The 131,160-nt window shown below is 40.2% G+C and overlaps 1 protein-coding gene across 3 annotated transcripts; it reads left to right on the top strand.

The window, feature by feature from the left end:
- Positions 1-34,731: 34,731 nt before the first annotated feature.
- On the top strand, positions 34,732-115,074 carry LOC124715831 (endoplasmic reticulum membrane-associated RNA degradation protein-like). Of its 3 annotated transcripts, none has more exons than XM_047243125.1 (8): positions 34,732-35,325; positions 66,590-66,849; positions 71,659-71,748; positions 84,713-85,050; positions 86,091-86,462; positions 99,522-99,845; positions 103,930-104,172; positions 114,673-115,074. In XM_047243125.1, the coding sequence occupies exons 1-8, from the start codon at positions 35,139-35,141 to the stop codon at positions 114,836-114,838; spliced, it is 1,980 nt and encodes a 659-aa protein (XP_047099081.1). In that variant the 5' UTR covers positions 34,732-35,138; the 3' UTR covers positions 114,839-115,074. The 3 variants fall into 3 exon arrangements, with proteins under 3 accessions (XP_047099081.1, XP_047099083.1, XP_047099082.1); XM_047243126.1 differs by lacking the exon at positions 34,732-35,325 and adding an exon at positions 66,057-66,176; XM_047243127.1 differs by lacking the exon at positions 103,930-104,172.
- Positions 115,075-131,160: the final 16,086 nt, after the last annotated feature.

Below are 131,160 nucleotides of genomic sequence, written 5' to 3' on the forward strand. Positions count from 1 at the left end.
ATTTTGATTTCCGTACTGAGACGGCATGTGAGTTTGCTGTTTTTGTTGTACCGCGTATCCAACTGTGGGCGCGCCAGAATTGTGTTGGCAAGCCTGCATGTTTTGCATACCACTAGTGTAAACATTGTGGCTGCTGTTTTGCCGCGCGAAGCGCTGATCTTCAAGTAACATGTCAACCGAATCTAAAGCTGTTAAAAAATAATCTGAATCGTCATCCGGGATATGTAGAAGTTTTTCCTTAATGTTGAAAGGCAATTTGGCCTTCAACGCTCGGAGTATATCTCGCGTTGCGACTGGTTCGTCTAAAAAATGTCCCATGTTCAAGTATTTTTCAAAATATCTGCGTAAGTTACCATTTTTACTGTTAAAAGTTTCAGGTTCTAAAATTTGTCTCCTGAGTCGCTCCTGGACGGATTGCGACCAGAATTTGTTCAGAAAGGCACGCTCAAACTCACTGTACGTGGTACATACGTCAGCTTGACTGTATGCCCAGACAGCTGCATCGCCTTGGATGTAACCGACAATATATGAAATCTTTTTCCGGTCACTCCAAGTGCGTGGAAATGCGTTACTAAAAGATTTAAGAAAAATCACCGGATGAATGGTTCGTTTCTCTGGGATAAAAGCCTGAAATTGCCTGTGTTTTATTAAGCTTTCTTCTTCCTTTGCATTATGATATGGATTTGTTCCACTGTAATTACTGCAATGCTCAGCTGGCGAGTAATTACGATAATGTTGCTGTGGTTTACCATGATAATAGCTTGTGTTTGTGGTTGCACGTCGTGGTATGTGTTGTAGTCGTGGTGTGTTTTGTTCTTGTGTGTTTGTGGTGTGCGGTATGTGTGCGTCATACTCGAATGTATATTGGTTTCTGAACTGTACATTTTGACTGATATTTTCGTTACATTCAGACTGTGGTTGATCGGTGAATTGTCTCATGGGTGCAGTGACGGATTGTACTGCGTCACTAATCAGCTGTTTGTTATTAGTGATGTATTCCGCTACGGAGTCGTGCACAATTGTTGGTACATTTTCACGTATGCATCTATCAAAATGTTTGTCTTTATTCTCTACCCAATCATGAAATTCTTTATTAATATTTTGAAAATGAGCTGTGGCATCAGATTGTAAGATGTCAGTCAGGTGTTGTTCAACATCGTCAAATTTATTCTGCACGTCAGTAATTCGTTTTTCAAGGTTGTCGTGTACTGAAGGATATGTTTGAATTTGTTCAGTAAGAGCTTCACACGTGACATTAAGGTTTTTTAATTGTTTCTGTAAAAGTGCTACGTCATTTGTAGTCTTTTCTTGTCTCGTATTAAGCTTGGAAAATTTCGTACTGAGTTCAGTCATCTGTTCGGTCAGTGTGGCGTCTATAAGTTCCACACGTTTACACAAAGTGTCATTACATGCCTTGATTGCTATGAGATCAGATTTAATTTCGTCATTTTGTGTCTTTAACTGTTCATTTTGTGTCTTTAAGGTTGCCATGTTTTCCGCGTTCTGCATCCTTAAGGTTGCCATATTTTCTGCGTTTTGTTTCATTAGCATTTGTAACATGTTGGCAATGTTTACTGTTTGCAAGGTCTCTGCCCCCGCCGCGTCATTAGACGTGACGTCATGTATTAACATGGGCTCTGACTGAGACTTTGAAATTTTTGTGGTGGACGGCCTATTGTCAAAATTTCCGTTGACACTTGCGTCAATATTTGATGTATCGTCACTACCGGTTGCTGTCGTAAAGTCATTTTCTAACATTTGTCTCTCGTCCGAGTCGGGTTGCGTCTGAATAGTACGTCTTTGCTGTTCCATTTTTGCGTATTGTTTTCTAGTTATTACCATGCCACACGTGCTATATATTTCAAGAAATTAATGTTTGACACTGGTTTTAAAATAAAATGCAGTTGAGCATGAATCGGTCGTAGCAACAATGGCTGTCTGTTAATTTAAAAATATAAACTGAATTTGAGATTATTGGTAATGGCTGCTGGCCATGTTACATGATATCGTACAGAAGTCGGCCATATTGTACACTCGTGTATTGGTATTGTTGCATACGTTATTGTTTAAGGAAAAATACTGAGAATGGAATTTATCACTGAAACTGTTATGCGGAAAAGAAACACTACAGAATTTTACTGAAAAGCTAATACACTGAATTATACGTCTGGTCAAGCCTGCTAATGCAAAGATGCTGCGTCTTACCTTATTTTGCTGGAAGCTTCTTTGCGTCTTCCCGCAAAATTTTATAATTGGCAAATATCTTCTGATTTTTTTTTTATTTCTCATATAGTCAAGTCCAGGACCAGAAGGTTGATTTTTCACATGAAACAAAGAGAACAATGTAACAAATGACAAACTGAACAACGTCCTGTCACGGTCGCCAATATAAAATAAATAAAATAAAATAAAATAAAATAAAATATTAATTATTTTTATCTGTCTGATTGGCTCTCCTATGAGTCGTCAGGTTTTGATTATTCGGTATCAGACGCTTGACAATGGCTTTTTCGTAAAGGCAATGTTACTCGTAGTTGACCGTGAAATAAAACTGAAATAATCGGACTTCGTAATTAAATCGTTTCCAAAGACTGCTGCGGTAGGTGCGGACTCATAATCTAAATCTCAATATTACAATAATTTGCCAGCCATGCCAAAACGTCGTACAGAGGTGATTGTCTACTAAACAAAAAATTACACAGTTAGTTAAATCAGATATATTCAATGAATAAGCCTACAGTTCATAATCCTACTTACTTTTATAAATATAAATTCTTTACAGAATCGAGTGCCTAGTATGGTTGCAATTTTCTATATCATGAAATATGGCGGTGTGCCAGACAATAAACTAAAATACGTGCTTCTCGCACCACTTCAACCAGGGCTCTTCCTTTTTTTTTTTTTTTTTTCAAACATACGACTAACGAAAATGTACTTTTGTTTTATCAGCGACACAGCGCTGCAGTTGTGTGCCATAGGCTTTATTTATTTGTCACTGATTATTTATTTAATTAATATCTCGCGTTTCCGAGGAAACTCACGCTCGGCATGCAAATGTGCCTTTATAGACTGCACCTTGCATGCTCAACAGCCACAGGCAAGGCCTCCTCCACATCTCAGATGAGACCCCCTGGCAGACATACCAAATTCACACTGGCTTTCTTTCTGGCTCTACCCTCTATTCCAAAGGGGCTCCATAACACAGCTAATGTTGGAGCTCCCAATACCTAACAAACCCCTACTCCCATGTACCTGCTCGGGCCTTGGTGTAGAAACAGCCACCTGTCCACTCACAGGGCAGATGAGAATTGCCAGAACAGCCAGTCTTCAAATTAGCCCTGTGCCTTGAGCCACATGAATGCATTACCACCTGCCACTCATCCTGTTGTGATAGTAGATACACTAGGAAGTGCCTCAGCAGCAGAGACCATGGGTGAAACAAGCAACACGTAAGGTGCCCCATGCGATGCACAAGATGCTCTGCCACTGATACACCCCAAGGCAGCAGCCTGAAGGTGACAGACCATAGCCAAAAGCACATTCAGGTGTTGGCAGATAGACAGCTCCTCCAGAGTCCACACACAGCATGCTCACGTCCTACCCATCCTAGTATTACTAACTTAAGGATTTACTATGAAAGCACAGACAGAATCCTAGATATGCAGCTTGCTTCCCTCCTGGCATGTCAGTAATGGAGGGTGACGTCTTATGATCTGTGTAGCTGGGCAACTGTGTTACTGACTGGCACTTACAAAAACACAAGATTACACATCTTAAATAGGAAAACATGCACAGAATTTAAGAAATATGCTAGCTAGAAAACACAATAAAAGCTAAATACTTAATTTGCTGCTCCACAGGCATGTACCAGGCAAGAGTTGGTGTCTGACTGATTGGCTTACTAGGTTGAAATGAATGGTCCCTGACTGTTCAGAACAGACAAATGAATAACTAGTGCTCTATTTAAGACGGCCTGAATTCACACTTACAGTTACAAAATACAAAATTATACCACTTAAACAGAAAAACATGCAAAAAATTAAGAAATAAATTACTAAGAAAACACAGTTAAATCTAAATACATAACTTACCACACTGCAGGCTTGTACCAGGTGACAATTGGGGCCTGACTGACTGGCACACTACGCTGTATTCTCATTGTTGCAGATGACAGAAGTGATCACTAACTAACCTTCATAATTGTAGTCTGGAACTTAAGCATTGAGCCACCAACATTTTTCTGATCAAATCATTGATAAGTAATTTATCAGACAGACACTTCACTAGCAAAGGAAACAAGCACTAGTTCTAGACTTCTGAAGTGAACAAATAAATTATAGTGACATTCTACATTATTCTTCATTTAAGTTATGAATAATTTATTTCTGAAGAAATGTATTTGAATGATCTACTTATTTGAATAATTATCTAGCAGAAATACCAGTAATATCCACCCCTGCTTACCATTAAATTTTGTACTTTCTTCCTCTTTTTCTTCAGTGCAGTTAACATTATTAAGTGTAATGAGTCCTGTTACCTCATTTTCAAGATTTACTCATGAGGTGCAACCTACAGTGTACCTCGATTGAAGTTTTTTTTATTATTATTATAAACAAAGTTGACAATCATGATAAGTTGTGACACTTCTCAGCATAAATCTTTCTCATTTTTCTGTCCAAAATATGTCTGTGTCAGAGTAATTTTAGCTGCAAGCATTATTTTAACAGCTATTCATTAACCATCAACAAAAATTTACAGTTCCACAGCTGCCAGAAATTACCTTCAATAACATTCAGTATTTTATTGTGTCTTTAATTTCGTTATATATAATAATACTCAGTCGCTGTGGTTGTATTTGATGGATCTTAGATATACAGCATACACTTCCTCTGTAGGAAGCATGGAAAATTGACAGCTACAAGGAAATTCTAATTCTAAGGCATTGCAATGCTTGCTGGGCCCATTAGTGCTGATATCTTGTGATGAAACTGTATTAGAGTGTATGTTTCCTTAGCCATGTGGCAGGGCCACTTAGTAAGTGTGCACCGCATGATACCGGGTACAGAAACACCAGCCGCGAGCTTCCACAGTGCATGCGAAATGAGTAATGGGCAGTGAGTGCTGCTCATACAGTTCTGCCACGTGTATGCTGTACTCTAGTGTATTTGTAGAACTTTAAATAACTGAAATGCTATTAACAAGAATGAACTCTGTTATTTAGCATGTGAGGTACTTCCGGCACTAATAAGCAAGTGAGCAATATTACCATCAGTGGCACTGTATGCCAACAATGGATGACAAGTATATGAAATAGTGTCATTTTATGCTATTGTGCTATGTGATGGCTGAAGTTCAACTTTGCATTCCGGTTCTTTACTTTTTATAGCTTACACATTTTTATGAAGTATTGTTAATTGTGACCTCCCCAAAGATCTAGCTACAGATCTCGTTGAACTGTGCCATCCTAATTTTCTTTCTTATGTGACTATCATCCAGCTTGTAACAAAGCAGGTGGATTTTCCCCCTGTTACAGTTTTCTTTCCCCTAAATTTTTCTTTTTCTTTTTGCAAAATATTTTCAATAGTGTCATTTTTTATGACAATGTACACAATATCAAAAATCTCAAATATTAACTTGGGGCTTAGCCAACATGACTTTGTTATCCAGTACATTCATTTAACAATGTAGGAAAAGATGGATTGCCTCTTACTATAAAGAAGACACATTAGGTTATAGACAGGTGTGACAAAGACACCTACATAAAGCTTTCAGCTGCAGCCTTAATCAATAAAAGAGAAACACACATATTCAGAGACACAAGCAAGCACATATTACTGCAACTCTAGCAGCTCAGACTGGTTAATCTGAAACTGAATCTGTTGGTAAGATTAGTTTATGTACAAATTGTGCTAACTGCAAAATATCAGTAATATAAAACTTCATTATCATTGTTCATATGTAAACATATACCCAACTGCTAAATTTCAGATAAAGCAATCAAAAGTATTTATAGATAATTATAGCATTTATACAGCTAATCTGAACCATGGACCTTGCCGTTGGTGGAGAGGCTTGCGTGCCTCAGTGATACAGATAGCCATACCGTAGGTGCAACCACAACGGAGGGGTATCTGTTGAGAGGCCAGACAAACGTGTGGTTCCTGAAGAGGGGCAGCAGCCTTTTCAGTAGTTGCAGGGGCAACAGTCTGGATGATTGACTGATCTGGCCTTGTAACAAAACGGCCTTGCTGTGCTGGTACTGCGAAGGGGAAACTACAGCCGTAATTTTTCCTGAGGGCATGCAGCTTTACTGTATGGTTAATGATGATGGCGTCCTCTTGGGTAAAATATTCCGGAGGTAAAATAGTCCCCCATTCGGATCTCCGGGCGGGGACTATTCAAGAGGATGTCGTTATCAGGAGAAAGAAAACTGGCATTCTATGAATCGGAGCGTGGAATGTCAGATCCCTTAATTGGGCAGGTAGGTTAGAAAATTTAAAAAGGGAAATAGATAGGTTAAAGTTAGATATAGTGGGAATTAGTGAAGTTCGGTGGCAGGAGGAACAAGACTTTTGGTCAGGCGAATACAAGGTTATAAATACAAAGTCAAATAGGGGTAATGCAGGAGTAGGTTTAATAATGAACAAAAAAATAGGAATGCGGGTAAGCTACTACAAACAGCATAGTGAACGCATTATTGTGGCCAAGATAGACCCAAAGTCCACGCCTACTACAGAAGTACAAGTTTATATGCCAACTAGCTCTGCAGATGACGAAGAAATTGAAGAAATGTATGATGAAATAAAAGAAATTATTCAGATAGTGAAGGGAGACGAAAATTTAATAGTCGTGGGTGACTGGAATTCGGTAGTAGGAAAGGGAGAGAAGGAAACTTAGTAGGTGAATATGGATTGGGGGTAAGAAATGAAAGAGGAAGCTGTGTGGTAGAATTTTGCACAGACCGCAACTTAATCATAGCTAACACTTGGTTCAAGAATCATAAAAGAAGGCTGTATACATGGAAGAAGCCTGGAGATACTGACAGATTTCAGATAGATTATATAATGGTAAGACAGAGATTTAGGAACCAGGTTTTAAATTGTAGGACATTTCCAGGGGCAGATGTGGACTCTGACCACAATCTATTGGTTATGAACTGTAGATTAAAACTGAAGAAACTGCAAAAAGGTGGGAATTTGAGGAGATGGGACCTGGATAAACTGACTAAACCAGAGGTTGTACAGAGGTTCAGGGGGAGCGTAAGGGAACAAATGGCAGGAATGGGGGAAAGATATACAGTAGAAGAAGAATGGGTAGCTCTGAGGGATGAAGTAGTGAAGGCAGCAGAGAATCAAGTAGGTAAAAAGTCGAGGGCTAGTAGAAATCCTTGGGTAACAGAAGAAATATTGAATTTAATTGATGAAAGGAGAAAATATAAAAATGCAGTAAATGAAGCAGGCAAAAAGGAATACAATCGTCTCAAAAATGAGATCGACAGGAAGTGCAAAATGGCTAAGCAGGGATGGCTAGAGGACAAATGTAAGGATGTAGAGGCTTATCTCACTAGGGGTAAGATAGATACTGCCTACAGGAAAATCAAAGAGACCTTTGGAGAAAAGAGAACCACTTGTATGAATATCAAGAGCTCAGATGGAAACCCAGTTCTAAGCAAAGAAGGGAAAGCAGAAAGGGGGAAGGAGTATATAGAGGATCTAAACAAGGGCGATGTACTTGAGGACAATATTATGGAAATGGAAGAGGATGTAGATGAAGATGAAATGGGCGATATGAGTAATTCTTTGGTACTTGTTGGTGTTGGAAAGTCCTTTACTGCTGTGGTAAAACAGGGATCCGATTTGACACCTTCCTCACTTATTATATGTCCTAAATATTGTACTTGCGATTGGGCAAAGGCACACTTCTCCATTTTCACACTCATGTGGGCTCCTTTCAACCTTTCCAATAATTCCCTCAATCTCTCTGCGGTTTCCTTCATGGTCTCAAAAAAAATGATAATGTCGTCTAAATATACTAAACATGTTGTGGGTTTTAGTCCGCGCAGCAACAAGTCTGCAAATCTCTGGAAAGTGGCGGGTGCATTCCTCAAATCAAATGGCGTTCTTACAAATTCATATAGCCCCATAGGTACAACAAAAGCGTGCAACAGGTATCTGGTGATTTCCAAAGCGCAAATCAAATGTGGTGAAAAACATACAGTTGCCAAGTCGGTCCAAGGTATCATCGATACGTGGTAGGGGATATGTGTCCGGAGTAGTTACTTGGTTCACCACCCTCATATCGACACATAGTTGATAGGCTTTCTCGCGATTTACTGACTTCTTCAGCACGACGACCATGGGAGACGCCCACGAGATTGAGGAAGGCTGGATAATTCCTTCTGCTAACTGATGCTGAATTGTATCTTCGACTGATGATTGCAAATGATACAGTAAACGATATGGCTTTTGTGCAATCGGCCGAGCTTCACTGGTTGGAATGTCATGCTAAAGCAAATCCGTAGCTGGTAGAAACTGCCTCTCTTCAAACAACCAAGAAAACTCCTCTAACTTTGGCTGTAACATCTTTTTCTCCTCAGTACATAAATGGCTTAACTTCTTTGACAACTGATTCCATAATGGCGATGCTACATAATGCACTTCTCTAACTGGAAATTTCTTTTTCTTCCGTCCCTTCTCGTCTTTACTTTGTTGAATCCTGGCTCGTCCTACTTCTTCCAAAATCTCTTGTCCACTGGCGACAATAGTACCTTTCGATATTATAACATCTTTCATGTTAAAATTATCTATACTCACAGGTATTGCAAAAGTTTTCTGTTTTCATTCTGGTCGACAAATACTTCTCTTAATATGAACTAGTTGACGATCTAACCCATCATTCTGGATGAGTGGATCCACCAGAATGTCTGTCTTCGGCTGCTTCCGATTTTTTACATCTGTCCAAAGAATTTTTCCACTTCTGCATCTTATCCTTGCAGGATCAGTGGTTCTTATTGCCCACATTCGCGGTTTTATGGGAGACTGTGAACGTCACCTTTCGCTATCCCCTGATAACGGTGCAGGAGGTCATTCCCTAATATGATGTCGAAATCGCATTTCTTTAGCCTCACTAGTTCCATCTCCTGATTGTAACTACACTCCTGGAAATGGAAAAAAGAACACATTGACACCGGTGTGTCAGACCCACCATACTTGCTCCGGACACTGCTAGAGGGCTGTACAAGCAATGATCACACGCACGGCACAGCGGACACACCAGGAACCGCGGTGTTGGCCGTCGAATGGCGCTAGCTACGCAGCATTTGTGCACCGCCGCCGTCAGTGTCAGCCAGTTTGCCGTGGCATACGGAGCTCCATCGCAGTCTTTAACACTGGTAGCATGCCGCGACAGCGTGGACGTGAACCGTATGTGCAGTTGACGGACTTTGAGCGAGGGCGTATAGTGGGCATGCGGGAGGCCGGGTGGACGTACCGCCGAATTGCTCAACACGTGGGGCGTGAGGTCTCCACAGTACATCGATGTTGTCGCCAGTGGTCGGCGGAAGGTGCACGTGCCTGTCGACCTGGGACCGGACCGCAGCGACGCACGGATGCACGCCAAGACCGTAGGATCCTACGCAGTGCCGTAGGGGACCGCACCGCCACTTCCCAGCAAATTAGGGACACTGTTGCTCCTGGGGTATCCGCAAGGACCATTCGCAACCATCTCCATGAAGCTGGGCTACGGTCCCGCACACCGTTAGGCCGTCTTCCGCTCACGCCCCAACATCGTGCAGCCCACCTCCAGTGATGTCGCGACAGACGTGAATGGAGGGACGAATGGAGACGTGTCGTCTTCAGCGATGAGAGTCGCTTCTGCCTTGGTGCCAATGATGGTCGTATGCGTGTTTGGCGCCGTGCAGTTGAGCGCCACAATCAGGACTGCATACGACCGAGGCACACAGGGCCAACACCCGGCATCATGGTGTGGGGAGCGATCTCCTACACTGGCCGTACACCACTGGTGATCGTCGAGGGGACACTGAATAGTGCACGGTACATCCAAACCGTCATCGAACCCATCGTTCTACCATTCCTAGACCGACAAGGGAACTTGCTGTTCCAACAGGACAATGCACGTCCGCATGTATCCCGTGCCACCCAACGTGCTCTAGAAGGTATAAGTCAACTACCCTGGCTAGCAAGATCTCCGGATCTGTCCCCCATTGAGCATGTTTGAGACTGGATGAAGCGTCGTCTCACGCGGTCTGCACGTCCAGCACGAACGCTGGTCCAACTGAGGCGCCAGGTGGAAATGGCATGGCAAGCCGTTCCACAGGACTACATCCAGCATCTCTAAGATCGTCTCCATGGGAGAATAGCAGCCTGCATTGCTGCGAAAGGTGGATATACACTGTACTAGTGCCGACATTGTGCATGCTCTGTTGCCTGTGTCTATGTGCCTGTGGTTCTGTCAGTGTGATCATGTGATGTATCTGACCCCAGGAATGTGTCAATAAAGTTTCCCCTTCCTGGGACAATGAATTCACGGTGTTCTTATTTCAATTTCCAGGAGTGTATTCTCATCTATTTGCAGGTTCACCACACACGTAGCTGCAGGGACAATTGTTTCTTCTCCAAGACCACTAATGTGAAATCGGGGTGGCTGCAGCACCCTTCGATCATTTTTATCTACAAATAACACACTAACTTGTGCACCAGTATCAGTTAGAATCTTAACTAATTTGTTCCCGAGTGTGCCACTTGCACTAATATGTTCATCCTCTTTACTGACTCCAGTCCTCACCGGGTGTATTATTCTAGTCGGGGGCGAGGGTGGGTGGCTGAGCCTGCCCCCCGATCATTTACCTGATCTGACCTCGCGCTGCAGCGGTGACCGCGCATCTGATAAGAAAATAGCGACTTTGTTGCGCAAACATTATTGAGATGGCCTACAGTCTGGCAAATTGTGCAGAGAGGTATGCGACAGCGCATTGCCATGTGGTTGGGCCTCCCACAACACTGACAAATTACTTCCCTTGCTAATACTGGTAATAGCTCCGGCGGTCGCAGTGCAGCAGCGTAGAAGCACAATACAACTTTGCATACCATTGCCAAATGAACAGCATCAAACAGAGAGGCGGGAGAGGCCGCTTTAACTTCTCAACCAATTTGGGGGTCAATGTCGCGAATAAACACATCATAGGCACGAGCTTCTGCTTCCGAGCACAAAATCCTATTCTCACTAGCGTTTTCACCGAACTGGTAGGTAAGACAATATACAGCTCGTATGCAGTCTGCAAAAGAATCAAAATCCTCGTTAGGCTTCTGCCTAAGAGTTGATAACTGATCTCGGTAATATCCAATACCTCTGGTGTCGGAATAATGCGTAATTAATCCACGGGCCAAAACTTCAAAATCATGCATATTACGCAATTCGTCCACTGTCTCCATGAACATTCTTGCTTCCTGTGTCAACTTCAATCTGGCTACGTTGACCAATATATCTTCCAGCCAGGCACAAGTACGACCCACATCACGAATATTCTGTACAGACATAACCACATTTTCATGGGACATTCCAGAAAATACGGAAATGAAAGAAGCCGCAGAAAAATTGCTTACACTTGCCATGTTTACTGAGGTTGTGGTAGTTGTATTAGTGACAAAATTAGTATTAGCTGTCACAGGTTGTACAGTTGTTACAGGTGTGGAACTAGCCACAGGTACAGAAGTTCGGATGGTGGCTTCCAGTGTCTGTTTCAAGACACGGTTTTGCTTGACTAACTCTTGATTTTGATGAATAATTTGATCATTCTAGCATTGATAGCCTCGAGCAGGTCTTGCGAGGCAGCTGCCTCTCTGCGAGTATCCCATTCCATTGCTCGAGTTCCCATTGTCATGTTTACAAAATCAGGGGGCTCTAGTTACCATTAAATGAATCTTACAGAAAAAAGAGGGGCCACAAAATAACCTAGTTCAGCGGCGGACACCCCGCGATGCTAAGGTTTGAAGCGACGCTGTGACTTATGTTGAAGTTGAGTCAGCACAACGTGCTGACGGTGGCGACAGCGTGATGAAGTGGTGGACAGCGGGTTCGTCGGCGCTGTAATTGATGCAGGCTGGCTGCTACTGGACTCACGGGCAGCGGCGGATGTGTTGGCGGCTGATGACCGTAGCTCGCCCGGCACTCATGCGGCGGTAGACTGCACGGAAACGTCCGTCTCGTGTCGCTGATTTTCTCGGACTAAAGCGGCAGCGTCACTGCAGCGTGTGCCCTGTGTGTTTCTACGAACACAGCCACGTACTGTGTGGTGTGAACGTGGCGGCTGACTGGCGCATTCTCTACGCACGAAATGCTCGGCGCTAAAATCGTAATGAAGTGGTAGGTCCCACCACGGCATACCGCTCATTGTCCATAGAAAAGTGCTAATAATGTTATTACATAGGGCTAGTGCCAAGATACCCCCCCCCCCCCCGGAAGAATTTAAATTAACGACAAAGTCGCTATGGGAATGAATCCCGATTCTGATACCAGTTTGTGCAGGAATGGCTCTGCTAGGAGTGGCTAAGGCGTTGGGTGAATGTGTTGAACGAAGTTGTTCTGACACCTTTTCTTGAAATGAGGCAATTTATTGGCAGAAAAACCAACATATGCGAATTCAAATGGGCAACATGAGTCAGGCCTGCGGAGGCGACGGTGAGCCAAGAAGTAGTGGTGGGCGAAATATAGTTCACAGCGAACTTAAGCAAAGTTAAAGAAAAATGGTGGCTGCCATTCGGACAAGTCCAAATGGCGTGGCAGCTGCAGAAACAAAGTCCTCGGCGCCGCAGCACCGGGAAGAGAAGATGATCTTCACAGTCACAGGGTGCATGGCAGAGAGCGTTTTCGGCCGACGGGCACCAGGGTACCTCCAGCACGGCCACGTGATTTCCTCCATCCTGATTGGCCAGAAGCCGAGAAAACCGCGGGGGCGGCATGGAAAGTTCCGAAGTGTGGTTTAGTTAGCATCGCCTAAGCGGCGTTACCTCATCAGCACACGAGGGAGGCACATGAACGAGATCGCCCACCTTGGTGTTGACTTGCTGCTGCCAGACCATGGGACGAGAAAATTACAGGCAGCTGAAGCTACCGCCTAATGCTTGACTGTAACAAGAGAATGAAATAAACCTTTTGAATTAAAATAAAGATAGCCTTACATTAAATCCTAAAATTTGATCAGCACCATCTACTTTATCCATAAATAATTTTTATCACTTTGGTTAACAATCCTACTTAAAATTTTATCTGCTTTGATATGAATATTTACAATTTTCGAATGAATATATTTTTCTAAATTTTTCAAATTATATTGACCAACAGGAATTTCTATTGTTTCTCCATCGGAATAAAGTTCATTATTTTATGATTTAATATATTTCAGGTTAAAAAAGTTGAATAAAAGCAAACTAGTCAAAAGTTTTTGTAAGTTTTCCTTATTGGGACAGTTAACTGTTTTTTCAGAACACAAGAATTATCACTCAGTTAAAATAATATATTCATTTTTATTACTAAATATTATGTAAATAAATGACAGATTGGGAACCAAAAATAAGAATTCAGGAAAGAAATCAATAAAATAAACATGGTAAACTTTTACCAAATTTTATTTCATGTGCACTTATAGGACCAAGTGGATGTGGAAAAACAGAATTAATGATTGATGATTACATTTTAGCAACAGGATGGTTAGAAAGGAAGAAATTGATCATTTGTATGTTTATTCAAAAGTTTAGATCAACAAAAATGTCCAGAATTTATAAAAAGAAAATTATTGTTAGTTTTATTAAAAACAATGATGAAATTATTCCATTAGATGAATGTAAAAATAATTCAGTTGTAATTTTTGATGCTTTAATTCTTGAAAATCAAGATATACTTAGATAATATTAGACAAAGACATAAAGGAATAGATTCGTTTCATTTAAGTCAAGCATATTGAAAATTCCAAAACAATTAGTTAGAGATAATTTTAATTTTTTCAATATTTTTTGACACCATAATACAAATTCGAATCATATTCATCATGAATTTGTTGGTTGTGATCTAAAGTCTGATGAATTTAAAGAAATATGTGGTTAATGTTAAAAAAAGGATAATTTCGGTTTTGTAACTATTGAAAAAATCACGAATCTTTTAACATTGAACAGAATCATTGAACACAAACATAGAACATAAAAATGAATGTAAACATTAAATATAAAAGTTGTACATACATGTTAAACATAAAATGTTGAACATTCTAATGGGGTCTTTTGGACAGCCGAGTAAAATGTCATTGAGTCCATTTGCTGTTAGGATGGTATGTGTGGGCAGTAGTTCCGGGTAGTGCAGAATGTGGAACACAGAAAACTTAGTTTTACCATTTATTAATAAAGGCGGTGCGACAATGCATTATGCGTGTCTGGTAACCCGTCTTCACTGTGTCGAGAGCGATACGTGTTCGCACTGGCCGGTCGCAGACAGACTGCTCTTCATAGCCGGTGGCTGTGTACACGCCACGATGAGCGTCTCAGATTGCATTTCCCATCAGCATTCTGCATGATAAGTGTGGCGACTCTGGTGCTGCCCACTACGGCTGTACAATTCTGCCGTTACAACATGAACAATAAACATAAAACGTTGAACATAAATCATAAACATGAAAGTTAAATGTAGAACAGATATGATTATGACGTTTTTTAATCTTAATAAATTTTTCCAAAAATGATGCAGAAATTGTTAAAAAAGCCAAACGAAATGAAAAAGTAAGAACAATTAAAAGAAGAGTTGAAGAAATGGAAAAAAAGAACAGAAAATGAAACATTTGCAATAAAAGATCAACCAGTTAACGATACAATTGAAAAGTTAACAAAGGAATTGAAGTATTAGGAAAAAAGTTTTGAAAGCAATTAAAGAAAATAGAGAAGTCAAAAAACAAATGGTTCCTTATAATCTACATTATTGAGAAAATTTTTATGATATTCTAACATTTAAACAATACGGAAGTTGACATGACAAAATATGACAGTTCGAAAACAGTTTAATTGAATCAAAAATAAATAGTTTATTAGAGAATTATGAAAAAGAAAGAAAATTTAAAAACAAAGATTTTAAAAATATAAATATGAGTGAAAGAATGTTACAGTTTGTTAATTATATTGAAAATAATGTTTTTGGATTTAGACCTGTTGGTCGATTTAAATTTGTTGGAAAATTACCAGTTAAAGTCAATGGTGATAAATTAAAAATCGATGATAAAGAATATGAAAGAACCAAATGATTTAATGAAACTTATAACTATGAAACAAATAACTATGGATGATTTAGGAAAAGAATTTGATTCTCTTGATTTACACAATTGTGCAAGAAGTTCATTTGATTCAAATGCTGTACATAATGAAAAAAATCTGATTAAAATATAATCAGATAAAGGTATTAAATATGATAGTTCAATAAGAATAATTTTGAAGAATATTTTAGTAGTTTTTCAGAAATCTTGGTGATTCATTTGATAAAGTTGTTGAAGGTTTATTAGAAAATACTCAGAAAAATCAGTTGAATATATTTGGATGCATGATGTTAGAAATTTAGTTGATAGATCAACGGTAATTCATGGTGATGAATTAACAAGAATTAAAAAGTAACATAATAAAAAAGTTGGAATAATACAAATGTTAACTAATAAATATAGTGATTTTATTATTAATGATCCAAAAGGAATTCCTTATTTAGTTAGATTTTCAATAGTTCATCACATACATTTTGGGAAAGTGATAAATATGGAAAAGTTTTAGTTAATACATTAATTAACAAATTACCATTTGAGATGCATCTTAAAGCCATCGATTTTGCTGCCTGGGAACCAAATTAGAAGAAAGATTAGATACAGGAGATCAAGGAATTAATCCACTAGATGAAGCATATAGAGAACATGATATTTCTTGTATAGAGTATACAGAATTAGATAAATGACATGAAGCTGATAAAAAATTTTATTAGCTGTGAAAGAAAGTGTGCACGCAAATGAAGCTTCATTAGCGAAAAAAATATCTACAACTGCAGTTACAGGAACAATGTATAGAAAACGAAAAATTATGAATAGGTTTAAATGTTGATAAAAATGGATAGGGTTTATAAAAAACCTTTACTATTTTAAGAACTATATAAACGAATAGTTTTTCGATTGATTATATACTGTTACCTAGTGGCAAAACTAAACTAAAATCAATTAAACTTACGCTCGATAATGAACAATTAAATAGTATTGAACCACTTTTAACTGATGTACAAAAACGAAAGATAGAAAAACGACAAAACACTCCATACAAATACTTTCAGAAACGACTTCCAGACACTTAAATCTATACTGGATGTTAACAAATTTCTTACCATTATATAATCTATATGATACCTTCTAGTATCTCTAGGATCCTTCCATGTATACAACCTTCTTTTATGATTCTTGAACCAAATGTTAGCTATGATTAAGTTATGCTCTGTGCAAAATTCTACCAGACGGCTTCCTCTTTTATTTCTTACTCCCAATCCATATTCACCTACTATGTTTCCTTCTCTCCCTTTTCCTGCTCTCGAATTCCAGTCACCCATGACTATTAAATTTTCGTCTCCCTTCACTACCTGAATAATTTCTTTTATCTCGTCACACATTTCATCAATTTCTTCATCATCTGCAAAGCTAGTTGGCATATAAACTTGTACTACTGTAGTAGGCATCTGCTTCATGTTTATCTTGGCCACAATAATGCATTCACTGTGCTGTTTGTAGTAGCTTACCCGCACTCCAATTTTTTTATTCATTATTAAACCTACTCCCGCATTACCCCTATTTGATTTTGTATTTATAACCCCGTGTTCACCTGACCAAAAGTCTTGTACCTCCTGCCACTGAACTTCACTAATTCCCACTATATCTAACTTTAACCTATCCGTTTCCCTTTTTAAATTTTTTTCACGCTCCGATCGGTAGAACGCCAGTTTTCTTTCTCCTGATAACGACATCCTCTTGAGTAGTCCCCGCCCAGAGATCCGAATGGGGGACTGTTTTACCTCCAAAATATTTTACCCAAGAGGACGCCATCATCATTTAACCATACAGTAAAGCTGCATGCCCTCGGGAAAAATTACGGCTGTAGTTTCCCCTTGCTTTCAGCCGTTCGCAGTACCAGCACAGCAAGGCCGTTTTGGTTAGTGTTACAAGGCCAGATCAGTCAATCATCCAGACTGTTGCCCCTGCAACTACTGAAGAGGCTGCTGCCCCTCTTCAGGAACCACACGTTTGTCTGGCCTCTCAACAGATACCCCTCCATTGTGGTTGCACCTACGGTACGGCTATCTGTATCACTGAGGCACGCAAGCCCCCCCCACCAATGGCAAGGTCCATGGTTCATGGGGGGGGGGGGAGGGGGGGGAGAGTGGATTTGTTATTATAAAATTAGAGATATAAAATTTGCTTTACCTAAACAACCTGTTAACTGTTTCAGAAAATATAATCTTTATTACAATTTCGAAAGAATATAAGTTTCGATGAAGTAATTTGTGTTTATTTGTTTTGGAATAATATACAGGGTGTAAATTTTTAGTTGACAAACCAGAATAACTCAGAGAAATGTGTAGAATCCAAAGTTGATTATTTTCGTGGGGATATCTGCTGGTGCTAAAATTAGCTTGCCACACCAGCCCCCTGGGGGGAGGGGAGGCAACTTTAAAATTTCAAATGGAAACCTCCATTTTTTGTTGTAGAATCGGAGTCTACATAAAAAAACTACATACATTTTGTCTTAAACAGTTGTTCTGATTCTTGGTACTTGGCACTGTAATTCAAGAAAATCCGTGTTCTCATTTTTGCGTGGAAAATGGTTATGGATAAATTAAAAAATACTAATTTACTTCGTACATTTTGATTCACTAAAACTAAAACTCTCCGTCTCTCCCCATAGGGTACTGGAGTTTTACTAATGTTGATCCAAATTTTTTCCGCAGATTTGGATAAGTTTTGTTTGTTTTGTGGTCATGAGGCCACACAACTTTTAATTATCAAACACATTATCTCAGTAGCTAACTAACTAACCAAACATCCCACTTGCTAGCGAGTGAACTCATTTAACTCACAGAGTAAACAAGTAAAAGACAAACTGCGGAAAAGCCTAACCCACTCGCTAACTAAAGATGAACGTATTCATGTTTAAGATTTGGTGGTCCTGAAAAGGAACGATTTGTTTCGTTTTATTGGTGATTACTTGCAAGTAAATGAATTTCGGGTGTTTGTTCGAAGTGTATACCCTCGCCTCTCACTTTTGGACTGCTTGTTGTCGGTAAATCCCTTGCATCCTACCGTTTTATGAAATCAAAAGTTCAAAGTGATGACCTCCAGTTTCAATTCATTTACTGACTCGTTCTGTAAATCCCTGAACACGTCCTGATAACATGTCTGGTGTAATTGCAGAACAAGCATCGCTTATTCTTTGCATCGTGTTTTCGCGAATGGTAGGTGTTTCCTGATAAACGATATCTTCTAGATAACCCCATAAGAAAAAATCTGGCTTGGTAAGGTCAGACGATGTGCCTGGCCAATTCACAGGACCTGCCCTGCCGATCCAGCGAAAATAGCAAAGTCGATCTAGTACACTGTGTGCTACTAATGAATAATGGGCTGGACAACCATAATGTTAAAACCACATGTTTTGTCGATGTTCGATGCTCAAGTCTTCAAGTAGATCTGGCAGTTCATTTTCAAGTAGGTTGCGATATTTGTTGCCATTCAAATTACCGTCGATAAAATATGGACCGATCAGTTTATCGCCATTTATAGCACACCAAACGCTAACTGACCAAGGTCGCTGATGGTTGACTTCTCGAATCCACTGTGGGTTCCAGTACTGCATGTTATGTCGATTAACTTCGCCGTGGCTTTTGAATGTTGCCTCATCAGAGAAAAGTTAGACGGTTTTGGAAGTCATCGCCATGCAGTTCCTAATACATGGATACATGGTATGGATGAAATTTGTTGAGCTTCAGGATTTTCCAAACTCTCATGTGTGAAATTCCTGATTGCTCTGATATTTCTCTTGTGCTCGCATGTGGATTGTGAACAGCAGCTAGACCTGCCACTTGATTGTTTTCTCCACAAACAGTAGCTGCATGGGTTCTTTTTTTCTGGTTCACACTACCTTCTGCAGTAAATTGTTTAATAACTCGAACAAAAGAGGACCGTGATCGTACTTGGCCAGGAAAACGCTGCACATAAAGCGCGATTGCATCTTCAAAATTTCTCCCACTTTCTTCATAAATGTACACCATCTCAATTTTTTCTTCCACAGAAAGATAATTCATAATGACATATTCCACCTATTAATCTCAAGAGAGGAAAGATAAGGGGCATGGAGAAAGGCAGGGTTAGAATTTCTATGAGCGAGAAGCGACCCTCTCGGCTTAATTCCACCTAGGAATACTAACTCCTCATCAAACGCAAAATGTAGCGAGTAAAAGCCACGAATGCAGTCACACAAGGTAAACAAACATAAGTCGTCCGAAATAAAATCGTTATAAACGATGTATCGCTGTCTGAATGCTCAGACGGCTAAAAGATACAGTGCGTTAATTACGATAATACTTATAATTTCTAAAGCCCAGTCTTATTACGAGAAAGGGCGAAGTTCTCGTCCCTGCGCTACCTACGGGCAGCACTCCGAAACATTGCACCGCTCATCAGGAAGGGCTGAATAAGAGCATCGATTATCGATCAGGGCTGAGTGGGTTATCGATTATAGTACATAATTCAAAAAATGTAAACGACGCAACAGCCGCGACATTCCGAAATAAAATAAAGATGTGAACAATGTTATTTAAGTCAATCAGTTTATGAACGTCGTTTTCTACGTTTTTCCACCCGAAACTAAAAGACTCAAATTAAGCAAGCACCCCAGTTGTGAGGCTTCTCGACAAACAAGAGTGATTACTCCGAATCTAATAAAAAATTAGGTTTGTGAGTCAGGTAGTTTTTTAGTTAATGAGTTCACTCGTTAGTAAATAGGAAGACTGGTTAGTTAGTTAGCTAGTCAGATGATTTGTTTGATAATTAAAATTTGTGTGGTCTCATGACCATGAAACAAACAAAACTCATCCGAATCTGGGGAAAAATTAATATTTTGGTCAACATTTGTAAAACTCTAATTCCTCTCCCACAAACCCCACCCTACGGGGAGTGGAAAAAGTTATAGTTTTAGTGAATCAAAATTTATGAAGTAAATAAATACTTTTTTATTTATCTGTAACCATTTTCCATGCAAAAATGAGAACATGGATTTTCTTGAATTACAGTGCCACCTACTAAGAATCAAAATAAATGATTAACACTAATTGTACTTGTTGAATCCGATTCTGCAATAAAAAATGGGGGTTCCCATTTGAAATTTGCCTTCTGCCACACCTCCAGGTGCTAGGGTGGTGGGAGAATTTTAGCACCAGCAGATGTCCCCCTCGAAAATAATCAGCTTAGGATTCTCCCCTTTTTTTCGTGTGAAGCTAATTTTTCGAGTTATTCTGGTTTGTCAACTTAAAATTTACACCCTGTATATGAATTATAAGTTTAATGATACTTTAAATTTGCTAGATGGGCATTTCTGGAAGCAAAGTCATTGACGATTTAGGAAAAATAAAAGATTTTCAATCATTATATCCAAAAATTAATAATGAATAAATTTCAGAAACCAAAAATATTTAATCCATCAGTAGACTCAAAGTTGTTATTGTTGTGGTCTTCAGTCTTGAGACTGGTTTGATGCAGCTCTCCATGCTACTCTATCCTGTGCAAGCTTCATCATCTCCCAATACCTACTGCAGCCTACATCCTTCTGAATCTGCTAAGTGTATTCATCTCTTGGTCTCCCTCTACGATTTTTACCCTCCACCCTACCCTCCAGTACTAAATTGGTGATCCCTTGATGCATTAGAACATGTCCTACCAACCGATCCCTTCTTCTAGTCAAGTTGCGCCACAAACTCCTCTTCTCCCCAATTCTACTCAGTACTTCTTCATTAGTTATGTGAGCTACCCACCTAATCTTCAACATTCTTCTGTAGCACCACATTTCGAAAGCTTCTATTCTCTTCTTGTCCAAACTATTTATTGTCCATGTTTCACTTCCATACATGGCTACACTCCATACAAATACTTTCAGAAACGAGTTCCTGACACTTAAATCTATACTCGATGTTAACAAATTTCTCTTCTTCAGAAACGATTTCCTTCCCATTGCCAGTCTACATTTTATATCCTCTCTACTTCGACCATCATCAGTTATTTTGCTCCCCAAATAGCAAAACTCCTTTACTACTTTAAGTGTCTCATTTCCTAATCTAATTCCCCCAGCATCACCCCCAATTCGACTACATTCCATTATCCTCGTTTTGCTTTTGTTGATGTTCATCTTATACCCTCCTTTCATGACACTGTCCATTCCGTTCAACTGCTCTTCCAAGCCCTTTGCTGTCACTGATAGAATTACAATGTCATCGGCGAATCTCAAAGTTTTTATTTCTTCTCCATGGATTTTAATACCTACTCCAAATTTTTCTTTTGTTTCCTTTACTGCTTGCTCAATATACAGATTGAATAACATCGGGGAGAGGCTACAACCTTGTGTCACTCCCTTCCCAACCACTGCTTCCCTTTCATGTCCCTCGACTCTTATAACTGCCATCTAATTTCCGTACAAATTGTAAATAGCCCTTCGCTCTCTGTATTTTACCCCTGCCACCTTCAGTATTTGAAAGAGAGTATTCCAGTCAACATTGTCAAAAGCTTTCTCTAAGTCTATGAATGCTAGAGATGTAGGTTTGCCTTTCCTTAATACTCAAAGTAGCTCATGTAATTAAAAAATTTCAGAAAGCAATAAATAACATTTTTAAAGTAGCTCAATATTATATTGATTTCAAAAGTGGAAGAATAGTTAATGTTAACCATCCACTTGGTGATAGGGATGCAGATAGTAAACTATATTTGGAGACCAGACTTTAAAAACCTATACAACAATATGCAGATATGTTAACTACATTTCAAAATTATTATTCCAAGAGAGATATAGAGAAACTTTTATCATATCTTCTTACAAAACCTGAATATACAAATATTTTAACTCAACTCAGTTATACAGGGTGTCCCAGATATCTTGTCCATCCAAAATATCTCTGGAACAATAACAGCTATTGGAAAACGACTTTCACCGGTATCAATGTAGGGCTGGGGCCCATGAATGTACATATTTGGAAACGTTCTAAAACGAAAGCATATGTGTTTTTTAACACAAACTTATGTTTTTTTAAATCGACCTCCTATATTTTTTCTTCAGCAATCCATAGCATGACAAAGCACATACACAATGGCGTTTACTGCATCGCAATATTCCCATTACATCCCGAGATATTAAGACGCAAAGTTTACGCTTGAAACACCTGACATGCGCTGCTGGCGCACGTCCTGAGGCTCAGGCGTGAACCCCATGCTGCCCGTAATCGCGATGTGATTGACATGCGTAATCACACTTCCATACTTATCAAGAGGTCCGAAACGAATAATATGGTCTGCTGCCATCCTGCATTAACGACGTACATTCCAGCAGGTATTTATCCCATAGGCTAGGGGTGATGCGGTTCTGTAATATATCTGTGTACCGCAACGTTAGTCACAAAGTTAACTTCGCTTATCGTTAATCCGTTACTAAACAGGTAACGCCGCTCAATGTTAAAACTTTACTGTACTGTAGATCTAGCGCAAGTGACAGTTAATCATTCACTCATAATAGTAAAATTCATGTTGATGGTTTTAGTGAAACGAGCAAGTGGACTAAAAGTTTTACCGTTGTTTAGGTAAAAATTTTTTTATTTGGGAAGTTCAGGTAGGACATAGAAGATGAATGTAAACGTGTTTAACCAATTAGTTTTATTATCACATAATTATCAATGTTATGTTTATCTAATGCGTTAAGTGACAAATTGTTGCAAACAAATATTTCTTAACATCACTGGGTAAAATGGCCCTTTGTAGAAACATCCACTGTGATACCAGCACTACATACTAAACATAGCGCTCACATCTCATGCTCAAAGTGATGCCCATTGGCTTGCATACGTAGGGTCACTCTGCAGATGAACGATGCCCTACTTCGTGCTACTGTTTCCTCTTTGATGGCTGTACAAGCATCAATAATGCGTTGCTTGATGTCCTCTGGTGTTTTTGGTTCAAGTTGGTAAACAGCATCCTTCACTGCTCCCCAATGAAAATAATCCAGCAGTGTAAGGTCCAGATATCGGGCAGGCCACCTAACTGGGCCACCTTGTCCAATCCACCTACCAGGGAACTTACGGTTCAGAAGTTGTCGTGCTCATAAGGCGTTATGTGCAGGGCATCCGTCATGCTGATACCACATGACCATTCTCTGGTTCAGAGGTACGGTGTCCTAGAGAACAGGAACATTGTGTCGTATAAATCTGGAGTATTGTCTGCCATTTTGGATGCCATTTATAAAGAAAGGTCCGATAATGGTATCTCCAATAATCCCACACCAAACATTAACTCTTTCTGCATCACATTCTACAGGATATAATGCCGATTTTATTGGGTAAAGAAAACACTTTTAATCGGCGTTAATTACTGCTCTATATCCTAAAATACTATTGGTAAATAAATATAAGAAGAATCAGAAATTGGATTGTTCATCATCATCATCATCATCATTTAAGACTGATTGTGCCTTTCAGCATTCAGTCTGGAGCATAGTCCCCTTTATAAAATTCCTCCATGATCCCCTATTCCGTGCTAACATTGGTGCCTCTTCTGATGTTAAGCCTATTACTTCAAAATCATTCTTAACCGAATCCAGGTACCTTCTCCTTGGTCTGCCCCGACTCCTCCTACCCTCTACTGCTGAACCCATAAGCCTCTTGGGTAACCTTGCTTCTCCCATGCGTGTAACATGACTCCACCATCTAAGCCTGTTCGCCCTGACTGCTACATCTATAGAGTTCACTCCCAGTTTTTCTTTGATTTCCTCATTGTGGACACCCTCCTGCCATTGTTCCCATCTACTAGTACCTGCAATCATCCTAGCTACTTTCATATCCGTTACCTCAACCTTATTGATAAGGTACCTCGAATCCACCCAGCTTTCGCTCCCATACAACAAAGTTGGTCGAAAGATTGAACGGTGCACAGATAACTTAGTCTTGGTACTGACTTCCTTCCTGCAGAAGAGAGTAGATCGTAGCTGAGCACTCACTGCATTAGCTTTGCTACACCTCGCTTCCAGTTCCTTCACTGTGTTGCCATCCTGTGAGAATATGCATCCTAAGTACTTGAAACTGTCCACTTGTTCTAACTTTGTTCCTCCTATTTGGCACTCAATCCGTTTATATCTCTTTCCACCTACATTACTTTCGTTTTGGAGATGCTAATCTTCATACCAAAGTCCTTACATTTCTGATCTAGCTCTGAAATATTACTTTGCAAACTTTCAATCGAATCTGCCATCACAACTAAGTCATCCGCATATGCAAGACTGCTTATTTTGTGTTCACACATCTTAATCTCACCCAGCCAGTCTATTGTTTTCAACATATGATCCATATATAATATGAACAACAGTGGAGACAGGTCGCAGCCTTGTCTTACCCCTGAAACTACTCTGAACCATGAACTCAATTTACCGTCAACTCTAACTGCTGCCTGACTATCCATGTAAAGACCTTTAATTGCTTGCAAAAGTTTGCCTTCTATTCCATAATCTCGTAGAACAGACAATAACTTCCTCCTAGGAACCCGGTCATACGCCTTTTCTAGATCTATAAAGCATAGATACAATTCCCTGTTCCATTCATAACACTTCTCCATTATTTGCCGTAAGCTAAAGATCTGGTCCCGACAACCTCTAAGAGGCCTAAACCCACACTGATTTTCACCCAATTGGTCCCCAACTAATACTCGCACTTTCCTTTCAACAATACCTGAGAAGATTTTACCCACAACGCTGATTAAAGAGATACCTCTGTAGTTGTTACAATCTTTTCTGTTTCCATGTTTAAAGATTGGTGTGATTACTGCTTTTGTCCAGTCTGATGGAACCTGTCCCAACTCCCAGGCCATTTCAATTATCCGTTGTACCCATTTAAGACCTGACATTCCAATGTATTTCATGAGCTCCGGCTTAATTTCATCCACCCCAGCTGCTTTATTGCACTGCAATCTATTGACCATTTTTTCCACTTCCTCAAATGTGATCCTATTTCCATCATCATTCCTATCCCATTCTACCTCGAAATCTGAAACATTACTGATCGTACTTTCACCTACATTGAGCAACTCTTCAAAATATTCCCTCCATCTGCCCAAGGAATCCACAGGATTCACAAGCAGTTTTCCTGACCTGTCCAAAATACTTGTCATTTCCTTCTTACCTCAGTTTCAAAGACTGCTAACTACACTCCAGAATGGTTTTCCAGCAGCTTGACCCAAAGTCTCCAACCTGTTTCCAAAGTCTTCCCACGATTTCTTCTTGGATGCTCCAATTATCTGTTTGGCTTTGTTTCTTTCTTCAACATAACTGTCTCTGTCTACCTGAGTTCTAGTATGTAGCCATTTTTGATACGCCTTCTTTTTCATTTTACAGGCTGCCTTGACTGTGTCGTTCCACCAAGCTGTTTGCTTCATCCTACCTTTACACACTACTGTTCCAAGACATTCTTTAGCCACTTCTAGTACTGTGTCCTTGTACCTTGTCCATTCCTTTTCCAATGACTGTAATTGACTACATTCAACTAACTGGTACCTTTCTGAGATCATTGTTATGTACTTGTGCCTGATTTCCTTATCCTGAAGTTTCTCTACTCTTATCCTCCTACATATGGACGTGACCTCCTGCACTTTCGGTCTCACAATACCAATTTCGCTGCAGATTAAATAATGATCAGTGTCATCAAAGAATCCCCTGAATACACGTGTGTCCCTCACAGCCTTCCTGAATTCCTAATCTGTTATTATATAGTCAATGACAGATCTGGTTCCCCTGCCTTCCCAAGTATACCGGTGAATGTTCTTACATTTAAAAAAGGAGTTTGTGATTACTAAGCCCATACTGGCACAGAAATCCAAGAGTTGTTTCCCGTTCCTGTTGGCCTCCATATCCTCTCTAAATTTACCCATAACCTTTTCATACCCTTCTGTTCGATTTCCAATCCTGGCATTAAAAATCACCCATGAGCAGAACACTGTCCATATTATCTTGATCTGTCCCTTCACAATGCGAATATACTGACACAATCCTAATTTTCTTGCTAGACACTGTCAAATCTGTCCACATCAGTCATTCGTTTACATACCTTATTGCAACTACGCTGGGTTCCATTTCGTTCCTGATGTAAAGCCCTACACACCATTGTGCTATTACTGCTTTGACTCCTGACAGGTAGACCTTGTATTCTCCCACTTCCTCTTCCTTGTTTTGTTTTTATTAACATTTAATTCCAAACTATCTATATAAAATAAAGACCAATCAGATGATTTCTTTTTCATTTCTTCCATTTTAGTTAATAGTTCTATCATCGATTTTTTATAATAATCTTCTAAATCAGTTGTTCTTAATAAAACCTGTTTGGTTGGTTTAAAATTAAATTCTTGTATTTCTTCTTGTCTTTTAAAATTGCAAAAATGTTTCATATTAACTTTAATTGCCCTTCTATGTATTAAAATATTCTTTAATTCTGATTAAAAAATTCAACAATATTACCATTATCATTAATTCTGTAAGATATTATTCTCGGTTTGCAAGCAGAAACTTTTCCATAAATTCGCTTCTGTGATTTGAAAAAAACTTGATAATTTAGAAAATTGAAACCTAGTAAATTTTTCTGATAATTCTTTTGCTTATTTTCTTCATATTTATCTACCATAATTTTCTGAAAAAAATTCTTATTATCATTATCAATATTTTTCTTCTTAACATTATTATAATTTTTTTTCTCATTTAAAGATTTTTTACTCTCTAACAATTTTATCTTCAGGTTTTCTGATCAATTAATTGAGTTTTTCTCAGTTTGGAATGTTTTTAATTGTTTGTTTTGCAGATTTCATGAAGTTCTTTTATTCAGTTCATTATTATTAACATTTTTATTAATATGTCAACAGTATTTACAATAAGATCGATTAATTTTTGTTTATCAATTTTGGAATAATTATTTAAATTTTTGATTTAAGCAACTGATCGAAGTTCTTGTAAAATTTTATATTTCAGTTCTCCCTTTTTTATATCTTCATTCGTGTCTCTCCTATGAAAATAATCAATAAATACCAACAGATCTTCTCTAGATACATTTCAATAACTATTTTCTTTACAATAATTTTTCTAAATCTTTATAACTTAATCCATACTTTCCTTCACTATAATTTTCTAAGTACTAAAATATTTCAGTTTTGTTCATCATTTTTGTTTTCATTGTATTTATATAGAATGAAATTTGACTTTTATTTTAATTGAAACGTTTTTAGTTAAAATATACCTTCCAGATTTAAGGTATGATGGTTCTTACTTATAAAGAATAAAATGTATTAGATTTGAAAATTTTAAATGAGAATCAGAATTTTTCGATGTAGGCAAATCAGTTTTGATGGTTCGTATTTGTAAAAAATGAAATTTCTCGGTTTTGAAAATTTTAAAATCAGAAAATGAGAATTTGCGTTTTTTGATATAGGCAAATGAGTTTTTTTGGTTGGGTAATTGCGAAATTAGAATCTTGGTTTGCAAACTGGAATTTTTACTCAAAATTACTCTTTGGTCCAGAATCGTCACAGATATACCACTAGTTCATGCGTATATTGAATGTAGATAGTGATTTAAGACTATAATGAACAATTCTGTTCCAGATATTGATTCTCTTAAGGGGGACAAACAATGTCGGAAATTCCATTGTAGTTTTTTTAACACTGACTACTTGTTTTTCAGTTTCGCATATAGTTGTCTCAGCTAAGTGAATAGAATATATACATATTTCAAAATAGGTTGTCCATACAGCTAAAAAGTTTGGGAGCCACAGCTCTAGAGTATGCATTGGTTACTGCATATGCTGTTGATTTATAGCGCTGCAGTAACAGAGTTTTTTTTTTCAATTAAACTGTATTCGGTTTGTAGAGGGGGCCTAGTGAACCCCACAAAATTTACAACACTAATACCTTTGCTCGATTATATGGTTATGAATAACTCAATTAGTAGGGATTCGATTACCAAAGCGATTTTTTTTTTCAATTACTTAATATGACTGTCACCTCCAGCAATACTCTGTGTGCATCACAGACTCAAAAATTTTACATTTTCCGATTCTACACCCAGCTGCTACGTCTCACCTGTCTTCTCAAACATTAAGTTGATTTTTGAATTGGCAAAAGGCATCTGAATATGGTCTCCAACAGCTCCCAGTCTAGCATGACCATTCTTTCCTTTCATACTCTATTTCTGCTGTTCGTTTTTGATTTCCGAGCATTACTGTCAATCACAGACCATCAAAATATAAAAGGTGCAAGACCCATGTTACTGTGCACAAACAGAACGCAAGCAGTGCTCATGGTGGCCTGACAGTCCAACTTGAATATAAGAAAATATGTGTTCAGTCATTATTAACCAGTATTCGAAACAACATATTTTAGCAGTAATCAGTATGTATTACAAATATCTACCTGCTCAAATGACAATTTAGAAGCATATAATACACACTCTTATGCCTTCATCATTGGAACTACTAGTGAATGCTGTATGGTTAGCAATTACTTATTTCTGTAGCATTAAGTACAGTGGAAGCATGTTCACACTATACCACAATTCAAATAAGCACTTCAGTGTAGAATATTTTTGTTACATAATATAACCTGGCACAATAACTGTGTAGTATCACTAATACTACAAAACATACTCAGGCTCAAGATGCCACACCATTCAAAGCAGAAACACATTCCATAACAAGAAGTAATAAATTTGAATACCAATTCTGTAGCAAGCTCCTAACATGGAGTTTTCCATTAAATACAAGAAAGTATGAAATGCATACATGAAATAAAACAAAGCAGTGTGTGAACAATATCCTTACAATGCATTTAATTAGAGTAGTTGACACACAGATTCTAGGTAGGAACAAATGTCCATAGCATACTATGCAACAAAATCACATTCCTGTTTTATATGAAACAAAAATGAGTATGGAATCATTTGCTCTACTCAATATTACAAATATGAGCAAAAGTCAAGTACACTACCAGCAATATACTGACAAAGTAAATCAAAGAATGCAACCCACACACTCACACTCGAAGTTATAATTAGGACCAGAATGCTACAAAAATATTTTCTGTTTGGAGGAAAAACAAAACAAACATTGAAGACTTTAACCCTTTACTCCCCAAACTATTAAATACTGCCATAAAATATTTAAAATTTTGGGATAATATTATTATATCTACTAAAAATAAAGTAGTATAATTTCCTTATTTTATGCACAAAAATTGGGACTTAAAAGTCCTGACAGGCTATAATGATCATAGGAGATATTATGAGTTGTTTAGTTATATTTACAGAAAGACAAACAGTTAGCAGAATTTTTACATTGCAATGCAATGGTTGATATTATAACTTGATTTCATTTCGTTAAGACATAAGAGAATCTTGTACATGTTACATTTGATGATTAGTCATAATTCAATATTATTATTGGAGAATGCTTTACAGCATCTGCTAGTTTTTTTAAAAAACATTGGGCACTCCACTGACACTTAGCCTAATGTCACTTGGCATAGAGAAACTCTTCCCTTTCCTCCTCTTTGTCTTGTTCATGATGTTAGGTCAGTCCGTTTAAAATGTTGCTGAAGCATTTTTCTTTTCCCTGCCTTTCTTCCACTGCTGACATGATTTTTTTCCCATCAACCCCTATGCAGCTTGCCTTTTGAAGTGCAGAACATTGATTTTTCATGCATGTTACACTGAATAACATATGCACTGGTGAATACAATGACAGCCTAGATTATTAAGTGCCACCATCAACCCTATACAAAATGAATGAAATTTTCACTCTGCAGCAGAGTGTGCACTGATATGAAACTTACTGGCAGATTAAAACTGTGTGCCATGCTGAGACTCGAACTTGGGGTCTTTGCCTTTCGCGGGCAAGTGCTCTACCATCTGGAAGCATTCTGGAAACATTCCCCAGGCTGTGGCTAAGCCATGTCTCCGCAATATCCTTTGTATTAGGCTCGCAGGAGAGCTTCTGTAAAGTTTGGAATGTAGGAGGCGTGGTACTGGCAGAAGTAAAGCTGTGAGGATGGGGTGTCAGTCGCGCTTGGCTAGCTCAGATGGTGGAGCACTTGGCCACGAAAGGCACACAGTTTTAATCTGCCAGGAAGTTTCAACTCTATACAATGTTTACAGTTGACCCACATAATCTACACTGCTGGCCACCATAAATGCAACACCAAGAAAGACAAGAGGTAGCACAACAAAATTTATTTTGTAGATAACATGTTGATCAAGTATCAAATGATTACGTTTACAGACGTCTGTGACATGTGATTCCTGCCAGAATCAGTAGCCAGAGTAGCCGCCATTGTTGGAGATCACCGCTGCCACACGTCTAGGCATTGAGTCAAAGAGACGTTGGATGTGTTCCTGGGGTACAGCAGCCCAAGGAGCTTCCACACGTTGCCAAAGATCATCTGGTGTGGCAGCTGGGGATGTAATCTGGATCACTCGTTGAGCAACCATGTACCACATGTTTTCTATCAGCTTAAGATCCGGAGAGCGAGCCGGCCAGGGAAGCAATTCAATCTGGTTATTGACGAAGAACCTTTGGACAATGCGTGCCACGTGTGGTCGCGCATTATCCTGTTGAAATATGGCTGTGGCCGAGCCCTGAAGATAAGGAAGGACAACTGGCTCCAGCACCTCGGATATGTAGCGCCGGCTATTTAAAGTACCGGCAATGCGTACTAGAGGCGTGCGAGAGTACTATCCAACACCACCCCATACCATAATACCCGGTGCAAGACCAGTGTGGCGGTGCATAATGCAGCTGTCCAGCATCCTCTCTCCACGGTGTCTCCACACTCGAATCCGACCATCGTGGTGCTGCAGACAGAAGCGTGCCTCGTCAGTAAAGACAACGTCATTCCATTCTGCCGTCCACATCTGTCTGTCATCACACCATTGGCGACGGAGACGTCTGTGGTACTGCGTCAATGGTAGACGAAGCAATGGACGTCTTGCGGACAGACCACTCTGCTGTAAACGGCGTCGAATGGTACGCGCAGACACTGGATGATGCTGTGCTATCGTTCGGGATGTCACTGAGCGATCCGTCACTGCCATGCGCACAATTTGCCTATCAGCACGTGCAGTGGTGCACCGAGGTGAATGCGATCGACCACGTCGGTCCGTCGTACCCTCCTGCATCCAACGGTCACATATCCGCATTACAGTTGTTTGGTTTCGTCCAACACGACTAGCGATTTCTCTGTATGCTAATCCACAATCTCGGTAAGCCACTATCCTTCCTTTGTCGAACTCGGATACTTGATCAAACGCTGTTCGCTGTTGTCTACGAGGCATAACTGATCGTCTTGTGAAACAACCACAAGGTAAACACACGTGCCGAACGTACACTCGTCGAAATCGCCAAGCCTTATATGGCGCTATGAGGTGGCGCCACAGGCGCGCGTGATGTGCGTCTGCGTTGAAATTCTAATCAGTTGCATATCTTATTGCTGCAAACCCATGGTGTAAATTTCCCTTGTTTCGGATGCTTCCTTCAGGGTGTTGCATTTACGGTGGCCAGCAGTGTACTCCCCAGTAGCTTTTTTGTTATCTGTAAGTATACTAGATCAAGGAATATTTAACTTTGGACCATCCTTTTGCTTTTTTTCATTTCCATGGTAATTAGAGGCAAGAGTTACTATTCTGCTGTCCTTCCACTTGAATACAGATATTCAAAAATTAGAAATTTTATGGTCAAATTGGCCTCTTTTCAATTGCTTATCCTCAGCCATTTGAGGCGAGCCATTCTTTCCCTTCTAATTGTACAAAATGTGAGGATCTTATATGTTTTCAGCACTTCAGTCATACGGAAGTAAAGTAATTTCCAAAACATAAAACTGAATTTGTACCCATCAAGTATTTCGAAAGCATTAGGCTTAATCCTTGACCCAACCCAAATACGAGTAATTCATCCTCACTTTATTCCTCCCTCTCCTGGTAAACAGCAGATTGTGATATGTAGCCTATTTGGTGCTACTCTGATGTCCCAAAATTAAAGTAACAAATGGATATTAGCAAGGTTGCATTTATTTTGCCACAAGACAGTGTAAACAGGTGGTAGAAAAATAGAAAAATGTAAAGAATATAGAATGTAAACAACTGCAACATACAGAAGTGTACACAAAAAGTTATTCATTTTTTCCAACTTAATGGATTTTCACATTCATTCTGACAACTCGTTAATGTCCTCAGTATGGAGTGTGACCACCTGTGGCAGCAATACAGGCCTGACGACGATGGGGCATGCTATGAATTATGTCATCAATATCATGTTGAGGCAATAACGCGCATTCTCCTGCAGAGCTGCTCTCAACTCTTGGAGATAGTTGGCAGATGCTGGCATGATGCAGCTCATCTCCCTAGTGCATCGCAGACACGTTGTGTGGGATCCAATGTACGGCATCCAAATCGAGAAAGCAACCAGGCCACGCCATGTGTGCAATATCTTCTGTTTCCAAGAAAACATCAACCACCTGCATTCAATGAGGTCGAGTATTATCGTCCATCAGTACGAAGTCTGTGCCCACAGCACCTCGCAACAGCTCCACATGAGTCCCAAGATCTCATCCCAATACCTGACAGTAGTTAAACCTTGCTGAGTCACCTGTACAATTTCGTGAAGAGGTTTTTCAGAGATCAACATAATCCCTGCCCACACTATTAGGGATCCTCCTCAATATCACTTCTTTCCACAATGTTTGAGTCCCGAAATCGTATTCCATGTTCCCTCCAGACGCGAATCCGTTGAGAATCACTCTCCAGGCCAAAGAGGGACTCATCTGCGAAAAGAATGTTGGTCTACTGTTCGACCATCCATGTGGCATGTTGACAACTCCACTCTACACGTTCTCTTTTGTGAAGACGCATCAGAGTTACACGTACAGCAGGTCTCTGACAATAAAGGCCACTCTGCTGGAGTCTTCTGTACACCGTCTACCTCAATACAACACACCCAGTGGATGGTGGAAAATCAGATACCAGTTGCTGTGCAGCGCTAATGCTGTATCGTCATGTCCTTCCAGCCAAATAACGGTCCTCTCTTTCGGATGTCACACATGTTTGGCCTTTTCCTGGTCTTTGGGACACAGATTCAGTCTCTATAAACTGTCGCCACACCCGAACAACAACATAACGATGCACATTTAGCCATTGGGCCACATCAGTTTGCAACTGTCCTTCTTCCATTCTTCATATGGCCCTCCACCACAGAGAGTCTGGTAGGCTTCTTCTCTGTGCCATGATCCATCTTCCGTGACTGTGTACACAGTGAGTGTGGATGTGGGACTACCCGGCAAACACTACCTCGTTCGATAGGTGCCCTGACATCATTGCTGGCTGGCGTGGTTGTCCATTGACCGGAATGCAATCTTCTGTGCACTTTACGATCGTATCTGTTGACAGTTAGGTTTTTAGATTTTATTGTGAATTAGACACAGGATGGGGAAATAGTGGTTTGTTGCTTTAATTTTGGACACCAGCGGATAACCTGAAATCACGTTTGATTAGTTTCAGTGCGTTGTACTGTTCCATTGAGCTCCTGCTCATCATGCTCTCATCTGTAGTAACTCACCGTGTTGATTTATATATCTTTTTGAAATATTTGTTCAAATTTTCAGTAAAAGGACGGAGTCTGTACAACTTTTCTTTACAGTCTTCTGGTTTCCCTTGGTTGTCATTCAACGATGACACTGACAAAATATTTTCAAAACGGTTCCTGTTCATGCATTGCTTCACTACTGGGTGCCCCAAATCAGTTGAAGTTGACTAATAATGGTTCCAAAAGTGAATTGTAGTCCATAAAGAAATTAATATCAATAAATCTTAGCAGTTCATTGTCCTGTAAGTTTAGCATCTTGTTCTTTCCCATTCCATACAGTTTAGACTAATAGATTATGTGCGTAATTAATGGTTCTAAAGTAGCACATAATATATCAGTAGATGAATCACAAGTCACAAAGGCATCCTCAACTGGGCCTGTAAAACCAAATGAATGTAATTTTACACGATACGCACTAAAACTAAGGAAATAAATAACAAAAAACCTGAACTATATGTACCTTCAGGAAAGACATATTTCGGCATTTCTGTCATAGCATCTGCATCGTTCCATCTTCTATTTATTTTGAGGATTTTACTTTCAGTTTAGATTGGCTTGGTTCTAGAGAAGAACTACTTGTCTCACCTGTAAAATTGTTATAAAGTATAATGACAAAAGTCGTTACATGTTTTTCCTTCCGTTGCTTTTTACTCCAACAGGACGCTACAATTCACCTGGCGAAATCGTCTACATAGACATAATACAGTCCATTGTTTCCTCTTTCCTGTGAGCAGAGACTTTGTACGATCGCAGCTAGCGAGTTTCTTACGACCACTGTCAGAAAGATAGGTCGCAATTGCTTCCTCGGTGGTTAACGACGCCGGAAAGGGCAAGGGAATGTTAAGTCCCGTCCAAATGGTTAAATCATCCAACAACAAAACGAGATGATGGACTAATAAACTTGCATTACTCAATGTGGCCCGGCAACCGCGGTGTCGATCTTCAACGAGAGAATGTCGATAATTTGGTTGTTGCCTTGTTGGTGTTGGGATGTCAGACGTGTTGTAACTTGTAATTATGATGTTCTGTGGTCAACTGTTAGTAGAAGTTTCAGTTTAAAAAAGTGCTGAAGTGTGGCAGAGACAATAAATTCTGGTTTGAACGTGACTGATTTAAAGTGGAAAGTATGCCCTGTACGGTATCATATTAAAAGTGTTGATGATTTGACAATGAATGTAAAAGTCGAGGAAGTAGCGGACAGGATAAGTCATATGGAAACATTTCTGTCACCGAACGTACATTACATAATTGTTGAGAGTAGACAGAATGAGGATTCGGCAGTGCGGACTGCATCCTGCCTAACGGAGCAATATACATTTGACTGGCATAAAATTATGACTTCGTTGAACCTGTCAGGTAGCTCATATGTAAATTAGAATTAATTTCTGCTGTTGTCAATGTATGATTTGCAATAACAGTATAAACTGTGATCAGTGATGACATTGTGGTTATGACTGGCTAGAAAGATCCCATTGAGTGTTGTCATGATATCCGAAAGTGATTGTAATATCAGTAGCCTTCATTACACCACTGTAAAATTGTCAATTCCGAAGTCTAAATCCCGGTTACATTCAGGGATATGGACCGATTCAGTAATATGTCGGGAAATCGAATCTTTAATGCAGATAGATTCTCTGTAGAATCATATACCGGCGTTATTTCCACATTTGTTTGTGTACGGACATTATATAATATTGGCAGAGACTGTGAAAACGGTACATTTCAAAGAGCGCTGCTGAGTCATTCCATGTCAAATCAACACACATTAAATAAAAATTTTACTTCACCCTCTTAGATTCTGCTGAAAGTTGGTATACTAATAGTGGGTGCTGAAATTAAGAAAAATACCAAATTTCAATTTTTTACCTCAAACCATTCCTGAAATATGGTCATGTAAACTTTTCAAAAACTGGCCAAAAATGTGTGAACAGACTTTTTTTAAATTGCCGTAGGAGCTGCCCTAATTGCGCTAGAGAACTGGGAAAGGTGTCATTTTGCAGCATTTATCATGCTCTTTCTAGTGATAGACAAAAAACATAGCTTCTAATTAATAACCTTTTTCAAAATGGTAATTAATATTTTGATTTAATTTTTTAACAAAAAGTACATAATTAAAAATTTTCAAAATATTTCCAGAACTACTTCATACTGTTGTAAATCGCATGGCAAAATATAAATGTGGGATGATGATGGGTTCATTGTTAAAAAAAAATTATTCCGGACTCTTGTTTTTCACTAACAGCCCTAGTTTGACAAAACTGACCTTTAAGGTAGTACTTGATGTCTGTACAATAATTCAGAGACTGGAGCCATTGTTGAGATGATGTAGTCTGCATTGTTACCTTCTAAGGCTTTGTGTGCCTATAGCATTATTGTGCACTGTGGTTTGAGTGCAAATCAATTGTTACCTATGTGTTGACCAGTCTGTATCTATTATATTTAATAGTTCATTTTCAAGTAAATCTATACATTGAAGGACAGTTTATAAGTGGTTTTTGTATAAATATGGAACCAAGTAAAAAGTGCAGTGCTGTAAGAGTGCAGTGTTGTAATCCATTGAAGAAGTCAAATCATTTTATTAGAGACAGAAAAAAACTGAGAAATGTCACAACATGGATGCCCAAATTATTTCCTCAAATACCAAGTGGTGCCAAGATTTGTGATAAATGTAGGAAAGATGTAACCAAATTGAAAAATACACCAGAGCCGATCAGTGATGAAAGTGTTGAAGAAGAATCTTCTGGATCAGAGATAATCATCCGAGACCAAGAACCTGACTTCACTCCAACTTCAGTAGCTGTTAAAACATTTAACACAACACTTCAAGAACTAGATGAGTCCCCAATTGACAAGAGAAAACTAACATCTAGGCATTACGCCAAATCAAAAGTGAAGAAAATCTCATCAATGACACGTAAACTTTTTGTTGCTTCTGAAACTTCATCAGATACTGATACTGATGAATCCGTTCTTGAAAATATTAAAAGAAACTATAAAAATTCTATAAGTAGAGCAAAGAAACTAATGATTCTTACAACTTTACCTGAAAAGTGGAGTGTCAGGAAAATAATGAGGGGAATTTAATGCTCCTAATTACATTGTTCGGCAGTCCAAAAAAATTTTGAAAGAGAAAGGATTCATGGAAGGTACAAACCCAAAACCAGGGAAGTGTTTACCAACAGAAACTGTCAAAACTGTACATTCATTTTATGAAAATGATGAAGTTAATAGGGCAATGCCAGGTATTAAAGATTGTGTGACAATTACAGAAACAAGTGGAAATAAAACAAAAATATCAAAAAGACTTATTTTGTGTAACCTTAAAGAAGCTTACAAGCATTTTAAAGACAAGTTTCCTAACATAAAAATAGGTTTCTCTGAATCTGCTGAGTTGAGACCAAAACATTGTGTATTAGCTGGCCAGAGTGGCACACACACTGTATGCGTGTGCACAACTCACCAAAACATAAAATTAATGATAGAAAATGCCAAACTAAATACAGTAACAAACAGCAGCTTGAACAATTATAAGCAGTGCATTGCAAAAATGCTTTGCAACCCATCATCAGTTGATTGCAACATGGGAAACTGTGAATACGGCCCAGGAGAAACTGTCATACATAAAATTTTAAAAGACTCTTTTCATGAAAACTTAATTGAACAAGTTCAGTTCCGACAGTGGATGTCAATTGACCGATGTAATCTGGAAATTGTTCAGAAAACTTCTGAAGAATTCATAGATTTATTTTGTAGTAAGATGTCGACTTTGATTCGGCACGAGTTCATTGCCAAGCAACAACGAACATTCCTTACCTCTACAAGAGAAAACCTTATGGAATCTGAATTTGTTGTCATATGTGATTTTTCAGAAAATTATACTATAGTTCTACAGGATGATGCTCAGAGTTTCCACTGGACAAGACAACAGATTACCATTCATCCTTTTGTTATATAGTACAAACAGGAAGACAAAATTGAGCATATGAGCTTTGTCATTGTTTCTGATTGCCTGGAGCACAATACAACTGCGGTTTACAGCTTTCAAAAGAAGCTAATTTCATATCTAACAAATAAATTTCAAAAGATTCCAAAAAAGATATGCTATTATTCTGACGGTTCTGCCGCTCAGTATAAAAATAAGAAAAACTTCCTGAACCTTTGCCTTCATGAGGAAGACTTCAACATAAAAGCTGAGTGGTACTTTTCAGCCACAGCACATGGGAAAGGGCCTTGTGATGGAGTAGGGGGGTTCAGTAAAGAGACTGGCAGCTCATGCAAGTTTGCAAAGGCCATACCAAAATCAGATCCAAACCGCATGAGATCTATTTGAGTGGGTAGTAGATAATATCACAAATGTTGATTTTGCATGTTCCACTCAAGAAGACTACGCTACTTCAGAAATATTCCTGAAAAGCCGACTTGAACAGGCATTGACAATCAAAGGAACACAGCAATTTCACGCTTTCATTCCCAACACTACATCAAAATTAATAGTCAAATACTTCTCAGGTGATACGCAAAGTTGGGAGAGGGACGTAACTACATCACCAGACAAACTGAAGTTACAAGATGTATCAGGCTATGTCACCACTGTATATGGCAGAAACTGGTGGCTTGGGCACATTTTAGAAAAAAACTAAGAACTTGATGAAGTGAAAATAACTTTTCTTCATCCATGTGGACCAGCTAAATCATTCTCTTATCCTGCACATGCAGATGTCCTGTGGGTGTCAGTTGTGGATGTTCTCACAAAAGTGAATCCATTTACTCCGACAGGGGGAACATACATTCTTAATGAAAGTGATGTAAACCAAACCCAATCAGCTTTCTTAAAATGTAATATGTGAAGTTCCAAGACAATTTATTGGGAAACTGCTTTCAACTCAAAACTTAATTTTTGTCTCAGGTTAGTGTTAATGTATATTTTATAGAAAGCTGTTTCAAAATTATTGTTAGTACCTATTGTGTTAAATTTAGCTATGTACAGATACCAGTTACTCAAAAACAAGCATTACATATTTAATTTGTTTAATAGTTCCATTTCAAGCATCATGGACCAGAACTATTATGTAAATACTTGTACTTATTCATATTTTATTTCAGTTTGTAGTTAAATGCTCAATTTCTTGTTTTTGTTATATCGGTTAATATACTGTTAGTGAAGTTGTATGAAATTAAAATAAGCAATCAGCTTAATTATAAAATATGCTGATTAGTTTTGGTTTAATAAGGTGATGGTTTGATATTTCTAATACTTTTTTTATTTACCTTTCAGTATATTTTAAAGACATTCCTGTTTGTTAAAGGTCAATTTGGTCAAACTAGGGCCATTAGTGAAAAACAAGAGTCCGGAATAATTTTTTTTGACAATGAACCCATCATCATCCCAGATTTATATTTTGCCATGTGATTTACAATAGTATGAAGTAGTTATGGAAATATTTTGAAAATTTTCAATTCTGTACTTTTTGTAAAAAAATTAAATCAAAATATTAATTAGTATTTTGAAAAAGGTTATTAATTAGAAGCTATGTTTTGTTGTATATCCCTGGAAAGAGCATGCAAAATGACACAGTTCTCTAGCTCAGTTAGGGCAGCTCCTAGGACAATTTAAAAAAAGTCCAGTCACACGTTTTTGGCTGGTTTTTGAAAAGTTTACATAGCCATATTTCAAGAATGGTTTGAGATAAAAAAAATTGAAATTTGGTATTTTTCTTAGTCTCAGTGCCCACTATAAGTGTACCAACTTTCAGCAAAATCTAAGAGGGTGAGGTAAAATAGGTGTGTTGATTTGACATGGAATGACTGCTGCTTTCTCATCCAACTCTTGATCTTATGCTAGTGTTACACGGGCCATGTTTTTTTAACAGTGCTGTGCTTGTATTGTTCTGCCATGGGAAGTTCGTAACATTATCTGTGTTGGCAACACTATCGAAAAGTGTGTAGCTGTTCCTAGTTGCAAGCAAATTCCCATCGTAATATAAAACTGAAGTGTACATCACAGTACTTTCATGTGAACAGATGTGATTTTACTGCAAAGTAACACCTATTCTTCTTTAATCAGGGAATTATAAAATTAGCAGTGTGGAGTAATCAGTAAAGAAATAACTTGCATTAATTGTTCCATTGGGAACAAGAACATTACTTATAAGGTTTTGCTGGCTATCTGAACATGTTAAAGTAAAACAAATGGCTGTGCCCATTCCTATAGAACCACCTTTGTAGGATCCTTAATTAATAAACTTCCGTATAAAATTGAAATAATGTAAGGATTTAAGTTGTATTCCCTCTGCCTGCAAGTCTAGATCTTTAACCTCTGTGCTATGTTGCAGTCAAGCACTCTAAGAGCTTTTTCTGTCCTAAACTTGTATTTTGCTTCCACAGCTTTACTGTTGTAAACCTTTGCATTTACTACCTTCAAAAATGATTTTATGATGTACAGCACAGGCTATCCAGGTTTCTTGTTACATGTTCCCTTTTGTATTATGTTCATTCACGAAAAATGACTCCAAACAAGTATTTGAAAATCTCCTGTACCTTGTTCACATGACTGAAGTGGTGCAATTAAATGTATTGGGACTAAAATTTTACATCTAGTGACAACGGGGTCACCAGTATTTTCTTGTAACAGCATATATTAATAATTTGGTCCTGTGATGGTTTTGTTTTATGTTTCAGTTCTAATGTTATGTGTGTTTTTAACAGTGTAATTTAGTTATTGTCGGAGATAGCTTAGATTGTTACATACTACATCTATATCTGTTTAGTGGAGATGAGAGTGTGTATTCAAGATCACAGTACTGCTCATCCCTTCCCCCCACCCTCTCCTTTTCTTTCAACAGACTGAATATTAGTTGATGAAGGTAATGAATGTGTCAACCATTTCTTTTTATAGATTGGGTACTTGTGGAACTCTGGTCCATAATAGTGGCAGTTAATAAGTACACTGTAGGTACAAAATATAACACCTTTAGTCAGCACGATATAGTGCATTTATCAATACACAATTGTACACTACAAAATCACAGACGAAACTACTCAGAAAGAGAGTATGCCTCCTCATTCTCACTGGCTGTGATGTTACCACGTATTATAAAGTCATGGCATACAGTTGCATCAGTGGTGAAAACTTTTGTTGTTTCACTGTAGTTTAATATTGTCAAGTTTTTGATATGTTATGCAAAAGGGTTCCAATGCATACATTATGCTCAATTTTTTAAAGTACGTTGTCGTTGTTGTGGGTAGCATGTTGTGCGACTTAGTAGTCAAGCTTATTGTCAGCAGAGGCTTTTCATGAGTGGAAAATTGGTTTGTGGTCACGCTAATTCATAAAACTGTGAAATAGTCCAAGAATGAACAATGTTGAAGTATGACTTTGCTGCTTTTGCGAGCAGTTTTGCATGTTGTTGTTAGGCAAGTTATGCCATTGACAGAGTTGGAATAAGTAGCAGCACATGAATCTGTGTGATAAGTATTCAGGTGAGTCTTTTACAGGCAAATAATCCATACAGAGAAGGCTGGGGCCAATATTAAACAATGTTGAGCAAAGATATTCTGTGTGTGTGTGTGTGTGTGTGTGAGAGAGAGAGAGAGAGAGAGAGAGAGAGAGAGAGAGATAGAGAGAGAGGGGGGGGGGGGGGCAAAATACCATTTTTGGGGAATGACTTTCCTTCCAGGCCACAGCAAAATGTTGCCTCTTTGTGGCTTGTTAATGAGTTTGTTGATACTAGGAAAATCATGGTTAACTGACTTAAGACAGGGAATGAATTGTGTCATTAATCTTTTGAGATTTGAATGAGACCTTCTACATGCTCTTTGAGAGTTGCTTTCCATTAGAACATTGTAAACGGATTTCCAGCAGTAAAAGGTAGCGTGGGTGGCTAACTAGTGGGATAAGGATATCACGTAGAACAAAGTGGGAATTATATCAAAATGTTAGAAGTAGTCACAATCGTGTGCAGTAGCCCATTACAAACAGTATTGTAAGGTGCTTAAAAATGTTATTAGGAAGGTAAAGAGTATGTGGTACGCAAATAGAATAGCAAATCCACAGGATAAAATTAAAACTGTGTGGTCAGTTGTGAAGGAAGTGTCTGGTCAGCAGCACAAAGTCAACAATATAAAGTCAGTTCGTAGTAAAAACATTTCCATTTCTGATAAATCTGATATATGTACAGTATTTAACAAACATTTTCTGAGCATTGCTGGTGAATTGAATAAAAATTTAGCTTCTACAGGGAATCGTATAACTCTCTTGGCAAATGCCTTTCCAACATTGATGTCTGAATTGCTCGCCTGAGATACAGACAAAGGGGAGATTGAGTCAATAATTAAATCACAGAAGACTAAGGATTCTCAACAATTAAAGTGCTCAGTAGTAAAGCCACTTTATAAAAAGGGGGAAAGGGATAGTGTAGACAATTTTATACATATTTCTATGCCATCAGTGTTTGTTAAAGTTATTGAAAAGGCTGTGTATGTAAGAATAAGTGATCAATTTATATCACACAATTAGCTATCAAATGTACAGTTCGGCTTTAGAAGTCGTTTGATAACTGAAAATGCTATTTTCCCTTTTCTCTGTGAGGCACTGGATGGGTTAAACAAAAGGTTTCGAATGCTAGGCGTATTTTTTGATTTAACTAAATATTTCTTCAGAAGTCGGACCATTACGGAATAGGGGGAGTAGCTCAGAATTGGTTCACTGCTTTAACAACAGACAGCAAAAGGTCATTATTCACAGTGTTGAGAATGGCTGTGATGTGGGGCATGGTCAGATAAGGGGTACTCCTGTTTTGTATTTATATTAATGATGTGCCCTCTAGTATTATGGGTAACTCTAAAATATTTCTGTATGCTGATGACACTAGCTTGGTAGTAAATTAATTCTAAATCACAGTACGACTCGGTTTTTACCGTTTCTAACACACAATTCAACAAAACCTGATGTTTTAATTTCACAGAATGGGCATATAATTAATGAAACTGAACAGTTCAGATTTTTAGGTGTTCAGATAGATAGTAAACTGTCGTGGAAAGCCCACGTTCAGGATCTTGTTCAAAGATTTAATGCTGTCATTTTTACTATTTAAACTGTATATGAAGTAAGTGATCATTTGACACGAAAATTAGTCTACTTTGCTTATTTTCCCGTTCTAAAAGGATAGTTTTGTCTCAGAAATCGACCCCTGTTAACTAGTCTCGGTATTTTGACATTGGCCTCGTTTTGTGTTAACAATATCAGCTTATTCCCAAGAGTAAGCAACTTTCACTCAGTTAGTACTCAGCATAAATCCAACCTGCATTTGGATCGGACTTCCTTAACTCTTGTGTAGAAAGGTGTGCATCCATTTACAAAAATTACCACAAGATTTCAAAAATCTTATCAGTAATTCACGTGTTTTCAAATCGAAACTGAAGAGTTTCCTCCTGGGTCACTCCTTCTATTCTGTCGAAGAGTTCCTTGAAAAATTAAGCTGGTTTTTGTTTTATTCTTGATTGTGTTTACTTAAACTTACAGTTTGTCTTTTTTCTTGGATTCATAAGCATTTTATGTTTAGCTGTTATTACTTTCATGTTGTAATTTCATATACTGACATGTTCCATGACCTCGGAGATTTACTGCTCAATTTGGTCCTATGGAACTTGACGTGTAAATGAATAAATAAAATATACATTGTGAGAGGGGCTAGTAATCATTAAAGATGTGCCACCTGCTGATACAGTGTCACAACTATAGCGTAGGGACCTTTTTGTGCTGAAAGGGTGGCAGCTATCAAGGTAACGGCACCATTGTGTATAAGAAATGCAGTATGTGTCATGGCAGGGTGGTAGTAGATTTATTTTTCTACATTTCTAACCAGCAACATTTTCTATAAGCCAAGATCACATAGTAAAATCCCACCTAGACCATTTTCAAAGCATAAAATTGCTTACGAAATAAGTTTCTTAGCCCATCTAAAAGTAGTCACACGACAACCAAAATTGGCAGTTTGCAGTTGGAAAGCCCACAAGTAAGTGCATTGGTTAATGGCAGAGTCACACACATTCTGCGTGCAAAAAATATGCATAAAAAACTGTGAAACTTAATAACTTTAATGTTTAAAGACTTTTGATTACTGTAAACTAAATTAACAACCATTTTAACGGAACTTTCTTGTAATTAATGAGACAGTGTAGAATGTTATTTCCTCAAAACAAGCGATTGTTGGACAAGATGCTTCACATTGTGGACTGAATTAATGGAGCTACTGTGTTGTATTCTTTAGTGATAAGTTATTAGAGAACAGTACTGATAGATAACTGTGCTTTTACATGAAAATGTGGACTGTGTTTTCTTTCAACATTTAAATAATTGACTTCACCACTGTGACAGTTAGGTAGTGCAGGTGCTGATGTCGCTCAGTGCGCTAATTTATTTTAGTAGATGACAGACTGGTCGACATTCTTAATAACTGAAATTAGTGAAGAATAAATGTATGTTAGTGCAATTCAAATTATGGTGTGTCACACACATGTCAGAAAACACACCATCCTACACTCATTTAGACTTTCAGCTTAGGAGGTGATCAGGAGCTGAGCTGCTGAAGAGAGACTACGAGAATCAGGTCAGCATCACTACAAATACCATTAATGAGTCTTTCTGTCTCATACTCGATAGAAGCAAGTTGGAAAACAATGTGAAAATGGTAAAGTTGGGAATACTCATAAGTACTGAGGTAGCAGCAGAGCTGCACAAATTTAGTTTGGAGCAGTGGAAATGTAGAAAAGAGATTACTGACACAGGCATTAGATGCTAGCAAAATATTCAAAAATTCATTCAAGAACCACACCATAATCCAAATTTGAAGCCAAGTAGCCGTAAGCTAAGTGGAGGATCAAAGAGCGACTCTGTAACATAGACAGAGTTACACAGAGGTATCTGAATGTCATTTACTGACAACATTAAATGTTCATATATCATTATTGGATGGGAGACCCAAATCACTTACTAATGGCTGAGCATTCATAGGTCATTGAACAGAGACTAATAGATATCTTTGTAGTGACATATTGAAGTTATTTCATGGAATGGAAGAAGATGGCATGTGGAGTAGAGGTAGACGAAGTGAAATATGTTGGTGTAAAATTGTTGAAGTTCAGGAGAAAGAGTATTAGGTGTACCAGTCCTGAGACCAGTTGATAAACTTTCCCTCAATTACTGTGAATGAGGCAAGGGGCGTGTTAAGATTTTGGGTGGTGAGGAAAGATTCCTCTAGATGGACCAGAAACATGTTGGCATTGGAAGGTTGTCACTGATTGTTTCCAGTCTTGTCTACAAGCACGTCATCCTCACACGAGGATCTCTGACTCATCTGTGGTCCTTTTGCCGCTTTGTACTATTTTGTGTACAGGAATAGGATTGGAATTGGTATTCATCGGAAGCATGGTGGCAAAATAAGATAAAAATACTTGGTCTATATTTAAGTGTTCAGAAGACAGAAAGGGCTTGCACTGGGGGTGGCAGTAAGAATTATTTGTCAGTCTAGGAATTTGGTCAAAAAAAATGAAGAGAATATGAGAGGAGGTGGTAGACGTTCATGTGACTGGAGACTGGTCATGGTGAGCAGGCACAGAGGTGGATGGCAGGGAGCTGTCTGCTTTGGCTGGAGCCTCGGTTATGAGAGAGAGAGAGAGAGACGCAACTGAACTCTGCCAGCAACCCCACACGTTCTTGCTCCCCACTTTCCTGTTCATCATATGGTGGTGTGCGTACACCAGTTTATTCAGCAGAGGGCTGAAGGCATCTCCTGTCAGCATCTTTTACTGAAATGAACTGCTTTCACCCAGAAGCAGAGGCTATATTGGCATGTAGGCATTGCAAGAACTCACGCTGGTAGCTTGTTTGAAAAGCTTACAAGAAAAATTTCATAATGGAATTGTGTAATGAACTCGAAGATATTCTTTGACTGGCTGGCCACCCTGTACATTTGTGATACGGAATACTTGTTTTCAATTTCTGTCATAGAAGCCCCTCCGTTACAGAGATTGGGTTAGTGTATGCACCAATGTACTTTCAATTGTTCATGCCTGCCTCTGCCCTAACTCACCCTTTACATTACTGAGAGAACTAATTCCAGCTTTCAATACTTGTTGCTGGCATTCTGATGTTCTGTTTAGCCTCCCATTAATTTTTCTGTGATTTTGTGTTTTATTTGGAGCACAGAACACATTAAGGGTAATGCAGTGATATAGAATCTCGAAGGTGGTACACACTTCAAGAGGACCAGCCTAGTGGCTTTAAACTTTTATAAAAGACATGGAGAATTTCATTTGGGTGCCAGCAGGTATGGTTCCGGTGAAGACCAACCTAATGCGATGTGGCCTGAAGGAAAATTGATGACATCCTTCGTGAATAGTTGGGGTAGAGGCATGCAGGTTATTTTGGTGTGCACTGCTTCTCTGTTTCTATGTAAGACTGAAGTTCTGTAAGGAAAAAATAAAAGTTCTAGGGATTAACACATTGTTGTGCTAAGAATTGCAAAAGTTGATCTTTCATGGACACAGAAAGAAGACCAGTGACTAGTAGAAATAGTAGACATGCCAGCCGTTACTCATAGAATTTCACCAAATGTCACAACATGCAGTATTATTTGTACAAGTCTGTTTTCTGACCATGGTCTGCATCTACATGTTTCCTCTTCATTTCACACGTAAGTGCCTGGCAAAGTGTTCACTGAACCCCGTTCAGACTAATTCTCTGCCGTTCCACTCCCAAAAAGAGTGTAGGAAAAACTAACACTCGAACGTATCCACATGAGCTCTAATTTCTGTTATTTTATTACAATGGTTTTTCGCTATGTAGCTTGGTATCTATATATATTGTTCAGAGGAGGAGATTGGTGACAGAAGCCTGGCTTATGGCTCAGCGTCCCCATCCGCGTTGCGGATGCTGGATCCAATCCTACACAGCGGGATACGACTTGCCACTGGTGCCTTCCGGACCAGCCCTGTGGACAGCATACTTGTGGAGGCAGGTGTCCCTCCACTGTGGTTACGGCACCAACATTTACTGGCTGCTTACACTGCCCATGTTTGAAGCTTGCCCGGGCATCCAAATTATCGTCTCCTGTTCCCGCAGTCAGTTGTCCATATCGCAGAACATCGGCCCCGGTCGGGTTGTACGATCGCCGTCCGCGTCCGAGAGCTTCTCTCCAGGCTTAGGGTTTTCCCTGTTCCACCTCCTTTCCAGCCCCCTCTGCATACACCCCCGTGGTGTGTGCCTTGCCCTTGCCTTCGGCTCGAATTGGCAAAGGCCCCTAAGGACTCAGTCCCTCCGGAGGCCTTCCGCCGCCGCTTTTATTCCATCCTAGCCACGTATCAGGGCTCTGGCGTGTTTTACACTGACGGTTCGATGGTTGCTGGTCACGTCGGTTATGCTCTAACTGTAGGGGACCATTACGAACAACGATCCTTGCCGGCTGGCTGCAACGTTTTCACTGCTGAGCTGGTCGCTATCTTTCGTGCCCTAGAGCATATCCACTCCTGCTCAGGTGAGTCCTTCGTTATCTGTAGCGACTCCCTGAGCAGCTTACGAGCTATCGACCGGTGTTTCCCTCGCTCTCGTCTGGTGATGGCTGTCCAGGAGTCCCTCCATGCTCTTGCCTGTTGCGGCCGCTCTGTGGTTACTATGTGGACCCCGGGCCATGTTGGGATACCCAGCAACGAAAATGTTGACCAACTGGCGAAAGAGGCCACCAGTAAACCATCTCTGGACGATGGCCTCCCAGAGACTGATTTGCGAGCCGCCTTACGCCGCAAAGTTTTTGCGCTATGGGACGCTGAATGGTGCAATCTGACCACACCCAATAAACTCCATGCTATCAAGGAGACGACGACTGTGTGGCGGTTATGCATGTGAGCCAATCGCAGAGACTCAGTTGTCCTTTGTCAGCTCCACATTGGCCACACCTGGCTGACACACAGTTATTTACTGCGTCGCGAGGACCCTCCTCCTATGTCGCTGCGGGGCGGCTCTGACAGTGGCCCACATTTTGTTGGCCTGTCCCCTTTTAGCTGTGGTCAGGCAGACATTTGAGCTGCCTGATACGCTCCCTGCCCTTTTAACAGATGACACTGCCACGACAGGCTTCATTTTGCGTTTTATTAGGGCAGGGGGCTTTTATCATTTAATCTAAGTGTCTGTCCTTTTTTGTGTTGAGTCTGGCATTTAGCCTACGATTTTAGACTGAGTTTTTAATGTGTTTCTCAGTGGTTGGCTTTTCCTTTTTTTGTCTCTATGGTCGGCCAACCACCATCACACTGTGTGTGATTTTAATTCGTTTTGTCTGGTCTTTGTCTCAGTTTCTCTTGTCCTTTGTTGTCTGTCATCTTTTCCTTGTTCGCTTTTATTCTCTGTGCGTGTTTTTAAGTTTTGGAAAAAGGGACTGATGGTCCGTTTAATCCTCCAAACCAATCTTCAGGTGGTTCAACCTTGCTGGTGTCTAGTTACGACTGATGGTATCCACATGTCAATGCCCTGCACATAGAACATGTGCGCGAAGAATGCGCAGGCACGGAAATCATTCGTGTGTAATAATTTGCAGATAGATGGTCCCATACTAAAAGGCTCTCTGCCAAAAATCTCAGAACGGCTCTCCTGCGCGTGCGCTGTACGCTATGTTTTCTAACAGTTTGGCCAGATGTCACTCGCTATATAACCATACTAGACCAATGTTATGACGGGTCTGTTATTGAAAAAATTTTAATTTTCTCACTGTGATTTAATAGCAGCCAATGCAGGGTTCCAGGGTGTGCTCAGTTGAAATCTTGCATCCCTGTTGTTGAGATTATTGGCTGTACGGATATGTATTGTTTCCTTAATGACGCAATCCCAGAAAGATGATGCCGGGGATAAAACTTCTGCCAGTTTTTCCGGTTGGCGTAGATGTGTATGACACTGATGTTCATTGCAGCATTCTTGTACTGTGCGACATGTCTGGCCTATATATGTTGCCCCACATTGACAAGGAATCTTGCACACTCCACATTTCCTCAGGCCAAGATCATGCTTAACTGAATCCAACAGGTTCCTCAGTTTTGCAGATGGTCGAAAAACACTCTTAATGTCATATCTTCAGAGGACTCTTCCGACTCTTGGCAACATGGCACCCAAACATGGCAAAAAGGCCAAAGTGGTGGGTGTCTTCATATCTTCAGTCTGCTCCATATATTGAACTCACTTGGGCCTGAATGCATTAAGTATCTGTCTCTCAGAATAACCGTTTTGTCAGAACACTGTCTTCAAATGTTGTATTCCACTCAATAGGCTCTCAGGATCAGATACCACATGTGCTCTGTGAACTAACGTACTTAATGCACTACAGCATTGTACAGGATGATGGCAGATATAAATATGTATGCCCTGGCTTTCGGTAGACGCTGTGTCCCAAGGTTCCATCTGCTTTCCTTCATACCAAAACATCAAGAAAATATAAAGTACCACTTTTTTCCACTTCCTTTGTGAGGTTTATATTCGGATGGAGTGAATGTAATAGCTGAAGAAACATAGAGTATCAAGTCCATATGCCCACACGACAAATGGTGACACTGTCCACTTGTTCAAAATATTGGTCATGAAATATGTTGAAGCAAGCACTTGTTTAAATAATGCCACTATATCCTCCTGAAACTTGTTGCTAATGAGCTCTAAAGAGTCCTGCAGGGGCACCTTTGTAAAGAAAGACACAACATCGAAACTGAGAGACACGACAATTGCAATCTAAGTGTTTTCAGGCAACCTATGAAATTTTAGGAGTTTTTTGATGGTCACACTTGTGTACGAGAGGTCCCAGTAGTAATGTGTGATATTTGGCAACAAAATAAGTAGGTGTTCCTAGGTTACTTACAATGGTACAAAGAGGCACCCCATTCTTATGGATCTTGGGCAGGCCATAGAGTGTAGGAGGAACTACAGCCTGTTGACGCAAACCCTGAGTGATTTGCACTGGAATCGAGCTCTTTCTCATGAGTTCCAAAGTCTTTCTCTTGGATTCTACCCGTCAGATCCCTTTTTAATTTACAATATGCAGGATCGTTGAACAGATTGTATATCTTTCTATTATATTCTGTTCGTGAGAGAAGCACAGTAGATTGCAGATGAGATTGCAATCATCAGATCTCTTAGTGAGTATCAATATTGTGTCTTCATTTACAAAGGTGCCCCTGCAGGGCTCATTAGCAACAAGTTTGAGGTGAAGATGGTGGCATTATTTGAGCAAGTGCTTACTTCAACATATTTCATGACCAATATTGTGAAAAAGTGAACAGTGTCACCAAGGGAAGCTCTCTGTCTCCTGTGGTGGCCAATTATTTTATGGAGGACTTATGAAGAAAAAGCACTACAGTCATCCACTCTCAAACCCTTTTGTTTTCTGCAGTATGTGGATGATACATTTGTTGTGTGGCCATATGGACTTGATACTCTACCTTTGTTTCTTCAGCATTTAAATTCACTCCATCCGAATATAAACTTCACAAAGGAAGTGGAAAAAAATGGCACTTTCCATTTTCTTGATGTTTTGGTATAACGGAAAGCAGATGGAACCTTGGGACACAGCGTCTACCGAAAGCCAGTGCATACATATTTATATCTGCCATCATCCTGTACAATACGGTAGTGCATTATGTACGTTAGTTTACAGAGCACATGTGGTATCTGATCCTGAGAGCCTATTGAGTGGAATACAACATTTGAAGACAGTGTTCTGACAAAACAGTTATTCTGAGTGACAGATACGTAATGCATTCAGGCCCAAGCGAGTTCAATCTATGGAGCAGACTGAAGATATGAAGACACTCACCACTTTACCTTTTTGCTGTATTTGGGTGCCATGTCGTCAAGAATTGGAAGAGTCCTTGGAAGATGTGACATTAAGTGTGTTTTTAAACCATCTGCAAAACTGGGGAACCTGTTGGGTTTGGTTAAGGATGATCTTGGCCTGAGGAAATGTGGTGTGTGCAAGATTCCTTGTCAACGTGGGGCAACATATACAGGTCAGACATGTCGCACAGTACAAGAATGCTGCAAAGAACATCAGTGTCATACACATCTATGCCAACCGGAAAAATTGGCAATTGCGGAACACTGTCTGAATACAGGACATCAACAATTTATGAAAAGACAGAAGTTTTATCTCCGGCATCATCATTCTGGGATTGCGTCATTAAGGAAACAATACATATCCATACAGCCAATAATCTCATCAACAGGGATGCGGAATTTCAACTGAGCACACCCTGGAACCCTGCATTGGCTGCTATTAAATCAAGACGAGAGAATTAAGATTTTTTCGATAACAGACCTGTCATAACATTGGTATAGTATAGTTTTGTAGTGAGCGACATTTAGCCAAACTGTTAGTAAACATAGCGTACAGCGCATGCGCGGCAGGGCTGCTGTGCGATTTTCTGCAGTGGACATTTTAGTATGGCACCATCTATCTGCAAATCATTGCGCGTGCGTGATTTCCATGCGTGCACATTCTTCGCACATGTGTTCTATATACAGGGTGTCGATGTACAGATACTGTCAGTCGCACCTAGCCACCAGCAAGGTTGAACCACCTGAAGATGTCTGACAGTAGCTCTGAAGAAATATTGTGGAATTTGCACAACGCCATCCGGAGGCAAACCAGTGAAGACTATTTACAAAAAATGCCTTTTGTTTTAATGGTTGCCATCCCCACCATTGGTAACATTTCTGTGACATTGTCTCCCTTATTTCTTGATAATAAAAAATGAGCTGCCCTTGTTTGAACTTTTTTGATGTCCTCTATCAGTCCTATCTCTACGGAACATATATCACACAACAGTATTCCAGTAGAGGACTGACAAAAGTAGTGTAGGCAGTCTCTTTAGTAGACCTGTTGAATCTTCTAAGTGTTCTGGCAATAAAACGGTCTTTGGTTCGCCTTCCCCACAAAACTTTCTGTGAAATCATTCCAATGTTATGTGTTTGTTATTGTAATTCCTATGTATTCAGACGACTGACACAGCCCTTAGACTTGTGTTTAGAGGATTTCTTTTAGTACCCATGTGGATGTTCTCACACTTATCCTTATTTAAGAGTCAATTTATACTTTTTGCGGCATACAGATATAAAATCTATGCCATTTGCCATTTGGTTTTGACCTTCCGATGACTTTACTAGATGGTAAATGACAATGTCATCTACAATCAATCATAGAGGACTGTGCAGATTGTCTCCTAAATAGCATAGATAGATCAGGAACAGCAGAGGCCTATAGCACTTCCTTGGAGAATGCTAAATATCACTTCTGTGTGACTCGATGACTTTCCATCAGTTACTACAACCTCTGACCATTCTGACATTGAATTATGAATCCAGTAGTGCAACTGAGATGATACTCTGTAGGCACACTATTTGATTAGAAGTCTTTTGTGAGGAACTGTGTCAAAAGCTTTCTGGAAATCTAAAACTATGGAATCAATTTGAGGTCCCCTGTTGATCGCAGTCATTACTTTGTGTGAATAAAGACTTAGTTGTGTTTGCCAAGAACAAAATTTTCAAAATCCGTGTTGACTATTTGTCAATAAATCTCTACCTTCAGGGTAATTCATAATGTTTGAATACACTATCTGTTCCAAAATCCTACTGCAAGTGATGTTAGTAATATTGGTCCATATTTCATTGGCTTATTCATATTTCCTTCCTTGAGTATTACTATGATCTGTCCAACTTTCCAGTGGTTAGCTATGGATCTTTCATCAAGCAAGTGGTTGTATATGATTATCAGCATTCTGTGGAAGTAATCTAATTAGTATAAAATTAGGACTGGAAGACTGGCCTTTATTAAGTATTTGAGTTGCTTTGCTGCTCAGAAAACATTTACTTCTAAGTTATTAGTTTTGGCATCTGTTCAGGGTTCGAGTTCTGGAATATTTACTTCATTGTCTTTGGTGAAGAAATTTTAGAAAACCGTATTTAGTAACCCCACTTCAGTAATACTGTCACTGGTAACATTACCATTGCTATTGCGCATTGAAGGTATTGTTTGTGTCTCGCCACTGGTGTACTTTACGTGTGACCAGAATCTGCACTTCTACTAGATTTCAAGGCAGAATTTTATTGTGGAAACTGTTAAAAGCATATCATATGGAAGTCCACACTAAGTTTCAAGTTTCACTAAAACATTGTCAATCTTGGAGACTTTGCATTCTTTTAAACTTGGCATGTTTTCATTGCTTTTGCAATAGTGTTCTGGCCTGTTTTGTGTACCAGTTCCATTTCTTACTAATTTATTTGGTTTAAATCTCTAAACTGCCTTCAACACTGTTTCTTTGAATTTAAGCCACATTTGTTCTGTGCTTACATAGTCAGTTTGGAAGGAGGACAGACTGTCTCTTAGGAACACATCAGTCAGAATTTTTATCTGCTTTTGTGAATAGGTACATTTTGCATTTATTTTTGGTGGATTTGGATGTTCTGATACACAGTCTTGCTGCAATGATCCTGTGGGCACTAAGCTCCATATCCATCATAATGCTCACCATTTGCTCAAGATTAATCAAGTATGTTTTCACCACCATCTATGCTTCGAATGCGCTCCTGAAGCAATTTTTCAAAATAATATTTGGAGAAAGCATTCAGTACGATTTCAAATGATGATTTATGCCTACCATGGACTTAAAACATGTATTTTTGCCAACATATCAAAGGTAGATTTAAATCACTGCCAACTATAATTGTATGAGTTGGGTACCTATTTGAAATGAGACTGTTTTCTTTGAATTGTTCAGGAATTGTAGCATCTGAATTGGGCAGTCAGTAAAAGGAACCAATGATTAATTTATTCTGGTTGTCAAACTTCCTCACAGAAACTATCTACTTCAGTTTCATGTCAATCATGTGCCTAACATCGGAGCTTCCATCTAAAAGTAATAATACCCTATGTGAATGCGTGGATCGTGCAGGCTGAGTGGCTTCCTCTGAAACAGGAAATGCAACCACACATAACTCGATATCTTTAACAGCTACTGATAGAGCCCAAAATATGTTCGTCAGACAGACTATGAGGCCTTTCCATTGGCACCAAGGAAAGTCTTTCACTGCCTGCTGCCTGTTGAAATGACCTCCCACTCAACATAGGGTGTGAGATCAACCTCAGTGTGGGAAGTAACTGGGGCAGCCAGACTAGTGGACAGATGGGGAGATGTGGGTGGACACACCTTAGATCCCCACATCTGACCATCACCTTAGATCCCCACATCTGACCATTCGCACAGATGCCCAAACAGCTTGACCAAAGCCAGCGCCACCTGGAGCTGTGAGCAAAAGGTCACTAAGTCATCTCGCATCCGAACACAGCAGTCACAGTCCCTATCCATACGAAAAATGGCAGAACTACTCAATACACAGTTATTAACATGTGGGACTGTACCTAGTAAATAAATAAATGTGCAAGGAATTTAAGTATATAAATCACAAAACACAAAAGGTAAATTGAAAAGAAGTTGCTCTTATTTAGAAGTTCTAAGTAAGTATTCAGTTACATTCAGCAAATAAGTATTCGGTCATACAGTATATGTAGTACATCACTTCGACTGGGCACCCCTTTGCATAAATGTTGTTGGACAGATATTAATAATTAATGGCCGGTTTCACTACTCGCCTATTCCTCGAAGGACCTAGAAAAATTGTAAGGACTATAACTCACTTCTCTTGTAATAAGATAGTCTCAGTTTGGATTTCAATGTGGCTCTCTACAGAACACACTTTTTTTTAGTTCATGAATTAATTTCTACTATGCTTAAATGTAAAAATATTGCCAACTGGCATTTTCTGATACTTCTAGAGAATTTTGGATATCATGGCATCAGAGATCTTGCTGGTTGGTAACTTGTTTTAATCCTGATAAAAAATATGCAGGGTGCTGCATTAAGCAATCTAGATTGTGTAGACATTGAAACAATGTTTTCGTAATGGGAGTAGTGACTACAGATGTACTGCAGGGATCCACCCTCCATGAGTTCTCCCCCTCGAATGCTGACTACAGTTATACTGCAGGGATCTTTATTGTGTGTGTAAGTAATCTGTCTTCATATATCTAAGGAGCAGAAACAGTTCCCTTTGCTGATGATACAGTTTATTTAGCAAGTCCTAATGGGGAAACTTCAACACCTGAAAATGTAGATAAATTTTGCTTGCTAATTAGTAACTTGTTCTTTGCAAATGTGCTATCACTGAACTTGGGTAAAACACAATACCGGCAATTCTGTGCTGCACAAGGCCTGATCACATCATTAGAAACCAAACATCAGGGATAAAACAATAAATGAAACAGAATATTTTACATTCTTAGAGGTTTGCAATTAGAAGAACCTGTACTGCTGAAATGGAAGTTAAATGTTACACGTCTAAGCTTTGCAATATTTTTGCTATGAGTTATATCAGATTTTGAAGATTAAAATGCAAAAGTCAACTGACTTTTCGTATTCTCATTCACTAATGTCTTATGACTGTTCTGGGGTAATGCGTCATTGTGTATGTGTCGTGGAGGGAGGGGGGGAAAGAGAGAGAGAGAGAGAAAGAAAGTGTGTGTGTGTGTGTGTGTGTGTGTGTGTGTGTGTGTGTGTGTGGGAGTGGATTTTGCCCACAGAGAGTGGTCACAAATATGGTATCTTGTATAATTAGAATCCATTTGTCTGGCATAAGAGAGGAAAAGGGATCTATTAGGACAAATGATTCTGGGTAAGGGAGATGTAGCAAGACAGGCAAAAGCCCGAAACTTAAGAACCAGTAGGACTGTGAAGCTTCTGGTGGATACCAATATTCTTATGGTTAAAATGTGCATGACGACCTAGCAGTTACACAGTGCCGGTGAATAGTTGCCTAGTTGGTAGTGTCGCAGGTCAGAGTTGATGGTTGTATTCTGTTTCTTCACTACTTACTTTGCTCTGTCACCTCTGGTCACACTGCAGATGATGAAAATTGTTTCTGCTACTGATGTTTAATTCTGATGGCTGTTGATTAAATGTTACTGTGCTATGGTGACCTCAGCTCTGGAGGTGCTTTGCTACTATATTGGCTGAAGTTTCACAATAGTATAACACACATAGCCAGTGCCCAAAGTAAGATGCGTATTTAACTGTAAAACCTCTTTGGCTGCTGAGACTGCTCTGAGTTCGCGTCAAGCGAATCATCATGTGGCACACTGGACTAATAAGGTGATACTGAGCACTCGCTTCCTTTTGTCCCAGTTGTTAGATTAAGTTCAGATATGAATGTCACCACTCAGTAATGTTATGTCAGTTTTGAGTCTGTAATTAGTAGATGAATTGGTGAGAGAGTTAGTGTTTGTTATGAAAGTGAAAAAACTGAAGGATGAATGGGCTCAGGAATGGATCATTGATGTGCAAAATATATTGAAAAGGGTGGATGGAGATCTAATAAAATATGATTACTTCATTCCTCACCTTCAATAGTATGAAACTCCCAGAGAATATCAAGGCAGGTTTCCTTCATCTGAGTGTACAGCCATATGTTCCAACCCAATGCACTGTTTTCAATGCTAGCGCTTTGGGCACACCACTTGTGGCAAATGTGGTAAGGCTGTCCATGACAGAGTTGGTTGCTCCTCCCCTCCAAAGCGTGTAAATTGCTCTGGGGATCACCTTGTCTGGAGTAGGGATTGCAGTGTCTTCCTTGAAGAAAGGAAGATACAGGAGATTAAGAGATTGAAACACATCCCATATGGTGAGGCCAAGAAGATGTATAAGGCCATGCAGCCTCTCACATTAACTACATCACTTGCTTCTGTCCTTAAAAACACTCTTTCAACAGCCAATGCTTCTACGCAAACAGTGGTTGCTAGTGTCAGCATTAGTACTTGCGTTTGTCAGTGCGCGTCTCAGGCTGTAGTTGTTTCAGAGCCCATAGCCCTCCCGAGAATGTCAGATAAAGCAACAGATGGCACCACTACGAACCTCCCAGTACCTCTAAAGACAGAGCCCAGTAATAAATGTGGCACTGCCTCCACTACTGCTGCAGTAACTCCTACAAAGCCCTCCTAGACTAAAAAAGCTAATGGGAAGATTCCACCATAGGCAAAAAACAACTTGTAAATCATCATATCATGTCAATGTCATTCAACTTGATGGCTCTGCTGCTTCTTCTTCTTCAGAGCCAATGCACTGCAAAGTCTGCCCAGGGCAACCATCTTGCCCCAAGGCCCCAGCAGAAAGATGGGGTGAAAGTACAACTCCTGTGCTAAATGGCTCCTGTAATACAGTGGAACATGAATGGGATCAGAACTCGTGTGAAGGAACTGCAATCCTGGCACAGGCATAACCTTGTGCTTGTGTTTGCAGGAAACACATTTAAAAGCTATTGATGCCCTTGTGCCATAGGGCTGTACCCTCCACTGAAGGATGACCTGACCGGGGAAAGAGCCAAAGGAGGGATTGCTGTGATTGTCAGTAACACACACCGCTCCTCTGCTGTCTCCTTGGTTACTGCCCTACAAGCAGTAGCTGTACCAGTTCGTGTGGGTCAGAAGATCACTGTCTGCAAATAATTTATATTAATATATTACATTTAATTAAATTTAAATACTTATAAGTTTATTTCATTATTATTTCTTTTCCTTTAGCCTTAGCTTGTTTTGCTTCTTGTTTGGCCGAAAGTAACCCCTGTACTTGTGTCCACAGGGTGCTATAGACTCTGAGACTCTCGTAGGCCTTATTGACCAACTCCCATGCCTGATTCTCCTAATGGGTGATTTCAATGCCTGCTCAACAGTGACAGTCCCACTCATCTCTGGCCTGCCACTAGGTCATCCTCAACCGTCAACCTCTCTTTCTGTTCTCCAACACGTGGAGACTTAGCACAGTGGGAAGCATCTGATGACCTTCATTCCAGTGATCATTTCCCACTGTGGATCCACCTACTTGATGGAGAATCAGTTGAACAGAAGCCACTGAAATAGATGATCAGCTGTGCTAACTGGATGATGTTCAGCTAGATGGCTGTGTTTGAACACAGCGACAGCATACAGGAATAGGTGATCCACATGACAAAAATGATCCATCTCGCTGCTGACCTATCGATCCCAAAGTCCTCGTGACACCTTAGGAGGCGACTTGTAAATTGGTGGGCTGTGAGGGGTGCTGTTCAACAATCTGGGACAGGTGTGTAGCTCTACGATAGTTTAAATGCCATCCAATAGCAGGAAACCTGACAGCTTCTTGAGTTGTAAAAGCAAAGGCTTGACACGTAATTAAGGAGATGAGTTAAAGCTCATGGCAAGCGTTCATGGACTCTCTGTCAACTGTTCCACTGGTTCTACTGACATATGGGAAGTCATCTGGAGGATTTGCGGTAAACACAGTCGTTTAAAGATAGCAGCAGTGCTGAAATGGGTGTTTCCAAACAGTGCCCAGAGACATCACTCCGACAATGACCGAGCATTTTGCATCAACTATAGCCACTCCCAGCCAGGATCCAGTGTTTCGCTAATACCATGTGGCTGCAGAGAAAGGCAAATTGGATTTCAAATCCCACCATTCTGAAGTCTTACAACCACCCTTTCTCCATGTGGGAGCTGGAATTGCTGCTGTCTGAGGCCCATGGTACTGCACCCAGTCATGACCAAAATAGATACTTCATGCTTTGAAATTTGCCAGCAGCATCAAAGGAAATCCTCCTTGAATGTTTTAATCTTATATGGCAGATAGGCCAGTTTCCCAACTCGGAAGAGAGGCAATTCTAATACCTCTCCTCAAACCAGGAAAGGATCATATGTTCCAGTAGTTACTGGAGTGTCGCCTTAACAAGCTATGTAGGAAAGACCATGGAGCGCATTGATAACAGTTGCCTGGTCTGGTTGTTAGAGACCAGGCAGCTCCTTAGCTGCTGTCAGTGTGGATTCCAGAGATTTTGGTCCACTGATGACAACCTGATCCTACTAGAGGCGGCTGTTCAGCAGGCTTTCATAAACATCACTGTCTCAATGTATTCTTCAGTATAAATAAGGCAATGACACTACTTCGAGACACAATATTCTTGTAAAACTCCATCAACGGGGCTTTTGTAGCCACCTCCGCATTTTCATACAGTCCCTCTGTCTAAGTGCTTTTTTCAGTCTCACGTTGGTGATATGCTGGCAGAAAGTTTTGAGCAGGAGAATTGTGTTCCTAGAGCAGCGTTTTAAGTGTTGCCCTCTTCGCTGTTGTCATAAACAGTATCACGTCTATGGTAAGGAGTCCTGCACACTGCTCCTTACTTGTGGATGATTTTCCTGTTTTCTGTTCCTCCTCTAGTGTTGCTACAGCAGCCCATCAGTTGCAACGTACAGTATGGAAGTTAGAGGATTGGGCTGCAAAGATGGGTTTTCAGTTTTCTGCAGATGAGAGAGAGAGAGAGAGTATTTTCATTTTAATCATTCTTGTAGTATTTTTAATTTATGTTACTTGCATTTGAGGAATACCATTCTACATTTTAAAGACTCAGTGAGGTTTCTAGCCCTAGTTTTTTGCTCAAAATTATCATGGTTACCACACCTGAGGGACCTAGAAGCCAAAGCCCAGAAGGCACTGAATGTCATAAAGTGCCTTAGTCACAGGTCTTGGGGAGCAGACAGGGCATGTCTGCTCCAGTTTTTTAGGTGTTTTGCGCGTTCACAGCTAGACTATGGACATGCAGTGTACAGGTCAGCAAAGCCTTTTTACCTTGAGCTTATTGACACTATCCACCATGAGGGTATTTGGCTTGCCACAGGTGCTTATAGGACCAACCCCATATCCAGTCTCTTTGCTTAGGCTGCGGGACTGTCACTCATCTTGTGGCACTCCTCATGGTGCATGAGATATGTATGTTCCTCGCAACTCTGACTTCATCCGCATATTATACTGTTGATCATTGGCCTGTAGAACTCCTTTTCTCCAATCGTCCATTTGGGATCAGCATGCAGTGCGTACTGGAGCCACTTGGTGTGAAGTATGTACAATCCTAATCTTTGTGTAGAGCACCCAGGGTTTTAATCGCCCACTACCTTAGAGGATCAAATAGGTAAAAAGATGAGGGCTAGTAGAAATCCTTAGGTAACAGAAGAGATATAGAATTTAATTTATGAAAGGAGAAAATATAAAAATGCAGTAAATGAAGCAGGCAAAAAGGAATACAATTGTCTCAAAAAAGAGATTGACAGGAAGTGCTAAATGGCTAAGCAAGGATGGCTAAAGGACAAATGTAAGGATGTAGAGTCTTATCTCATTAGGGGTAAGATAGATACCGCCTACAGGAAAATTAGAGAGACCTTTGGAGAAAAGAAAACCACCTGTATTAATATCAAGAACTCAGATGGAAAACCAGTTCTAAGCAAAGAAGGGAAAACAGACAGGTGGAAGGAGTAAATAGAGGGTCTATACAAGAACGATGTACTTGAGGATAATATTATGGAAATGGAAGAGGATGTAGATGAAGATGAAATGGGAGATATGATATTCTGTGAAGAGTTTGACAGAGCACTGAAAGACAGTAAGTTGAAACAAGGCCCTGGGAGTAGACAACTTTCCATTTGAGCTACTGATAGCCTTGGGAGAGCCAGTCGTGACAAAACTTTACCAACTGGTGAGCAAGATGTATGAGACAGGCGAAATACCGTCAGACTTCAAAAGAATATAATAATTCCAATCCCAAAGAAAGCAGGTGTTGACAAATGTGAAAATTACCGAACCATCAGTTTAATAAGTCATGGCTGCAAAATAATAACAAGAATTCTTTACAGACGAATGGAAAAACTGGTAGAAGCCGAACTCAGGGAAGATCAGTTTAGATTCCATAGAAATGTTGGAACATGCGAGGCAGTACTGACCCTACAGCTTATCTTATAAGATAGATTAAGGAAAGGCAAACCTACATTTCTAGCATTTGTAGACTTAGAGAAAGCTTTTGACAGTGTTAACTGGAATATTCTCTTTCAAACTCTGAAGGCGGCAGGAGCCAAATACAGGGAGTGGAAGGCTGTTTATAATTTATACTGAAGCCAGATGACAGTTATAAGAGTCGATGGACATGAAAGAGAAGCAGTGGTTGAGAAGGGAGTGAGACAGGGTTGTAGCCTGTCCCCGATGTTATGCAATCTATACATTGAGCAAGCAGTAAAGGAAAAAAATTTGGAGCAGGAATTAAAATTCATGGAGAAGAAATAAAAACTTTGAGGTTTGCTGATGACATTGTAATTCTGTCAGAGACAGCAAAGGACCTGGAAGAGCAGCTGAACGGAATGGACAGCATCTTGAAAGGAGAATATAAGATGAACATCAACAAAAGCAAAATGAGGGTAATGGAATGTAGTCAAATGAAGTCAGGTGATTAGATTAGGAAATGAGACACTTAAAGTAGTGGATGAGTTTTGCTATTTGGGGAGCAAAATAACGGATGATCATCAAAGCAGAGAGGGTATAAAATGTAGACTGGCAATGGCAGGGAAAGCGTTTCTGAGGAAGAGAAATTTGTTAACATCCAGTATATATTTAAGTCTTTTCTAAAAGTATTAGTATGGAGTGTAGCCATGTATGGAAGTGAAACATGGACGATAAATAGTTTATACAAGAGGAGAAGAGAAGCTTTTGAAATGTGGTGCTACAGAAGAATGCTGAGGATTAGTGGATAGATCATGTAGGTAATGATGAGGTACTGAATAGAATTGGGGAGAAGAGGAAATTGTGGCACAACTTGACTAGAAGAAGGGATCGGTTGGTAGGACATGTTCTGAGTCATCAAGGGATCACCATTTTAGTACTGGAGGGTATGGTGGAGGGTAAAAATAGTAGAGGTAGACCAAGAGATGAATACACTAAGCAGATTCAGAAGGATGTAGGTTGCAGTAGTTCCTCAGAAATGAAGAAGCTTGCACAGGATAGAGTAACATGGAGAGCTGCATCAACCAGTCTCTGGAGTGAAGACCACAACAACAACAACCGTGGTTATGCAGAGACCCAGTGTAATTTTAGCTTTGGTGCAATACTGGGGAGATTGCAGTCCTGCATCTGTTTTTAATGTGATATTTTCCGACACTTTAAATGAGCACCACAAATACATAGCCATCTTTACGGGTTGGTCTAAACAGGGTGACTCTGTTGGTTGCTATGTTGTTTTCCCAGATTGTGTCCTCATGGTCCAATTGTCTCAAGACTTTACTGTCTCCAACACAGAACTATATGCAGTCTTGCAGGCACTTGAGCATACAAGATGTTCTTCGAGCACTGAATTTCTTGTCTGTTCCGATTCTACGTGTACCCTTCACTCTCTACAATGTTTGTACTCAGCAGATAAAGTAGTCCAGAATATCCAGGATGCCCCCCTGCAACTACAACAGCTGGGGAAGGAAGTGTCTTTCTGCTGGGTACCAGGGCACATGGATATTGCGGGGAACAACGGGGTGGATCTAGCAGCCAAGGAGGCATGTCGTGATCTTCAGTTATTTCAGTGTGCCATACCCCTGCATGCTATAGCCGCACTGTTGAGATCTAGAGTCGTGCGTCAGTGGGAGGTTGAATGGCTGGAAGTGACAGACAACAAGCTCCATCTAGTGAAGCCTACAACGCGGCCACAGCGTATCTCCTACCAGCCACATTGACAGGACAAGGTCCTCCTTACTCATCTTCACTTGACCACAGCCCTGTAATTTAAAACTTGTTGCTCCAGCGAGAGGACCCATCAGTATGTGGTGCTTGTAATCTGCAGATAACTGTGCACCACATTTTATGAGACTGTGTTTTATTATCCAACAAGCAGGCTGCAGCGGATGTGCTGAGGAATCTGACCTCTATTTTAGATAATGTTCAAATGAATGAGGTTAGAGTTTTAAAGTTTTGTGAATCGTCCAACATTTTTCCCAAGATTGTAGGAAGATGGTTTTAATGTGTTAACAGGGTGATTTGCTCAACCATGTTTTTTGTAAGAGGACAGCCAGTGACATTTCCCTGTTTATTTTAACTCCTCTGTCGCTTTACACGTGTTTTAGTTTCCTATATAGCACCTTTTACTCTTTCTCCATTGCCTAAATGTGTGTGACAACATTTTCATAATTTTATCCGCATTTGTTTCTTTTAATATATGTAAGGGCACTGATAGCCTCGCTGCTGAACACCCATAAGCTCCAAACAAAAACGAACGAACACACACACACACACACACACACACACACACACACACACACACCAGTGCGCACGTGTGCCAGGACAGTTCCTTTGAAAGAGCATTGTCAATTTCCTTTCCCATCCTTGAACAGTTCAAGCTTCTGCTTCTTCTCTAATGACCTTGTTGTCAACAGGGCATTAAATCCTTCTCTTCCTTCCTTCTTTATGCCTTTCTTTTTGTTGTCTTTTGAGCGTAAGACTTACATTGTAGTGTAAATGCTTGATTTGTCCCATACTCCTTGTTTGTAACTCTATTAACAGTATATTTCATACTAATCACACATTTTAAGATAGCCGTTTTCTGATTAGTGAAAGTCATCTCACTTCAGGCCACTCACAATGTTTACACTTGTTGCCAACCTTAGCTACAGTGTTAAGCAACAAGAAGCCATCATGAATATAGTGTTGATTCATGTGTGGTGTAGGGTATAGTGATTATTAATACTATTTACAAAAATGTGTAAAGAGGTTGTACCTAGTTCTTCCAATCGCTCACCACTAACTCCATTTGCTTTGATGATTTCTTTGCGAAAAAAGTGGAACTATGTTTGTAATGGTGCAAGAAAAATGATGTTAAATGTCATTGAGTGCTGCAGCAGAGGAAAGAGGCAGAAAGCACTGCTACATCTGCTCGATAAGTCTTGTAAAAGAGTAGCCATGTATAAGATGCAAAGCAAGTGCAGCCAGAAAAGGGTGAAGAATTTTACAAGGTTTCATCCTGGTGAATAACCTTCTACTCTTGGCAAGAAGAGGTAATTTTCAGATACACTTGTGTGCAGCATAATGTGTTTGAAGCACAAAAATAATTTTCTGAGATGACTAAATTTGAACCTCAGGTGAACACAGTAAATTGAATATTATGAAGTTAACATAACCCATCAATCAAATTAATACTTTTGTTTATCTATTACAAATTTCTCTCTTAAGTTTAACTTCATTTTTGTATTTTTCATTGTGTTGCGTATAGTGAAAGATGTGCAGAACAATTTGGAATTAACATAGCAAATACAGATTTATCATGTCAGGCAGTTCTTCAAAGTATCTTAGCTCTCAGATTTTCAAATCTCATCCAGTGCAGTCCCAACAGTGTCTTTCCTTGTCATCCCATCCAGTAAGTCTCCCATGACCCATGGTTCTCGGTGACTTTTCCAAACTCTAACCCTTTTCCACATCTCTGCAGTCGTTTCCCTTCGCCCCTCTTCCATCCTCTTTAACCCTTCTACCAGAAGAGGCAGCCACTGGCTCTGAAAGCCTGCATAGTTATAATCTTCTTTTATGTGCATTTTCTGCTGCCACTTGGTGAGTAGATTTTGTATCTAATCAGTTACATTATATTGTCAAAAACTGATTGTTTCTGAGTTATATTAAGTGTCTATTAGCTGCACAACAACTTCGTGTTTCATGTGTTGACTTTTGGGAGTGAATGTATCAGGCATTGCACCCATCCCAGCACTCGCTTCACTCTCAAATTCTCTGTCACAGGGCAGAGTTACAATGCACATATTGTAGATGTAAAATGCACTATTACTGTCAAACCACCTTCTATGAAAGCATAGTTGTACACTGTATGTACTACAAGTGTGATGTTACACTACCTCTCTTCATTGTATTCAACATAGAATGCAGTCCAACTTTCTAAGAATTCTTTTTCTTGTGGTCCTTTTAGGCAAAGAAATTGCAAAGTTGAAACAGTAATTAATGGTTTAAAACAGGTACTTTTCAGTTGAGAAATTTTATACCCTTATGAAAATTTTACCAACTGTCAGTAAATTACTGCCAGCACGAAGAATAAGATTAACTGGAAATTGAGTGCTACCTGCTTAAGAAAAGTATCAAAGACATTTGTTTATCGAAGTTGCAGACATAGTGTTTCTTAGTGCAAATTGGAGACACCGGAGAAGCTCTGCAACCAAAATTTTCTATCTAGACAAGACCTGGATAGATAATAACTTGCTCTCTGGCAAATATTGGTAGAGTGATGGATTGCTGGGAATCACAGTGTGGGGAACTACCCCCAAGGCTGTTTATGGGAAGCACTGGTTCAAAAAATGGGTTTTTAGAGGAATAACAGCTCCAGTTTTGGACCAAATCCTCACATGGAAACTATTATTGGCAGATGGATTCTGTGACTTTTGAGAAATGGATTGAGAAAAAAGTACTTCCAAACCTACTGCCACAATTTGTTGTTGTGGTGGATAATGGTCCATACCATTATAGGCAAGTAAAAGTATCACCAAATTAATAAAACCCCAAGGCAACGGTGATCAGATGATTGCATTAGAGATATACAATGTGACAACATGCTGGAAGAGGACCTGTATGATTTATAGTTCTTCAAAACAAGATCACTGCAAAGTCATATGTAGTCAACCACGTGCTACAAGCAAAGGTCATAAAAGCATTCAACTAGCACCTTATAACTGTGATATGAACACAATAGTGTTTGCATGGACATAATAAAAAAAAGTTCAGAGAGCAACACATAACGGGATATGTCCGCCACAAATCTGCGAAACCTCACGGACACTTCTATCAGTTAATTACCAGTGTGTGCCGGAAAGCCTACTGCCAAACCTGCAGGAGGTGGAGGAAGTTATCAAAAGTATGACAGTATGATGCAAATTGCTGTGGACATCATTATCATTAACACAATGTCTGGCAGCACCATTAAATTGGAAGAGTCAGACGGCCACAGGTGAGAGCAGTGGAAACGATTATAGTTTCACAAGTTTTTACTTCTACCCCTTACCTCTTTATAGTTTTCATAAGCAATAGTTATTTCTTAGAAGTAAGAATCAATTTTTGATTACCCAAACATTACAGTTATGCATTAACCCATAACACATTTGTTTCTCTTATATTCTGTAAGCTGGCTGCCTTGTGAGAAGTAAGCAGTGCCTGTCTCAGCAGCCAGTGCTCTATGAGGTAGTTGTGAGCTTTCATTCCCAGCATCCTCTGTAAAAGGGCCATCTAAAGTGTCGAATTGGTACATAAGTCTTTGGAGGGTAAAGTATGGTTAAATTGGTATTTTCTTAATTACAAATTATAATATATTTTTTGTTGTTAAACGTACAACTTAACTCCTCTATCATATGGTGAATTGTTACTTTTACTCCTGCCATTGTTTATAATCACAGTTCAGATCGTTTTACAAGGCATAGAAGAAAATGTCTACAGTGCAAAATTGTTATTTATTTTCCTTAAAGTGTACTTTGTACGATATACCAGTGGCATTGTTATGTGGTAATTGGGTACCACGGAAAAAAAATATCCTTTCCATTTGTAAGTGTTTAATGTGCTTCATAATTTTGTAATATGTAACAAGATATTTGTGTTGTAGATTGTTGTAATGGAAAGAATTAGCTGTAATGGAACAACAACTTTTAATCTTAGTTTCCTTATTTTATTATTTTTGCAGATAATGTTCACATTCTCAGCCAACCAGTAAATTGGTTCCCTGAAGTTGCTAAAAGAATGTGGCCTATATTTCATGAAGCTCATAGTATTTTAGCAAATGTGGACTCAGAGACCATGGAGTATTTCTGGGGTTTCTGCAGATGGACAGGAAAAGAAAAAGACCTTAAAGAATTGTATGAAGATTTCCAAAGTTATAATGATACAAGCACAGTGGAAGCCATATTATTTGTAACATCTGTTTTGGAACGTTCATTGGGAAATGTAATGGCAGATAAGTTTTCCTTGCTAACTACTGTAACTATTTAGTTTGAGTCTGATGTTTCATGTTCAGTACAGTCCAAATATTCATTGCCAAGTGTTCATATAGCAATTTCACTGACAGAATTAGTTTTAAAATTGGCAGATAAAAGATGATCTTTATAGGTGGATGTTAGATGATAAATAGATATAGATCTTGTTCTTTCAGAAGCTATTATAGGAATACATTGAGTACATTGATGGAGGTAGAATGAGTATCCCTGATGCTTGCAGTTAACTCTGTTGTTTCCACCCATTTCTCTTTCAGCTGTCAATTTTTGTGAAGGCATCCTTCAGGTTCCTTCACTTTTAATGCCATCAAACTATCTCTGGTTGCTGTATCATTTTCATTTGTAACGATCACTTTTAGATATGCATATTCAATATAGTCTCTACACTGCACATCCTGTCTCCTAAATGCAATTTTCTTCCTTTCTTCATTACATTTTCCTCAAACTATGCTCTTCGCCATCAATCTTCACTCTGCTAGTGTTCACAAGTCACCAACCAAGCATAAATATATCAGAAAAATGAGGGCCCAAGAGGACACTTCATTTATATCCCTCCTGCTGCACCCTGAATCTCAGTAAACACTTCGTCCTTGGATTAGTTTTCTTACCAGTAGCATTTACAAGTTACCAGTCTTACATCGTATATGGGGAAGGATGGCAACCTTGCTGTATCCACTATCTATTGATAAGTGAGTGATAATGTGCTGCTGCTGTCACTCAACACGTCTATGTTCTCATCATTAATCATTAGCACCTTTATAGAGTTAGTTTTTCTTCTTTGTAACGTAAATTTTCTCACATTTTGTCAAAGCTTTTACATGTCAAAGATTACCAGTTTGTTTCAACTTATTTTGTACTGCTGGTTTCAAGTTATGTCTTAGTAGAAACTTTCACATATTTAAATACTTTCCTAATTTTCAAATGCTCCTCCATTTGCTTCATTTTTGGTGCCCCTGTGAATGGTCTTGTTGTTCTTTCGTAGTTAAATCCTTCACATTGACCCCTTGTATTGATATCCTCCATCTCTGTCCTAGTCATTCTTTGTTAAGCCATCATCCAGATTTGATTATGAATGTGATCTATCCTGGAAACGATGATCTTCATATCTCCACAGTTTCAAGTATTTCCCTGCCCATTCCATAATTTTGCTTGGAGCATCTCTAATGATCAATAGATTCAGGTTTATGTTAACAGTAAATAAATGTCCTCAACATTAGATATGCTTCGACCCTAAAGAACACCTTCGTCAATTTGGAGATTATAGCAGGCATGTTCTGTCACATGGTGATCTTACAGTGAACCGGCTGTATTTGTGGTGTAGGCCAACACTATCTATATGAAATTCACAGAAAGCTGTCTCATGGATTTCCCTGGTATTCGCTTCCATATGAGCCCAAAGCACAAATTTTCATTGCCTTAGGAACACTCACAGGCACTACTAATTTCTTCATAAAAGCTGGAAATTCTTGAAAAAATGCCTCACCTTAATATTATGTTCCATGGTTTAATAATTCCAGTCTGTAAAATGGGTAGTGAAGAGTGAAGATTTTAGAACCTTCAAAATGTGTTGCCGACTTCACTGCCAAACCAAAAATTGATGTTTGTTGTAACAGTGTACATATCAAAAATGTTGCAATTATGTTATCAACAGATGGACATGAACTGTTGCTTTAATTGACATAGCCTTCATTGGAGTTGTGGAGACCTCAAACCGTCATTTGCCAGAATTTGTAGTTGCCTTGCAATATCTAGTGCCCAGATACTTTAGTGGCAGGGAAACATCAACCTTGGAACACACAGACTTCGCAAAAATGGTTCAAATGGCTCTAAGTACTATGGGACTTAACATCTGAGGTCATCAGTCCCGTAGACTTAGATCTGCTTAAACCTATGCTTAAACCTAACTAACCTAAGGACATCACACACATCCATGCCCGAGGTAGGATTTGAACCTGTGACCGTAGCAGCAGTGTGGTTCCGGACTGAAGCGCCTAGAACCACTCGGCCACAGCAGCCAGCAAAGACTTCACAAAACTACCAGATTTCATGCCTGAAGAAGCCATCACTCAGAGAAGTTATTTTGAAAGACACGTTAGATCGTAGGGTTTTTGATGCTCTGGACTTGAGATCCTTTGCTGCCCAATCTTTATTTAGTATCTTGACAATGCTATATTGTTCCAACAGTAGCTGTTGAAAGAATATATTCTGTTAGTCGTTATCCACTCTACCAAACACTCTCTCAGAATTCTAGGTACACCAAGGAATTGGAAAATAATGTACCAGTACATCATTAGTTAGTGTGCTTATCATTACTGTATTTTTATTTTGATTAGTACTAGAGTCAGAAAATAAATGTATTTCATTTGGACCATGTTCTAACTGGGATGTCTCCAAGCTTCTGAGAAAATCCAGTAGAGTAGAGGCCGCTTATTTGATTCCTTTAGGTCCTTCTGTTTCAAGCCAAGTATAAAAAGCAATTCTTTCCTGTATCTGTGCTAAGGAATGAAGCATTATGCAGAAATTGTATAGCCAAACCAGTCTTTAACACATTACAATACTTCACATCTACAGAGATCTATGGTGTTTGCTGATTCTGTTGAATATGAAAATGTACTATAACCACTGTTGGTTTTTCTTGTTTCATTATTGCATAGAAGTTTTTTGCACAAAGATGATGTAACTTACCAAACAAAAGCGTTAGTATGTTGATAGAGACACAAACAATCACAAACACACAAACAAAATTCAAGCTTTCGCAACCCACGGTTGCTTCATCAGGAAAGAGGGAAGGAGAGGGAAAGACAAAAGGATGTGGGCTTCAAGGGAGAGGGTGAGGAGTCATTCCAATCCTGGGAGCGGAAAGACTTACTTTAGGGGGAAAAAAGGACAGGTACACACTCTCTTGCGCGCACGCGCCCACACACACACACACACACACACACACACACACACACACACACACACACACTCTATCCATCCGCACATATACAGACACAAGCAGATCCTGCTTGTATCTGTTCTGTGCGGATGGGTGTGTGTGTGTGTGTGTGTGTGTGTGTGTGTGTGTGTGTGTGTGTCCCTTTTTCCCCCCAAGGTAAATCTTTCCGCTCCCGGGATTGGAATGACTCCTTACCCTCTCTCTTAAAACCCACATCCTTTCGTCTTTCCCTCTCCTTCCCTCTTTCCTGATGAAGCAACCGTGGGTTGCGAAAGCTTGAAATTTGTGTGTGTGTTTGTGTTTGTTATTGTTTCTATCAATCTACCAACGCTTTCGTTTGGTACTTTATCAAAACAGTATTTCTCTTTTTTGCTTCTTTCTTGATATTCCTTCTCCCTGACAAAGTGGGTTCGAACTGAGCAATAATCAGTAGTTAAAGTTGTTGTGTAAACCACTAATTTATTTCTGTTGCTAGTTCTGACAGCAAGTGTTTGCCTACAGTTTATGTTCTTTCTTTCTTTTTGATCGCAGAAGACTCTCTCACATTATCCTTGACAATAATGTCCTACATTGTTAATCTCTCTTGAGAGCTCTCAGAAGCAAAGCACAGTTTGTGTCTATTGACTTTTGCTTTAACTAGCTAGGAGCAAAAATGGAGTTTTGTAAAAACTCGTAGTTTTCAACACCCTTTAACAACAGCAATTGTCGACCTTTGACAAAACTGTTTCAGCATATCATGCATGGTAACAAGCTTGGTTTGTAACTCCAAAAATCTAAATTTTGAACAACTGGGCGATTACCAACTTTCGAAAAATTGCTCCTCAGTTGTGTGTGTGTGTGGTGCTTTTGGTAACTGTTCTTTATGTTCTGATTCTAGTTTCACAGTAATTACAAACTCTACAACTGTCAAAAAGACATTATTGTCATAAGCCTGTATTTGAAAATTTTGTGATTAAACCTTAACAGTTTTAATCTTAAATATTACTTTAACTTTCATAACAGAAAGTGAGTATGTTATTTCTTCGTAGGAAATATAGGATGTTTTGGCCTTATGGGTGTCAATTTTACGATTGGTTTGGTTACAAATTTTATTCTCACAAACATTTATTTTTCTCAAAACTTTGCATGTGTGCCTTTGACTCTTATGGTTCTCAGTGGCGGATTTCTATGTGAAGCAATTTTATAAACTATATCTGTATATCTAATCATGTTATTTTGTCACCTGTACTGGTACTTCATGTTCCACACTGCACGAAGTCTATGCATTTTCTTATACATATTAGCTTAATTATATTTGATGCTGAAGTATGAACAGTTAATACAGTACTCGTTTCACTTAAGAGCAATCACACACATGCAGAGTTACAGTTAATTGATAACAATCTACAGTTTTGTCTGATAAACTACTAACCTGGGTGTGTATACTACCTTACCATAATTAAATTATTTTCTCCATGCACTAACAAATTCTGTTGTCACTGTAAATATTTCCTTTAGTTCAGCAATATTTCAAATAAAATTAAATATAAGGTAAATGTTTTGCTTCCATCCAAGGTTGCTTTTTCAATCAGAACAAAAATAATTTTCAAATTTGGATTCTCCTTTCTGTGAAAAACATTTTACTAGTTTTATGACAGTAAGAAACATACATACAAACTTACTTACTGAAATGAAAGTAATACAACTGAAGGTTGTTCAGTTGCCACATGACTAATATGTACTTTGCACCCCTCAGTTCTCCAGTAATCAATCACCACAGTTTTCTAAAATGCACAGTTTTGATGTTAAATAGCAATACTTTGCTCAATAGCATTTTATTTGCAGGTTTACCTATTGAGAGGAAAAACAGTACCATTTCTACTGCGTGACCTTCTCGCAACATCAGAGTTGAAGTCAATTCTGGGTACTATTCCTGTAAGTAACATCTCTTTTGATTCGTCCTTCTGAAGTTACTTTATACATAAGACGCAGTGATTCACTGGATCACAGTGCAATTTTTGTCTGTTTGTTTATTTCATAAAATGCCCATTTACACGAAAGAGAGGAAGAGCATAAGCAGAATGTGATGAAACTTTAACCAGGAATTGTGAAAGCAATCAGTACATACTCCACAACAGCTAATTGATACCCTTACAGAGAATTTCTGAAACAAGGAAGTGTAAAAGCTATACTGAATGTGAATCAGGGATGAATCTTTCAAGGAGTATTAAGAAAAGATTGCAGTTAATTGGTGTAGAAGGACAAATAGCAAGTTGACATTTGGCCTGTGTGTCCAGGAAAACTTAAAATGGCAAACACACATCAGTACAGTATAACTAATAGTAAGCTGAATTAAGTGTGCTACTCCTGAAGCATCCTTACATATTGCACAAGCCCAGAGACTGTTTGCACTGTTTGCTGTGCACAGTTTCATAGTGTAATGTAATATGGTATCATATTCTGGGGAGACACCCCACATAGCTCACACATTCCCCTCAATCAGAAGAGAGTTGAGAGATCAATCAATAGTGCAAAGCTAACTGACAGCTGCAAACCTCTCTTCTAAATCAATCATTTTACACCTTGTCAATCTGTAAAAATTAGAAATTTTAAGCTTGTAAGAACTGACATTGTAAAATTCAGTAAAAACATGATTGTCCATGATCATGGTACAAGACAGAAAACGAAACTCCATGTTCAAGGATCATGTACCTTTGCCTTTAAAATTCACTATTTAACCAAGGCATTCAACTTTGCAACAGTCTGCCATAAGAAATAAGAAATGTAAAGTGTCTGTCTTTGTTAAATAGCAATCTGAAAACCACCTTGCTTGATCATTTCTTTTACAGTGTATCTGAATGTTTTGTCCGTATGTGCACGAAGAAATGTGAAATTGATTGCAGAAATGATTTTTGTAAAAGAAGTAAACACTAATGTGAAATAGTATAAAAATGTTTTATGTTTATACCATCTGCAGCCATGTCAGTTGTGCGCGCTCTCTCTCTCTCTCTCTCTCTCTCTCTCTCTCTCTCTCTCTCTCTCATGTTTCACAAATTATTATGATGTCAACTCATGTCATCAACCACCACAGCATAATAACTTGTCCAATACCATAAAGCATGTTCTGTGCATCACCATGTGCATGACTGATTCAGAAGACAAATAATAAATACCATTATTGGCAGTATTATGAAAAGGATATATAACTATTCGCCATATAATGGAGATGTTAAAACACAGACAGGCACAACAAAAAGACTGCACATACGCACACACACGACTGCTGTCTCTGGTTGCTCAGACTGGGCTGGCAGTCCTCTATTACCGTAACTGATGGGGTGCAATTACTGTTGCAACTGCCTAGCTAAGAAAGACACGATCCTAAATGAAAAAAACAATTTTTGGGGGGGGGGGGGGGGGGGTCATCGAGACAAGACAGTCAATATCCAGCAGCTACTGGGAAACCTCCTGCTCTTTCCAGCAGCTACTGGAGCTCTTAAGTTGTACAAGACTTACCTAGGCAAATGGGATTCTGCCTGCATGAACTGAGTAGATTCCTAGCTGCTCATGGAAACAACTGCGTCCTCTGTCTACTAACCTAGACTGTTCCAGCACTGGACAAGTGCAGCTACTAAAGGCTATCTCTCAGGTAGCCTGTTGCACACAACCTGCAAATCACTTCCCCACTTTTGCGCATGAGCTCGATACCAAGATAGTACAATAGTCGTATAAGCAGCATCCCACACGTCAACTGTTTGCCCACACCTACTTACTGCTGCCAGTGAGCACCCAGCTGCCTGCAGGCAGGCACTTGAGTTAGAACAGCCTCTCCTAACTGATAACATTCCCAGCCAAATGGGTGTATAATCATGGAGTAAAAACACGCAAAGAAATGAAGGCTTGGGTAGGTAATTCTTCAACCCAGCTCCTTTTTAAGTTGATACCCAAAAAAAACATAATTCCATTTGCAAATTCTGTGTGTTCAGGAGGGCATCTTGAATGTTCTGAATCATATCTGTTGGATATGCTTTTCGCAATGGTGGGAGGACACTGAGAGTCTGACAGATTTTGCCAGGGTGACTTCTCATTTTTTCAGTGCCTTTTGGGTAGTATAAAGTTTGGCATGATAAATGCTATACATGTTTCGTGTCTGGGAGTTAGGGGTAACGATATAGTGCACACAGCAGCCAAAGACACTTCTATGAACAGCACAGTGCAAGATGATCAAATACCTAAATGGGCTGTAATCTCGCTGACAAGTAGAAAATTATGAGCTAGTGAGAAGAAGAGTGGTTGCAAATAATGAAAAACATCTGCAATGAGCTGCAACCAGTAAAGCCCAACAGTCAACAATGGTGTACATCCTCACATCCACGGAGATGAAAAGATGATGATGCTAACCAGATTTGGGATAGGGCATTGCTCTGAGACCCATAACACCATTTTAGTAAAGATAACCCATGAATATGCACTGCTTGCAATTTTGTGGTGATCGTCAGTTTTATGTATGACAATACAAAGTTTACTATTTAATGATAATATAGATGTTGCAAAAGTTATAAGGTTAACTCGATCCTCCCTCCTAAGCTATTAGGAAAAGATTTTAATGTATAACAAACGGAGTGACTGGCTCATTAATTTTTGTCCAGCAATCAGCCAGTTAGGTTAATCTGTAATATTACTTTATCTTTCATTTCCGATTAGCCTTCTTTTAGCCCAGATTTCATTTGTTAGTATTAATAAATGTTTGAATATGCTATCTAACATAAATACTGAAGTGCAAAAGAAACTGGTATAGGCATGCCTATTCAAATACAGAGATATGTAAACAGACAGAATACGGTGCTGCGGTTGGCAACACCTACATAAGACAACAAGTGTCTGGCACAGTTGTTAGACCAGTTACTGCTGTTACAATTGCAGGTTATCAAGATTTAAGTGAGTCTGAATGTGGTGTTATAATCAGCACCCAAGTGATGGGATACAGCATATCCGAGGTAGCGATGAAGTGGGAATATTCCCTTACGACCATTTCATGACTATACCATAAATATCAGGAATCCAGTAAAACAACAAATCTCTGACATCACTGTGGCCGGAAAAAGATCCTGCAAGAACAGGACCAACAATGACTGAAGAGAATCGTTCAACGTGAGAGAAGTGTAACCCTTCCACAAATTGCTGCAGATTTCAATGCTGGTTCATCAACAAGTGCAAGCGTGTGAACCATTCAATGAAACATCATCGATATGGGCTTTCAGAGCCAAAGGCTCACTCATATACTGTTGATGACTGTACAACACAAAGCTTTACGCCTTGCCTGGACCCGTCAACACTGACATTGGACTGGAATGTTGCCTGGTCGGACAGGTCTTGTTTCAAATTGTATTGAGCAGATAGATGTGTAGAGGTATGGAGACAACTTGATGAATCCGTGGACCCTGCATGTCAACAGCGCACTGTTCAAGCTGTTGGAGGCTCAGTAATGGTGTGAGGTGTGTGCAGTTGGAGTGATATGGGACCCCTGATACATCTAAATATGACTCTGACAGGTGACACATACGTCAGCATCCTGTCTGATCACTTGCATCCATTCACATCCATTGTGCATTCCGACAGACTTGGGCAATTCCAGCAGGACAATGCGACACCTCATATGTCCAGTATTGCTACAGAGCGGCTCCTGGAACACTCCTCTGAGTTTAAACACTTCCGATGGCCACCAAACTCCCCAGAGAGGAACATTACTGAGCGTATCTGGGACACCTTGTACTGAGCGTATCTGGGACACCTTGCAAAGTGCTTTTCAGAGGAGATCTCCACCCGTCAGTACTCTTACAGGATTCATGGCGTCAGTTCCCTCCAGCACTATTTCAGACATTAGTTGAGTCCATGCCACATTGTGTTGCATTACTTCTGTGTGCTCACAGAGGCTCTACACAATATTAGGCAGGTGTACCAGTTTCTTTGTCTCTTCAGTGTAAAATACCAAGATTTTAAATAATGTTTATTAATTTGATTTGTTGAGCAACCTGTGTTGTTTGCTTGTTATAATTTTAACCATTGTAATAGTGGTCTTCCTGTTTTATAAAGGTGTAAAGGAGAAGACTTATTTAAGTCTGTATCTACACTATGCGAATGACAGAGAATGCATAACAGTGCTTTCATTTCCATAATACTCACATGGTTAGTGTAAGAAGCATTAATTTTATACTTTTCTGAATATTCTGTTATTTTCCAATTAGTGTGAGTGCAAATATGTGTGATCATTTCATCTGATATCAGCAACTGCGATGATTCAATTGGTGACATGTTCCGTTTCTCACGAGCTGCACTGATGAGACCAGGCAGGTGAGTGATGATGTTGCGGCTTCTGACTCTGAACTTAAATGTTGGATGAGTAGACCACTTGAATCGATTTTTACCTTGAAAATATGCAGTACTTGACAGCTGGCTATCTCTCTCTACTGAATCATCAAACGATGGATTATTTGAATCAGAAGAAATTTCTTGTTGAGTCACGATAGGCATACAGTTATAGCTTCCGGCCATTAAAGCCTTTGTCAGCAGTAGACACACGCACGCGCGCGCACACACACACACACACACACACACACACACACACACACACAAATGCAACTAGCACACACGTCTGCAGTCTCAGAGAGCTGAACCCACACTGTGAGCAGCAGCACCAATGCATGATGGGAGTGGCGACTGGGTGGGGGTAAGGAGGAGGCTGGGGCGGGGAGGGGGAGGGATAGTATGGTGGGAGTGGCGGACAGTGAAGTGTTGCAGTTTAGATGGTGGGCAGTAGAGAAGGTGCGGAGGGGGAAGGGGGAAGTAACGGAAAGGAGAGAAATAAAAAGAAGAAATTAAAAGACTGAGTGTGGCGGTGAAATGACAGTTGTGTAGTGCTGGAATGGGAACAGGGTGGGGGCTGGATGGGTAAGGACAGTGACAAACTAAGGTTGAGGCCAGGAGGGTTACAGGAACATAGCATATATATTGAAGGGAAAGTTCCCATCAGCGCAATTCAGAAAAGCTGGTGTTAATGGGAAAGATCCAAATGGCACAGGCTGTGAAGCAGTCATTGAGATGAGGGATATCATGTTCGGCAGCGTGTTCAGCAACAGCGTGGTCCACTTGTTTTTTGGCCCCAGTTTGTCGGTGGCCGTTCATGTGGACAGACTGCTTATTGGTTGTCATGCCAACATAGAATGCAGCACAGTGGTTGCAGCTTATCTTGTAAATCACATGACTGGTTTCACAGGTAGCCCTGCCTTTGATGGGATAGGTGATGTTAGTGACCAGACTGGAGTAGGTGGTTGCAGGAGGATGTATGGGACAGGTCTTGCATCTAGGTCTATTACAGGGGTATGAGCCATGAGGTAAGGGATTGGGAGCAGGATGGACAAGTATATTGTGTAGGTTCGGTGGACTGTGGAATACCACTGTAGGAGGGGTCGGAAGGATAGTGGATAGGACATTTCTCATTTCAGGGCACAATGAGGGGTAATTGAAACCCTGGCAGAGAATGTAATTCAGTTGCTCCAGTCGTGGATGGTTCTGTGGCCAGACTGTGGGACTTTGGGAGGTGGTGGGAGACTGGAAATATAAGGCACAGGAGAATTGTTTTTGTACAAGGATGGGGGGATAATTACGGTCAGTGGAAGCTTCAGTGAGATCCTTGGTATATTTAGAGAGGGACTGCTCATCACTGCAGATGCGACAACTGCGGGAGGCTAGGCTGTACAGAAGGGACTCCTTGGTATGGAAAGGGTGGCAGCTGTCGAAGTGGAGGTATTGCTGGTGGTTAGCAGGTTTGATATGGACAGAGATACTGATGTAGCCATCTCTGAGGTGGATGTCAACATCTAGGAAGGTGGCTTGTTGGGTTGAGTAGGACGAGGTGAAGCAGATGGGGGAGAAGTTGTTGAGGTTCTGGAGGAATGTGAATAAGGTGCCCTCACCTTCAATCCAGATAGCAAAGATGTCATCAATTAATCTGAACTAGGTGAGGGGTTTAGGATTCTGGGTTTTTAGGAAGGATTCCTCTAGGTAGCCCTCGAATAGTTTAGCATAGGGTGATGCCATGTGGGTGCCCTTAGCTGTACCGCAGTTTTGTTTGTAGGTAATTCCTTCAAAGGAGAAGTAATAGTGGGTGAGGATATAGTTGGTCATGGAGACTGGAAGGAGGTTGTTGGCTTGGAATCCATAGGGTGCCTGGAAAGGTAGTGTTCAATAGCAGTAACGCCATGAGCATTAGGAATGTTAGTGCACAGGGAGGTGGCATCAGTAGTGATGAGCAGGGCATGTGGTAAAGGGACAGGAATTGTTGAGAGTCGGTCGAGGAAATGGTTGGTATCTTTTATATACACTCCTGGAAATTGAAATAAGAACACCGTGAATTCATTGTCCCAGGAAGGGGAAACTTTATTGACACATTCCTGGGGTCAGATACATCACATGATCACACTGACAGAACCACAGGCACATAGACACAGGCAACAGAGCATGCACAATGTCGGCACTAGTACAGTGTATATCCACCTTTCGCAGCAATGCAGGCTGCTATTCTCCCATGGAGACGATCGTAGAGATGCTGGATGTAGTCCTGTGGAACGGCTTGCCATGCCATTTCCACCTGGCGCATCAGTTGGACCAGCGTTCGTGCTGGACGTGCAGACCGCGTGAGACGACGCTTCATCCAGTCCCAAACATGCTCAAGGGGGGACAGATCCGGAGATCTTGCTGGCCAGGGTAGTTGACTTACACCTTCTAGAGCACGTTGGGTGGCACGGGATACATGCGGACGTGCATTGTCCTGTTGGAACAGCAAGTTCCCTTGCCGGTCTAGGAATGGTAGAACGATGGGTTCGATGACGGTTTGGATGTACCGTGCACTATTCAGTGTCCCCTCGACGATCACCAGTGGTGTACGGCCAGTGTAGGAGATCGCTCCCCACACCATGATGCCGGGTGTTGGCCCTGTGTGCCTCGGTCGTACGCAGTCCTGACTGTGGCGCTCACCTGCACGGCGCCAAACACGCATACGACCATCATTGGCACCAAGGCAGAAGCGACTCTCATCGCTGAAGACGACACGTCTCCATTCGTCCCTCCATTCACACCTGTCGCGACACCACTGGAGGCGGGCTGCACGATGTTGGGGCGTGAGCGGAAGACGGCCTAACGGTGTGCGGGACCGTAGCCCAGCTTCATGGAGACGGTTGCGAATGGTCCTCGCCGATACCCCAGAAGCAACAGTGTCCCTAATTTGCTGGGAAGTGGCGGTGTGGTCCCCTACGGCACTGCGTAGGATCCTACGGTCTTGGCGTGCACCCGTGCGTCGCTGCGGTCCGGTCCCAGGTCGACGGGCACGTGCACCTTCCGCCGACCACTGGCGACAACATCGATGTACTGTGGAGACCACACGCCCCACGTGTTGAGCAATTCGGCGGTACGTCCACCCGGCCTCCCGCATGCCCACTATACGCCCTCGCTCAAAGTCCGTCAACTGCACATACGGTTCACGTCCACACTGTCGCGGCATGCTACCAGTGTTAAAGACTGCGATGGAGCTCCGTATGCCACGGCAAACTGGCTGACACTGACGGCGGCGGTGCACAAATGCTGCGCAGCTAGCGCCATTCGACGGCCAACACCGCGGTTCCTGGTGTGTCCGCTGTGCCGTGCGTGTGATCATTGCTTGTACAGCCCTCTCGCAGTGTCCAGAGCAAGTATGGTGGGTCTGACACACCGGTGTCAATGTGTTCTTTTTTCCATTTCCAGGAGTGTAGGAGGAGAGATTCCAGGTAATAGGTTGAAGGTGTTGGTCTACGAGAGCAGAAATTCTCTCAGTGGGGGCACAGTAACCGGCCACAATGGGGCATCCTGGGTGGTTGGGTTTATGGACTTTAGGAAGCATGTAGCATGTAGAAGGTGGGAGTGCGGAGAGTGGTAGGGGTAAGTAGAGAGATGGACTCTGGGGAGAGGTTCTGGGATGGGCCTAAGGATTTGAGTAGTCACTGGAGATCCTGCTGGATTACTGGAATGGGATCATTGTGGCATGGTTTGTAGGTGGAAGTATATAACAGCTGACGGAGTCCTTCTGCCACGTAATCCTTGCAGTTCAAAACAACGGTGGTGGAGCCTTTGTCTGCAGGTAGGATTATAAGGTCGGGATCAGTTTTTAGATGGTGGACTGCGGTTCTTTCTGCGGATGTAAGGTTAGTTTGCACTTTGAGAGATTTGGGGAATGATGGTGAGGCAAGGTTCGAGGTTAAGAAATTTTGGAAAGTTAACAGGGGGTGGTTTGGAGGCAGTGGGGGTGGATCACGGTTGGATGGAGGAGTGAACTGCATTAGGCAAGGTTCAATATTGGTCTTTGGTTGAGTCTGATTGGATATTTCTGTGGGACTAAGGCTTCTGAAGGAAAGGTTCATAACTGTGTTGCGGGTCTGTTTAGGTTCTGGGTTCTGTGTGGTGGTGGGAGGTAGCGGTGAGTGTAGTAGGTCTGCGAGACAGGGTTTGTCAGCTATGAGGGGCCCGTGGGGGAGGTTGTTGTGGAAGTGGTGGACAGTGGTATTCCATGGCAGTAGTAGGAAGTGAGCAGGATGGAGAGCTTTTTGAGCTGGCATTGTGCATGTTGCTCAAGTTCCTGCAGGGCAAGAGTTTCAATGTGAGTTATGGGTTCCAGGAATTTGGGATTACATAGCAGGAGAATTTTGTGGATGGAGAGGATTGAACTTGGTTGATATGGTTTTGTAGGACTATGTTGGTGAGGACTAAGGATTGGTGGAATTTGAACAGATTGAGGTCATTGTGGAAGGAGGGGTGGCAACCAGAGATGGGTAATTTGATGTTAAGGCCATTAGGGGGGATTTCATGAGCCAAGCAACAACGCAGGAACAGTATGTGGGAAATGGACCTGGTTAGGGATAAGGAAACTTTTCTGTATTGACGCAGATGGAAGGAGCAAGGATCGATGGTGGTGCAAAAAATGTGAAAAATTACCTAAGAAAGTAGAATTGTGTCCAAAAAATTACGCAAAAATACACCCAAATACGTGTGAAAAGGATGAAATGGATGCACCAGGGGGGGGGGGGGGGGGAAGAGATAAATCTGAGGAAGACAATGATAGTGGAAGGCAAAAACTCGCTAAAATTGGCAAGAACTCACAAGGGTCAAAGTAGAGAATAACTCATCATTAATAAATATATGTATAATACTGTGGGTAGCAGGTATGAGGGCGGATAAGCATAAAGAAGGGGGACGGCAGATGTGACTAGATGAGGTGGATTTAATGGGTGCGAACAGGGATAGAATGAAGAAAGCGTGGGCGGTGGGGAGGGTTTCGTAGTTAGAAAGTTAAGATCGTGTGGCACCGGAAAAGTGCAAGAGATAACACACAAAAATACAGGAACTGACACAGGGAGCATGATCAGTTTGAAGGTATAGGCTTATTTACATCAGCGGGAGTAATGTGGGACATAAGATGCTGCACCAACAATCTGCGTGGTCTTGAGGCCGTCTGTTGGGCATGGCTGAGACGGTTGATACAGTGTGGCTCATAAGCAGAGTGTGCAGTGTGGTTCGTAAGGCAACAAGAGAAACACAGGAAAGAAAAGAAAGAAGAATGGACATTGAGTATAGCAATGCAAAAGAAAGTAGTTACAAAGGAAAACAGCACAGGGTTAGGATCGAAGAAAAACCGTCAGGCAAAAATCAAACAATGGAAAATCCAGGATGGCATGTAACAATACCAGAGAAGGAAAGTTGCTACTACCATATAGCGGAGATGCTGAGTTGCCATAGGCACAACAAAAGATTCACACAGTTATAGCTTCCGGCCATTAAAGCCGTTGCAGCAGTACACACACACACACACACACACACACACACATACACACATGTGTCTGCAGTCTCAGAGAGCTGAACTCACACTGTGAGCAGCAGCACCAATGCATGATGGGAGTGGCTACTGGGTTGGGGGTAAGGAGGAGGCTGGGTGGGGAGGGGGAGGGATAGTATGGTGGTAGTGGCGGACAGTGAAGTGTTGCAGTTTAGATGGAGGGCAGGAGAGAAGGTGCGGAGGGGGAAGGGAGTAAGTAGCAAAAAGGAGAGAAATAAAAAGAAGAAATTAAAAGACTGGGTGTGGCGGTGAAGTGACGGCTGTGTAATGCTGGAATGGGAACAGGGAAGGGGCTATAATTGTGTGAATCTTTTTGTTGTGCCTATCGCTACTCAGCATCTACACTATATGGTGAGTAGCAACTTTTCTTCTCTGGTATTGTTACATTCCATCCTGGCTTTTCCATTGTTTGAACTTTCTTATTCTGTATTTTCATTGTCACTTATGTCATCATCACTTATGTTCTCTTAGTCACAAGGCTGAAAATCACTCAAAGATTCTGTGTTTGAATAATTTTCACAGATTTCTTTTTCAGTGAGATCCTGCCGCATTGTGGCAATAAAGTTCTTGGAACACCACAAAATAAGTCAGTATACACAGACTAAAAAATCCCATATCTGGAATCGCAGGTCAAATTGGACCCAGGGATGACACTTACCTCCACTTCCAGTAAATTTCAAGCAACAAGCTCCCGGTCCCTGGTGCACCTCACAATGTACTGAGATTACACTGGCGCGCAAAACAAACTCCGTGCCTTTCCATTGTTAGATGGTTTTATTGTTGTCAGCCGGTCCAAAATCACCCACTATTCTGGTTAAGGGTTAAGAAGACCAAGATTGAATTTCAAATTCGTGTCCTTACCTGTCTCATAAATGGCTCAGGAAAAGTGAATGAGAAACCCATATTCAAAATTAATTCTTCTTCTGTGCCAGTAACTTCACTGTTGTAACTTCACTGTTACTACTGTACTTACCTGTTGTTCATTCTGGATTTATATGAGAACCTATAATCATGTGAGTATTAAAAACATCTTTAGCAGAAAAGACTAGAGTGCGCAATAAGTGAAGTGTGGCATTACAATAAAGCAACTGTGGTACTACTAAATTTTAGAGTTGTAGTGGACTGCTGTTAATGCGAGGTAAATAACAAAACAATTTTCTTATCACTGTGAGTCTCTCTCAAGAAGGATTCTCCACTTTCATATCTTTAGTTCAGCTGAGAAACAATTTCTTCCTCAGTAAAGAGAGCATCTTGTAGAATGCTGTCAATTTTCATGAACTGAAGGTAGAACCAAGGAACCACTTTCGAACACCAGAAGATACATAGTAAGCAATTTACACAGTATTGTTTACTAAATCCAAAACAATCTAGTTATGCAGTATTTCATTGTTTTGCACTTATGCTGTATTTTCATTTATTTTTTTGCTCTGCCATATACGCGGTACTGTTTTAGTTCATTTCATAGGTATGTAATTTAAACAATCAGCATTCTGGCAGTAAGAGTAGAAGCACTGAGAGTCAAGGATATGAACTGACTGAAAAATGCAAAATCGATAATCTGTCAGTTACGCGGTATTGCTTCTCCATCGACGACATGTATTTATTCATAATTGGAAAGGACACTGACTTCCATGCCATTCATTTCCCTAAAATCAAAATCATCATTATTATTTCTACAGCTTTCCTTTACTCTCTTAACCCTTGTCCCTTATTTACTCTTACCACTTACCAGTTCCATTTTCAAACCATGGTCTATCCTAGACAGTCACTCACCTTAACTAAGTATCAACAAATGTGTGCACTAAGCTTGTGTTTCTTAGTCTGAGTTATAATGTTCTGGTCCGTAAGTTCAGGTCCTTATAGTGAGCATTGTCTTTACTCATCAGTTATTTATATTATATCAAGTATTTGACACTACCACATTGTTTATACAATAATGATCAAAACATGCACACTTATACGAGGGTTGGAACTTAAATAGTGGCAACTATTTATTCACAACTGATACAAAAGAGTTACATGTTTGCACCTGTTACTGTCCTTCAGAGAAGTCCCCAGTGTTGTGTAGAACCCAGCGATGTGGAAGGTGTAGTGTACCATTAGCAGAGCCTGTTCTGTTGATGCTGTGAATGGAGTGGTCTAAAGTTTGGTGATTCTCGTGTACGACTGTGATGGTGTTATCCTAAAGCATTACGTTCCTCCACAGTAGACCGTCAGTGCACAGTATTACTGTTCGTTTTTGGAGCATCACCTGCAACCAGCTTTGTGTAAGAAGCAGCGACACTTTCTGCGCAACCCACCTATCATATAGCACGACAATGCGCGGGCGCATACAGCGCAAGCTGTGGCTGCTCCGTTCTGTTGGTGGGACTACCACCCACCATACTCCCCGGACTTAAGGCCTTGTGACTTTGATTTGATTCCGAAGATGAAGGAACCACTTCCAGAGTTTCGACAGGCAGTAGACTGCTCCATTTGCACCATCAATAGTACAGGCTCTGCTAATGGTATACTACGTCTTCCACAACACTGGCAACAGGGTCTACACGATGCTGGTGATTACTTTAAAGGACAGTACAGGTGCAAACGTGTAACTCTTTTGTATTGGTTGTGAATAAATTGTTTCCACTATTTAAGTTCCAACTCTCATATTTAACCAGCATAAAATATGGCACCTAAATTGTTGCAGATAATTCTAAACATTATGTATGTAGTTAAAATGTAAATGAAGATTTTTCTATGACCATGCATTATCTTCTGAGATTTTAGAAATACCAGAAAGTAATGTAAAGGTTTGTACCCAAGCCATATAATAGTCATTTCTGTGTAGTTTTACATTATTTTATCTTTGTCTCAGAATGAGTTATATACCAGTCAACATTATTTTCCTACTTCTGGGTCTAAACTTTTAAACAGTATGTGGTGCACATTTCTGAACTGTGTAATGTAACATGATCAGTTAAGTGTTCACTTATTTTTCAGACAATATTCCTACAGTTACTGGTAGGCACTCCACTGTCTTTTAATGTGCGTAACCTGGTATGGCATGGGTTTCTTCATCCAGCTGAGATACCCCCATCACTGGCTACAGCACTCTTCGTTGCAGTTGCCAGTATAGGGCAGCTGCTGTCTGCTGAGCTTGCTTCAATTCCCCGCAGGCCTCAGGCCAGCGATCTATCTGAGCTCGCCGAACACATGGAGCCACCTCCTGGTGACCTCGTACCACACGCGGTCCTGTCTGTTCTTACAGAATCTCCACTTATTCCATCACGACACATCAATTTTTGGACATCTGCTTTACAGCACTATCATAGGGGTAGGTGAGTAAATAGACTTTCAGCTTCTAATTGCTATATACTTGTGTATGATGAAATAAATGTTATTTATCACGAAGTGCTGTGCTTTCAGAGTGATGATCAAATATATTTCCTTTCTTATGATTCTCATGTGCTTTTTTAGATGCTCAAAATTTCCACCAAAAATTTTGACCACCCTATATTATACAAATATGGGCTTTCTAGAAAATGGTGCAAGGCTTTTTGGTATTTTTTTTTATTTTAGGAACTTAATTCACTGGAAGTGTTTTATCTTTGAAATAAAACAAGTGAGAACTAAATTGAATGAGTTAGCATCAGTGACATCCACTGCTAATAGTTCCTTCTAAATTTTTTCTAAGCATTATGGTCTTCAGTGATACATATTCATGCTGCTCTTACAAGTTTTCTAGTATCACCTACCAGCATTCCATGGAACAGTTGGCTTGGTGCTCTCTCTTGGAATCCAGCAAAAAACTTCTTTTGTCTGTCTAACAGCCATTCAACTGACCTAATGTTCCGTTCATTTTCATTATGTGTTGATAATTATGTTTTCAATCCCAGTTTATTCTCTGATACATTCGCTTGTTCCCGTTTCTTCCCATATTTCTCAGTTCATTGAAAAGACTCCAGGCTATTTTTAATTTTCTGTTTATGAATTTTGCCAAACATCCAGTTGTCTTCATTTCGGCCATATATAAGGACTCATCAATGGGAGGGGGAGGGGGAGGGGAGGAAGTGCACATGCATGCAGCCGTGTGTGTGTGACAGAGAGTTTGTGTATTCTAATTTATAGAAACTAAAATTTCTACAGATAGTCTCATCTTAAAATTCCATATCAGTTTTGAAGACTATTCAATTTCCTAAGATAGATCAGAAATCCAAAATATTTTTTATATGCAACTACAGAAAAGCTTTGAGTTGAGTTACATTCATTGAACAATAAAGAGTTGATCCATTTTCAATAACATAATAAATGTATTATATAAATGCGAACTGGTTTCATAATTTTGCAGTTCTCTGGTACCTGAATATATCTGTTGCAGTTGGGGTCGGTGCTGCCTAGTGGCCCTGCCACAGCTTGAGCACTTGGCACGCGTGGCTTACTGTGTTGCTCACAACTGCCCATCTCGCTTGCTCACTGCTGAATCAACAACTCGATATCTTACTCTGGATGATCTCCTAGATACATCTGATACCAGCATGCTGTCTTTACTTGGGGAAGGTCTTCTGCAGTTACTTAGAGATTTACTGTCCCTACCAACAGGTCCCAGATTGAGAGATCGTCTCAGCCACGGAGAAGTCGACCTGGCAGATATTCCGAGCTGTTTAGCAGGGCACTTGCTTGGTGCTGCAACAGCCATAGCCTTCCGGTTCAGGGCCAGTTCTACACAACCATACAGCAATTACACTTCTAGGTCTGTAGTCTTCTTTCTTGTTCTTCATGTTTATTTATTTATTTGTTTTATTTATAAATATTAAAAATTGTTGAAGCAAAATATTATTAAATGTTTATTGAGAGATTTATTTAAAGCAATGACTGACACACATTTGAAGTTTAATGTGAACAGTCAAGCAAAATATTGTCTCATAGAAATAGGAATCATTTACTGAATTTGATGGCAAGGTTGCTAGTTAAAGCCAATGCTAGGCACTGAAAATGAGGTCATTATATAATCACAATAAAGGCACAAACAGTTGGACTGTCTCCAGAATGGTGTGTGCGACTGTCTCCATAATGGTGTGTGCCTGTGTCTAAATAGAATATACAGTAATACTTTATGATTAATGGAGAATACTCACCGAAAATCAGAAGCATTGAGTTGTCATTAGGCACACACACACAAAAGAAAGAAAACGTACCTACTTTTGGGTGTATCTGTTGATGAGCAAGAGTAAAATACACACACTCACACACACAAAATAAAGCTGTGCTGTTACAATGAGGTGTTGTCCTTTCCTTGCTGAGGTCACGTTGCTGACTTTACGATTAAAGTTTCTCACTTTGGCTGTGACATGTGGCTTTGGCCTGGCTTGCCCTTTCTTTGTGCCACCTGGAGAAGACTTGGAGAAATTTTTACATTGCTCCATAATACATTTCCACTGTTTAACGTTCCTCTTCTTTAAAAAAATTTGTCCAGAACTTTTTTTAGTTTGTCTCGGAAACAGTACTGTGAAATGTGTGTTGCATAGGTAATTACATACTGTACAACTTCCTGGTATTTAAATTTTCAGAAAGCTTATTCATAAAGGTTTTTGATGTTTTATTAACTCTCTAAAATCTGGCTCTATTTTACACTTTTTTTAAATCTTTATTGCCACTATTTAGCCATGTGACAGGTATTTGATGGCTTGGCGATTCAGGTGGATGAGTGGTTATGCCTGAAGAAAAAGTAGAATGTGCAAATAGTTAGTAGAAGCATGGCAGCCACGGTAATGGAAATGCTAATGGTCATGATGATGTTATGTAGTTTTTTATCCCTATAAGTCTGAATATGCTGAATGTTTCTTCTGCAATAGTTACTGGCCATTTTTGTGATGCTATCAGCTCATCTAGTGAGTGCAATGTGTTTAAGCTGTTGTTGGAGAATGTGAAGTTTTGTTTGGGTAACACTTCTAACAGTTTTTCTGGTCAATGGAACTTAGGTTTTGAGAACTGTATCATGGGTGTACTTGCGACACTAGCTGGAAGATGAAATTGTGCTCCTACCATATCACAGGTTGTGCCATTTATTAATATGTCACTGTGTCATAGTTCTAATTTGGTCATGCCCATGGGTTTTCCATTTTGGTAATAGTTTACAATAAGAACTTCCAGTGTGAAAACTGAACAAATTCAACGTGCTCCCCATCATTGTTACGTCATTTTTAGTGAAACTCTGAGACGCTCAAAAGTACACTCCTGGAAATTGAAATAAGAACACCGTGAATTCACTGTCCCAGGAAGGGGAAACTTTATTGACACATTCCTGGGGTCAGATACATCACATGATCACACTGACAGAACCACAGGCACATAGACACAGGCAACAGAGCATGCACAATGTCGGCACTAGTACAGTGTATATCCACCTTTCGCAGCAATGCAGGCTGCTATTCTCCCATGGAGACGATCGTAGAGATGCTGGATGTAGTCCTGTGGAACGGCTTGCCATGCCATTTCCACCTGGCGCCTCAGTTGGACCAGCGTTCGTGCTGGACGTGCAGACCGCGTGAGACAACGCTTCATCCAGTCCCAAACATGCTCAATGGGGGACAGATCCGGAGATCTTGCTGGCCAGGGTAGTTGACTTACACCTTCTAGAGCACGTTGGGTGGCACGGGATACATGCGGACGTGCATTGTCCTGTTGGAACAGCAAGTTCCCTTGCCGGTCTAGGAATGGTAGAACGATGGGTTCGATGACGGTTTGGATGTACCGTGCACTATTCAGTGTCCCCTCGACGATCACCAGTGGTGTACGGCCAGTGTAGGAGATCGCTCCCCACACCATGATGCCGGGTGTTGGCCCTGTGTGCCTCGGTCGTATGCAGACCTGATTGTGGCGCTCACCTGCACGGCGCCAAACACGCATACGACCATCATTGGCACCAAGGCAGAAGTGACTCTCATCGCTGAAGACGACACGTCTCCATTCGTCCCTCCATTCACGCCTGTCGCGACACCACTGGAGGCGGGCTGCACGATGTTGGGGCGTGAGCGGAAGACGGCCTAACGGTGTGCGGGACCGTAGCCCAGCTTCATGGAGACGGTTGCGAATGGTCCTCGCCGATACCCCAGGAGCAACAGTGTCCCTAATTTGCTGGGAAGTGGCGGTGCGGTCCCCTACGGCACTGCGTAGGATCCTACGGTCTTGGCGTGCATCCGTGCGTCGCTGCGGTCCGGTCCCAGGTCGACGGGCACGTGCACCTTCCGCCGACCACTGACGACAACATCGATGTACTGTGGAGACCTCACGCCCCACGTGTTGAGCAATTCAGCGGTATGTCCACCCGGCCTCCCGCATGCCCACTATACGCCCTCACTCAAAGTCCGTCAACTGCACATACGGTTCACGTCCACGCTGTCGCGGCATGCTACCAGTGTTAAAGACTGCGATGGAGCTCCGTATGCCACGGCAAACTGGCTGACACTGACGGCGACGGTGCACAAATGCTGCGTAGCTAGCGCCATTCGACGGCCAACACCGCGGTTCCTGGTGTGTCCGCTGTGCCGTGCGTGTGATCATTGCTTGTACAGCCCTCTCGCAGTGTCCGGAGCAAGTATGGTGGGTCTGACACACCGGTGTCAATGTGTTCTTTTTTCCATTTCCAGGAGTGTATAAAGCGTTGAAAGCCTTTGATATTTTGGTAATAATAATGTTCTTTAAGCCATGTTTTAGTGGTCTCAGATGTAATAGTTCCTCTCTATAGATACCAATAGAAGTTGATATAAATTCTTGATGCTGAGTTAATCTTAGCCCACAGTAGATTGTGAGGTACAGAGGAAGCAGGAAGGAGACCTTAGTTGCCACTTTGAGTAGACATAAGAGGGGGGAATGTTGTCTGGCTGCTATAGAATGATAAAATGATGCAACTTTAGGCAAGCATGCGGCATAGATAATCATCAACTATGGTCTATAAATTACACGTGGAAGTATAAGTTTATATGGTTGAATACTGTTCACATTTAAACACACTTGTTACATTGACACAACACAAGTTTGTCACCCTATTACAGTGCTACTCGGTTAGGTCACTGAAGTTGGCACCAATCATAAAGATAAGACAGTTGACAGGGAGTGTACCAAAATGTGCCGATAACAGGTTGGGAGCCGAAGCCCAACTTACTGTTGACAACTTATAGAAATTGTTCCACTTCTCGCTGCTCCCAAACTTCGCCGTCTAACAGTCATTGAACGTATTCAGTTGGCAAATTTAATTTTGTAGTCATTACAATGAATACTTGCTCTTATCTTGTACCTTCCCACTCCTCACATCTACACACCTGTCCACCACTAATGGCCTTGCTTGCTTTCTTTCCAATATTATTATTCTATAAGATAGCAAGTATGAAGAGGAGAAGAAAGATGCTTCTTATTTGCTCCAGAGGAAAGACAGTGATCTGCAGTTGACACAATCATAACTGCAAATTGGGCTGAAGTGAATTTTTTCAATCATGCTATCATTGTGTTGACATAAAGTTACTGATGATATCTATTTCTGCCACCTGTCAGTCAGATACTAGTCTGGAAAATTTGACATTGCTCAGCATCCTCTTTAAAGGCTTTCCATCCAAAATTAATATATTTTCTGCATTGGAAAATGAACTTTGCTTCTGCTTCTATTTGAAGGACATTAGGCTTGTCTCTTTTAAGCTGTGTAGTTTCTTGGCATAATATGTTGAAAGTGTGTCCCAATGAAAGTATTTTGTGTTAGGTTATAATAAAACAATGGAAAATCCAGGATGTAATGTAACAGTATTATGAAACGAAAGTTGCTACTCACCGTATGGTGGAGAGGGTGAGTCATAAATAGGCACAACAAAAAGACTGTCACAAATAAAGCTTTCAGCCAGCAAGGCCTTCATCAACAATAGAACGCGCACACACACACACACACACACACACACACACACACAAAACTGCAGTCTCAGGCAACTGCAGTTTTGTTTGTGTGTGTGTGTGTGTGTGTGTGTGTGTGTGTGTGTGTGTGTGTGTGTGTGTGTGTGTTTTTTGGGTAGACTGCAAAATGTACAGTTTGTCCATTGTAACTTAATGCTTTTACTGGGGACATCTGGAAATAGAAAACATTGTCACACAGAGGTAACAACAGATTCATTTAGTCATATTAGAGGGAGGACTCAAACCCAGAACTTTTGCCTTTCACGGGTAAGTGCTATGTCAACTAAACTACCCAGGCACGACTCACAACCTGCCTGCACAGGTTTACTTCTGCCAGTACCTCTTCCCTACTTCCTGAACTTCACAAAAGTTGTCCTGCATACCTTGTGAGACTAGCAGTCCCAGAAGAAACAATATCATAGAAAAGTGGCTTTGCTACAGCCTAGTGTTTATTTTCTGGAGTGAATTCATGCTTTGGCATATGGTTGTAATCGGACAGGAAGTTTCAAATTAACATGCACTCCACTGCAGTTTTAAAAAAAGACTAGTGCTACAGTTGCCATATTTTGAGCATTTGGTAATGATACAGTATTTATTTCTGCAAATTATGTATCAAAGAAATAAAATAGAATTCAACATTGGGTAACACAATGTTCCTGCTCATAGTATTGTTTCAGAGCTATGTTTGACAGCAACTAAAATTAGTCAATACCAGCCCAAAGTCATCTGACATATATACTGAATCCACTTCAACATTTGCCCACAGCAAGATTACAGAACCTGTGGTGCACTTTGGTTGAAATAACCTGGCGATTGACATAATAGTGAGATGTGGGTAACTGGAGTTGCCTGCTCTACAGAAATAAAACATTGAGAATGTGGCATTGTTTGCTCTGCATCATGCCCGAACTGTTCCCATGGCCAAACTGCCTTAACAAATGGTCATTTCACTTTCATTATTTGTCTAGTGTGTATGAAACTAGTGCATCCCATTGCCATCATTGTATGTATGTATGTTGTTTTTGGTGTGGTTATCATGTCTGATGAAATGTGAAACATAGGGGGCAGATCCAGGATTCAGGATCCAAACACGTCAAGAAAGAAAGCAGGAAAAGGAATTGTGTTTAAAGGACAATCATCCCAACTTGTGTGCAATTTGTGGGAATATTTTGAGAGGAAGGTGCAAAATCGAAGACCTCTGTTAACCAGTTTCCAAAATAGTTCCCAAAGCACTCTCATGGTTAAAGTTGGTAAAATAACCGTACTTTGTATTGGTAAAGAAAAATACAAGAAGGAAGGAAATCAAACGGGCTTCGGTTGTCTTCATACGCTGGGCAAGAAGAAAAGTATTCAGAAACATTGAACAAATCTGGATCCTTCTGCACAAGAAACAATTCTGGTCAATCAGTGTGAAGTGATCCAGTGATGGTTGATTGCCCTATATTTGAGAAGTTCAAAACAGTTTGGTTTTTTTTTTTTAATAATTTATCTTCTACCTTTACTGGATGGCGGCCATTAGTATTTGAGGGTGTCCTACGATTTTTCAGTCTGGAGACATTAGCGAAAATTTGAGTATCTCTGCACTGGGTTCAGTTACTACATTGCAACTGACATGATTGTTTTTAGAAAAGTGTCCTCTACAACATTGTCTATTACACAAAATACCCTAAATTCAAAAATAACCAGTCAAAATGACCTCCAAAGTTTGGTATCCAAATTTTCAAAAATCCACATTTTAGGCCCAAAAATAACAAACAAGGAGTGATTTATGAGTGTGTATTTTTTCCTATAGTTAGATACTATACACTGCTAGCCTCATAGAGAGCAAGAACACTTACAAATGTATCCTTAATTTTTTCTGAATTTTTGAAATTTGAAAATTTCCATTTTTTTTTAAGTTTGGGGTTAGTTATCCCAGGTGGGTCTGAATATAAAAATATGATTTTTGCAGTTCGGACACCTAAATGATAGCAATGTACTGTAAAAATTTTAACATTGATATCTGACTGTGAACAAAACTGAATTTTTGAAAATGAGGAGATAATTCACATTACTCTACAACCGATCTTATGGCTGTTGCATATTTAAGGGGTTTATTGTTTCATTGTAATAAAATTTAATTGTGACATATTTACTTAACACTATTACCCAATATTCATTTAGTTTATTTATTTTTAATAATGCAATATTAAACAATAGGAGATTTCGCTTTTGTTCTATGATAATGAAAATGCCCATTTACATTTAGGTTTATTGTCAATAAAGAAGTATGTAATTGCTGGGTGTGGCATTGTAGAAGTAAGTACATTATTGCTGGGTGTGGCATTGTTTTACTCAGTCTGTTGAAACCTCTGTTAGAGTGGATGTACATACTTCATCGAGAGTGTAGAATGTGTTATGTGCTTTGTTCTGTGTGTAATTTGTAATTAATTTCTAGAGATTAACTGGAATGCAATAACATGGATGAACAGTGCTCTGTTGGAGAATGAAGTGTAGCACAAAACAGTTTACAGTTCAGTTTCAAAAAACTTGAAAAATGTCAATGACTTTGTTGAAGTTAGACAAACTTTGTTTAAATCTTGAGTAAGTCCTTCTGTAACATCAGTGTGTGACTATCATGAGAAGAAATATATTCTGAAGTACAACCACATTTTTGGAAGTAAGTGCTGTGATCCACTTAAAGTTCATAAAAATCCTATGACTAAAACTTTAAGGGAAATAAAACTTAAACATTTGTCTTTGTTATGTGAGAGTGAAACAGCTTCCCCAGTGAAACATAGTGTGATTCCTGGAAATTCCCTGTGCCCAAATTGTTACTCAAAAATATTTGTTGTGATTCCAGAACCAGAATCATGTAACCTTGTTAATGACATTTATATTCTTAATGAGGAAGCTGTTAGCATATTGGATTTTGCTTGTTCTAAGTTAGACATATCTCCTGCTTCAAAAATATTAAAATTGAGTAGCAGAAAAAGAAAAGCAGCTATTGAAAATAAGGTACAGCAAATTTCAAACAAAATTAGAAAAGACTGGGAATCATGCTTTAATAATACAGATACCAACATTATTTCTGAAGAGGAAGAAAACCTACCACCAGCATCGTCTGACACTGAATATTTGAGCTTAATAGAGAAATTAAAAATTAAATCTTCAGTGACAAAAAGTAAAATTTTAAGTTTGCTCCCTGACTCATGGTCAAGAGAAAAAATAGTTCATGAATTCTACATTTCTCATTTTTTGATTAAACTATCCCAAAAATTAGTGAAAGAGCAAGGCATTCTTCCAGTTTTAGGAAAGAAGAAGGGAGTAGGTTTAAGTGAAGAAACAGTTAAAAAGATCCAGCAGTTTTTTGAAGATGATGAAAACCGTAGAATGTGCCCAGGTTGTAAAGATAGCAAAAGAGTTGTTATAAATAGAGTTAAAGTAACAAAGCAGAAACGACTAGTGCTGTCAAATTTAAATGAACTTTATGTAGCTTTCTCGTCCTGAAAGCAAAATTGTAAGGTCAAAATTTTGTGACCTCCGCCATAAGTGGTGTATTTTGGCTGGATCCTCAGGGACACACTCCATATGTATTTGTTTACATCATCAAAATGTCAAACTGATGATTGCGGGTGCAAAACTCAGTGGACACTAACAGTTAGGACTGCATGATGAGTTTGTGTAGTAAATGCCCTGGTAAGGAAACTGTTATTGAATTGTTTCACGAATATGATGAGGAAATGCCAGACAGTATTACCTTCAAACAATGGGTCACAACTGACAGGGCAGAAATGATAACAGTGGTTAAATCTCAGGAAGAGTACTTGGAATATTTAATTGATAACTTACAAAAACTCAAAAGTCATCACTACATTTCTAAAATCCAAAGTAAGTTTTTGAAGGACAAAAAAGCATAACTTCATGAAACTGAATGCATAATGCTAGCTGATTTTGCAGAAAATTTTACATTTGTGATTCAGGATGCAATACAAGGGTACCACTGGGTCAATGACCAGGCAACAGTGCATCCATTTATACTCTACTTTAAAAATGAGAAAGATGAAGTTTGCAGTTCTTCAGTTTGCATTCTAAGCGACTACTTGTAGCACAACACTTTGGCTGTACGTGTGTTTCAAAAGTATATAATAAATTACATAAAAGAAAATTTTCCCAAGGTTGAGAAGCTGATATACTTTTCCGATGGAGGTGGTAGTCAGTATAAGAACAAAAAGAATTTTTCAAATCTGTGCAACTGCAAATTAGACTTTGGGTTGGAGGCTGAATGGCACTTTTTTGCATCTTGCCATGGTAAAAATGCATGTGATGGAGTAGGAGGTACAACGAAACATGAAGTAAGTAAAGCCAGCCTACAAAGACCAACCACAGACCAAATTCTCACAGTACAGGACATGTATGTCTTTTGCAAGGATAATATTAAAGGCATTACCTATTTTCTGATCAAGAAAGAAGTGGTTCTCCATATGAAAACAACACTTCAAACCAGATTTGAAAACTGTATAGCAATAAAAGGAACAAGGCATTTCCACAAATTCGTTGGCATTGCAGAAAACTTAGTTCGATGCTATGTAACATCAGAACTGAAATTTATGAGGATCATTGTGTCAGTAAAATTACATCTCTGTCTTTAACACTGAATGACATAGTGGCATGTGTGTATGATGGGCAGTGGTGGCTTGCAGAGGTTGAAAGAATAAGTATGGAAAACGAAGATGTTTTCGTGCATTTTTACCACCCTCCTGGCCCAAGAACATCATTCAAGAAATCTACTAGTAACAAAGTTTGGATACCAGTCGAAAATGTTTTAAGGAAACTTTTAGTGCTTGAACTTAACCACAGCAGCTGGGAGGTCTTATTGAAGCTGTCTGAAGAAATAAGTGTTCTTAACATTCACCATCAGGTTGAGGGACAGTCGCATCTCAAAGGTTGTCAATTAAAAATATTTATTTTAAGTATGTCAGAATAATGCAAATGTTAATTTCAGTGATGTTTCAGTACCTTACTTCAATAATAATCGATTATATCTCGTCAGTATCACACATGAATAGGCAACAGCCATAAGATCAGTTGTAGAGTAATGTGAATTATCTCCTCATTTTCAAAAATTCGTATCTTTGTTCACATTCAGATATCAATGTTGAAATTTTTACAGTACGTTGCTATCATATAGGTGTACAAACTGTGCCAAAAATCATATTTTCATATTCAGTCTCACCTGGGATAACTAACCCCAAACTTTATAAAAAATGAAAATTTTCAAATTTCCAAAATTCATAAAAAAATTAAGGAAACAGTGGTCTTGCTCAATATAAGGCTAGTAGTGTATGATATCTAACTATAGGAAAAAAACAGACACTCATAAATCACTCCTTGTTTGTTATTTTTGGACCTAAAAAGTGGATTTTTGAAAATTTGGATACCAAACTTTGGAGGTAATTTTGACTAGTTATTTTTGAATTTAGGGTATTTTGTATAATTGACAGTGTTGTAGAGGACACTTTTCTAAAAACAATCATGTCAATTGCAATGTAGTAACTTAACCCAGTGCAGAGATATTCATATTTTTGCTAACGTCTCTAAACTGAAACATAGTCGCGCGCTTAAAAACGAAAATGGCCACCATTCAGTAAATGTGAAAGGAAATTTTTTTAAAAAAAACTGTTTTGAACTTCCCAATTATAGGGTAATCACATATAAAAAAAATAAAATATTTAAAAATGGCCAAGCAACAAACTTAATTTTTATTGGACCACTTCATTTGGATTGACCCATTTAGCATCACATAAAAGATAAGTATTCAGAAACTGGATCCTTTTGCACGAGATGTGACTTGGCATCACCTATACACTTTGTCATCGTCACAGATATAGGTCCACATTAGATATGTTTTGTATGACATTGTGTGAGCCAGAACTTTTTGAAGGCAGCATATCATCATTGCAACTGGTTCTGCAGGGTCTCGGATTTAAAGACAGAAATATTCCGGGCCATAAAATCTTAATACAATGAGCAGATGTAGCTGCATAGTGATGCAGAATTTTGCATGAAGTAAAAGACATTAATTTTGATGACATTCTTTGGATCAACGAAACATGTATCTATGCTGTTCATGCTGCTACAAAAGGTTAGGCTCATGACAATGGAGAATAATTTATTTTTAACTATCTTAAAGGTATTGCATTTAAATTTCAACATATATTATTATTATTTCTTTACTTTCTCAGGCGTTAAGTCTGGTTAAAAATGGAAAGTGATGCGGACCTTGATCAAGCATCACTTCCTTTTAACTGTATGGTATGTGTTATATTGCATTTAGGAACTTTCGGGTAATTGAACATGTATCAATAATTACAGATTTCTGTAGTTGTATATATAAGTTTAGATGTAGCAGTATTGCATTGATGTACTGGTGGATATTGTATGGTATGACTCCTGTAGTTGATAGTATAATTGGTATAATGTCAACTTCATCCTGATGCCACATGTCCTTGACTTCCTCAGCCAGTTGGATGTATTTTTCAATTTTTTCTCCTGTTTTCTTTTGTATATTTGTTGTATTGGGTATGGATATTTCGATTAGTTGTGTTAATTTCTTTTTATTGGTGAGTATGATGTCAGGTTTGTTATGTGGTGTTGTTTTATCTGTTATAATGGTTCTGTTCCAGTATAATTTGTATTCATCGTTCTCCAGTACATTTTGTGGTGCATACTTGTATGTGGGAACATGTTGTTTTATAAGCTTATGTTGTAAGGCAAGCTGTTGATGTATTATTTTTGCTACATTGTCATGTCTTCTGGGGTATTCTGTATTTGCTAGTATTGTACATCTGCTTGTGATGTGATCTACTGTTTCTATTTGTTGTTTGCAAAGTCTGCATTTATCTGCTGTGGTATTGGGATCTTTAATAATATGCTTGCTGTAATATCTGGTGTTTATTGTTTTATCCTGTATTGCAATCATGAATCCTTCTGTCTCACTGTATATATTGCCTTTTCTTAGCCATGTGTTGGATGCGTCTTGATCGATGTGCGGCTGTGTTAGATGATATGGGTGCTTGCCATGTAGTGTTTTCTTTTTCCAATTTACTTTCTTTGTATCTGTTGATGTTATGTGATCTAAAGGGTTGTAGAAGTGGTTATGAAATTGCAGTGGTGTAGCCGATGTATTTATATGAGTGATTGCTTTGTGTATTTTGCTAGTTTCTGCTCGTTCTATAAAGAATTTTCTTAAATTGTCTACCTGTCCATAATGTAGGTTTTTTATGTCAATAAATCCCCTTCCTCCTTCCTTTCTGCTTAATGTGAATCTTTCAGTTGCTGAATGTATGTGATGTATTCTATATTTGTGGCATTGTGATCGTGTAAGTGTATTGAGTGCTTCTAGGTCTGTGTTACTCCATTTCACTGCTCCAAATGAGTAGGTCAATATTGGTATAGCATAAGTATTTATAGCTTTTGTCTTGTTTCTTGCTGTCAGTTCTGTTTTATTATTATTATTATTATTATTTAGTGTGGAAAATTGTGAAACAAGGTTCCAGGCATAATGCAACACAACACTGGTAGCATATCTCTTTACAAGAAGCCCTGTCACTCTCTCTCTTGCTTCTGGAACTGCATAAATGACACACACAAGCAGCACATTTCTTAGTAGTTGGAGATACATGCTTCAAAAAATGCCTCTCTGTTAGCTGGCCCAAAGTTCCTTCATTTGAAAGGGCATGGCTGATTTTCTTCCCCGTCCTTCCCTAATCCGATGGGACCAATGATCTCGCTGTTTGGCTCCCTCCCCCAAATCAGCCAATCTGTTCCTTTATTTCTTTGTACGACTTCATGTGTATTACCTGCAACAAGTTGAACTGCGAGCATTGTAATAAACTCTGTTTTTATCAGTTCCTTATTGTGCAAAGATAAGTTTAACACGGACCAAATGTGTTAAAGTAACCTTGCAGTGTTTTGCACTAAATTAAAAGCAGCAGCCCATAAAATTTATGGGCCTTGTGATTTTTGCGTGACTCGAGGCCCATAAATCGTATGGTTTGGTGCATAGTGTATTAAAAAATTTCATCTACTACTAAAATACACATAAAATTTTTTGAAGTTTTTGATGAAGGCTGGTACAGAACTACCGCAACTAATTCCACAACTGTCAGTGGCAAAATAATGACTACCTCTCTGTACATACAAAAGTGAAGCAACCATGATGCTCTCACAGGTTACTGAACATTAGAAGACTGCAGATTCATAAGAAACAAACAAGTGACAGCCAAATTTTGTTCTTACAGTAGCTGTCTGCGTGACATGGTAGCCATTTTTAAATTTCTCTAAGTTTCACGTTCAGAAAACTGCAGAGAATTTTTTTAACATAAAAATTAAAAAATTGATTATTGATCTTAATCACTATTAGGGTAATATGGGCTTCTATATGCTAAATGTGCAGTAGTGATCATCTTTGCCTTTGATGTTTAGGTTACTAACACTTTACGGAAAAGAGTACTCAATTTAGTAATAAGAGCTTCAGTTTTTTTCTGACCTAAAATGTCACAGATAAGACGAATGCTCTGTGATGCTTGTACTTCTGTTGAGCACTCAACAGTGTTTCAGTAAAAATTAGGTAACTGCTGAATATTATTGAGCTATAATGACCTATAATTAAGCAAAACAATTCTTTCATAACTGCTAAAGGTAACTTTTAACTTACATGCTTCTATTGTTTTTAATGTTGTATTTTATAGGAACACTTGTGCGCTGTAGCCTTCTGTCATCACAGTAGATATTAATCTTTAATATGTAGTAATTAGTTAATTGTGTTATGAACACTACACTAAGTGGTTTTTTTTTTTTTTTTTCATTCATTGTTATTGTATTATATTCACAGATTCCATAATATTGCCATTTTGAAGGCAGCTATATTGCAAACAGCGAAGAGTATTACAGTGTGGAAACAGTGCCCCAGGCCTCCAGAAACACCGTGGCCAAGTTGGAATGATATGGTTAAGGTGAACCAAGATGTTTGTAGCCTTTATCAACATCTAACCAAATACGTAACAGCTACTTTGACTCATGAAAAGCATGTGGATGATGCTGATAACTGGGGTAGGCTTGAAGACCTACCAAATATATTGGAAGTATTTCTGTCCAGTGTACATATCCCTATAATGCCTATTCCAAAGAGTAATACGGAAGCCATCACTTTACTCAGGTGGGAACTGCTACAGCAATCAATTTTTGCATTAAAATTTATAAGAAATATGTGTTATAAGAACAATTAAAAGTGATTCTACTAAGAGCTGGGGAAGAGCCCTTCATTACACCATTGTAAATATTAAGGGGGCCATATATGACCGGCCAGAGTGGCCGTGCGGTTCTAGGCACTACAGTCTGGAACCGAGTGAACGCTACGGTCGCAGGTTCGAATCCTGCCTCGGGCATGGATGTGTGTGATGTCCTTAGGTTAGTTAGGTTTAATTAGTTCTAAGTTCTAGCCGAGTGATGACTTCAGAAGTTAAGTCGCATAGTGCTCAGAGCCATTTTTTTTTTTTTTTTTTTTTTAACCAAATATGGCTGTTCCCATTGTCCCATTCAGACACTCAAACTGTGGGACTACGTGGTACCAATTAGGTAACCGTCTTGATAGATCATTTTGTAGGAAACAACTATGGATTTGTTGCTCGCCAACTCTGCTGAGCCAAAGTCTATCCATTGGACTATTATGCATATGTATAACACAGTGACTGACTGCTAAATTACTTTTGATTTAAAACTTCACTGTCAGATGAACAGTGTATTAATTGGTTCTGTTGGAAACAATTTATGTTTATGCATCAACATGCATAACAATTGGGAGGTAGAAGTGTTATACAAATCAATAAATGAAAGTATATCCCATTTCAAAATGGTGGTTGATTTTATTTTTTAAAAATAAGACAAAATTTAAAGAACTCTTCAGCAGGAAACTTCGAATATACACTCCTGGAAATGGAAAAAAGAACACATTGACACCGGTGTGTCAGACCCACCATACTTGCTCCGGACACTGCGAGAGGGCTGTACAAGCAATGATCATACGCACGGCACAGCGGACACACCAGGGACCGCGGTGTTGGCCGTCGAATGGCGCTAGCTGCGCAGCATTTATGCACCGCCGCCGTCAGTGTCAGCCAGTTTGCCGTGGCATACGGAGCTCCATCGCAGTCTTTAACACTGGTAGCATGCCGCGACAGCGTGGACGTGAACCGTATGTGCAGTTGACGGACTTTGAGCGAGGGCGTATAGTGGGCATGCGGGAGGCCGGGTGGACGTACCGCCGAATTGCTCAACACGTGGGGCGTGAGGTCTCCACAGTACATCGATGTTGTCGCCAGTGGTCGGCGGAAGGTGCACGTGCCCGTCGACCTGGGACCGGACCGCAGCGACGCACGGATGCACGCCAAGACCGTAGGATCCTACGCAGTGCCGTAGGGGACCGCACCGCCACTTCCCAGCAAATTAGGGACACTGTTGCTCCTGGGGTATCGGCGAGGACCATTCGCAACCGTCTCCATGAAGCTGGGCTACGGTCCCGCACACCGTTAGGCCGTCTTCCGCTCACGCCCCAACATCGTGCAGCCCGCCTCCAGTGGTGTCGCGACAGGCGTGAATGGAGGGACGAATGGAGACGTGTCGTCTTCAGCGATGAGAGTCGCTCCTGCCTTGGTGCAAATGATGGTCGTATGCGTGTTTGGCGCACTGCAGGTGAGCGCCACAATCAGGACTGCATACGACCGAGGCACACAGGGCCAACACCCGGCATCATGGTGTGGGGAGCGATCTCCTACACTGGCCGTACACCACTGGTGATCGTCGAGGGGACACTGAATAGTGCACGGTACATCAAAACCGTCATCGAACCCATCGTTCTACCATTCCTAGACCGGCAAGGGAACTTGCTGTTCCAACAGGACAATGCACGTCCGCATGTATCCCGTGCCACCCAACGTGCTCTAGAAGGTGTAAGTCAACTACCCTGGCCAGCAAGATCTCCGGATCTGTCCCCCATTGAGCATGTTTGGGACTGGATGAAGCGTCGTCTCACGCGGTCTGCACGTCCAGCACGAACGCTGGTCCAACTGAGGCGCCAGGTGGAAATGGCATGGCAAGCCGTTCCACAGGACTACATCCAGCATCTCTACGATCGTCTCCATGGGAGAATAGCAGCCTGCATTGCTGCGAAAGGTGGATATACACTGTACTAGTGCCGACATTGTGCATGCTCTGTTGCCTGTGTCTATGTGCCTGTGGTTCTGTCAGTGTGATCATGTGATGTATCTGACCCCAGGAATGTGTCAATAAAGTTTCCCCTTCCTGGGACAATGAATTCACGGTGTTCTTATTTCAATTTCCAGGAGTGTAATACCAAGAATGACAGATCTTATGTGTTACTGGAATTTGTTCAGAATAACCCTTTTGTGCTTAATACATTCTTCCAGGAAAAGGGTACACAAAAAGAACCAAATGGACCTAAAATTGAAATTTCTGTATTTTATCACACAATAAAGATATTTTGGTGATTGTAACAGTCGTAAATCATTTCAGAATTTAACATGCACAAAGGCTAATAATATACAGAGCAAAAATACCCATAAATGCATAGTCTCATGTGTTAATAAATTAATATAACTTTGTCAAGCATTCAGTCTTATCAACTGCCTGAACTACTACTGGTTTTTAGCTAAGTACTGTCGATGACATGCCAGCCAGTGACTACTTAATGATGGCAGTGAAGTACTCCAAAATACTTGCCTGAAGTGGTGAGCATATGGCCATCTTTTAATTATACGGCCCTGGTAATCAGCATGTAAATTTTTATGTTGGGTAGTTGTTGCTGATGGTCTTTAATTCATAGATTAATTATGGACTTTCAGTCCAGAAGTCACTATTGTTACTATTATTTTTATTATTATTAAATACTAGCATGGAACAATGAAGTATTCTCAAATTATTTGTATATTGTCCTACTATGCTTTCTGGAAGTTGGGAGCTATGCATCAAAGTCAACTAATATCAAAGGGCTAATGACAGGAGATACTTCCAGTGAATTTTGAATTTGCCACCAGTTTTATAATCCGTGCCACCAGAGATGGTCCTTTTGATTTCTGTCAGAGAATTTTTGGCAACAAAACCTGGTCATCTCACATCACCACAGGACTAGTCTAATCCGACTATCAACTCAACAATAACCTGTCAAAAGTCTTACGTCCATCATCAGTCTGCATATGTTTCCAGCACTGTAGATAGTGACAGTCTAATCCATTTACTTTCCACTAATATTGTAATTGTGCTATATTCATCATATTATTGACTATTTTGGAGGAAAAAACTATGTCCTACCTGTATTATTTTTCATGGAAAAAGGTTCTTGTCTTGGAGAGTATCAATAGTGCACGTCTGTTGTTGCATATTTTTCAACATTCCCAATAGTACCAAACAAAGCATTTAATTCTAAAAGACAAAATGTTCATTAATGCTACTCTGCGGATTGTGGTAAAGTGTAGTTTGTAGCATTTGTTCTTAATTTACTTACCAAGCAATACAGTGAGTCAGTATAATGTACATGGGCAGATAAAAAGCCTACTCACCAAGCGGCAGCAGGAGAATGCACACACAAAAAGGTTTAATTTCTAGAAGCTTTTGGATCCAGTGACCCATTCTTCTGGTGGAGAGTTAATGGGAAGGAATAGGGGTCAAGGAAAAGGACTGGAGAGGTTTAGGGAAAGGGGCACAGTACAGAAAAGTCACCCAGAAACCTGTGTCAGAGGAGACTTACCGGACCGGATGAGAAGAAAATTTCCTTCTCATCCTGTCTGGTAAGTCTCCCCTGATTCAGGGTCCTGAGTGACTTTTCTGAACTGTACCCCTTTCCATTAATCTCTCCAGTCCTTTTTCTTCACCCCTATTCCTTCCCCTTCAACTCTTCTGCCAGGACGAGGAGTTGCTGCCTCCAAAAGCTTGTGTGTGTGTGTGTGTGTGTGTGTGTGTGTGTGTGTGTGTGTGTTTTTTTTTCTCCTCCTGCCGCTTGGTGAGTGGATTTTTTTTTATTTGTCCATGTACATTATGTTGTCAGTTATTGATTGTTTTCATTGTAAGAATACAGTAATTCAGTTTATTAAAGCCTTTGCATAAAAATAAATTAATAAAAAAATTCTAATGTTTATAAGGCAGTGAATGTGTATTAGGCATGATTACTTTGATGGTATATTCTTAAAGAAGAAAGGAGACTCCTAATGCCTACTTGTTGTTATTTATAGGCAAACAATAGACAATATAGAAGCAATAAATGCCAATGTCACCTCCAGTCTTGAAATGAAACTCCAGCTTCTTGTTACTCACAAATTACGTTCACGACAGCGAGTTACATATGGTCGTTTTCTTAATGTTGTGCCACGGCTGGAAGCTGTTTTGAAGTGTGTAATTATTATAGTCAGTATGCATTTGCTTGAAATGTCTATGGTCCACACCATCACAGAAAGAGACCAAGCAACATACATCAGGTCAGTGACATAAGCATAGTAATGTAGTGATGTATTTCCATTATTGTAATGTGTGTAAGGTGATGGTAGAAACTACTAACTCACATCTCTATATTTGGGGAAGGGAAGAAGTTTATAAATGATCAGCAGGTAGGCATATTTACAAATTAATTTGTGCTGTGAATGATTCATTCCACATCATTAACTGACATTTGCATTTGTCTTAAAACCAATTCTGTGACTGATATCTGTGAAGCAGCATAGGCTATGTTGTGTATTTGAAAGCAAGGATTACACAAAATATCTTTGGAGGTAATTTGCACATGATAGTTTCGTATCAGACAGGCTGATACACTAATGAATGGTCTCTAGTTTGTAATACTTTGAGATACTGAGGTAAAAGCAGTATTATAGTTTAACACAGGATTTGCTCAGAGAGTAATTCATTTATTTTGGAGAATTTAAATTAGTAAAGTAGAGAAGATAGAGATATACACAATCTTCCTTGGATTAGTTGAGTTCTGGTATAATTGCCTGTCTATAGCTATTGGAGACATTGTGACAAATGCGTATAACTCAGCTGTAGTGGTCTACTAAGCTTTAGGTGACTGTTAAAAAGCAAACGGAATCATACTGCAAAAAACACAAATGGGGATTGGCTATGAGTCACACTTTTCCAAGTGTCTCCAATCTCCCTTTGTACAATTAGCGGTTTCGCCATACAGGTTTTTGATGTCTCTCTAAGCCACTGCCTTGGTGACCATACCCACCACCAGGACACAAGCATTGACCTCTTGTACAAAAGTCCTGCTGGATAAAGGATGTTGATACTGGATGGGATTCTCTGGTTCTGCACTCTCTGTGAAATTAGTAGAACAAAGCACAATTTCCACATACACCACTATGGGCCAGAAGCAGCCTTCCTGGATAGTAGTGGTATCGGTGTTGACAACCACTATGTTGCAGAGCTGCTGGTCTATGAGCCTACAGCAAACCTTATGGTTCCAGGCCTCAAGCCAGTGCCATCAAGGTACACCACCACACTCTGGCCCCAGAAAGGACTCTGCAGACACAATATTTTTACATTTGGTGTCAGAAGAAAGAGAAACAGTGAGAGACCCAGCAGAGCACTGATCTGAAACATAATTTAAATGTTGTGAATGAAAAAAATACTACTTTTATTCCCATGTGATTGGTTTAGACATGTAGGTGTCTCATCTCCTAGACTGTATGATTTGATGGAAAGTTCATCTGTCAAAAGGGGACTCAGTAAGTGTAGTGATTGCAGGGCATACAATAAGGGGACAGATGGCCATTTGCATCCACTTATGTATATACGGGGTTATTACAAATGATTGAAGCGATTTCACAGCTCTACAATAACTTTATTATATGAGATATTTTCACAATTCTTTGCACACACATACAAAAACTCAAAAAGTTTTTTTTAGGCATTCACAAATGTTCGATATGTGCCCCTTTAGTGATTCGGCAGACATCAAGCCGATAATCAAGTTCCTCCCACATTCGGCACAGCATGTCCCCATCAATGAGTTCGAAAGCATCGTTGATGCCAGCTCGCAGTTCTGGCACGTTTCTTGGTAGAGGAGGTTGAAACACAATCTTTCACATAACCCCACAGAAAGAAATCACATGGGGTTAAGTCGGGAGAGCGTGGAGGCCATGACATGAATTGCTGATCATGATCTCCACCACGACCGATCCATCGGTTTTCCAATCTCCTGTTTAAGAAATGAAGTGCGGCTTCAGCCGAACAACTTTATGAGTTTTTCTACGTATCTGTAGTGTGTCGTGACCATATGTCAATGAATGGAGCTACAGTGAATTTATGAAATCGCTTCAATCATTTGTAATAGCCCTGTACAATGTAACTTGGCAGGGCACAGTGCTGCATGCACCCACTTATTTACAATAACTTGCTTTCAGTGTGTGAGGCCTGGACATTATGCCAGGGACTGTAGGGAATGCCCACATTTAGCATCAGGTATAAAAATGAGGTGTGTTTAGTGTCAAGAAACATGACTATGATATTGATGTTCATTCCTTTACCATTTAATTCTCCTTTTTATTGTGGACACAGTCTTTACAATGAGTGAAACAAGGGTAAAGAAGACAGTTCAGATATTCTTAAACTAAATAGTACAAATGCAAGCAGGCAGTATAGGGTTGCATAAGCAATAAGATGTGTTAAGAGGATAGGTCCCTGTCCAGTATATCAATACCCATCCTACATTCTAGTTCATCTGCCCTAGTTTCTCTTTAGTGCGATAAGGCAGGGGAGGATGTTTAATGTTCGTAAATGACTTATTAACAACTCCTAAACTTGGATGGTTATCGTAAGAACAGCTGTTACATATGGCCAATTTATGTTGGTGGGTGATTCTGAAATGCACATAATTAACATAAGGAATTGACGAATGGTCCATCACCTGAAATTATGACGGGGGGGGGGGGGGGGGGGGGGGGATGATTACTGTTATAGTGGTATAGCAGGAAGAATAGCTGTATTACATGATGGAGGAGGCTAGCAATGTGTCGCAAAACACGGGGTGCCATTCAGAAGCTAAATGGCAATATACGCAAGTTGAAAGAAAGTGATTATACCAGTAAGGTCGTTCTTCGAGAGGCAGAACAAAGACTGCTGCACATATATATATATATATATATATATATATATATATATATATTTTTTTTTTTTTTTTTTTTTTTTTTTTTTTTTTTTTTTTTTTTTTCGGGGATTGCCACATAAGGTGTCAGGAAAAAGTGTAGGCAGAATGTCCTAAGAACACAGCTGGAGCAACTGTGACAGCATTGGAAGAGAGAGACATGGTGGCTAGGGTTCAGGATAGAAAAGGAATTTTTACCACAAGTGTTGAGTGACACAGATGCAGAACAACTGGCCACAAAAGGCAGGAACACTACGAGCCACAATGTTGGAAATGCAGATGAATAGGGCATCCAGAATGGGATTGCAGGCAAAAGCCTGACATGGGACATGATAAGTGGACTCAAGATGGGAATTAAACAGTTCATTGTTAAACAGCAGCTGATGCTCCAGACCCACTGTGCAGTGCTCACAGTGAATATAAACACAGCCAGACCACATGGAGTAGCAGAATTTTGGTTAGGTGGCTTGATGGATGGAAGGGAAGACAAATTTTTATTGGTCATGGGGTTGCAGGTGTCTGTGGCAAATATTGGACCTCATTGTGGAAAGAAGGTTGGGTCCATCACATTGTAGGTTAAGTGATGTGTATATAAGTGATGTACGATCTCTGGATTCTGCGACATTTCTTTGGATTAATTTCTTACTTAAACATCAAACTAAAATTGGCCTTGATCATGTATGGTAGAACTCAATTGGTCATTGTTCTATAAAGGAGAAAAGTGCTGACAGTGCCACACTGCTACAAGGTTCATCCCTGTTACAAGGGGAACCAATTAAACTGCGTACAACATCACTAAAGATCAGTTTGTGCAGTAATGTACTGCAGGGTATGGGAAAACTATTGTGTGTGAGCATTGGAAGTAATTTGCTGGTAAACATATTTGGTAGACCCACTAAAAGAACATGAGGAGTTGGACAAGACACAGTGTTTCATATGCTGGAGTGATATATGTGCACAGGAATTGGTTGGTGAGCAGATAGTGCCCATTGGCATAGTCAGCTTTGGGACTGAGGAAATGGAAATGTCGAGAAGGTGGATGGTTGCCATTTTGGAGATTTTAGGTGGTGGTGATTTGGATAAAGCAATTTGGACTCTCATCTTAAGCAAACTGGGAGTAAGTAGCAGCCTTGGAAGGATAGCAGTAGAACAGTTGTTGTTGAAGTTTGAGGATCTATTTAATCCGTGGGGACCTTTACCAACAACCCGAGTGACACAGTGAAATGTTTCTTCCTCTTTTACTATTTTGCTACACACGTTGATAGGTAAAACAATTCCTTAGTCAATCTGTAGAATTTTCGTAGGTTAATTCTTCAAAGTACTTGCACTGTATTTTATTGGTCACCACATATCTTCTACATCTACATCTACATCTATACTCCGCGAGCCACCTTACGGTGTGTGGCGGAGGGTACTTATTGTACCACTATCTGATCCCCCCTTCCCTGTTCCATTCACGAATTGTGCGTGGGAAGAACGACTGCTTGTAAGTCTCCGTATTTGCTCTAATTTCTCGGATCTTTTCGTTGTGATCATTACGCGAGATATATGTGGGCGGTAGTAATATGTTGCCCATCTCTTCCCGGAATGTGCTCTCTCGTAATTTCGATAATAAACCTCTCCGTATTGCGTAACGCCTTTCTTGAAGTGTCTGCCACTGGAGCTTGTTCAGCATCTCCGTAACGCTCTCGCGCTGACTAAATGTCCCCATGACGAATCGCGCTGCTTTTCGCTGGATCATGTCTATCTCTTCTATTAATCCAACATGGTAAGGGTCCCATACTGATGAGCAATACTCAAGAATCGGACGAACAAGCGTTTTGTAAGCTACTTCTTTCGTCGATGAGTCACATTTTCTTAGAATTCTTCCTATGAATCTCAACCTGGCGCCTGCTTTTCCCACTATTTGTTTTATGTGATCATTCCACTTCAGATCGCTCCGGATAGTAACTCCTAAGTATTTTACGGTCGTTACCGCTTCCAATGATTTACCACCTATGGCATAATCGTACTGGAATGGATTTCTGCCCCTATGTATGCGCATTATATTACATTTATCTACGTTTAGGGAAAGCTGCCAGCTGTCGCACCATGCATTAATCCTCTGCAGGTCCTCCTGGAGTACGTACGAGTCTTCTGATGTTGCTACTTTCTTGTAGACAACCGTGTCATCTGCAAATAGCCTCACGGAGCTACCGATGTTGTCAACTAAGTCATTTATGTATATTGTAAACAATAAAGGTCCTATCACGCTTCCCTGCGGTACTCCCGAAATTACCTCTACATCTGCAGATTTTGAACCGTTAAGAATGACATGTTGTGTTCTTTCTTCTAGGAAATCCTGAATCCAATCACAAACCTGGTCCGATATTCCGTAAGCTCGTATTTTTTTCACTAAACGTAAGTGCGGAACCGTATCAAATGCCTTCCTGAAGTCCAGGAATGCGGCATCAATCTGCTCGCCAGTGTCAACGGCACTGTGAATTTCTTGGGCAAATAGGGCGAGCTGAGTTTCACATGATCTCTGTTTGCGGAATCCATGTTGGTTATGATGAAGGAGATTTGTATTATCTAAGAACGTCATAATACGAGAACACAAAACATGTTCCATTATTCTACAACAGATTGACGTAAGCGAAATAGGCCTATAATTATTCGCATCTGATTTATGACCCTTCTTGAAAATGGGAACGACCTGCGCTTTCTTCCAGTCGCTAGGTACTTTACGTTCTTCCAGCGATCTACGATAAATTGCTGATAGAAAGGGGGCAAGTTCTTTAGCATAATCACTGTAGAATCTTAAGGGTATCTCGTCTGGTCCGGATGCTTTTCCGCTACTAAGTGATAGCAGTTGTTTTTCAATTCCGATATCGTTTATTTCAATATTTTCCATTTTGGCGTCCGTGCGACGGCTGAAGTCAGGGACCGTGTTACGATTTTCCGCAGTGAAACAGTTTCGGAACACTGAATTCAGTATTTCTGCCTTTCTTCGGTCGTCCTCTGTTTCGGTGCCATCGTGGTCAACGAGTGACTGAATAGGGGATTTAGATCCGCTTACCGATTTTACATATGACCAAAACTTTTTAGGGTTCTTGTTTAGATTGTTTGCCAATGTTTTATGTTCGAATTCGTTGAATGCTTCTCTCATTGCTCTCTTTACGCTCTTTTTCGCTTCGTTCAGCTTTTCCTTATCAGCTATGAAACCTATGATGAAGCTTTCTTTGTTTCCGTAGTACCTTTCGTACATGATTGTTATACCACAGTGGATCTTTCCCCTCGCTTTGGACCTTAGTCGGTACGAACTTATCTAAGGCATACTGGACGATGTTTCTGAATTTTTTCCATTTTTGTTCCACATCCTCTTCCTCAGAAATGAACGTTTGATGGTGGTCACTCAGATATTCTGCGATTTGTGCCCTATCACTCTTGTTAAGCAAATATATTTTCCTTCCTTTCTTGGCATTTCTTATTACACTTGTAGTCATTGATGCAACCACTGACTTATGATCACTGATACCCTCTTCTACATTCACGGAGTCGAAAAGTTCCGGTCTATTTGTTGCTATGAGGTCTAAAACGTTAGCTTCACGAGTTGGTTCTCTAACTATCTGCTCGAAGTAATTCTCGGACAAGGCAGTCAGGATAATGTCACAAGAGTCTCTGTCCCTGGCTCCAGTTCTGATTGTGTGACTATCCCATTCTATACCTGGTACATCGAAGTCTCCCCCTATTACAATAGTATGATCACGAAACTTCTTCACGACGTTCTGCAGGTTCTCTCTGAGGCGCTCAACTACTACGGTTGCTGATGCAGGTGGTCTATAGAAGCATCCGACTATCATATCTGACCCACCTTTGATACTTAGCTTAACCCAGATTATTTCGCATTCGCTAATAACTTCACTGGATATTATTGAATTCTTTACTGCTATAAATACTCCTCCACCATTGGCGTTTATCCTATCCTTGCGGTATATATTCCATTCTGTGTCTAGGATTTCGTTACTGTTCACTTCCGGTTTTAACCAACTTTCCGTTCCTAATACTATATGCGCACTATTTCCTTCAATAAGAGATACTAATTCAGGAACCTTGCCCTGGATACTCCTGCAGTTTACCAATATTACGTTAACTTTTCCTGTTTTTGGTCTCTGAGTACGGACGTTCTTTATCAACGATGATAATGTCCTCTCTGGTAAGCCGTTAGGTATTTTATCATTTCGCCCAAGCGGGGGTCCCTCTAACCTAAAAAAACCCTGTGTGCACGCCACACGTACTCTGCTACCCTAGTAGCTGCTTCCGGTGTGTAGTGCACGCCTGACCTGTCTAGGGGGGCCCTACAGTTCTCCACCCAATAACGGAGGTCGATGAATTTGCAACTATTATAGTCGCAGAGTCGTCTGAGCCTCTGGTTTAGACCCTCCACACGGCTCCAAACCAGAGGACCGCGATCGACTCTGGGCACTATGCTGCAGATATTAAGCTCAGCTTGCACTCCGCGTGCGATGCTGGTTGTCTTCACCAAATCAGCCAGCCGCCGGAAGGAACCAAGGATGGCCTCAGAACCCAAGCGGCAGGCGTCATTCGTTCCGACATGTGCTACTATCTGCAGCCGGTCACACCCAGTGCGTTCAATAGCTGCCGGAAGGGCCTCCTCCACATTACGGACGAGACCCCCCGGCAAGCACACCGAGTGCACACTGGCACTCTTCCCCGACCTATCCGCTATTTTCCTGAGGGGCTCCATAACCCGCCTAACGTTGGAGCTCCCTATAACTAATAGGCCCGCCCTCTGTGACTGTCGGGACCTTGCCGGAGAATCGGCCACTGGCCCAACAGACGAGGCATCCTGTGGTGGCTCGGAAACGATGTCATCACCACTAGGAAGCACCCCGTACCTGTTGGAAAGGGCTAAGGCAGCTGCCATGCGGCCAGATCCCACCTTCGCCTTTTGGCCAGGCACGCGCGAGCCCACCACTGTCCGCCATTCACCCTGGAGTGATGGCTGACCGATAAGATGCTCACTGCCGGAAGACGCAGCGACATCAGGGGTTCCATGTGATTCCAAGGCCACCGAAGTAGGCATAGGTCTCACCACAGTTGCCCCAACGCCACTACGAGACGACGCCTGCGCCTCGAGCTCGATGAGCCTAACAGACAAAGCCTCCACCTGCCCCCGAAGAGTGGCCAATTCTCCTTGCGTCCGCTCACAACAACCACAGTCCCTACACATGACTATGTTTACCCTACTCTATACGGTGACAAATTCCCAAGATAATCTTCTGATGAGCTACTCTGATAATCAAGAAACACTCACTGAAATACGAGACGCGAAAACTACGCTAGGTTTTCCCAGAAAAACTATTTAAAAGCTAAGCGCAGCAAATAAGTACAAAAACGCTTTATACAAACAGTACTCGCTGCTGCTGGTGCTCTCGCTGTGGCTGTCACAAGACAACTGCTGATTCAAGTGACTAGTGGCTAACGGCCGCGAAACAAACAAAAGACAGTTTTAGGGCGCTTTCTGTTCTAAACGATCAAGAAAACACTAAGAAATCTAACACGAAAACTACGTAAAGTTTTATCTTGTGCTGAAAGGGCCTCTAATCAGTGGCCCTTTAGCAGTGGATGATCTCTTATCAGTGGACTACTACTCCTTTTGTGTCAAAAGGTGCTGGAAGCGATTTCTGCTGTTTGACGTACCTACTAGAACAACATGGCAAGGTAGTTTGAATTGAGGTGTTGTCTATAATATACAATTCTAGATGATGGTAGATCAACGACATCTGCATACAAAGTGTGATTGGAAAGTTTTAAGAATGGATCCGCTACGGCTTACTGGTTTGGCAGCTGGTACACAGAGGGTGGGGAGTGAGTCATTGCCTTGTCCTTGAATGCCCTCTGACAGGAAACTGCATTTCCTTTATTCAGTTCATTGTAGCAGCTGGTTGAGTGCAAGTCTGTTAGGGCTTGTTGCCAGATTCCGTCTGTGTAAAAATGGAGCAACAAGTTTGTGTGAAAATCAGCTTCTGAGACTTGCGAACTATTAAAAACAGCTTTTGGAGATAATTGTATGAGCCAGTCAAACGTTTTTGTCTGGTTCAACAGATTTAAAAATGGCCACAAATCACTTGAAGATGAACCACAGTTGGGCCATCCTTCCACATCAAAAATGAATGAAAACGTGAAAGTTCGCAACAGTACATTAAGGTACGTTTATGAGGACCATAGAAATTGCATATTGCTGACAACATTTTGTCCAATAGGATTGTAGCCACACGAAATTCAGCTACATGTACTGTAACATTGTTGGCCACTATTGTCTGGCAGTATTTGTGGTAATATATTTGCTGGCCACAAGTGTATACAAGGAGCCACATGAGAGAGTGAAAGTGAGTGCAGCTCTACTGCTTTTACATCACACAAGGAATAAAATTAGAAACAAGATAAATCAATCTTTATGGATGTTCTTTTTTAAGTGAGCAGAATAGTTCAGACTAAATTTAACTTTTGAACTGACTGAATCTGGAAAAATGATTTCAAATATATTATACAAAAAGTTGATCCAAGAATAGAAATATGAGTGTGTGTATATCAGTTACAACCAGCTTGGGAATCATCCTTGAGTTTTTAGCTACTGATGATTTGTACAAAAGTTTAATGTACTGTTTTAAAGTCCACTATTTATCAATAAGTCTTTTAGTACCAAAATTATGCAGTGCTTTGGTAGGAGGATTGAAGAATTTCATTAAGGTAAGTTTGAAATAAGAATATGTCATTTAAATTTTCTTTTTGTTCACCAGCAAGTGGCAAAGCACAAGATTCATCAGCAACAGATTGCTAACTAACTTTGTATACATTACTTTTGATATCCCATAGCCTTTGATCATTGGTGATTTGCATTTATGAAATTCATAGTTCTCTTGTTTGTCAACTTCTCCATTACTTTCAACAACAAATAACTAACAAAAAAGGTGACTATAAGTATGCACGGAAACTTTGGGATAAAAGTGAAACAATATTGTTTTCACTCAGAACAGGCTCTCTTATCAGAACCTCTGTATATAGGCTTTCTATTGGACACGTGACAGCACTGTCAGTGAGAGGAGTAGGAAACAGAGGTGAATGTGTTGCATTCACAGGCAAGGGCAGAGATAGATATTGTCCTGCAATACAAAATGTTCTCCATCTATGGTGGACAACACCAGCAACCCTTTGGCAGTACATTGGCACTGCCTGGAACATGAGCCATATTTGCCAAGCATATGGCAGAAATGCTGTGTATTGCAGCACTGTTGATGACATTATTGCAGCCAAATATTGCTGTAAAATATTCAGTGGTTCTGAATGCTTATGCCATGTTATGGTATACGTGCAAATGACAAGAGTGCTGCTTAAATGTATTATGATTCTTTGTGGGAAAGGGATATAAGGTGCTTAATCCCTAAAATTCATCTGGCTTGTTCAGCATCTGTCAACATTATTAGGACCACTTTCAAAATTCTGAAACACCAGCAGCACGTCTTCAGACACATCTAATGGATAAAAGAAGGCTTGCTTTGACACTGCAAAGACTCCCCCTCAGTGAGTATCTCCAAACACACATCTTTTGGTTACAATAAATGTGACATGATAACACCTGGTACATACCAGACACCTCCAATTCAGCTTAACAAGTAATAAGTAACATTATAACAACACTCTTCTTTATGTCACAAATAAAGTAATCTTAAAGGTGATATGCAGTAAGTCAATCTTTTCAGTTCTGTATATAAAGGAAATAGATTTAAAAGACTTTTAAATGTGAAGCAAACTGTTAATTTTCCCATTTCAGGTTCCTGAGGACAGTTCTGCAATTTGTTGCACTTACAGCATCAAGTTCTACACAGGAGAAAAACAGGTGGGAAGAGATTGACACCTTGTCACAGCAGTTTTGCCAACAAATGTTGCAAAACAAACATCTTGTCCCCATGAAGCACACAGTTGGGACATGCCAATAAGGACCATTTTACAGCAAAATTTTTGTGCCTCATGAAGTTATTTGAAGCAGTATATATTGCTGGGCCAAAATTGCAAAGTATTTGCTTCACACCACTTACCGTATATAAGTTTGAAGTTTGTTTAAATCTCTGTTTTGTCACTCGCTCTTTGAAATGTGTGTGTGTGGGGGGGGGGGGGGGGGATCTGCAGTACAGTGTCCATCAGTTATAAGAGAATAATTCAATATGTAGACTGCTGTGCCCCTAAGTATTGTATCAACAAATAATAAATGATACCAGATGAAATTTGCCATCTGTCTTCCTTGCTGTATTGAATATGCGATTAATTCCTAGTACACTAAAATAACAGAGTACTTTTAAAATTTAGTGTTCATTTCAAAAATACCAGGACTACAAAGCGTATGAGAGAGGTTACATATCCACATTTCATTTAAGCCTGTCTTTCAGTTGCAAATGATGCCACAAAAATGGTAAAAATATAAGGAATGTTCAAATGAAAAGATACAAAATGTCGTAACAACCAGACTGGTTGAAATTTGAATGTGTCACTTGGAATAAAATAGTGAAACATCTAGGAATACAAAGCATGTGTAGTCACTGCCCTAAAAAAATCATAACTCTGCCTGAGCAGGCAAGGTGATGCCCACCACCTTTTGTGACGTCCTCGGTTCAATAGCCATTAACAGTGATGTATGTTGTGAGACACTCCATAGCATACACAGGACCATCAAGAGCAAACGGTGTGGGCTGCTCAAGGAGTGAGTGATTCTGCTCCTTGATAAAGTTTGTCCACACGTCTCCAAGGTTACACAAAGTTTAGGGGACAAGTTCAAGTGGAAGTAGCTTGAACATCCACCCTACAGCCTGGACATGCCATCCTGCAACTTCCATGTGTTTGATGCACTAAAAAAAATCTCAAAGGGAAATGGTTCAACTCGGATGATGAACTGAAGGATAAAGTGGAGGGCTGGCTCCTCCCATAGCCACAGGAAGTCTGAAAAGAGGAAACCCTTTGGCTTGCAGAACAGTGGGATATTTGTGCTCTGGCCTCTGGTGATTACTTTTAAATAAAGACTTCAGTTAGGTCCACAGTGTTGCTTCGTACCTTTTCCTTTACTCATCCCTTACAGATCAAAATTGTGGATGTATTCCCACACATAGAAAACACCATTTCTTCATGATCAAACCTATCAACTTTTTATTTTTGTTTGCTACACTCCTTTAATTTCTGTAACTTAGATCTTGGTCCGCACACCAACTCTCCAACACTCTTTCTATTCTTTAAATGTGTCTTAATTCAGCATATTTGCCAGACCACTACAATCCAAGTAGGTTCCTCAAATTTACAACTACAGAGTAAACATTAAAATGTTTAATTTCTTCGTATGTAGAAACTATGCTCGTAAACACCTCTTCTCCCAGAAAGATTTATTTCACATCTTCCAACATTTCTACAGCAATGGTGTTTATGTATAAACACACATTTCTCTTTCCTTACTAAAGATGTAGGTACACTCATCCTATTCTTTCTATACTGTAAGGGTCTACAGATTGTGCGCAGCTGTACAGTGCATAATACGCACTCGCCAGCCGACCTGTCTGGAATGCTGACACTTTGCTTGGTCAGTAGACGTGCGTCCAACCGCACTGCAACACAGAGTATGCCACTGGCCACCGTCCGCAGTGTGCCGTATTAAGTAGTGCAGCCTCGGGTGTGAATATGTCTCTTTTTCTTAGCTCACCATGGAGCATTTTAATACAACCATAATTAGGATGTCAGACACAGTGATGATGGGTGCATGTAGTGTACGCATTTTATAATCCGCCTTTGTTAATAAAACTGTTTAGACTTACTTCTCGTGTTCGCGTATTGCCGTACCTCAAGAACCCACTGCTTACAAATCCTGACAAATATTTCACCTAATTATCATTCGGGGCAACAACACAAACAACCCCCATATAGAAGTGATGTCAGAATGGAAATAATTATGGAAACGTGAACTTCAAGCAGCAGCAGCATGAACATCTTCAGACTATGCAGGGACGTCCAACGCTGGAATTCAGATTGGTCTACACCAGTTTGGCTAGAATACGAAAGGCAGTGATGGATTTTTATTTTACAATTGAGTGACTCATTGGTGATAAATTAGATGAAGTGTTGCAATCCAGTCCGAGTAACATTGTCGACCTACAAACTGTTATTAATGAACTGCAAGAAGAGATTTGGCAGTTAAAAGCAGAAAGAAGCAAGTGTAACATTCTGAAAGACTTGGCAAATGAAAGTTCATGCAGTACAGATACAACTACAATAAAGAATTTTTCATTATTGCCATCAGTACCAGTGTTTAGCGGGAAACCCAAAGATGATGTGAAAGTGTTTTTTCGTCAACTTGAAGGAGCCGCTGTGTTAGGATCATGGACAGAGTCTGATAAGCTAGTGGTTGCCAAATTAAGAATTCAGGGAGCAGCACAAGATTTCATTTGTGCGGAGCCTACTTGTGTGAAAACAGAAGATTACAATGAGTTTAGAACGATTGTTGTTCAGAGATTTAAACGTAAAAATGTGATCAGATTCAACAGAGCAGCTTCACAGTTTGCAAATGCGACGAGACGAATCTATCGAGCAGTTTGCCGAAGAATTCGAAACATCAATGCTCAAATGTACGAGTTGGTAGAAAATGAAAACCGCATTCTATTGTTCAAAGCCAACCAGAGAGCCTTGGACACATTCATTCATGGGTTGCACGGAGAGGAAGTAAGCAAAGCTGTTAGATTGGTACTATGTAAAATGTTTCAGGAAGCAGTAGAATCAGCTGTTGATTTTGTTGAAGCACTAAGACGACCAAATGAGATGCAGAAACAAGAATGCAGAGTTTTCAACACAACAGTACAATGCTACAGATGCAATAAACTGGGTCACAAGCGTAAGGATTGTAAAGAGAATCGAATCTGCTATCATTGCGGGATGCAGGGTCATGTTTCGAGAGATTGTCGCAACAAGAAGAAAGGTAATGCGAACAACAGGCAATCTGCCAGATCTTTAAACGAGTACAGGGATCTATGGGCCACCACTCTGTCCGCCCCTTGCCAGAGACAGTGATTCCTGTTAGTTCCAGTGAAAATCAGACCAAAAATTACTTCGTGATAAGTGCTGTATATCATGTGAAAAACATCGAACTACTTATTGACACAGGAGCACAGACTTCATTAATGTGGTGTTGCATAGATAAACGGGATAAATTGAAACTGCCGCTATTAAAAGTGCGAGGTTTAAACGGAGGAAAGCAATGTAACTATGGATAAGTTGACGTAGAATTAATTCTTGGCCAAGGCCAAGATGAAGGTGAAAATAAAGATAAGGATAAAAAAACACACAGCACGGGTGCAAGTAGTTTCAAATAACGAAATGCGTTATGACGGTGTACTTGGATACAATTTCTTATCCACTAATCAGTCTAGGCCGTAGCAACTACAACCAAGGAAATTGTTCTTCAGATCATACTCAAAGGAGCAGCAATACTGACATCATGGGAATGGACCACCCAAACGATGCATCAGTTCAAACCATCCGAGTCGATGTTCAGATTGATCAGCCTCAGCAAATTCCCAAGGGAGCAGGAAAGACAATCTACGTTGAAGTTAAGTCAGCCCGAAGAAAGGAAGGAACTTTGTTATTAATTGAGCAGTCCGAGAAAAGTGAGTTACTGGATACAATTCATTGTTATATTGCTAGAAGTGTAGGTGTTGCTACAATGTTGAGACAGAATGTCGCAAAAGTCCCAGTGGTGATATTACTTTGTATTATAATTATTAATAAAGTTTTATCCTTGACTCCTGTTACCGGGGGCATCAGCCGAGAACCGCTAGGTGTACATCTGGTAATCGGGGGCTCAAGGATGCAACATTTTTAAAAAATTAATAAAGCATAGTGCCGCCTAGCCTGCTGGTTACGCAACCCGTTTGGCTCGGTGCTAGGCCGGCGCACCAGCAGACGCGTGCTGCTAGTACTACAGCACGCGTACGGGATAACGCTTTCTCGCTGGTGCCTGCAGAGTCTAAGTCTGTTATCAGCACTTTACGTAACCAAGGTCACTCGCTGTGTATATAAGCGGGCAGTGCACGCCAGCGGAACCATTCTGCTGTGAGCTTGATCTGCAACAGCATTGAAGCACTATGCCTCGTCGACATGTGTATCGTCACCACTGCCACCGCATGCCAGTCTACAAACACATTATCAGCCTCGAAAATAAACTTGGAGGAAATGGCACTGCACAGTCTGTTATTCTTAATGGACCTATCTTTTTCCATGGATTCAGTTTTACGAGGGTTCACCCCAACACAAGCACTTGTTTACCTTGATGATGTAATAATTTTTTGTGAAAACATGAAGCAGCATACTGAGAGACTTCAAGCTGTTTTTGAGCGTATAAGAAGCGCAAACCAGTCTTTATCAATAGATAAATGTCATATAGGACAGACAAGTCAAGATGAATCTTCCACTGCTCACATTAGAGGACTGTACCTGGTGCCAAACAATCACAGAGTGGACGATATCTGAACTGTGTGTAGACAATGAATATAGACTGATTCCGAGTGATTTACGTGTACATATAATTCAGTTATACATATATGAATAAATGGTGTAGGGCTCTTACTATCTAAAACCTACAAAAGGAACTTACTAGATTGCAAACCAGTGTCAGAAAGGATAATAACAGCACACTTTAGAACAAATGTGTGAAATATCACTGTAATTTATTGTTATGCATCGACAGGTGTAATTGAAGGAGAATTAAAGGTGCATTTTAGAGAGAGGTAAATGGAGTCCTTGGAGAAACTAATTGTAGAGAAATAAAAATTTTAATGGGAAACGTGATCAAACAATGGAAACTCCAGGCTGGAATATTAACAATATTAGGAAAAGGATCAACTGCTACTCACCGTAAATATGATCCGTTGAGATGCAGACAGGCACAATGAAAAGACTGTTACAGATTATAGCTTTTGGTCAAAGCTTTCATCAGCAAAGGTGTCACACACACACACACACACACACACACACACGACCACTACCACCAGCAGTCCTGACTGGAATATGACTGTCATTTGAATAGTAATCTGGAGTGGGCCAGGGAAAGGAGAGGGATAGCAGGGTGTGGGTCAGGGAAGAGAGGACCACGGCCTGATAAGACTGCCAGGCACAGTGTCAGGAGGTGGATTGTAGAAATGGGGATGGAAAAGGAGGAGAGCAAGGTAAGGGGAAAGGAGAGGCAGTTGCATTGGCATAGGGTGCCACACAATGAGGGTGGGGACATGAAAAGGGAAGAGGTAATAGGAGAGTGGGGGCAGAAACTGTCGGGTGGACGCTGTGAGGACAGTAGGTTGAAGCTAGGATAATTTCAGGAGCAGAGAATGTGTTGTAAGGATAAGGATAACTGCCATCTGTGCCGTTCAGAAAAGCTGGTAGTGGAGAGGAGGATCCAGAAGGCCCCAGGTTCTGAAGCAGCCACTGAAATCAAGCATGTTATGTTCAGTTGTATGTTGTGCCACTGGCTGGTCCACTTTACCCTTGGCCATATTTTGGCCGTGGCTATTCCTCCTAGTGGACTGGTGGTTGTGGCAGTCATACCAATATCAAAGCTGTGCCATGGTTGCAGCAAAGCTGGTGTATGACATGGCTGCTTTCAAAGCTGGCTCAACTTTTGATGGAGAAGATAAGTCTGTGACAGGACTGGAATAGGAAGTGCTGGATAGGTGGATTGGGCAGGTATTGCCCATGGGTATGATAACTGTGGCAAGGGTTTGGGATTGGGAGTGGCATAGGGGTGGGCTAGGATGATGTGGAGGTTGTGTGGGCAATGGAACAACACTTTAGGTGGGGTGGGAAGAGTCTTTGGTACTATGTCTCTCATATCAGGGCAAGACAGGTAACCAAAGCCCTGATGCAGGCTGTGGTTCAGTTGTTAGAGTCCATGGTGGTACTGGGTGACGAAGGTGGCACTCCTTTGTAGCTAGCTCTTGGGGGTGATGGGAGGGTTGGGTGTGTTTGGGGAAATGGTATGGGAAATCCGTCCGCAGATGAGGTCGTGGGGTAGTGCCTGTCTGAGAAGGCCTTTGTGAGACTTTCAGCATACTGGAAAAGGAAGTTCTTGTCACTGCAGATAGGCCCTCCACAGGTGGCCAGGATATATGGCAGGGATATTTTGGTGTGAAAGGGATTTCAGCCATCAAAATGCAGGTACTGTTGGTGGGTAATGTGGACAGAAGTGTGGATGGAGCCAACAGAGAAGAGGAGATCAATGTCTAGGAAGGTGGTACGTTGGGTTGAGGAGGACCAGGTGAAATGATGGGAGAAAATGTGAGGTGGTGAAGGAATGAGTATAGGGTGTCTTGGCCCTGAGTCCGAATCATGAAGATACACTATGTGATCAAACGTATCCAGACACCCCCAAAAACACAAGTTTTTCATATTGGGTGCATTGTGCTGCCACCTCCTGCCAGGTTCTCCATATCAGCGACCTCAGTAGTCATTAGACATCGTGAGAGAGGAGAATAGGGTACTCCATGGAACTCACGGACTTAGATGGTCAGGCGATTGGGTGTCACTTGTGTCAAATATCTGTACGCGAGATTTCCGCACTCCCTAAACATCACTAGATCCACTGTTTCCGATGTGACAGTGAAGTGGAAATGTGAGGGGGCATGTACAGCACAAAATCGCACAGTCTGACCTCGTCTGTTGACTGACGACAGAGACCGCCAACAGTTGAAGAGGGTCGTAATGTGCACTAGGCAGATGTCTATCGAGACCAACACACAGGAATTCCAAACTGCATCACGAGCCACTGCACGTACTATGACAGTTAGGCGAAGGTGAGAAAACCTGGATTTCATGGTCGAGCGGCTGCTCATAAGCCACACATCACGCCGGTAAATGCCAAACGATTACTCGCTTTGTGTACGGAGCGTAAACATTGGGCAACTGAGCAGTGGAAAAACGTTGTGTGGAGTGACGAATTACGGTACACAATGCGGCGATCCGATGGCTGGGTGTGGGTATGGCGAATGTCCGGGGAACGCCATCTGCCAGCATGTGTAGTGCCAACAGTAAAATTTGGAGGCGGTGGTGTTGTGGTATGGTTGTGTGTTGCTTGCACCTCTTGTTGTTTTGTGTGGCACTGTCACAGCACAGGCCTACATTGATGTTTTAAGCACCTTCTTGCTTCCCACTGTTGAATAGCAATTCGGGGGTGGTGATTGCATCTTTAAACATGATTAAGCTGCTGTTCATAATGCACGGCCTGTGGCAGAGTGGTTACATGACAATAACATCCTTGCAACGGACTGGCCTGTAGTCTTGACCTGAATCCTATATAACACCTTTGGGATGTTTTGGAATGCCGACTTCATGCCAGGCCTCACCTACCAACACTGATACCTCTCCTCAGTGCAGCACTCCATGAAGAATGGGCTGCCATTCACCAAGAAACCTTCCAGCACTTGAACTTACATATGCCTGCGAAAGTGGAAGCTGTCATCAAGGCTAAGGGTGGGCCAACACCATATTGAATTCCAGCATTACTGACAGAGGATGCCACGAACTTTTAAGCCATTTTCAGCCAGGTATCCAAATAGTTTTGATCACATACTGTATTATCAATGAGCCTGAACCAGAGCAGGGGTTTTGGGAGGATAGGAAAGTTTCCTCCAGATGGCCCAGGTTGCCATAGGAGGGTGCCATGCGGGTGCCCACAGCTGTGCTTCAGATTTGTTTCTAAACCTTCCGTTCAAAGGAGAAGTCGCTATATGTTAGGATAATGTTAGTTAGGTGCATGAGGAATTAGGTACTGTGTCTGGAGTGAAGGATGTTGGAAAAGTTAATCTTTGATTGCAGCAAGATTATGGGTACAAGCTATGTTGGTGTTTACAGATGTGGCGTCAACAGTGACCACTAGGTTGATTTGGTTAAGGAACTGATTAGTATCTTCCATGCGGGAGGCTAGATTACAGGCAATTTGTTGGAGGTTTTGGTCAATGAGGGCCAAAATTCTTTCAGTGCAGGCACAATAACCAGCTACAATGATGTGGCCAGGACTGTTGAATTTTTAAATTTTGGGGAGCATGTAGAAGGTGGGTTTGCAGCGTGTCAGAGGTGAGGAGGGAAATGGACTTAGGGGAGAGGTTCTGGAAGGGCCTAATGCTTTAAGCATAGATTAGAAGTTATTTTGGACTTCTTGGATAGGATCATTCTGGCAGAATTTATAGGTGATGACTCAAACAATTTTCTAAGGCTTTCCAAGAGGTAACCACTGTGACTCATCACAACAATGGTGGAGCCCTTGTCTGCAAGGAGGATGATTAGGTCAGGATCTGTTTCGAGATTCAGTATGGCTGTCCTTTCCTCTACTGAAAGGTTAGCTTTCTTAGGAAGGGGCATGGGGAAGAATGGTGAGGCCAAAACCCATGCCATCTGGATTGTCTGCTCCACCAACAGCTTTATTGAACTGTGCAGATGGGAATTTCCTTACAACACATTCTACATTCCAAATTATCCCATCCTCAACCTACTGTCCCAACAGTTCCACCCCCTTTGTCCTATTACTTTCTCCATTTTCACATATGCCACCCCCATTGTGTGCCACTTTCTGCCATTGCACCCACCTGTCCTTTCCCTTCCCCTTCCTGCCCCTCTCCTTGTCTCTTTCCCTTTTTATCCCCTACAACCCACCTCCTGGCACTGCACTTGGCAGTCTTGTCAAGCCACCATCTATTCCCTGCATGCCCCGCCAGACAACACTCTTCTCTCCCCCCACCCATATAATGGAAGACTTGAATACAAAAGTTTGCTAAGAAAATGAATGGCTCGAATACAGTACCATTGCACACAGCATAGCAAATACTAATGCAAATGATGTGTGTGCTGAGCGTGAGCTTATCATTGCTGGCACAGACATCCACATCGCAACTGCCTTAAGATAATGTGGGTCTCGTTACCAAATGTCAGAAATAAGAAAGGAGTGGATGTCATCAGAAGAAACCACCACCTAGTTTTGGCTGACTTCAGATTGAAGACAGTGGCAAACAGAGCTCAATCACAGGAGCAAAAACATACAAGTGATAAAGTTAATCAAAGAAAGATTCACCTTTAACAACAAAACAGATTCCAGGTCCTCTCTGACAAAACTTTATGCATGTAGGAAGTGAAATAGGTTGGCAAAAACTTAAAGACAGCTATCTAGCTGTCAGAGAGACAATATTAGGATTTAAGTCGTATCAACAGAAGGCTGGATCTCTGATGACATATGAAAAGAAATAAGCCGCAGGAGAGAACGAAAAAGTTAAATCTTTGCAAGACAAGAATGTAAAACATCAAAATGCGTAAAGAATACACAGAGGAAAATGAAACAGAGAAAATGTCTTATCACTACGATAAAAGGAATGAACAGGTGCCCAAGCACAGTTAGCAGAAGAGGCAGCAAGACTGGAAAATATAAAGTAGCTGCACAATATCACCAAACGAACTTCTAGGCATGAAGGACCAGTTAAGAGAAAGGATGGGGGCTGATTACAAATGAAAAGGCACAGCTACAGAGATGGGAGGAGCAGTCCCAAGAGGAACAGGTAAGGGATATTCCATAGAAAGTCATACCAGATCAAGATATAAATCTGCAGTATCCCACAATGGGTGAAATTAGGAATGCTTTGAAAAGCCTAAAAAAAGGCAAAGGCTCCAGGGCTAGACAAAATGGCACAGAGCTGTTGAAAGCTGATATCAAAAGTACCATTAAAATATGCTCCACTCCTTGCTGAAGCATATTTGTCTCTTAAAACATCAAAAGGAGTGAAAAAGTGGACTGGAGGTAAAACTATCAAAAAAAATGGCTGATGATTGCCATGGTATTACATAGCTGTCAGTGCCCAATAATGCCCTCATTCAATTGAAAATAAATTGCACAAAGAAAAGGCTGGTTTTCGGGCACAACTCTTAGGATCATATCAGAGCAAAGCAAAACATTCCAGGCAACCATGAACCTGTATTTTGAAAAGGGCTTCAATAGCAATCAAGTTCTGTGGCAAGTGTTATGAATATGTGGTATACCACAGAAGATTCTAAAACATAATCAAACATCTGTATAATGACTAAAAATGTGTGCTCCATGAGGGAAATCTCACAGGTCCAACAGAGGTAACAACCACAGTCTGGCAGGGTTGTATTTTGTCACCAACACTCTTCCTACTTGTTCTTGACTCAATTATGAGAAGAATCACAGTGGGCAGGAGATGAGGAATCCATGAACATCTGGAGGATTTGGATTTTTCACATGACAGTTTCAATAGCTCAAAGGCTGGCAGGTATGAAAGTTAAATTAAACTCACTGAGAAAAGCAGTGGAGATTGCTGGGATCCGGATAAATGCGGGTAACACAGAAAAAATGAGAATAAATTCTGGGAACATGGAAGTGCCACTGCTTGTATGGAACCATCAAATTGAGATTAGTCAGTTCATACCTATATCTGGATAGTGTGGTTGTGACATTATTGTTCATATTTTTTTTGTTTTTTTTTGTAAATATTTTATTGAAACTGTTAAAGCAGAAGTAGAGACATCTCGTTTGAAGCGAAATGGATACTGAAACTCTTTGATAGGATTAAAGTGAATGTACATATTAAGAAAAAGGGTGTAATATTTACTTTCAAATATTACAAAGATATCTATTTGTTATAATTATTAAATGTAAAAAGATGCTATAATGTAATTATGTATGTAGTAGTTACTGGCACTCACTTAGGGCTGTATGAGATATGTGTAGTATAAAAGATGGAGGAACGGAAAGCTGTGTAAGTGTAGGAAAAGGTGGGAGCGGAAACGTTTGGCGCGCTTTGGCAGGCGCAAACAAAGTCAGTCGGTGGCCAGAGATCTTAGAGGCAGCACATACAGTGCCAGCATAGTGTGGAGTGTGCCATATTGTTGCATCTTGCCTTGGTATCATCGCTATGAAGAGGAAATAAGTCCGACATGGATAACTGCTCTTGGCCGCTCTGATATTAATGCAGTTGTTTGCCACCATCGCTGATCACAGCTTACAGGGTACGACATTTTAGCTATGTATTATAGTGTGTGCCAGGAAGTTGAAATGTGCTTTTAGAATAATAAACATCATCCAAATTAACAATTATGTCCACCTGGTAATTTATCCCACTCATAAACCAAGCAGGATCCTAACCTGGTAAAGGAAAATTCCGAGTGACCTGTATTCAGCCAAAACTGTGAAATCTTTAATATATTGTTGGCAAATCAGTGAAATAATTGATGCAAATAACTGAGAATTTCATAATTAACATTGCTATTATTTTCTGTGTTAAAATGATTACGTAAGGTTATGCCAGATTCAGAGACCACATTAGATAAATTGTTTGCTGCTTTCACATTACGTATTAATGAAAGGGAATACTAAGTTGTTGATTAATGGTGATGAATAGTAACGTTAAACACTTTATAGTGAATCAATGAAATGTTGAGTACCAAATATGTTGATGTAGAAACCTCCCTCCGTCCAAATTTACTTTTGCTTTTATGAAATCAGTCTGTTTGCTTAAGCAATTGGGTACTGTAGTTTTGTTTCAAGCGGCTAAACTTTTATTGTATTGCTGAACCATCTTTTATCTAAATCTAAAGTGAAGTCTGTTAGGTAAGTAGGGAGTTGCAATCTTTTCTGCTATCCTACTCAGCTTCATTACATGTGCCTAATTAGACTGGCGAATAATAGTGTACCACCAACCACATATATTGTTATCGATGCAGAATAGTAGTCTAGCTACTGTTAGTTGCCATACCTCTGAACTAATGACTTATTTGAAGAAATGAGTTAAAGTCTGATGCTTATTCCTTAGGTTAACACACACGGTTATTACACTTGTTTTTGTGGTTTTGCTGTCCGGATAGGTAACTGTATTTCTGTTTGTTACATTGCTTATTATGAACAGTATAGTATAAGAATATTACAGGTGGCTTTGCATGACAGTATGTTTTGTAAACCAATTCAGAGAATACAAAATACACGCAGGTATTACATCTGGTTCTACATATCAGGACAGTAAATCACACACACAACATAAGGAGGAATATTACATGGTGACTGAAGACAGTCGAGCTAGAGGTAAGAAAAAGAAAAAGCCATATGCAAAAGTAAACATATTTTTAATACAAATGTAAAAGCTGCCTTCCTATACACCAGTGAAACTTGGTAAATAGGTACAAAGATAACTTCACAGTTACAGTGTGTCATAAATAGGAGTCTCTAGGGCATAATGAATACCTGGTGCAATGATAAGAAAAGAGAAAAAAAAAGGACAGACACCTATAGAAGAACAGATACATGAGAAAAAGTGGAGATGGCTGGGGCATACATTGACAGGCCAGATGGAGCAACCAAAAAGAAGGCATCAGAATGGAATTAAGAAGGAAGAAAGGCAGGCCTGGATGTACAGGAAAGAAGACAGTGGAAGAGGAAGCAAGAAGAGTTGGCAAGACCTGGGCGGAATTGAGGGATATGGCCACGGAAAGACAGTTGATGAATTCTCCTGGGTGCTTTATGCCTCCACAGAAGCCAAAGACATTAAGTAAGTCTCATACATAATTCAAAATTAAAAATAACCAGACGTAAAACTTACATTTTGGCAATAAACAGAGAATGAGTTTAATTTTGAAAAGTTACTCACATATGTTGCACTGCCTTGTACGTAGGCAAATAACACTTACTCTCATATTCCTGGTCTGTGCACAATTCATTACCATTACTACTGTGATTGACAAGTGTTCATAATGATTTCATCTACTGCCAGTTCGACTATACATTTTCATCTCTAGTAATCTTCATCCGGTTGTTGAACTTTCCTGCAGTACCATTTGCATTCATCTGCAGTTACTGACATAAGGGAGTCCCTTGCAGTGCTTAACATATTGTTTCCGCCATGTCCCCTGAAATGCTACACTTCCTAAACAATCATTTTACTTTTGCCAATACCAGTTCTACCGCACTCAAATCACAATTATAGAGTGGCATGCGGACAACTGTATTGCCCTTCTCTTCTGCCATTTCATCGAACACATCCTTTTTTTTAGCAGGTCTATGTTCTTGAATTAAAGTGAATAGAGCCTGCTTCCTTATGCTCTCATTACACACAACATACCTCTTTTGCAGCCAATGTTATGACCACCTGTCTCTTGTAGTATTCAGCATTGCCCACCACACTTACTGATCTTGGAGGAAGACTTGGCAGATACATATTTGCAAACCACTTTTCGAAGTTTCCACAATTCATTTGATTGTGGTAGTCACCTTCAGTGGATTTAGCCAAAACAAACCCCTTCCTTTACCCAATGCTTCCAAAAATAAGTCTTTTAGAGGAGGTTTCTCACTCCTTAACATCGACATAATCCCCTTTCTGACAACATTTACGAACTGCTATATTACTGTCTGTCGAGGTCTGCAGATAGAGCAATCTTCTGCACCAAGTAGAAGTCATTGATTATCTCAAGACACCCCTGTCAAAGTTATCCAACTTATTTTTCCAATACATCTTGGCCTAAGTGAAAGAGAATTTAAAAAATGAAGTAGCATGTACAGTCACAAATAATAAGGAGAGATCCCCAGGGAAAGGGCTGACTTTCTGACACCACATATACAGTAGTGTAGGTTATGGTTCCAGATATCACACTATGTAGCCACAATTTAATAAAAATAATGAAAACAGTCATTTCTATTTAAAAATAAAAAATAAAAAAAATAATAAAAGAAAAACCTTGACAGGTGACAGGACTCATGCCAACAAACTTCAGCATACCAGTCAAATATCTAAGCGATTACACCACATGAGGGTTTCTAAAAAAACTGACATTTATTGCAACTGTAGCCACTTATTGTATGAAAAGAAATATTTTTCCATACACACGAAAAATAATCATTTTAAAGTAATTCAGACAAAGGGGAAGCCAGTTTCAAAGCAATGTCCAGCTGAAAAATTTCAACAAAATTCACCTCTTTGCCAAGAGTTTCTGGTGATTTCACAGCATTATCACTACAAAATTTGTGAATTCTTTTCGTAGAGCTGAAGCTTGCTCCTGTGTACATCACTGTTCTTTTTGTCAGCTGAGAGAGAGTGGATCAACTCTTCTTGTGCTCCTGCTTACAACATTCAGTGAAATCAATTATTTTTCTTGCTCCACTGTGATGTACTGCCCCTTGCTCTTCTCCGAACCACTTCATCACTCATCAAAGATTGCATTACTTTACTAAGTAATAACACAGAAAAATGGTCATCTCCTATAGCTACGTACTCAAGGTCCTGTATTAGATTGCCGAGGTTGGTAGCACTTGGACTCAAAAAATTAGTGGACCTAAATCAATTGACTTTAGCCAATTCATAACTAGGGAGCCTTCATTCTTCTCTTTGTGAACAAGCTGTATTCATGCTGATATTATTTGGTTTGGGTCTGAGTGGAGATGTCAACTTGTGGGATTTTCTTTATCATTGAAGCAAAGGATGCTGTGACAGTAGAAGGTTGCATTGTCTTTTAGGTTTTGTTCACTACTATTTGGGACTTTGAGACAAAACAAGCACTGCATGATTTTAAAGAGGTACAGACGCAAGCAAGTGTGCTGGGGCATACCCCTGTTCACAGCTACCAGTACTACATTGTCGTAACGCGCCTGTGCTTAGTGTACAAAGAACTGCACCATAATCTAAGAGTAAAATTAAAATAACTTTTCTAAACTTCGTGAGTGTATGCTTCAGTATATTATGTTACTAATGTAAGATCTCAGAACAATCAAACGAATGTGTTATGCAAAATATACGGTCTAAAAAAAATAAATGGTGCTAAATAATAAGACTAAAAAGCTAAAAATTGTTCAGAATTTGTAAATGTATGTCAATTAAAAGTTACAAGTCTCAGCTTGATCAGAGCAATATTTGGGTCAAAACTGGCATTTTTACGAAAAATTGAAGGTGCTAAATATTACACTCAAAAAGACGAAAACTCATATCTAGCCTCAGTTTCATATAAAAACATTGACTATGTGACATAAGTAAAGCTACCTCTATTACTTTTCAAGTTATTTACTAAAAACCAAATATGGAACAAAAAGTGTTGTCATGATAGCTTAAGTATCATTTGTATTTGTAACAAGAAGTTCTAATTACAGCACTCAATTACATTCTTGCAATAATATATCTGTTCCAAGTATCAAGACTTTATTGCAAATAGCTATGGTTACAAGGAATTTTAAAGAGGCAGTTCAGAGGTCATGTTCTAATATCGGTTCCACTCTAAAAATTCTGAGTGAATGCAGTCAAGCTAAAACTTTTTCAGTTAGCAAAGCAAATTTATGCTAAAATTAAAAAGACTGTAAACTGTTAAATGACAGAGCCACTAATTAACGTGTCTCTGAGAAGGGGCCATTTGGATCCTGCCACCTATGCCTAGTGCAGCTGATGTTTCTTTCAGTGGTCTGCTGCACCCATATATAAACACAGCCAGAGGGGCAGTGGGAAGAGAGACTCTGCACCGAGATAGCAATCTGTTTGCTTCTGTAAAATGCCCACATGCATTGTGCCATGGATAATGTGACAGCTGGGTAACTTGAAGGCATTCTCGGTGAAAGTAGGAAGTGACCCCGCAAGGACTGTACATCGTCCTGGACTGCTTATATTTCATAGAAGTAACTGTTTGTGTGAAGCCCGAAATGATGTTGAAACTGTGTGGCAAGTGGCGAAATTCTTTTCCACTTTTAAGGTGAGCAATTACCTTTTAGTGATCAGAAGTTAGAGTGATAGACCATTTTACTTGGAATTTCCTCCAGAGGTTGCCTCTGAGCTGTTAATAGTGCTGTTTCTGAAAGGGATATTATTATTATTATTATTATTATTGTTGTTGTTGTTGTTGTCTTCAGTCCTGAGACTGGTTTGATGCAGCTCTCCATGCTACCCTATTCTGTGCAAGCTTCTTCATCTCCCAGTACCTAATGCAACCTACATCCTTAGTGTGTCCATCTCTTGGTCTCCCTTTACGATTTTTACCCTCCACGCTGCCTTCCAACGCTAAATTTGTGATCCCTTGATGCCTCAAAACATGTCCTACCAACCGGTCCCTTCTTTTTGTCAAGTTGTGCCACAAACTCCTCTTCTCCCCAATTCTATTCAATACCTCCTCATTAGTTATATGATCTACCCATCTAATCTTCAGCATTATTCTGTAGCACCACATTTCGAAAGCTTCTATTCACTTCTTGTCCAAACTAGTTATTGTCCATGTTTCACTT

This window comes from Schistocerca piceifrons, chromosome 1, assembly GCF_021461385.2.
Source record: "Schistocerca piceifrons isolate TAMUIC-IGC-003096 chromosome 1, iqSchPice1.1, whole genome shotgun sequence".
NCBI classification, from domain to species: Eukaryota; Metazoa; Arthropoda; class Insecta; order Orthoptera; family Acrididae; genus Schistocerca; species Schistocerca piceifrons.

What these genes read in the sequence shown, in the direction of transcription:
- LOC124715831 (XM_047243125.1), top strand. Translation starts at nt 35,139, where the DNA reads ATGAATGTAAAAGTCGAGGAAGTAGCGGACAGGATAAGTCATATGGAA. An exon ending in CAATTCTGGGTACTATTCCT is followed by an intron (nt 71,749 to 84,712) that starts GTAAGTAACATC and finishes CTTATTTTTCAG; the next exon opens with ACAATATTCCTACAGTTACT. An exon ending in GAAGCCATCACTTTACTCAG is followed by an intron (nt 99,846 to 103,929) that starts GTGGGAACTGCT and finishes TGTTATTTATAG; the next exon opens with GCAAACAATAGACAATATAG.